Below are 144179 nucleotides of genomic sequence, written 5' to 3' on the forward strand. Positions count from 1 at the left end.
AGAGGTTCAAGGAGCTTTGGTGACCTGTTCAAAGTTCCACAGAAAAGCTGGGGTTTGAATGCAGGTTTCTGGTCCACTACACCAAGTGACCAAGTAGCCTGTCCTTCCAATGACCATGACCTCCATTCTCCCTATCTTGACACTGATTGAATTTGACTATCCTGCACTCTTTTTGAAAAAAAATTGTAGTAAAATATACATAACAAACATTAATCATTTTTAAGTGTATTGTTCAGGGCTTTGAATACATTCATGTTGTTGTGCAATCATCAACACCATCTACCTCCAGAATCTTTTCCTTATCCCAAACTGAAACTTTGTACCCACTAAACAGTGACTTCCCACCTCCCAAACCCCCAAGGCCCTAGTAACCACTACTCTACTTTCTGAATAATATTGCATTGTATGCACATTCTACATTTTGTTTATTCGTTCATCTGTCCATGGTGCACTGAACTCTTATCTCCTTCTGTGAGAAACAGTGCTTTAATTTTCCTTTAAGAAATTACCTCTTCCCATGGATAAAGCCTGGTGGAAGTATTAATTAGGAAGTTATGATGCTCTGGGCTGAGAACAATCCAAGTAGCTGTTCTCTCTTATAATCTGAAACCCAAGCAACATGATAAAAAAATAAAAATGGAATAGGCTTTTAGAAAAATGCAGCTATAACTAGGAAAGACTAAGCAGTAGTTTTGAATACATAGAGATGTTCCAGTTCCTTATTATTATTATTTCTCAAGTGTTCCCTTTGATTATGTGACTTACACCACAACCAGTATTAGATTCTGTTGCTAAAAACCAAAGAACTGTTAACATTTATTAAAAGCAAATGAAGGGTATCTCACTTCTACATCCTCCATTCTGGCTATGGACATGATTTCTTTTCCCCTTAAAGAACATTCAGTGTTTATTTTTACATTATTTACCTACATAGATTTGCAGGAACAGGATATAGAAAGTAGGGGGTAAGGAGAAGGAAAAACAGAAGTTTGTTGCCAACTATTTGCCCTATAAATGAACTTGAATTTCCGTTTAAAACCTGTTTATTTTCACTCTTTCTTTTATGTCAATTCTGGGCCTAATATATAAGGACTTAATTGTCAGTATTAAGAGGCTTTATAACTCTCTCCAATCTAGTCTCCCCAAATTCCTTGGGGGTTTTTGAGATGGGTCTACAGGATGACCCATTTTTTTAAGTGCTCTATAATACCAAATCTTAACTGTTATGCTTTTGTTTTCACCTACAAAACAAGGTCTCATTTCTCTCCAAATATTCACTTATTCAACAAATAATTATTGAATATTCACTTATTCAACAAATAATTATTGCACACCTGAAATATACCAGCCACTGGGCTAGGTTCTGGGGACTCAGCAGCAAACAAGATAGACATGCTCTTGGCCTTTGTGAAGCTTCCCTTCCAGTGGGAGAGACCAAAGGTAATTAAATAATCAGGCAAAACTGTGAAATTCTAACTGAGCTAAGTGCTCTGAGCAACTTTGAGGCAGGATGTCACCTGGTCAGGGATGCAGAAAAGGTGATTAAAATGAGCCTAGCCAGCGTGACTCAGTGCTTGAGCGTCGACCTATGAACCAGGAGGTTATGGTTCGATTCCCAGTCAGGGCATATGACCGGCAGCTCTATCCCAGTGTGGGGCATGTAGAAGGCAGCTGATCCATGATTTTCTCTCATCGTTGATGTTTCTATGTCTCTCTCCCTCTCCCTTCCTCTCTGAAATCAATAAAAGAAAAAAAAATTTAAAGGTAAGTAGAATAAGTAGGAGTTACCTAAGTGGAATAGTGGGGTCTGTGGAAAGAAGGGTTTGGGCAAAAGAACAGCCAGTATAAGCAAAAGTTTGAATGTGGCCTAGCATCTCTGTCTCATAAAATTTCAGAATTTCATTCTTATTTTACCTAATAATTATTACATGGGTTTTTCTTTTGGAAAATGATTTAATATAACATATCTAATGTTGAACTCACAACAGCCCCGTTAGACCAAGAATATCAGGTTTTGTCTGGGTCCCAGCATCTGCAGCCCATTTCTCCTTCTTCCCTTCTTCCACGCACACAGCATCCACTTGAACTTTATAGGCAAGTTGAGCACCACATGGCCTGAGAAAGAAGGGACTAAAGGAGTTCTGGGCTCAAGTCAATGTGATGACTAGTTTAACCCTGACCTTGTGTTTCAGTTCTCATAACCATGTCGCTAAAATAAGACTATTTTACCCCATACTTAGTGACAACTCCCTTTCTGGGTAACCTTCTTGGCCCTCCCATTTCTATGTAGCTCTGAGGTTCAGCCTTGCTTTTTCCAATCTCTCTGCTGGGAATCAGAGCCCCCCTGAATTCCAGCCAAGTCCTTTGATCTACAACCGCATTCCCTGAGGCCACGATCCGCTTGCCGGCGATTGGGAACTCTCTTTCTCAGTACATCCCATTGTAAAGTCTGCCCTGGTAGGACAGTCACCCTTCTGCTTCCAGCTGTGTGCAGTGACCGCCCCCTGGTGGTCATTGTCACAGTCACACTCTCACTTCCTAGCTCAGCTCTGCAAGGCATTAGGCCTTTCAGCACCTGCCCCACTCCTTTGGGGACATCCAGTACAGGGTCCTGTGTGTTACTAGTCTTCTACAATTAACCAGGTCATACCCCACTCAGACCAGACCCTTGGCTGAACTACAACTGAGCCACATCTTCTGACTTCCTGGTCCAGGGCTCATCACACTCCATCCAAGTCCTATACCTTGTAAATAAAACTAGCTATTAACTGGGATTTGTGCACTCTGATTTAGATGTAAAAAATAATTTGTGATTAGAGAGGGATCTTATTACTTAAGGAGCACTGTCATCTTCAGTATGTATTTCCTCGGCTGCTCAAAAACATTTGTGAGGAAGTGATTTTCTGTCAATGAAACTCATACTGTCAACAGATTGACCGAGAGCATGAGCCATAAACCAAGCGGCCAGGATCCATGATGATTAGATCAGGATATACAAATAGATCTGACCACTTCCCCTCCCTGAGGTCGGCCAGGATTCCTGTGGGGAGAGGCTACCGTTGACTTCAGTTTCTCTACTCAGCTCTCAGGGCCCTACCTCCCCGGGGCACTCAAGGCATCAGCTCTCCAGTACTGAGCAGCCCTGTGCCCAGCTCAAATGGAGCCCGGTTTCCCAGCCCTCTCAGTCATTGTACCAGGAGGGTATTTTAGTGCGTGTGAGCTCAGGGGCTGAGTCAATGCGAGGGATGACTAGCCAGGCTGGACTTTTTCTTTCCTCTGTTCCTGCTCTTTGACACAATTTGAAGAGCCGATAAGATGTCTCCTCATATGTCCTCATTCCCGGCCACCGGACCAGAACAAAACCTCTCAGCCATTTCCTTAAAAACTGCACATTTTGCAGAAAGGCCTAGCTCAAAAAATATGCCAGGGAATGGGAGTTGTCAGGCCACCTCACAGGAGGGCTCAGAATCTGAACTTAATACCAATCCCCATCATCTTAACACCTCATCGTACTTAGCCCTACTCGGGTGACAGCAATGCGTGTGCAGAGGGCAGGGAGCCCATGACACAGCGCTGAGCACAGGCTGTTCTGACAGTATCTGAGAAATACCTAAGGGTGGGGAGGGGGTGGGGAGGTGGGGAATGTTTGATAACACAGATAGAGAATTTTAAAATCTAGACAATGGCACACTAATAAAATTACTGTGTAAACATACCTAAAAACAAAAAGTAATAAGTAGGATGAGAAGGAAAAGGAGGAAGAGGAGGAAGGAAAGGAATGTAAAATGGTAGAAAGCAAGAGGCCCCGCTGCTAAATGAGTCGCCTATACAGGCCTCACACACATGGCCACAGTTATTACTGCAGATTTTCTGTCCTGGAGAGAAAGTGTACCAGTGTTTTCTAAATGATCCACCCTCACCTCCTCAACTTTGGTAAGCAGATGTCCCCAGGATGGGGGGGGGGGGAACAATAACAAACATGGGAGCTGTGGTCCTGAGCCCAGTGCAGTTGCCGGAAGCAGTTCATTGATGTCATTCCCACCGAGGAGGGTTTGGGGCAGGAATAACTAGTCCAACTCCAGATTCTCTTATCCCATTAGCTTAAAGCTGCTTGCCAGGCTCTTGAGCATGGCCCAAACCTCCGTAACTGAACACCCTCAGAGCCGGCCCAGGGCACTCCCAGGCAGCCTGCTGGTATTTTCCATCCACAGTAAGGCAGAGAGAGCGCTGAGAGCCAAGTGGCTGTGCAATGCCTGAATGAGATCAAATAGGATTTAGCAGGCATGGAGTGCCCCTACATCTGGCCAGTTCAGGTAGGTGGAGCATTTCGCAGCTCCAAGAGTGGGAGGTAGGTATGGAAATAGTTGCATTTAAAATCCTGTGCTGACCATTTGAAGGAAAACCCTGCTAGAGAAATAAATGTAACCATTTGCAAACTTAACCTAGAAAGGCCTTGAGAAATTGTTAAAAGAAAGAAAGCTTTTCTTACAAAATATATGCTTTTAGGAGTGTGATTATTTAATCCAGTAAAGCTTGTTCAGTTAAAAATCATATCAAACTTACGAACCAGGAAGTCATGGTTCGATTCCCAGTCAGGGCACATGCCCGGGTTGCAGGATCGATCCCCAGTGGGGGGCGTACAGGAGGCAGCCAAACAATGATTCTCGTTATTGATGTTTCTATCTCTCTCTCCTTCTCCCTTCCTCTCTGAAATCAATACAATTTTTTTAATCATGTCAAAAATAAATAGTTGAATGGGGAAACTCCACACTAGAAAATAAATATCTAATGGTTAATGGAAGAGCAAAAATCATGGAGGAAAGGAAAGGAAATGAGGCCTGAAACCACCAGGAACCAAATGGCTCCACAGAAGACAGCGAGTGTCCCCAAATTAGACAGAGACTCCCAGGACCACAATGCATGGCTTCAGTTTTCCTACCTCACTACCCTTGGCTTTCTTTAAGGAAATACCCCACACAATTCACACGGTCACCTCAGGCTGGGCAAGGAGATAAAACATGTCTGTGTAGAAGCAGCCCTCTTGTACAAGTGCCAGTAAATTCACCAGTTCCTGAACAATGGAATTATCTGCCAGACAAGGATAATATAATGACAATAATGTTCTATTAAAACTGTCTCCATGCTCATGAATACATTTCCTTTCCTAGAATTCCAGCAGTCAAATAAACCCTGTGCTTTTTCAAAACTTTCTGACATTTTTTTCATGAGGAAAATACCACTTTATGGTAATTTCCACCATGTTTTACATTTTATTTACGTATAGGAGTTGGTATTACTAACTTTGCTTCTATGCTTCACCCATCTCTCTTTCATTCTCCCTCACTGAAAATGCTGTGATTTGATAGCCTCAGAATCTGTTTCTTTTGTGCTTCATTGTATGATCCCATGAAGACAATGGGCATTCAAAATATGTATCTTTATTGAACATTTGAAAGTATAACAGTAAAAATTATTACATAAAAAGATTTCTTTCAGATACAAAAGTCTTGAAAAAGTGTGAAAAACATCCACTTCCATTCTGCACTTATGATCTGAACTTCCTGTCCACTTTCTCGTGGTTGACTATTAAAAGTTAGACGTGGTAGAGTCCTTGTGGGTCAGTTCAACTCCTTTTCCATAGACCTTAACATGATGACTACCCACTGGAACTTACTCTCTTCATTTCCATTCTTAGAGTAAGCCTGGAACCCTGAAGTGCAGAATTTGTTCTCACACTTGCATGTTATCCTTGTTCATGTACTGCTCTCTGAGTACATAGGGTATTGAGGACCCTCCCAGGGTTTAGAAACCCCAATTACCCACAGCATCCACATCACTAGCCCTCCAACCTGGCAGGTACTTCTTCCAGAATATACTCAAACCAAGCATAGCATCCAAATATGTCTTCACTTAAATTGTAGTGGATTGTTTTTCTTTAAGAAGTGGGAAACATGAAATGAAGGGGACCAGACTATGCCACCCCAAAAATATACCACTTTGACATAAAGATTATTTTGAGCCAAAAACAATTGAGAAAAAGCAGACACCAGAAGAGCTCTTCCCTCCTTTTTTTTAATCTAAAAGTAGGGCATAAATTCCCCTGTGAAGGAATCCCCTGCCCTCTCCCATATCAGGAAGAGGATCACCAAACATGGAGACAGCACTTAAATAAGTCTGCATAAGCAAGCCTTAATAAATAACCCTTAGCCTTAGCTAGTTTGGCTCAGTGGATAGAGCGACAGCCTGTGGGCTGAAGGGTCCTGGGTTCAATTCTGGTCAAGGGCACATGCCCAGGTTGTGGGCTCAGTTCCCAGTAGGGGGTGTGCAGGAGACAGCCAATCAATGATTCTCTCTCATCATTGATGTTTCTCTCTCTCTCTCTCTCTCTCTCTCTCTCTCTCTCTCTCTCTCTCTCTCTCCTCTTCCTTCCTCTCTGAAATAAATAAAAATAAATAAATAACCCTTAGCTACCATTAAATTTTTCCATATATTTACCTTAACATAATTTTGTCTAGTCACTTCTCCAGAATTTATTGCCTTTGCTAAAATGGTATATAAGTCCTCTGAGCCTAACTGATTCTTTGTTTTCATTTCTTTCCTGTGGAATTCCTGTATAAATAAAATTAAAAATTAAAATGTTGTGTCTTTTCTCTTGTTAATCTGTTTTGTTTTATTTTTCAGCTTAATTTACATGCCCCAGGTCCAGATCCTAAGAAGGTAGAAGAAAAGTTTTTCCTCCCCTGCAGAAATAATATGAAAAATATGTTCATCTAATTTTTGTTTCTCAGGCATGGACCAAATTCAAAACTTTTCATTTGCCATGATAACAGAGCTAACACAGGAATAAAGGAAATGAAAGAAGAAACAATGGCTTTGAGGTTTTCAAGAGCTAAAAGTAGAAGTTGTGGATGACATGTTCATGTTCTGGCTCCAGGGACTTTTCTGGCTCATGATGTCCCCTCATTAAATGGCCATATCATCCAACTAGAAAGCTTCATTTTATAAAATATAAATCCATTGCTTTAGTGAGTTTAATACAAAACATTTGAATCAGTACTTTCCTAATTTTAAAGTCCTACAAAAATGTCAGTTCATGCTCCTAATTGACTTTTTTCTTATTAGATGGATTTATTGGTACCTTCTCTCTCTGAGGTTTTCAACTACAAAGCATCCTTTTCTGCCTTGGAGCCCAGGCACACAAATTGAAGAGTATTACAGAAATTCTAATATTCGTTCTAGAGCTACAAGGCAGGGGTGAAGAAGCCACTGCCTTTCAGTCACATAAGGAAGCCTAGGCCCCTGGAGTCACATTTCATGGATTCTGAACACAGTATTCTTGACTAACAGGCTGGGTCAGTCACACCTGCTTGAGTGGTGGTCTGAGGCCCTGGCTTCATTCCCCACCACTTGGGCCATAGCTCCTGACCAAGAAACAAACACCTGGCATCAGGTTTTCCCTTGTCTGGTAGCCAGGACACCTGGCTTCTGTATTCTTGCTTCTGGGATGGATGTGCCTCCTTAGAAATCAGTAAAAACTAACATAATTATTACCACTCGGTTTTACGTGTGTTATTTCTCCAGGTCACAAGACAGTGCATACAGTCATAGAGTGATTTCTATTTTTATGAAATTCAGTACAGCAAACCTTTATTCAGTCTCTACTCTGTCAAAGGCCCGGGTCTAGAATCTGTAAGGATAAAGAAAATGCTGACAAGCATCTAACAGGGAAAACATTCCCCGACTTTAAGGAGTTTGCACTCCTCGGAAAATTCTCAGAGCACTGCATCTGAAGGACAGAGGTGACTCTTACATATGTTTCAAAACAATTAATCATTGAAAAAGAAAAAAAACAGGACTAGGCCACTTTAAGATCCTTCAGAGCTTAAATTTAAATGTTGCTTTCTGAATGGTTGACCCCTAAGGCAATCAAAATAAGACGTAAAAAGCTACCAATTGCTGCTGAAGTTTAAATCATTTTTCCAAAATGAGTTTGCCCAGATAAAAGGAGGTGTTTTCTGTGGTGAAGAGAAGGTGAATGGGAGGGAGCGTTGAACAGTCCCAAGGAATCACATGTGTCTAGGTTTCTGCATTTATCCGGCCCTCTGCTTCTGAGAGCAAAGCAGCCAAAAGGCAGAAACTGCAGTGCTCACCTCGTCTTGCCACGGATGTTACATTCTTTCTATGAACAATAAGGTGCAAAGGTTCAGGGAGAGTGAGAAGTCTGACCTGAAGCCATTTTTCCACTACTTATCATTTTTGACAGTTACCAGAAATCAAGAGAAGGGATTTTCTTGTCTTATTAATTTCTAATCTTAAAGTTCAGGGGGTTAGTCTTTCTCAAGATTAGGATGCACTAAATACATCCGGAGGAAAGGGTGCAGTGCATTTTCTGAGAACACTGTCCAGATATGAACTCTCTCCTTTTATTCAAGATATCAGAGGAAGGGGCAGGAGAGGGGAGGAGAGTTCAGTCACCTCAGCTCAGAGCGGATGCTTCAGTAAGCGCTTTATATCGCTTCCACCCGCAACAGGGCAGTAGCCATCCTGGTGATGGAACTCAGTCCCAGCGCAGAGCCCACGTCCCAGCCAGCGGCCATGGGACCCCACGCAGCTATAGAGAGCCCCCCAGAACTGCCTTGGGTGACTTGTTACTACCAAGTGGGAGCGTGCACTCCTGGAAGATCCCTAAAGTGAATGCAAAAAGGGCTCCAGAAGCATGCCTTTGGCTGAACTTTAAACAGCAGAGAAATAGTTGCAATGTCTCAGAAGGCATAAATATGCTGATCTTTCCGTTTTAACCTATCTCATGCTGTGATTTCTCAAAGCGGTTGCATGAAAATCATATTTCTCCTCTTTAGAAATCGGTGGGCTCCTGCTGCTTATTTTCCGGTGGCAGACCTTGTGACCTGATATATGGACACCTTGATGAGCCACTGTGGCTAGAGCATTTGACACCAGCACAGACATCTGCTCCCGCACAAGCAATAGGCACCTGGTGCAGGGAGGGGCCCCACAGCTCGTGCTACCACAGAAATCACTCAAGTCAGAGACTGTTCCCACCACCCCACCCCAGCAGCCCAATCACCCCAAACAGGAGCACCTCCGAGCTTAGAGTCCTCCAGAAAAGGGGTTTCCACCATTCACTCTCTCTGACTTTGAGACATTAAAATAAAGCACTTCCATGAGCGTGTACTATGTCCAGAAAAGAGGTTTCTGGAAAAAGGGTGACTTATACAAGAAATACTGGTACTGCAATCCTATATAATAAACAGGTAATATGCAAATTGACCCTCACGCCCTCGCACAAGATGGCCACCCCCATGTGGTCAAAGATGGCCTCCACAAAATGGCCGGCAGGGGAAGGTAGTTGTGGGCGATCAGGCCAGTAGGGAAAAGCAGTTGGAGGAGACCAGACCTGCAGGGGAGGGCAGTTAGGGGCAACCAGGCTGGCAGGGGAGGGCAGTTGGGAGTGACCAGGCCTTCAGGGGAGGGCAATTAAGGGCAACCAGGCCTGCAGGAGAGGCCAGTTGGGGGGGGGACCAGGCCAGCAGGGGAGGACAGTTGGGAGCAATTGGGCCGGCAGGGAGCAGTTAGGCTTTGATCAGGCTGGCAGAGGAGTGGTTAGGGGGTGATCAGGCTGACAGTCAGGTGAGCGGTTGGGAGCCAGCAGTCCCGGATTGTGAGGGGGATGTCCCAGATAGGAGAGGGTGCAAGCTGGGCTGAGGGACAACACCCCCAGTGCATGAATTTCATGCACCAGGCCTCTAGTAAGAAATAAATAAATAAAGTACTTCTAGGTTTTCATATAAATTCAAACCGTATTTAAGAACCTATTTCCCCCTCCCCCAATATCTTGTCCACAGTGGAGACAGAGGCCAGCCACTTGCTATCTGTGGGAGGAAACTCCAGAATTTGCAGTTATTGTTCCTTGTCCTCATACTACCTCTACCTCTTGCTAGTTATGCACACTTCCGTATCTCCAAACCCTATTAGAAGCAAGATATATGACAAGTCAATTGACCTCTCTGTGCCTCGGTTGTCCATCTGGGGGTGGGGAGAGAGCTACAGAGGGTGATCTCAAGATCCCTGGCACCTGTACCTGGTCAGGGTTCAATGACTCCAGCAGTCCTTAATACTCCAAGAAGTGGTTTTTAATGCTTTGTGGAAATGGTTGAGTCACACTGGGATGATAATTTTAAGATGAGGTTGGAGTATAATCATATCTCTTTAATAAGATTGGACTGAGGAATGTGGATCAGGAATGCAATGTGGTGTGGGTGGGAAAGCGTAATCAGAGTGCAGCGATGGCATATCCTCAGCCCACAGACAAGATTAGGCAAATTCCCGACACTTGATGAATGATCCGCTGCCATAGGAAACATGACTCTTCCCTGAAGAGCTGCCTATCATCTGTTTGGCAGGAGCCTCAGAGTAGTGACGCCGATGGTTTGCTCAGTCCCTGGGTGAGTCAGCAATGACCGGGGTGTTGACAAGCGTGGGAACAGAGACTGACAAGGTGAAGGCCGGGTCTGTTAGGCTGATGATCGCCCGGACACATTCCAGGAGGCTTGCTGTAGACACCCATGAACAAAATGTCCTAAAACTAACCCTTGAACCCTCACTGGCGAAGCCTGAAGTGAAGGACCTTGGGACATCCTAGGGGTGGATCCGCCCACCATGGATGGGGTCACAGGCAGCTGCAGGCACTGCCAAGAAAAGGACGCGGGAAATTCCCAGGAGATAAGCAAGTGAGAAGCAAAGAAGGGCCGCATCTTTGGAATTTTCTTTCAAAAGTCAGGGCCCAGGGTTAGGGGAGTATCCAATCTGATGAGAACTATCCTGGACAGGCCTCACCCTCCCTGCGCAGTGGGAGAGGGTCCCTGGGTTGCCTCTGAGGAGCTCCGCTGAGCAGCGTGGCAGCTTCCCCAGGTTCACTGCAATCGGCTGGGTCTCCCAGGTACCCGGTGATCTCAGATCTTATAAAGCAACAGGGTCAGAGCACTCAAGACCTGGAGTCCCCTTCCCAGTTCCCACGCATGTGAAAAACTTCACTGGGAGAGTTTGTAAATACAAATATTATTATTTATAAAAGGTTGTTCTAACATATTTAAAAAATAAACTCCCCCATTCTTAGTTCTATTTCCCCGAAGACCCATTTTTAAATAGCTCTGATTGTAGGTCTTCTACACCATAGAACTAATCCATATGTGTGCGCCTGTGTTTCTGCCTTATCAGCTTCAAATAATAGTTTCCTACCCTGAAAGGTGTGTGGATTCAGTGCACTGCCCTACCTCTCAGCTATCTGCATTTCACCTTCCTGTTCTTATGAGTTACAGTGACATTGTAAGATCTCTAATTTTAAGGTCTCTAATGGTTACATGTATAATTTTAATATGCACAAATTCTTATCTTCAGCTTCTAACATTATCAACCTGCTCCCCATTCTGTAAGATGAGGAAAGCAGCTCACGGCCTATAACCTTGGCCCCCCACCCTTTCCTCTTCCCCGCTTGTCTGCTGACTAATATCATCCAGGCTTGTAACCTTTCGCACTCTGTTCTGTAATTTTAAATTCGTTTTCTGCACTTTGTCTATAGCTCAACTTTAAAAATTGAAAACCAATAAGACACATTCATAATATATAAATAGTAATTACAGAATCAAGACCCATAAAGATGGAAATGTGATTTTGTTACCAAAAATATGCATTCAAAAAATGCTTGAAAAACGGGTTCCCTTTACTTACACTCCTATTTTTCTAAGTCATGTCACATTTCAATTTGCTTCATCTTATCATGACTTCAGAATAGTTTTTTCTTTCCTTTATTGTAATGAATAGAAAAAATATACATGTACCTTTTTACATATCTAAGATCTTTCAGATTATTAAACATATTTTTTTCAATCAATGTTTTTTAATCACCACTTCCTGTCTTCCCTGTTCTAATTAGGGCCAATTGTTTCCCAGGCCTGTTTTACAGCTAACAACTTGAAATTTTTCATTTTATTCCGGAGGCAGTTTTTTTCTGTTTATTAGATTATGTTTCCTGCATCCCTAAGTCATACCAGGAAGAGTAAATAGGAGCATCTTTCTGGGTCATTAGATACCTTACTCTGCATTCATTCTTAAGTAACAGGTTGCTGGCTATAAATTTAGGTTCAAAATAATTTTCTCTGATAATTTTAAAGTCTTGCTCCACTGTCTTCTAACACCAATATTATTAATGTAAAGAGTGATGACACTTTTTTTCAGGTATTCTGTTAATTCTCTCCACAAGCTTTATACTAGGAATTTTTTTTTTCAACAGAATAGTTCTTGGCACATGGTGAATATTTTCCATCTGAAAATATTTTTTTAGTTCAGGTAAATTATCTTTTCTTATTTACTTGATTCTTCATCTCTGTTCTGTCATCTTGGATTAGTTACATAGTAATAGCTTTCTAGATCTATCCCCCATCTCAACTTCTTTCTGATAGCTTTCCTTTCTGTCATTCTCTACGTTCTGAGCTATATTCTCAATTTTATCTTCTCTATTACTTATTTAGTTTTCAGCCGTATCAATGATTCAAGTAATTGATTTTTAAAAATAATTTGGGGAACCAATGTTCAATATTTCAAGGGCTCTTTCACGTTCCTCCTTGCTCCCTTTCTTAGTAGTCTATTCTTCTGTATGGACACACCATCCCCTCAAATCTCTCTGAGGAGTAATTCAGTGTTTAATGCCTTCCTTCTTTCTTTTACCTGTTTGTCCCATGGTTAGTTGCTTGTTCACACATTTTGGTATTTCTCATTTACCAAATATTTGATGATCCTTCATTAACCACCATTTTAAAATATATTTTATTGATTTCAGAGAGAGGAAGGAAGAGGGAAAGAGAGATAGAAACATCAGTGATGAGAGAGAATTGTTGATTTGCTGCCTCCTGCACACCCCACACTGGGTATCGAGCCCACACCTGGGTATGTGCAACCCAGGCATGTGCAACCCAGGAATCCAACCGTGACCTCCTAGTTCATAGATCGAGGCTCAACCACTGAGCCCTGCCGACTGGATGATCACTAATTTTTTAACAAAACAAAACACATATTATGTAAGTATTTCCTACTTGAAAAAAATAGTATAGTAAACACCCAAATATCCATCATCCAGCTTAGAAATAAAACTTTACAAATATAATTGAAACTCTTGTGATTACCACCACCACCCCACCACCACCACCACCACCCAGATTTTCTTCATTTCAGTTCTGAGCACAGCATGGCAGGCGCCCTGGCAGCCCCACAGCTGGGAGGCACTTCTCCAGGAGACTCTGTCCTGGGGTGGGCACAGACCTAAATGGCACCTGGCCATCAAAACAGGACTGATGTGGGGCTTGAGACAGTGGGATGGCCTGGGCCAGGTAGGGTCTTGGCATGATACTCACCCAGTTGGATGGGCTAGAAAAAAGGAGGGAAGGCCAAATGGGATGCTAAGACATAATAGCCACTGCTTTTAAATGACTGAGAACTGAGATAATGTTGGCATGGGGAGAACAGCATTTAGTCAAATACGTGTTAATCAGACTGCCTTGTGAGCCCAGGAGTAGCTTCTGAAGGTCCAAAGAGACACAGAAGCGGGGAATGGTATCCAGAGTGTCTGTCAGGAGAAGCAAGCCCCTTCATAAGGCAGGATCCAGAGCCCAGATGAGAAGTGACAACAGCTGGGCTGGCTCCAAGTCCTAGAGAGAAATACTTGTAGGCAGAAAACAAGTGTGGGAGATGGGCTTCCAGGCATAAGGAGCAAAGAGGTTGCCAGAATTTGGAATCAAGATATGCTTAGATCTGAGAAGTAAGGATGAGCTTGGCCAGACCAATGACAAGAATGAAGATGAGCCCTAGCCAGTTTGGCTCAATGGATAGACTGTCAGCCTGCTGACCAAAGGGTTCCGGGTTCGATTCCGGTCAAGGGCATGGACCTTGGTTGCAGGCTCCTTCCTCGTCCGGGCCCTGGTCAGGGCTTGTGCAGGAGGCAACCACATTGATATTTCTCTCTGTCTTCCCCTCTCTCTTCTGCTCTCCCTAAAAATCAATGAAAAAATATCCTCGAATGAGGATTAACAAACAAACAAAAAAATAGAATGAAGATTCTTAGAGACTGGAGCTGCTGAAATTCCTCCAACTGATACTCAGAATTGGTCTTAGACTTAATTAATCAAAGTCAAGAAGTCTCAGCCAGGGAAGACGGGAGGTGGGGAAAGGAGGGGGAAAGGAAGATAAACCTTAGGAATCAGGTATGATCTGACACCATCACTTGACTTCAAGGGGATTTATATTTTTCAGCATTTGTGAATGAGCCAACATATCCAAAACCCTATGCAAAATTATAAAAACAAAACCCTATGCAAAATTATAAAGATCAATGTGCCCCCCTACCAGCTCCCCTATATACCATCCAATAAATATCCCAGAGCTCCAAGAAGACCTGGTTCCATTCCTGCAACTTGTTTGGAGCACCTTCTATGTGCCAGGCACTGTGCTGTGAAAGGAGGGGATAAACATCTGCTTGGCCATCAGTGATTCCTGTCCTGTCGGGAAGTCGGACTGTTTCAGGCAGTATGGAAAGGGCTGTGCTGGAGGTGAAGAGGGAAGAGGCAAAGCAGGAGGAGACAAGGAAGGGAGACACACCGTGATGTTCTAGGAACTATAGTACTTGGCTGCTTCTGGAACACAGTTCAAGGCAAGTATTAAGTGGTCAGAGAGCATGGCATTGGAGTCAGAGCCCTGGCGTTGGAGTCAGACCTACCTCTGCCCATACCTTTTGTGTAATCCTGAACATGCTGTTTTAAGGTCTATAAACCTTGTCACAGCACAGTGCCTGGCACATAGAAGGTGCTCAAAACAAGTTTCTCCTCTGATCACCAGAGGATCTAGAAAAGAAAGCACTAGAAATACCTTTATTACTTAGTATAAGGCCATACTCCTGAGAGGATGGGGATAAGGAGGAATAAAGGACAATTCAAAAAGAAGATCTATGCCATACTGGTTACTAAAATTGCTTAACATTTATTGCTTCCTTTAGGATTAGTAAATTGTTAAGTCCCATTAGGTACACACACTAAGAATTGGAATTGATTAGACATCATAGTAGGAATGGATTGATTTCTTCTTGTCCTAAGTTTCCTCCAAAAGTAATAGTTATGTTATTTTTCTTTGTGCTTATGCAGATATATTTATTGGGAGATACCATATGTTCCTTCTCTGACAAATCCCATGCTGTGGTTATCATTGACATTCACGGCCCCCTTCATAATGAGGTACAGTCAATTAACAATTCGCCATGCTGCTGACTGATGGATAGGAGACCATCTTGACAATCTCCCTAAAGGTAGGAAATTATGGTGATTTGTTTCTCTTTGGCTTTGTAGGTTTATTTTAACTACTTACTTGCAAATGAAAAAAAAAATCTGATTATCTGTGAATTTCCAAGAATCTAATCAAAATGATTTTTTTTTTAAATCCTATGAACACACAACATAGGAGGACAATTGTTTGGCTTCCTTTTTGTGTCTTCCTAAGCAGAAGTATTACATTGTTTTTCTTCACCTTTAAAATAGACAGCATCTCTTCACCAAGCAGGTAAAAATACTAACTACTGAAGATAAGCTAGAGATAACCTTCAGCTGAGTCAAGCCCTGGCTGGAATTTCTGTCACTATTTCCATTCACACATTTCACCACTGATTGTCTGTAGCCAGGCATTGACCATAACAATTTCTCCACTGGCCAAGGTCAGTGTTTAATGGTGATGGTTTTGACTTCAGTGAAGAATTCATAAGAGTCCTTGGCTCCTTCTCTACCTACTCCAGAACTCTTCATCCCCCCGAAAGGAAGGTTCAGCTCCCTGATGAGCCAGCAATTGGTCCAGACCAAGCCTGATTGCAACTTCTTAGCCACCCGGTGGATACGCCCCACGTTGCTAGACCACACGGTCGCTGCCAGCCCATATTTCACACTATTGGCTCTTTTAATCACTTCCTCTTCGCTATCAAAGGGGACAACACACGTCACAGGGCCAAATATCTCTTCCTTCATGCAGCAGGACTCGTCCTTAATGTCTGTTATCACGGTGGGAAGCATAAAATAGCCTCCCTGATTCCTGGGGGGAAGACTCAACTTGTCCACTCCCTCACCGCACAGAATCTGGGCCCCTTCAGCACGAGCTTTCTTGATGTAACTTCGGACCTGGGTGGGTGAAAACCATGATTAGTAACATCTTACCTTCACACAAAGCAACAAAAAATTCAGTATTTTGAAATCATCTAGGAAAGACGTATGAGGTCATTGCCGAGAAATCTATGATCGATTACTCAGCTGCTGAGCCTGAGGAGCACAAGTGCTCATCACTTGGGCATTCAGTCCTCATATGGAAAAGGAGAGAGTAATTTACTTAATGTTTTTTTTTGTGTTTTTTTTAATATATTTTATTGATTTTTTTTACAGAGAGGAAGGGAGAGGGACAGAGAGTTAGGAACATCGATGAGAGAGAAACATCCATCAGCTGCCTCCTGCACACCCCCTACTGGGGATGTGCCCGCAACCAAGGTACATGCCCTTGACCGGAATCGAACCTGGGACCCTCCAGTCCGCAGGCCGACGCTCTATCCACTGAGCCAAACCAGTCAGAGCTAATTTACTTAATGTTTAAGTAAATGTGTGCCTTACATATACTCTCAAAAGTCTGTTGGCAATGTATTGTTATCCTCTACTTGCTGAAGATGTCATTGAGCCTCAGAAAGGGTACGCATTTCATAAAACTAATAAACAGGAACACTAGAATTCACATTCAGCCATATTCAGTAATTAAATACACAAAAAGAATATTTTATCACTTTTTGAGGGGCTATGCCCATTGTAGAAAGTGTGAAGTGGAATGGTGTACAAGATTTAATTAAAGTCCAGGATATCCTTCAAATATCTGAACTTCCAGAACAAATAATTTCTAGTATCATTACTGATTATATTCAGAAATATATCTAGGTAACTATAATGGAAAATAAGTTATGTAATAAGCTAACCCAGTGACTTAGAGATAATGACAGATACTTATTACTAATGGTTGTAGACTTATAATAATCATATATGTATTTATATATGGAAATGTTTAAGTCACAATGATATATGAGTCTGCCTCTGAGCAGTATTATAAGCATAGGAGAAATATAAAAATAATCCCCAAAATTTAAAATACAGAACAAGAGTCAAGTAGTACAGCAAAGGCAAGGTCAATTTTGAAGGGGCATTTTGGGTTCCTACTTATCATTTATCGTTTGAGGATCCTGTCCCAGTATTGAATTAGAACTCCACTGTAGAACTATATTCAAAATAGAGCTATATATTTGCCATGTAAAAATAAAAAAAAGGTAGTGTTATCTTATTACTTGTTGCTCCAATTTGGAGCACACTTAATACGCCGTAAGTCAAAGACTTTTTAAAAACAGAACATTTGGTTCAATTTATCCTCCCCTCTGCCACACCTCCTCCCCCAGCTGGCACGATGAGCTCAAAGCCTTCCCAGAAAACCCCTAGGCCAGTTTGTGGGTAGAGACTAAAATAGGTCTGGACTTCTCTTCTCCCTCCTCTCTCACTCCTTTTAAAACAACCCACCCACGTTAATGAAAAGATGTCGAAGGCTGCCTCTGGGGTGAATGAAGGAAGTCCAGGCCAGGCTCTCCAGCAGCACATTCTGGAGGCAGTGCCAGGAAATATGTCACAATTCCATGTACAAGGAGTGCTCTGGCTTCACATTGTCATGTCTAAACGGAATTACAGGATTATCTCTTAGAAGCTCTTGGGATAATCAAATATGAAGAGAGGTGTTAGTTTCAAATTGTGGGTTTATCAAAATATTTAATGCATAAGGTGACTCATACTAAACTGAATTTATTTTTTAGAGGGATGATAGAATGATACCTATACTAGCAGCTCAGGAACTGAGATTTTCAGTAAAATCTGGGGGGAAAAAACAACCTTGGGACTGGTAATATGCTATGAAAGGTAATGAATTATTATTACAAAACTTTTCCTGAGTGGAGAATTGTTAGTACTTACTAGCTTTGCATATAAAATCAGAGCACAGAGAAGAGTGGACTTGGGAGCTCAACTGTGCTCAAATTACTCACTAGCTAAGGGATTTTAAATGCTCTGTCTCAGTTTCATCATCTGAAAATAAGATTAACACTGCCACCTATTCATAGTATTAAATAAAATATGTGAAATATTTAGCATAATGTCTGGGGCACAGTAAGTCTCTTGAATGCCAGCAATGGTCATTGCTGTTGATGAAGATGACAATGAATGCATGATCTGACACTTACGAGCTAAGAGACTTCAGAGGTGTCCCCCCTCTGTGTGTCACTTTGCTTAGCTGACAGGAGATAGGAAACTTTAAGAGTGGACCTCATTGCCTGGTCCAACTGGGAGATGCATCTGTGAACATCCTCTGGGCTTCCCCAGCCTTCCTGTAAACACTCGAGAATTCTATCTCACTAGTTACGTGCATGTATGGGAAGACAGGCATACAGCCAGATTCTCCAGACAGACAAGTAGGAGAGGATTATGGAGGGTAAAAATAGAAAGAAAAAGCAACTGTCTGAAATAGGAAAGGGAGACTTTCCTTCATTCCTTGAGGACAGAATCATCGCAATTTACTTTGCATCCCCTGCAGCTACTAGGAACCTGGGATATGACATTTCCACTTAGGAACATGTGAGAAACTCTGTCTCTGTGAGTTTCTGAGCCCTTTGCCATTACAGCACAACCTTTACACATTCTACTTGGATTCTTCTGTCACTGCATCACCATTCTATTATGACAATCACACAGAGGTAGGATGGACACGAAGACCCCAGACTCTGCAGGGCTATTTCAATTTGGAGAGGATATACACATAGTGCAGAAGAGGAGATGAGGAATGCAAAGATGGCAAATACACCTTCCTTAGCACACAGCCCCCAGAGCTTTCTGCTGAAAGGCAAGGAAAGATGTCCCCTGTCTCCTGATCCCAGATGGTTTGGCAGACTGAACTGAAAAGTCACAATCTGAGAAGGCCAAGAGGAGGAAGTGGGGGGAAACCAGGCTCTCCCTTCGTATCTTAGCCTGGACTCAGATGAGAACTAGCTCACTTGGTGAAACTCACATGGGGAGCTGGGCTGAGGCAGGAGATGGACCTGGGGTTGGGGTTACCCAGGACCTGCAGGTGGTGCACTCCTGTCTGTGCACAGGTGCTAAGGGGACACACACATGCTAAGGGAGGCCTCAGCTCCCACCTGCCCTTGATACATTCTCAGTCTGCAGCAGACAAGTCCTCAGGATCCACCAGGATGCCCCGTGCGTGGGGATCCCTGTCATTGGACCCCAAACACCAACATACTGAAAAGAAGGTGATTTAAGGTCTTCTCTGTGGAGCCACTTAAATACACAAAGTTTAAGGTGTGTATTTTACCCTAGAACATTTTTTGAAAGTTGTATACGAAAATATTTTGATACTACAACTTGCTAAATTCTCTATGTTCATGTTAGGGGTAATTAAAGTTACTGGGAATCACCAAAAACAAAATGAAACATAAGTTTGATAATTTGGAGGAATATGTTGTTTTCAACTAAAATGTATTATAATTGAAAAATTGTGGTACCTCTTTGTAAGTTGGTTCTTGAGAAAGTAAGAACATTGGGGGAGAGGAGTTGTGGACCTACAGAAAAAGGTCCACTTGCCTATTTGTAGTAATTCTGTAAAAATCTCTAATGAATTTAGAAAATAAGCTGGTCCTATTTTTTGAAATTCTGAGGTGGCATGTAAGAAGTTGGATTTGTATAATAATGAGGTGTTGAACGCCAATATTTTTAAAGATTTTTAAGAAACTAGAATTCAATTTAAAGTTGCCTGTGACATAAGCTGAAATAACCAATGGAAAAATGAAGAGTTAGAGGAGAGTCTGAAGCAAAACCTCAAAGGCTTGTATGTGTTTATATGGATTTTTTATTGTTATTGTGATTTAATGATCAGTGAGACCAGATGCTTGTGTTCAAGTGTTCAAGGAAAATGGAATCCTCAAGTTTGGGGGTATAACTAGAACACAAGATGTAGTGTTAATTCAAACATTTGTCCAACAATAATATGCAACTATTATGTTCCAGGCACTTTTTTGGGATGTAAGGATCTAGCAGTGAATGAAACTGATCATGGAGCTTGCATTCTAGTCAAGTAAAAATAGTTAATAAAGGAATAAATAATGCATATTATATGTCAGGTGGTAGTAAGAGTCACGGAGAAAAATAAAGCTGCAAAGAGACAGAGGAAGTTCTGGTGGGTGTGACTTTATATAGGGTGAGCAGGCAAGCTCTAATTCAGAGGGTAACATTTGATCTAAGGAGGAAGCCAAGTAAATCTCTGAAGGAAGAACATTCCAGGGGGCATGGGCAGCAAGAGCAAAGGGCAAGAAGGAGGGGCCCGATATTTTCAAGGAAGAATAGGGAGGTTAGCATGCAGCAGCTGAATGAGAGAGGGGAAGGGTGACAGAGGTAATAGGGACAGTGGTAATGGGTGACAGACTCCCGGGTCACTTTAAAGACTCAGGCTTGACTGTGAACAAGGTGACGTATGACCATACATAACAAGATACATCACAGCCAGGTGTATCAAATAACTATGATACTAAAGCAAGGTTTAAAAGTAACTTGGCTAATCTGGAAATATCAGCATGGACACAGGATCCTCTTAAAAGAACAGCGTGTGAGCTCAGCTCAGCACAACCAGGTTTTAAGTTGCCTCCTCTTGATTGCTATCAGCATCCTGGGACATCTAATGAGCACCCACACGGTCTGATGCTGGCTTTGAAGAGGGCCCATTGCCCATGTGAGGAAGAGCAACTCATATGGCTGAAGCTGTTTGTTGTCAGAGAGCAGAGATGCCTACAAGGGGGCCTTGGGTGGAGCTCAGAAGAACCATGAGGCAGCCTAAAGAAAAGGCCACTGTGGGCAAGTAGGGTCATGCTGAGCATCAAAAATATCATGTTATGACCAGCCAGTGTGGTTCAGTGGTTGAATGTCAACCTATGAACCAGGAGGTCACAGTTCGATTCCCAGTCAGGGCATGTGCCTAGGTTTTGGACTCGATCCCCAGTGCGGGGAATGCAGGAGGCAGCCAGTCAATGTTTCTCTCTCATCATTGATGTTTCTATCTCCGGCTCCCTTTTCCTTCCCCTCTGAAATAAATAAAAACATATTTTTTAAATATTATGTTAAAGCCCACAAGAAAATCAAATACTTTTATTTACTTCACTGATATATATCCTTTCATTGGGTGAATTATGGCCTAAGATAGAAAAAAAAATAGTCTCTCTGTTGATTTCCTATAGAGAGAACTTTAAACTTCAGGTGAGTGGTGAATTGCAAAGGGGACTTCAGACTGCACCAGGCCCCTGAGCCTACTGCAAAAATGCTTCTGGAAGTTAGCTTTTGCTCCATAGGAAGCATTCAGAACATGCTTAACTTGTTTTGCAACAGTTATTTGCATGTATGGTTGGGCAGGCATGGAGGCCTGGTGTCCAGAACAGCCGGACAAGAGAGGACAAAGAAGCCTCCTGCACCTGGTGATTCCTCATTCCACGAGGGGGCAACATCCACAACTATAAGTCCCATGGGCGCTCTGAGGACTGCTGCCTAGGCACCTGTAATCTTGCAGGCGAATTCGACTGGAAGAAAACAGCCATGCTGGCTAGCCTCACTTGAAATAAGTGACCACAAGCCAGAATGAGCCCTTGGAGTTGCCTGCTGACAACACAATCATTTCAAAGTCCATTCTCTCTCCTGATCTGCAAGACTATTCCATACCTTCTCCTCTCTCCTGAAACCCCCAACACCTTCTCTCCCCATCACCTGCTTCCTATTTCACTGAGAAAAAAAAAAAAAAAAGAAGAGACCATCAAGCAACATCACCCTCCCACCTATGACCTCTGTGCTTCACAATATTGTGAAGGTCAATGTTAAACTGTGCTAAGTCTGCCAAATCAGTGCAGTGCCACAGATTTCTACAAACTTAAGTAACGGCTTCGTCCCTTAGGGACTGATGATGGAGGCACATTTTCCTTGGTGGGCCTTAGTTACTGCAGCTGAAGACAAGAGCCTTCCAGTACCAAAATCTATGACTTATTTTGGGAAGAGTCACATCAGGTAATAAATTAAAATGACTTTAGAAATCAAAATTCCTTAAACCACCCATACACCATCAATGGCTTCTCCCATGTAAGCCACCGCTAGTCACTCCACTAACTAAAGACCACATAATTTGGACTGTGTGTTCTGGCAATTACAAAATGCTATCTGCTGTAAGCCAGAGGCAGCACCCTCTCCACTGGGAACAGTGACTCATGGAGATTTTGACCTTTATGCTTTGAAAATTGCCTTTCTCACTCTTCTGGTGGTATCTCCATGCTGACTTCTCAAGCGCATTCATTTCACACAGATGCTGTTTTAAATCTGCACTACATTTGTTTATTCACATCCAACATTTTTAGACTCTGTATCCAGAGATAATTTCCCACAGGTCATAACTGCTCAAAAATAAGGTAGTAATTAACAATATTTCAAAGCATGCCTTGCACTGAGCTTCTCTCCAAACAAGAACTCTTCCTGTGAGGTACATGGCAGAGATTTACTTACTTTCTCCAAATGAGCTTTACTTATCAGAGCTCCCATGCTGGCCGACGGGTCGGAGGGAATGCCTACTTTCCACAGTCTGGTAGCTTCTAGAAACCTCTTTAAAAATTCACTATAGATGCTCTTCTGGACAAAGATTCTGCTGGTACAGAGGCAGATTTCACCCTGCCAAGAATGACACATGAGGAAAATGACAAGACTGCAGGACACACTCCTTCATGGACAGATCATGCTGCATTCTGAGTAATATATATATATATTTCTAAGCCACTTTCTGTAGGAATTTCTGAGAGAGAATTAATTACAATTATAATGATCATGAAAATAATCATTATACAGAAGGTTTTTCATAAAAACCCTATTGGAAGGCATAATTATTACAATTTCCATAATTTACTGATAAAGAAGTGAAGGTTCAAAAGATTATGCAAATTATTCAAGTTAGGTTGAATAAAGATATATCTCATTCCACTCATCTTTCCTTCTATGGAAGTTCTAACTCTTTGGCTTAAGTCTTTGTTTTTTATCTTAAAAAAGTTAAAACACAGCTTTGGAGAAAATCATTCAATATGTATGCTCCATCCTAGGGACTGTCCTGGGTGTTGAGGCTAATACGTTGCACAGAAGCAGGCACAATTACCCTCTCCATGAAGCCTACGGTGTAGGGTATCTGATCTCGTGTTCCTCACCCTCTGGGATGCTATGGCCTTGAAGACCCTGATGAAAACTATGGACCCCAGGAAAACACCTGTTCCACAGTTTCAGGAGATGCAAAGTTGCCCTGAAACTCATCTGTGACTTTAAGGTAAAAAACCAGCTCTAGACTGGTTCTAGTATTTATTTCTAAGGATGAGAATGCATTTGAAAGGCTTCTGAGAGGAGAAAAAGGTTTACTGGAGGTAGGCCATCTAGACAGCAAGAAGAGTCTGGGGAAATCGATGAATACCAGTATGGATAAGCTTGGAGTAGCAAAAATCAATCATTTTGCCCATGGCTGCTCCCTGATAAAAGTTGTGTAACTCAAGAAAAGGAACGTGCTGAACAGAAGCTGTGACTCTAAAGGCTATGGATTGACACTAAGATTGAACAGATGGTCAATGGAGTAACACAAAGTAACGATTCTCCTTTCACTGATATAGCACCGGATTGACCTACTCCTGGCTGGGCATTGAGATGAAACAGATCCTACTTGACAGGGCAGCAGAGTTCAAAACCAACCAACAAACAAGCAAACCAAAACCCAGAGGACATGCCTGGTTGGCAAAGCTGGACCTGACAGTGGTTGGAATACACTCCTCCAGGTTGGCATCCTCAAAGATGATGGCAGGGTTCTTGCCCCCCAGCTCCAGGGAGAGCCTCTTGCAGTGGGGAGCACTCAGCTGTGTGATCCGCTCGGCTGTGGGCTGGCTCCCAGTGAAGGAGATGAGGGGCACCTCTGGATGGGACACCAGGGCCTCGCCTACCCTGGGCCCTGTGCCGAACACAATATTTACCACACCTGGTGGAACACCTGGATGGGAAACAGTATCCGTTACAGTAAGTGTTCTCAGCATGCTGAGGACTTTAGGTTACATGGCAATTCTCCTTGAAAGCCCAGTAGGTGGGATTGAACTCTTATGGTCATCTCTAGTTTAATAGTAAAGCAAAAACTACAGTATCACCTCTGCCTAGCATACACCCTAGGCGTAATTTCTCCAGATGCTTTGCCCCAGAAACTTCAGGGTACAACATTCTATATAATTCACTCCATAAAACTGACTAGGCTTCCGAGGCTGAGGATGCAGATTCCTCCGGTAGGTCAAGCCCTGTGAGGGAGGAGAGCCCTGCTCCAAGCTGGCACCCAGGGAGTCACAATGCAGTGTGAAAATGTCAAGTAGAGGGGAGGGCAAGTGCTGCAAAATCCAGGGAAGAAGTTGACTCCCTTGGTCCAGGGGAGTGAAGGTGGCTCTCCCTACCCCAGGAAGGTAAGTTTTGAGTTGAAGGTCCTGAGCCCCATGATATAAATGTATCATTACAATCTAGGTCTGACTTAAAGTACCAAGAACACCCAAAATTAGATGCCCCAGTCCAGTCTTTTCTATCATGAGATCCTACTGCCCTATGTCTGCATGTATTTACTTAAATGTTTACCTGTTCATTACCTATCCACCACTAGAAGGTACACTAGCTAAGGGCAGAATAGTACCTGTTTTTTGCTCTCCATTGTATGTACCTCCTGCACACAGCCTAGTTTGCCACATAGGATTAATACTAGTTAAGTGCTGATTCACATTTACTGGGTGCTTACTGCAGGTCAGTCATTGCTGTGAGGGATTTACCTTCTTTAGATCCCCCAACACTTCTATTAGGGAGGTAGCATTATTAGGAAATAATTGTTAAGTAAATGGATGCTTATCTAAATGTGCATTATCCGAATTAGAAACGGCCCTTGACTTCAAGTGTTCAGAGAGAAAATCTGTGTGCAATTGTGTTGTGTCCTGGAAGCCCTGGGGGTTTGCCTGGAGGCAGCTGAGTTTGTTCCCTCTGTTTCTCCAGGCTTGAAGTACATCAGGAACAGACGTCTCCAGTGTCTGAGGATTTTGAACTACTTCCTGCTCCTAGTATTTTTCCCTTGCTCCAGATTAGACATTCTCTCAACAGAAACATAATTTTTTTGGATTAGAACATTCTCTTCAAGGATATGCTTTTAAAGTATAAATAATAATTTTACATTGATGATTCATTATCATCCAAAACATCTTTGCGTAGAGCCACAGCCTTAGTCCAATCACCTTGAGGCCACAACCGAGGCCCCATTCAGGTGAGCCCCCAAGGGGAAGATTCAATGAGCCTCATTTCCAGTGATGGCTCCTCTACACTCAATGTGCACATGTTGAAATCTAGCATAGAAGTCAGCTTTCTGCGTCATATATCTCTGCCAGGTGAGGGCAGGCCCAAAGCCAGGCACCATGTGACAGCAGCTAGGCCCTGGGTTGGGGCAAAGAAGATGCTTGGGGGAGAAGTCCTTCCTGTGGCTGATGGGAGGAAAACAAGAGCAAGTGTCCCATCATTGGCAAGAGGGGGCCCTGCATTGCCATCAAACATTGGGCATGTGGTTATTTATCTGATATTTGGATGGGGGTGGGGGCATGAGAAGGTGGACTCTATTTTGTAAAGAAGGGGATTAGAACCTGATCCCTGTGTAAGGGAATTTCTCAGAAAAGGAACAAGGAGACAAAAACCAGAGATGTCCGTGGAATCTGCTTTGCTGTTTAGTAGGTTTCTATCCAAAATAACTTTTCAAATGTCAGTGACCCTAAGGGGGCTAAAGCCTACACAATGTGCAGCCCCAAAGCCAATCCTCCCTCAAACTCTTGACACCTAATTACCTGCTTTCTCCAGGAGTTTACACATCATCCACGCAGTCACTGAGGTCAGCTCGCTGGGCTTGGCGATCACAGTGTTGCCCGCAGCGATCGCCGGAGCGATCTTCCAGGTCAGCAAGTAGAGTGGCAAATTCCAGGGACTGATCAGACCAGCTAACCAAGAGCAGAAGCAGTGCCAAAATGACATGCCCCTCAGAGCAGACCGGCCCTACGGGGTTCTCCTTCCGCTGCATGGAACCTAAGCTCCTAAAACCCCCAACTTTGCTTATCTGAAGCCAACTTCAGGGAAATCGTTCTAAAATGTATTACCAACAACTGTGCCTTGTAAAACTATAATCAATACAGTTCAGTCTTTTCTTGATAGCTTACAATTATATTAATGAGCAATAGTTGTATAAATTTGGGGGCTAAACAGTTCCATAATGTGATGAGTTTTGAGATTTATGGACTCATCTTTACATGTGTCTAAATCTCCCCCTCCTCATCATTAAACTGTCCAGCTACCATTTCTTCAGAGTTTATTGGATGGAGACATAAAATTCAAGCTTTTTAGAACTATTTATAAAATAAGAGCAAATAGGTTCTGAGGTTGTGAAATCCATCTTGATCGGCCAGAGGATTTTTGCATTAAAAAAGTTTCTCTAAGTTTTCACCTGTATCCTGATCAGATGGGTTTTCTCTTTAGTTAACAGAACCAACAACTAGAATGTATCTTCATATGATAGTATGAAACTGCCCAGCCTCCCCACCATGAAACAAGCAAAAATAAAAACAAAGTCACTTAATTTATAATCTGCCTTCAAGTCTGTGCTATAAAAGTATATAAACATAGTTTATGTTATTACATTTCCCATTGAAAACTCTTTGCTTTAGGAGATAATATTTTTGCAGCATAATGTATTCGCATCCTTCTTAGGATGATGTCTGAGTTTTTCATAATGCCTTGAAAATACCATTTCCAAAGGTTTCAAATAATCAAATTGGTAAGATGTCCCATTTTCTTTCCTTTTAACTTATTCTTTTATCCTGTCATAAAACATAACTAGTAAAATATGAACAGTGGGGGTTTTCTGAGAGGAACTAGTGACATCTAGTGGAAATTTTCAGTCATTGCAGATAATTAGGGGTCTTCAAAAGGCAGGAAGCAAAGAAATGAGTGAGGAAAGTAGATAATTCAGCCAAAACTTATTTACCATGTACCTGGCACTGTTCTGAATGTTCTACACTTACTAATTTATTTAATTCATATAAAATATATAAAGATAAAATCAAACTATTCTTTCAGTTTTTCAGATAAGAATACTGCAGCACACAAATGCTATGTAATTTGCCCCACACACATCCAGAAGCCATGCTCTTAATCTACTTCCTGGAAATAGACATTTTTTTGTTACAAAGGGGGGGGGGGGAATCCTCCTTCATGAATTTCCTCTCTGCATCATTCTTTTACCTGTGATTACCCAAGAACAATCTTCCAGGAATAAGTAGAGAATTTCACACAAAGAAAATAAACCAGAAATCGATTTGTAAGGCCAAAACTGTATTTTAGTCACAGTAGAAGAAGTCTTTCCTTTGCCTTAATCTGTCCCTTTAGATCAATTCTACAGAACTGACTGAGCTGCTCTCTGTGCAGTCATGGTCCAGGCTTTCCTGGAACGGCACCTACCGATCCCCACAGGGGCCCGCACGGTGTAGTGCAGACAGCCCATGTGGTCCATCTGGGTGCACTCTGACGTGTGGTGCAGGATGGAGGAGGCAAAGAACCGGAAGTTCTGTACAGACCGGGGAATGTCCATGGTTCTTGCCAGGGTTATGGTTTTCCCTGTGAAAACAGTCAACAACAGAAAGCACAGTCGGTGTATTTCACCACGGACATGGAGACAGGATGACACACATACCCCGCTCACCCTGCAGGTGCCCCCGTTCCTTCTAGCCTGGGACAGACATTCACTGACTATACAAAGCACTGGTCGTGGTTTAATAAAACCGTGAAATAATTAGATATGAGGTTATCAGGTGAGGTGGGGGAGGTAAATTGAGTCAAATGATCATTGCTTTGTGGACTGCACAATTCAGAGAGCTGTCATCATAAATCTGCCAGATGCTAACACTTCCCCCACACCAGCTCCTTCAAAATCGCAAGCTTTGTACATGTCACAAAGAGGGAGGTGGCATCGTGGGTGTAAAGATAGCTGCTATTTGCACATCACCAAAAAACCACTTTGATAAACACGTGCTGTATATTAAATGTACCCCCCCCCCAACACAGGGAGGGGTCATTAAGATGGGCACGTGGCAGAACTACAGCAGGAAACCCCTGGCGCTGCAGCTGTGTGGCACTCGATCGCCCATCACGTGCCCCACGCGCATCCTAGCTCCTGGTTGAACAAACCAGAAACCCAAGCTTGCCTGGAGTGTTCCTTAGTTGCCCTCAGAGACGCGGGGACGCTGCGGTGCCAGGAGCTCCAGCAGGAACCATTTTATTCCTAAGGGCGTGGAGGCAGGCTGCTGCCTAACCGCAGGCTGGTTTACAGCACGCACATCATTTTAAGCAATTGCCTTTCCTAATAGATATTATTGCAAAGACCTACAGGCATTTACTCCGTGACCCTGACTTCTGGGAAGCAGGTAAAACATTGGGACAATTGTGTGGGAAGTAGAACAGTGGTATCTCAGATCGCTTTCTAAGCAACTTGACTGTGAACTGCTCTTCAAATTACCTTTGCTTTCTAATTCGCCTCTTAGAATTGGTGGAAGATCACGTGATCAACCCTAGTTCATCCTCCCTCCCCAGCTCCATGCCCTTGGACATGCATGTTTGCAGTTCCTTCCACCAAACAGAGTGTATTTATTTCCCTGCCCCTTGAACTTGGGTTCAGCGGGGACTCGCTTTGGCCACGAGAATGAGGCGCCTCCGCCCTCAGAGGCCTTGGGTGGTTTTGCTTCCCCCTCCTCCTCCGCCAGGAGAAGCCTGGGTGCCTGCAGCCTGGTGGTCCCAGGAGGGGTAACACGAAGGGAGTGCCCAGTTCCAGCGATTACAGTTGAGGAAGAATCGTTGTCCAGCCTCTGAGGAATGGGTTACACTTTCCATAAAGCATTTAGTAAGCGACAGGTGCACTCAACCCCCGGCTCTGGCAGAGACAGCCCTGCAGGTGCGCCCGCCTCACCTTGGTCCTTGGATTCGGCCTGAGCCAGCTCCTCCAGGGACTGTTCCAGCAGGTCCGCCAGGCGGTGCAGCACCTGCGAGCGCTCCTGCGGGCTCCTGGCCGACCAGCCCGGGAAGGCGGCTCTGGCAGCCTCCACTGCAGCCTCTACCTTTGAGGAGCAAACGGAAGAGGGTTGTCTTACCCCTTAGGACTATTGTTGCTCCCAGGGATCGCAGGAATCCAGAATCCATAGACGCCAAGATTATTTCCTGCCTAATTCCGAATATCCCCAGTGCTGATTTACCCACAAGGTGTTGCTGATGTGACCAGCAAAGCAGGGGCACCACAAAAACAAAGAAAAAAATGCTCCATTTCGAGCCCCGTATCCAGAATGTGGCAATCAGATAATTAGAAAGAAGCTATTTGAATTTTAACAGATGCACATTTTCAGTCATTGCATAATATAGACTTTTAAAAATATCGTATGAGAGGGGAAACTTAGTTGAGATCCACAGAATCTCTAAACTCTTAATCCAGCTCAGATATACCTGATAATTTTGTTTGAAATTACTGTCATCCCATTTGGAATGACCAGTCATATTGGTAATTTATTGACTAACTAGAGGCTCGGTGCTTGAAAATTTGTGCACTGGTGTGGGGGGTTTCCCTCAGCCTGGCCTGCCCCCTCTCAAGTCCAGGAGCCCTCAGGGAATGTCCTACTGATGGCTTAGGCCTGCTCCCCACGGCCGATCAGGGGAAGGCGACGCATCCATCATGCCTCTGCTGCTGCCTCAGGCAGCCACCACGGTTTGCTGGAGCCTCGGCCCAGCCCTCATTGCCTGAGCCTCGGGCCCTGGGCAGCGGCAGCCACCATCCGCAACTTGCCTGAGCCTTGGGCCAGCCCTGGGCAGCGGCAGCTGCCATCCGTGGCTTGCCTGGGCCTCAGGTTGCCATTGTGGCTGTGTCCAGAAGGACACAGCGTCAAGTCCCCGCCCACCCGCATGCACCTGCTGTGCACACAGCCTCCTGCTGATCGGTCGTTATGGCATGATGGCGTGATGACCATTAGCATATTAGCTCTTTATTATATAAGATTTTTATATATAAGGAAATCTGCTAAGTGCTATTACACAAATTATTTCACTTAACCCCTTTTAAAATTCTGTAACATGAGTATTGCTTTGCCCATTTAGATGAAAAACACTGAAGCACAGAGAGCTCAAGTAACTTGCCATAGGTCACACAGCCAATAATTGGCAGTCAGGATTCAAACCCAGATCTTTGTGGCTGCCAAGACCACGAGCTGGCCTGCTATGGCATAACAACCACCCCTGCTCCTTGCTCCCTGCCTATCTCTGCCCAGTGGAAGAGGCCTCGTTTGGAGAGAAGGGTATCTGTAATTGAACAGAGAGCTTGGGGACCCAGTTTTAGAGCTAAGTCCAAAAGGAAATAGTGTATGAGAAGGTGTGTGCAAGGCAGAATAAATTTTCAGGCCACCTGCTGCCTTTCTCCTCTCTTAGGCGATGTCGAAGATAGCAAATCCATAGAGTGTGTTGCCCTCTCCTCTCTCACGTGCATGACAAACATTTATCATCATAGAGCCTTCCCCACCATTGGGCCCACAGGCTCAGCCCCAGAATCCTCTTCACAGGCTTCCCGATGCCACAGCTTATTTCTTGTATCATGTGACCTGACAATTCCACCACCGGCACTTAGGCCCTCTTACCGAAAACCTGATCTCATTTCTCTCCTGTTTTCTTTATGCGAACAAAGTCACTTTCAGATGAGCTGAGGTAAGGTATAAAATGATCCTCGCCTTAATTAGAAATGTCTGGAAAGATGATGGTTTCACCTTAAAAACTGAGTCTCTAATATGGACCTGCAGACAGGATGAAGGAAGGCATGTGGGCCTTAGTGATCTCCACCACAGATGCAGGCTCGTGGACACCCTGTTGCCAAGGCAACAAGAGGAGAGTTCATTTCTACAGTAATGTAAAATTCTAATCTTCCTATAGTTGTCAATATAAAACTCTAATCTTTTTGAGAAGCAGAAAACTCAATTTCAGTAATGTCTTCTAAACTGTTTAATGCCACATGTCCTGTGTCCATTTAATATAGAATGCATATTCATCTACGATATACAATATTAGCAAAAGCTAATACTTAGAGAGCTTTAATAGATGCCAGACACTAAGGGTTTTACGTAAGTCAGTCTGTTTAATTCTCAGAACACCACTGTGAAGTAGATATGATTTCCCCCCATTCATACATAAGGAGACGGAGGCAAAAAGAGGTTCAACTCAAGCTCAAGACCATAGGTACTAAGTGGTGCAGCTCGTCTTCCCAGCCAGGCTGTCTGACTCCAGTCTGTGCTTCTGTCTGCAATGGTATAAGGCAGAGAGAGAGACCACTGTCTGAGCCCAAGCAGCAGAGATGAGTGTTAGCATACTGTGCTCTGTAAAATAAGGATGATGACAGAGTCCAATTTGTAGGTTATGACTCCTATTTGGGACAATTTATACTAAGGGGCTGTGGATGCAAAGTATATCTCAAAAACTGAATAAATGGGAACCACTGTGAGCAGCACCAGCTGCACTTTCTGTGAGTGACTTTTGGGGAAGTTGGGCATGTAGTTTGCATGGTGACCATATATTTCAAATCGGGGGGGGGGGGGTGGGGCGCGGGAATAGAATGGGATCAAATAGAATATTTGGGATCAAATAGAATATTTGCATGGTAGATTGCTAGGAACTCCAAAATATTTAATCCTCTACTAGTAGGTGCAGCCATAACTTGAAAACGCATGAGCATTAGCTGTAAAAAATATTTCAACTGAATTTGTCATATTTTTCATTTTTAACTTCCCTTTGGAAAACACGCTAAGATGAGGAGGATTGGAGAAAACAAGGATGAATTTCCCACATCTATCCAAGGTCATTAGAAGCAAACAAAAGTGTGGGTACAGTTTAACCAACATTAGCCAATATTTTCAAACTTTAATCCACAAGATAAGGTTCTTTTTAATGTAAGACAGATTTAAAATATATTAACAATAGAAAAATAATAGTTCTTTCAAAAACCTTGCATATAATACTATATATTAAGGTTACAGTTATCTTTAAATAATCTAGTTCTCTGTACCTTAAAAAATATATTTATGGGGGATAAATGGTGATGGAAATAAATAAAATAAAAAATAAAAATAATTTAGAGTCCATTAGGCATTAGATGAGTATACATACATTAGCCACATTTATCACCCCAGATATATTTACATTCTCAGTGCAATAACTGATGAAATATACTTCAAATATTTTATAAAATTCTTCCAATAAAATTAATTCTACATCACTAAAAATTGTAATGTGTGTAACATGAAGCTCTTGAGTAAGAAAAAGGATGCTGTTAAATTTAATTCTAAAAAAATGGAAATTTGATTTTTAATTTCCCCATTGAAATGGTCAGTTTTATTTTACTAGATATTTTGAAGAAGTAAGTAGTAGAGGATAATCCTATATAATAAAAGGCTAATATGCAAATAGACAGAAGGGCAAAGCAACCAGAACAACCAAACAACCGAACAACTGGTCGCTATGACGTGTGCTGACCATCAGGAGGCATATGCAGAACATGGCGGGCATTGGCTGCTGCGGGATGGTGGAGCAGGTGAGTGGGGGCGCCAGACCATGGTGAGGCGCTGGTCGCTGTCATTGGGGCGAGCCTCTAGTGGTTACTGAAAATTCTTTGCTCCTGCGTGTCACGGTCCCACCCGGTGCTTGCACCTGCTGGTGGTGCCAGCCCCTCTTGCACCCACGGCCGGTGCCAGAGCTGCCACTTGCACCCACGGCCAGTGCCAGCCCTGCTCGCACCCACAGCCGGTGCCGGAGCCGCCACTTGCACCCGCTGCTGGTGCCCGGCGCCGGTCTCGATCACTAGGCGCCATCAGTGGGTGCAAGTGGCAGCTGCTGGCCCTGATAGCCCCTGAGGGCTTCTCCACCTCCCCCTGCTCCTGAGGGGCAATCGGGGCAGCAGCCGCCACTCTCACCCACTGATGGCACCAGCCCCGCTCGCACCCACTGCTGGCGCAGGCCCCATTTGCTCCGTGCCATCAGCAGGTGTGAGCGGGGCTGGCACCATCAGCGCATGGGAGCTGCAGAGGCAGGAGCAGTGCTGCTGGCAGACAGGGGACCAGGGGCTGCAGTGGGAGGGGCTGAGCGGGGGCGCAGAGGATGGGCCGAGACCTGCCCCCGTGCCCACCGCAGCCTCGCAGCCCACAGTTCCTTTCCAGGTGCATGAATTCGTGCACTGAGCCCCTAGTCTAAAATAAATGCCTGGGTTTTCTAATTTTGTGTTTTAGTAAAGTAACACGTTTTTTAGAAAGCCATGGATAGACTGGCAAGTTTAAGCAACACTCGGTAGAGAAAGAGAGCACGTAATACTGACAATTCTTTCAAACAATACTTTTTACTAGACCCCTATTAAGGAATGCCTGAGACTTGTGTCTGTGTCGTAGGTGGCCTAGATTAATGATTTGCTTATAACATATAATTAACCTGAGATTTGCTCCATGTACCATACATGACCAGTTAGTTACAACGTAAATCTTTCTAGAACTAAAACTTCTGTTAAAGTTTAACCTTTTCCCAAACCCACATCCTCCCCGTTGCTTCTAGAAAATTAGTTAGTTATACACAATTCACTGACATATTAAGACCATTTCAGTCTTTTACTTCTAGAAAATGAAGTTACACATAATTCACCAACATAATTAAGACCATTTCAGTTTTTTGCTTCTAGAAATGAATTTACACATAATTCGCCGACCTATTCAGACCATTTCAGTCTCCTAAGTGAACACACTCACCTCTTCTTTTCCACTGTCCGGTACTCTGCAGTACACCTCCCCTGTAGATGGATCGTAAGAATCTATATATGAGTTACAAGGTAAAAATTTTCCACCTATGAAGTTTTCCAGCACCAGAAGGGTCTTTGTTCCAGCCATAGTGAGAAAACTCCTGCCTTTCCCCTTGACAGTCCTTCAGCCAGGTTACCCCACCGCTTTCCCCCGCTGCTGAGTTAGTCTCCTCCTCCTGTCCAGCCAGGTCTCCATCTGCCAATCAGCGAAAGGGGAGGTGACCTGCCACTCTCAAACAGTATTCCAGTCTCCAGACTCTGAGTGAAGAGAGTTATCAAATACTTCGCAGACTTCCAGTACATTGTGAGAAGTGGATTAACAGTATTAAACTAATATCAGCTTAAGTGTTCATGGTCCTTTAAAATTCTCAAAAGGCGTCTGTGTGTATCATAGTATTGGGCTCACGCTATAAGCTATATATGGCTCAAACGCTGACGGAGTGCCAGGCCCTGAAGCAAGTCCTTCACAGGAATTTACTCATTTATTCCACACAGCAACCTTCTATAAAGTGAATGTCATTACCTCCCCAACTTGGTAGAAGAAACTGAGCTTCAGAGAGGTTAATGTGTCCAAGACTGAATACAAAGTTGGTAAAGAATGAACTTTAATCTTTTTGTCACTAAACCATGTGCTGTTTCCTCACTGCATCTCTGCCCTCACCCTGCAGAGGTGACTGAGAGCAGGCAGACATCTCTGGTAAGGGTGGCGGGTAGAGCAGTAGGGGGCAGGAGGCATGGAGGGACTGAGAAAAAAAGAAGAAGAAAAGAAATAACTCATGGACTTGGACAACAGTGAGGTAATTGTGGGGGTGGGGTGGAAGAGGGCATAGAGGGGATAAATGGTGAGAGAAAAATAAAATAAAATAAATAATAACCAAATAAAAAAGAATACCTATCAAAAAAAAAAAAAGGACAGATTCTCTTTTCCATTGCTCATCGGCTGGCTTCTGTACCCTGGATGCCTTCTCTCTACACTCCCTCTCCATCCTGACACCAGGGCTGCAGAGGCAGTGCCCATATTCCGGGTGGCCATAGAGATGAAGATACAAACCAAAACTCTGTCTGAGATATAACATATAACATACAAGAAACCCCTGTTCGATGCTTCTTTGTCTTTTTATCTATTTTTGTTCATCAGTTTATGATGTTCATTATATTCCACAAATGAGTGAAATCACGTGATGTTTATCTTTCTCTGACTGGCTTATTTCACTTAGCATAATGCTTTCCAGTTCTATCCATGCTGTTGCAAATGGTAAGAATTTCTTCTTTTTTTATACCAGCGTAGTATTCTGTTGTGTAGATGTACCACAGTTTTCTAACCCACTCATCTGCTGATGGGCTCTTAGGCTGTTTCTAAATCTTAGCTATTATAAATTGTGCTGCTATGAACATAGGGGTGTATATATCCTTTCTGATTGGTGTTTCTGTTTTCTTGGGATATATTCCTAGAAGTGGGATTACTGGGTCAAATGGGAGTTCCATTTTCAGTTTTTTGAGGAAACTCCATACTGTTCTCCACAGTGGCTGCACCAGTCTGCATTCCCACCAGCTGTGCACGAGGGTCCCCTTTTCTCCGCATCCTCGCCAGCACTTGTTGTTGATTTGTTGATGATAGCCATTCTTACAGGTGTGAGATGGTACCTCATTGTCATTTTGACTTTGAGCAGGTAGGGAAGAGGTGGGGTTGTGGGTAAGAGATCAACCAAAGGACTTGTATGCATGCATATAAGCATAAACAATGGGCACAGACACTAGGGGGGGTGAGGACATATGCCAGGTGGGTGGGTGAGGCTGGGGGAAGTCAATAGGGGAAAAGGAGACATATGTTCTACTATTTGTAATACTTTAAACAATAAAAAATTAAAATAAAATAAAATAAAAACATTAAAAGGAATTGTTACAGACACCTATTCATGGTGTCTGTAACAATTTCTACAAAATGGTAAGAGAAATGAACAACCCAACAGAAAAAAATAAGCTCTGGACACACACACACACCCTCCAGGAGGATAGTTGTTTTGTATCTTTTCTAGGTTTTGTTTAGTTAAATGTTTATTTAATATATGTTGATAATAATATTTAAGGCTATACTCTGATTCCACTTTATATTATATAATACACATATATACATATATATTTGTGTAGTTAGTACCTTACATATTTGTACATATATATTATTTATTTGGTGTCACTAATTCTTTTTTTAGTAGTACCTAATCTGTTTATCTAAATACTAGTACCAGTTTTTCATTTCAATTATATTTTTCATTTTTAAGAGTTATATTTGGTTGACTTTAAACTTGTCATTTTTAGTCTATTCTTGCTTATTCACATTTCCACCTTTTATTTAAATACTAGAGGCCTGGTGCACGAAAATTCGTGCACTCGGGAGGAGATTCTTCAGCCCAGTCTGTGCCCTCTTGTAGTCCGGGAGCCCTCGGGGGATGTCCACCTGCCAGCTTAGGCCCGCTCCCTGGGGGATCAGGCCTAAGCTGGCAGTCAGACATCCCTCTGGCAGCCCAGGAGACCTCAGGGGATGTCTGCCTGATGGCTTAGGCCCACTCCCCATGGGTATCAGGCCTAAGCCACAGTTGGACATACTTAGCACTGTGTAGGAGGTGGGAGAGGCTCCCACCACAGCTGCTGCACTGGCAGCCATCAGCCTGGCTTGTGGCTGAGCAGAGCCCCCGCTGTGGGAGTGCACTGACCACCAGGGGGCAGCTCCTGTGTTGAGTGTCTGCCCCCTGGTGGTCAGTGCACATCATAGCGACCAGTCATTCCTCTGTTAGGGTCAATTTGCATATTACCCTTTTATTAGATAGGATTAAAGATTTAATTATTTTAATCTTTGCCTTCCACTTAGCTACTTTATACTATGTAATCAATAATTCCAGTATCTGTAATACAGGAAAGGGAGCGTAACCTACTTAAGACATTCTAAAGCTGAACGATAACGCCATACCCATGGTCTGATCCATTGAGTTGCCTTGAAAACATAACTCTCCAAGCGTAGTATTTACCTCATTATCAAATTCTTGAAGGAAACCTGATTTATACCTGCATTCTTTTTGACTATATGCTCAATCTTTCTACTTTATTATGTTACTCAAGTCCTCTGTGACCTTCTCTTTCCATGATCTATGAGGCAGGGCTATTGAGAATCCCTTGATAATTTTATTTATATGTTTTAATTTTTTTATTTCTAGTAAATTTTCATTATGCATTTTGATGCTATTTGGTACTTAAGTTTCATTTTTGTACCCATGGTTATGCCTCATCAATATGAAATGGATCTCTTTATCACAGTTAGGGCTTTTTGTTTGTTTGCTTGCTTTAAATTCTTAGTCCAGTATTAACCCTTTGCACTCACTTGCTTTTTTCTCGATTCCTTTATTCTAATGCTACCCGTGTCGAGTCACACTCGACATCCAAGTACAAAAGGTTAATGTTATTCCTGGTTTCTAGAGAGACAATGCAGTGTAATGGACATGCCTTCCAGTCAGGCTTCAATACCAATTCAAATCATGGCTCTGTAATTGATTTGTTTTTATTCAACTTCAGTCTTCTTATCTAAAGATTGAGGTTAATAATGCCTGTCTCATATAATTATAAAAATGTCATATTAACTGAACTACTATGTGAAAATTGCCTGGCACATGGTAGACACCTACCGCCTGGTAGTAACTGTTTCTTCTCTGATACATTTGTGCCTCTTTTTCTTGCAATCTCTTTATTTTAGGCGTATCTTTGGTAAATAGCATATCATTAGCTTTGCAGTGTGAGTCTATCCTTTTAAGAGAAAATCTAAACATAATGCTTACTCTTCCATACTTTATGATCCCATATTTGAGGTATAATTTCATTGATTTATTATTTTGTTTTATACTATTAATTTACTTCACACATTTCAGGGGTTTCAATGTGAGAGAGAAAAAGGAGCATCTGGGAACTAAAAGCTGGCCTGGCACTTGCAGCGAGGCCATGTTGTTCTCCTGTTGAACATGAACAGCTCCCAGATCTCCTATGTCAGATAAGGAACTTGAAGTGAGAATGACCAAAAGTCACTGTGCAAACCACAAAAATGACTGGGCAACCCCCTCTTGTGGCTAACCTGTGCAACTGCTGCTGCTTTACCTTGTTCCATTTCTCTGTGCTAGATAAAAATTGATACCCAATTGCAAAATCCCTCCCACTTTCTGACAGTACCTAATCAAGAAGAAACCCTCGCTCACTTGAGCCCTCCTCAAAATTACCTAACCACGCTCAAATTCTTTCAGCTCTCCCCCGCCCCCAACACCTTCTTACTAAGAAGCACCAAGGTGTGTGGTCTCTGTTGCTGCAGCAAGCAAGCCTATGTATTTTGAGTGGTATTCATTTCACATCCAACCCCAAGGAAATAATGAAATTCAGTTATAGTCAATGATGGCATGTTTCTAGGGCTTCTGGAAAAAGACATGTTCTCTTAGCCTGCCCTTGCCCTGAATGAGGGTCTGAGGATCTGAATGTAGAATCCCAGGGGGGTCTGTCTGGAGTCTGAGGGCAAACCAACCCTAGAGAAAGCAGAGTACAGACGAGTCCTTGCAGACATTGTGAGCTGCTCCATCAAGACTGAGTCAAAGCCAGGGCTAATGGTACTTTCTTTTTTGCTTAAGTCACTTAGGTTTCTGTCAGGTGCAGCTATTAAATTCCTGCTAAATATAATAAATAAATAAATAAAACACGTTCTTGCCTTAGCAAGTTCACTCTAAAGTGACAAGTACACAAATACTTCTTAATAAAGGAATGTATTTATTGAACGGTGTGTTCACCTGGTGATCATTCACCAAGCAGCACATTTATGCTCTGTGCACTTTATCATGAATGATATTTTTCAATTAAGAAGAAAACATTGCTGTTGTAGATGGTAAGCCTGATCACACCGTTCCCCAACTTTAAGTTACGTGGTCCATCAAATCAGAATTCCAGGCTTAGCTGCGGATGAAATCTACCCAAAAGCAACCCGTACTCAGGAGGCAGTCCAATGATACTTGTTATGTAAATATGCCTTGGAGTTTGTTGTTGACACTTTAAGAAAACCTTGACTCTTGTTGGCTTATGAACCAGGAGGTCACAATTTGATTCCGATCAGGGCACATGCCCGGGTTGTGGGCTCGATCCCAGGTGTGGGGTGTGCAGGAGGCAGCCGACCAATGATTCTCTCTCATCATTGATGTTTCTATCTTTCTCTCCCTCTCCCTTCCTCTCTGAAATCAATAAAATATATTTAAAATAAAAATAAAATAAAAACATGATTCTTACGGGGACTTACAGTCTATAAGGCATGCTAGATAAAGATAAAATTATCACGTATGTAGTTTTAAAAATGAGAATGAAAAAAATAAAGTTATGGTTAAAAAATGGATGAGACTAAATTTGATCTGCTAGTAAGATAAAAAGCAAGAATTCATGAGAAAGAGTTGGGAAACTCATAAGTGAAAAAGATCCCATAAACCTTGGTCAGTGTGGCTCAGTTAGTTGAGCACTGTCCTACATACCAAAGTGTTGCTGGTTCGAATCCCAGTCAGAGCACATGCCCAGGTTGCAGGCTCGACCCAAGGTAGGGTGTGTGCAGGAGGCAGCAGATCGATGTTCCCCTCTCACATTGATGTTTTTCTCTCTCTCCCCCTCTGCCTTGCTCTCTCTCTCTCTAAAATCAATAAAAACGTATTTTTTTAAAAAGGAAAAGAAAAAAAAGATCCCATTAAACCCCAAAGTCATATTTAGTGACAGTGGTAAAGAATCTCATATACATTTAAGAAACAAAACACATTTTGCTGTTATGCTCAAACTAAGACATTTTATTAGTTGGCTTTACACCTTAAATAATAGTTTGGATAACAAAGGAAGAGTTTCCACTAATTCCAACCTAATCTTTCAAAAGTTTACTTGTTGGAGGAAGAACATTCTTATGCTCAACACAAAATACCCTTATGATTATAACCTTCAGTAAATCTTTCCTTAGAGTTAACAAAAAAAAAAAAAAAAAAATTTGCACTGGTCAAATATTAACTATCTCAACCACCCAATTTAGTTATTTTTCCAAAATGTATGCAGTAGAGTTGAAAACCAAAAGGAAACTGTAAACATTCCGTAGTTTGGCTGGAAGTTGAGTTCATTTCATGATGATTCAATTCTTCTAATACGTATTTCAGATAGTTTCCATAAATCTTAGCAAAGTAAATCCATTTACTAACATTTCAAAGGGAAAGATGGTTTGGCAACTTGAAATTTTTGCAAGAGTGATAATCAATACTTCTTTGCTGCTGATTATAGCTTTAATTTTCTCTCTCATTAAAAAAAATACCAATTGCACATTGTTCCTTTAATTGAATAACTGGATTCTTTAAAAACATAGCTTAGTTATGTCCTTGCATTTGGAAACACTGGAGAAGTTCTGACCCATCATTCTTTTATCTGTAAAGGAGAAAAACATATTTGCTAAAATTCAATCCATCATATTAAAAGAACAAACAACAACAGGCAAATGGCAGTGAAATCATTTTATCAAGATGAATCTTTTTTCTTTTTCCTGCCACTGTTCCCTTCCCTAGTCATATATTTCTGAGATTAAGTATAATCACTCCATTATTTCCCACAAGGGACTGCATCTTATTTTTAGAATGCGCTTTTATAAAGAGTGCTTTGGCAGATTAGATGTGATGTTAATGACAATGATATGAAACAGCATTTATGGAATGGTTTATGTGTGTCAATTACTGTGCCAAGTCTTTCCACTAATCATTTCATTTCACATCCACAGCTCCGGGAGACAGAGCCCATTACCCATCTTTATAGAAGAATAAATCCAGGGATAAATGTTGTGCTTATGCTGCTAGGAATCAGCAGAACAGCAACATACACAAAAAACTCCAGAGTCTTTTACTTGACACACGTGTAACTGGATTTTGCTCCAACCTAAAGCCCTCTGTTCAAAGTATGGTATACATACAATTAAATGACTTGAGTAAGTTTCATGCAGAAAATAATTATCTAAATGAGTAAATCCCCCCCTTAAAATATAATATCCGTAAGACTTATGTTGATCATGATAGTGTAGAAGAAAATTTAAATTACTGAAATTTTCTGGTTTATTTCTGGCTATTTTCTCCATAACTCAGCTGCACCTCACATTATATAACAGGTCTGCTTCAGAAACATTACTAATATGTTAACTGAACTTTTTGAATGAATCATTTCAAATGTCCTGAAAGCCAGTCATATAAAGAAAAAATGTTAATGTGGGCTCTTCTATTAAATGAAATTACTGCCCCCAACTTATTTGACTTTCAAAGTTTGTATTCTCATAATTTGGATTGCATACTTACAGACTTTTCAATGGATTTCCTTTAATTTTGAGCAATGTTACTGATGGAGAACATGGTTTGGAAGTCTCACTGTAGGAAATTCCAAGACCAAACATTTCTTGCCATTTTTTAAAAATTTTAATATAAATTTAAACATTTTTATAATACCATAACTGTGTTTCCCTTAAGCCATAAAATCTCATTAGTCACCCTTAAAAAGTAGAAAAAGACATCATAACCATGGACACACAACCGGTCACTTTACAATACCTCAGTGACTACACCAGCAGCTACTGTAGAACCACTGTAGCGTAGCATGAACCTCCCCAGTTCCTTAAAGTCTTTGTATAGCTCAAGAGCCACTGGTCTTTGTGTCTGTAGCTCTACCAATGCATTCTGACCTTTAGTCAACAACCTATCAAGAAAAAAAAGGAAAAAATGAATATCCAATAGAGGTGAATAAATGTAATAAACAACCTGGAAAATAAATATTTCACACTCAATCAACTTAGTCTTTCAAAAACTTAAAAAGAAAATTAGTTTTTCTTAAAATGAAAATGTGTCCTTTGAATTTTTTTAGGTTGAAAAAAAAATCACAGCAGAAATTCTAGATTAGTTCATATATATACACACATATATATACATATTTTAAGTATTTTTATTGATTTAAGAGAGGAAGGGAGAGGGAGAGAGCAAGAGTAGCATCAATGATGAAAGAGAATCATTGATCGGCTGCCTCTAGCATGCCCCACTCTGGGGATGAAGCCTGCAACCCAGGCATGTGCCCTGACAGGGAATTGAACCATGACCTAGTTCATAGGTCGACACTCAACCACTGAGCCAAGCCAGCTAGACTATACACATATTTTAAGAAATATTAGTTCATCTTTCTTTCTCTCTCTCTCTCTCTCTCATATATATATAACCAATCTTTCAAATGTAAAGCTATCCCTGGGAGGATGCTATAACGTAAAGTATGCTCAAACCCCCTCTGTCAAAGCCTTCCCTGTCATTCCCTCAATGAAACAGAGTTTCAATGATCTAACCAAGAAATTGAGGCACTTGTACTTTACAAGAAGAATGCAATGCCCTATGTTTTCTATGTGTTGAAGTTATCTTTTTAGAGAGAGTCATCTCCTAGTGGGAACACAGAAATTGGTTCTTTAACAAAGGTTCAGGACATAATCACATAAGATTTTTCCACAATATGATGTTTGTAGGAAATGAATGGGATGGGGCATGGGCCTGATTATAAGCAGGTTCACACAGATAAGCCAACAAACAAAAATCCAAAAAATGCACGGACACAACAACCTTATTTACGACAAGAAGCAGAACCCCACAGGGGACATTTTGACATTGTTCTCTATTTTAATTTTGATCTGCTCTAGAAAGACAGAGAACAACAATCACAGACTCATCTTCTGAAAAATTAGTTCAGAGACAGACTGATAGAATAAGCTACTAGTATTGCAAAATTTCTAAATATTGATTTTAGACAATTTCAGGCCAAAGTCTCATTTCTTAGGAAGGAGAAGATCCAATACATTTATGATTTGCGCTTAGTTTCTAGAAAGTTCAATTCCATTCCATATAAAGCAATCGAGTCTACAAAGTGCCTTTAGTAGAAAAAAAAGAAAAAGGCCAAATGGCATTGGTGCAAAATAGGAGGAAAGGACTAAATTATAAATAAGATGACAGGGAAAACTAATATGAGAATATATTAAGACCTAATATCACTGAGCTAGGACTTATAGAAGGATGGGGAATTCAGGATTAGATTTGATGAGACAATTTCAGATTGAGAATTCTCCAAATCACTTGTCTGGGTCAAACAACCTGGCTCCTGTCAAAAAGGATGTGACTTATGTGAACCAACTGTGTTAGAATCCTGGCTCTGCTATTTGCTAGTTCTGTGACCTTGAACATGTGATACAACCTAAGTTTCAGTTTCCTCATCTAAAAAATGGGGGAAATAATAGTACCTTCTTCATATGGTTCCTAAGCATATAAACATGTGAAAGCATTCATGGCAGAGCCTATGAAACAACAGTCCTCCAGAAATGTTAGTCCTTAGCACATTTCTCAGCACATTACGGCAGACACTCATGTTAGAAGCTAAAGGCTGAGGTTAAAAATAAACAAGGATCTTTAAGAGATAAGAAGCCCTTTATAAATAATGGAGAAATAGGCATGGTTTAGAGCAGTGTGAAGATTCTCTCTTCCACTTGCAGCCAACCCATTAACCCACTAACCACCTTTGGCCTATTACACAGGTGCAGATGAGGAGGAACACCCAAGGACAGAAAAAAGGGGATTTTGGGTGGGATTCCCCAAAGAGAAGAAGGGAGGAAAACCCCAAGGCTGAAGCAGCCAAGCCAAACTGTGGTTAGCCTTTAGTTGATTTAGGGTAAGAAACTCAAGTTCTCAGGAAGCACTTCCTTTGAAAGTGCTAGCCTTGTCCCAGCCAAAGGGGAATGGTCCCACCTAGGCCTAGATATTAACAGAAGCAGAGGGGACCAGCGTGATGCGATGAGCTCAGCTAAGGTTCCAGGTGACCACTGAGCAGAAGGAAAATACTTTCCAGGTGGAAAAAACTGGGAGCTACAGTGTGTGTAGTGCGCTTTCTCCCTGGGTGTTCTTAGCATAAGCATAGGGCCGTGGTCGGCAAACTGCGGCTTGCGAGCCACATGTGGCTCTTTGACCCCTTGAGTGTGGCTCTTCCACAAAATACCACGGCCTGGGCAAGTCTATTTTGAAGAAGTGGCATTAGAAGAAGTTTAAGTTTTAAAAATTTGGCTCTCAAAAGAAATTTCAATCGTTGTACTGTTGATATTTGGCTCTGTTGACTAATGAGTTTGCCGACCACTGGCATAGGGAATGACTCCCTGTAAGGAGAAGACAAGAAACTTAACAACACTCAGCTGGAATTTGGAACCAGTGGCTAGGCATAATTCAAGTTCATCTTTTAAAATGTAGGACTGGTGTGTTTTTTTTTTAAATGCCTTTATTTTTACATTGCTTGATACATACATATAAATTTATATTTCCATTTTATTTACAATCACACCCCACCATTACCACCATGCAGAACAGAAATTACATCTAGCATTCATACCTATGTAGGAGCTTAAATATTTATTTTTGTGTCTGTTTTAATCTAGTCCTTAAAAAATGATTTCTGGAACAAGTAAAAAGAGAGTTCACTTACCACCCCTAAAAATATTACACAAAAAAATTAAACTATAAGAAATTTGCTTAAATTGCTTGTGTTTATTATTTATGCATTAAAACACTTACTTAGGCTTCTTCTTGGTGACCTCACCCGTGCTTTTGTTCAAGACGCTAATCAATCGTTTAATAACAGCAGGCTCACTGACAGTCTGGTAGTGTAACAGCACCTAAAACAAAACATTGTAACCCTGGATAATTGCTTACCACAGCATCTCTGGCCTAGTACTTGCTCACATTTAATTATATTAAATGCAGCACTATTGCCTGGGGTTTTTAGGATCTCCAGTTGCCTCCTCCAAGTCTCACCATTCTAATTAGCTTGTTCCCCAACTTACTAGGGGGAAAAGGTCACGGGAGGCAGTTCAAACATCACCACCACTCACTGTGTATACTTTAGTGAATTACATAACCTTCCTTATAGGGTGAGATGAGAATTAAATAGGATCAGAGACAGTGACTGGTACAAAAAGTGTTCAACAAATGTGAACTGTTTCATCATAAAAATTAGGGAAGGGGAATCATGTGACATTAAAGCAAGAATTAATATATTCACTGTTGGATAATGAGAATAGAATATTATAGGGGAGTTTAGAATGGCTTTGAAGTCAGACAGATCCGAGTTCAAATCTTAACTCCACACTTTCCAGCTGTACAATTTGTGACAAGTCCTTTAACCACTCTTTATCCCCAACAGCCCAGCTTCAGGATTCTTATCACTGAAATGAGGAAAATCAGATGTTATTTTAAAGTAGTGCCTAGCCACTTTAAAATGGTAAACATTCAGTTAATTGATGGCCTTACATATTAGCTATTATTGTTCATGTTTTATATATAAGAAAATTTAATTTCAAAAAGGCTAAGTAACCTAATGTGGTTATGGTAACGTGTGTCAGAGACAAATTTTTGCTGAGGTCAACTGGAGTCAGAGTTAGGCTGTCCTCCATTCAAATAGTAAGGACTGAGTGTACACTATGTCTATAGCCTAGGTTAGTGGAAAAATCAAATACCCAGGAAGTGGCCAAGCTATCAAACGTTTAAGTGGTTTGTAAGTACCATGTTATGCTATTTTCCTGAAGAAACACTGACACTTTTATTCTGAAATGTCCTGGCTAAAATAGTTTGCATATTCAGAAAACAGAAGCCTGAAGATTTTCAGATAAGGTTTAAGATTCTGTACTTCATGTGGGGTTGAAAGAATTAAATTGTCTACTGTTTTATAAACTATAATCTGTTAAGTAGCACAATAAGTCAATGAGAAAAGGAAATTCCTTAAAGGAAAATTGAAGGGTTATTTCCCAAAGAAGGAGGTAAGAGTTCAGGGCACCATCAAAAGATGAATAAATAAACAAAATGTGGCATTTACATAAAATGGAATATTATTCAGCCTTAAAAATGACTGAAATTTTGATACATGCTATAATATGGATGAACCTTGAAAACATCATATGAAGTAAAATAAGCAAAGTGCAAAAGGGTAAATAGTATTTGATTCTATTTATATGAGGTACCTAGAATAGTCAAATTCAGAGACAGAAAGTGGAATAGTGATTACCAGGGGACAGGAGCAGGAAAGGGGAGTTAATGTTTAATGGGTAGGTAGTTTCAGTTTGGTATAAGGAAAAGAGTCTTGAAATGGATGGTGTTGATGAATACATAACAATGTGAATGTACTTTATGCCACTAAACACTTAAAAATGGTTAATATAAGAATAAACTGTGTTTCATATACTCACAACTGTAAACCTACTTTTGCATCACCCTGTATTTATGTAGCAATAATAAATAAGTCCCTAAATAGTAAAATTTTAACTACTTAGGAAGCCTTTTCTTGGTTAAACATTACATTTTGAAAGGTTTCTTCCCACAGGAAGTGGACAATGACAAAACGTGACTGCTTTTCTGAAACACGTTTCATCCTGCATTCGTGAATCGATACACGTGAGAGCAATCTCATTAAGCAGCACTGAAAAACTTTCAATTCAAACTTATTTTTAAGAAACTACAGTAGACAGGAAAACAGTATTACTATTCAAAGTAACTACTGACCTCTTGACCTCTGTACCTCTCCATTGGCAAAAATTATTGCTGCGTGAGTAAAAGCATGCAGAAACCAACCTCTCCAGCTTCTCCACTGGACATACTGCTTTCTAAGAATTAGTGCCATTTGTTCATAGCAATTAAGTTGTAGTTCTTTGCCTATCAATACATGCATTTTGCATATTTAAAAATTAAATATTTTCATCTATAACAGGTTGTGTTTTTTTTTGGAGAGAAGCTTCTACTCCCTTTTTTAGCTTATGGGAGAAATGGAATATAATTATAAAACGAAAATACTTAAACAGTATCTTATAAACATTTTATATGATCTAATTTACATAGGATTACAAAAAATTATCAGCAAAGCACATGACTCAAATAAAAGGGTGTAAGTATAAAATGAATTTAAATTAGCTAAATAAATGTATGTTTAACCCCTTAAGTATTATCACTAACTTAAATAAAGCTTAAAGGTCCATTAACTATTACTGTCTTACTTTTATTGCAAAGATGCATTGAATGGTGAGCTGTTTATATTTTCAAAGGGAAGCCATTTAATTCCACTGAGGAACATTTTTTTTACTGTCATGAAGAATCTGTACTATATAAGCTGATCAAGAAAAAAGAAGTCTCATGGGAAAAATGCTCATTTGTTAAGTGGCAAAAACAAGTTACCAACCTATAAACAGAGTATAGCCTGAATATCTGAAAAAAATTACACATAAGAAAAGGAATTCATGCTATGCACAAGTAGCAGTATCTTTTCTGGATAAGTAACATTATAGCATAAAATCATCCTCTTCCCACAAATGTGTATGTTTCAAATGAAGCTGGTCCATGATAACCAGCAAACCAACCTCACAGCATGCAGAGTCTCAAGGTGTTGCTTCAGAACAATTAAGTTTATTTACTCTATGGCAAGCATCTCCAGAATATACCCATAAATACCAATGGGTAGGTAGCACGTACACAGAAAAACACACCGATATGTAAAGAATATATATTTATGGATTATGCAATTATAGAACAATCTTACTAAGTTTATTTTCTTGTGTTTTTCGAAGTTTTCTCTAACAATGTATCACTTTTATAATCAGAAAAACTACAAATAAGCATATTAAAACAAAAAAACAGAAAAACCCAACTTATAATTGGTCAGGTAACCTTTAGAACACAGTGAAAAAGGATCTACCAATTTCCCTAGATGAGCTGTATTATTACCATCAGTTTGTATCCTATTGATTATGAAATATCTACTCAATGCCTCTTTGAAAAATACTCAGGCTCAAGGATCACAATACAAAGTAAAATAAAAATGATTTTCAAATTCTAATTTCCTATTTTTCTGGATTAGAGTAATAAGATGTTAGCGGGAAATAACCACAGCACTATCACTTTTAAAAAAATTATTACTTTTTAAGATAAAGTGACTTTGAATTTGTAAAAACAGTAACAAATGAACATTTTGAAACTTACAGGAAATCCTTTAGTGATAGGAATTTCAATATTAAAGATGAGGATTCGGGCTCTGAATCGAGTGCAAGCTTTAATGGGTTCTTTGGGACCACAAAATATACAGCCAACACTGTAACAAGAAAAAAGAAGAGAAGGTAGTTGGGGGACAAATAAATATACATCTAATAGGATTACCTCTACAATCATTTACTAAATAAAACAAGCAAGCAAATTAGGGTCTTTTTCTAAATATCCCTTCTGGGTCAAAGTCTGGCTTTTTACCTTACTAGAGGCCTGGTGCACAAAATTCGTGCATGGGGGTGGTGTCCTTCAGCCCAGCCTGCACCCTCTCCAATCTGAGACATCCCTCTCACAATCCAAGAGTGCTGGTTCCCAACCACTCACTTGCCTGCCTGCCTGATTGCCCCTAACCACTTCTGCCTGCCAGCCTGATCACCCCCTAACCATTCCCCTGCCAGCCTGATAGATGCCTAACTGCTCCGCTGCAGGCCTGATTGCCCCTAACTGCCCTCTCCTGCAGGCCTGGTTATCCAAACTGCCCTCTTTTGCAGCCCTGGTCCCCCCAACTGCCCTCCCCTGCAGGCCTGGTCATCCCTAACTGCCCTCCCCTGCTGGCCTGATTGCCCACAACTGCCCTCGCCACAGGCCATCTTGTGGCGGCCATCTTGTGTCCACATGGGGGCAGCCATCTTGTGTCTTGAAGTTACAGTCAATTTGCATATTACTCTTTTATTAGATAGGATATCATTTTCACACATAACAGCTTTCACTCAAAGAACAAGTACGTGAGCTGACATGTATTGATTCAATTTTAAGTAGGTTTTCTTATTATCCTTATACTTCCACAGTGCCTGGTTTTGGCCAAGTAAGATTCAGAATTAATACTCATTCTTTCATTTGAACTGGTCAAATGCAAAATGTATGTGTTTTGAGGTCCTATATCTAAAACAATGGTTGATTAAATTCATTTTCTCACTCACTTAATTTTGATGATATCCATCCCAACCAACGTAAGACTAACATGATCGCCTGCTGCTGCCCAATCGACAGGTTCATCATGCAGAGTGATTCCTGGAAATGAGTAAGAACCAAAGAATACAATGAAACACCTCAATATTGAACCATAACAACCAAGAGAATTTGGCTGATTTGTGCCTCATCAGTCACTACTCATCATTTTCAATATGAATGGATCGAGAGTGAGAAGAGTAACTGTGAATACTGAGGAAGACGCACTTCCTCTACACTTGACTCCTCTGACAAACCACCCTAAACATTAAGTGACTTGTATTTGTCCATAAAAGGCTGATTTCTGCTTTTTTAATCGAGAATTTTAAACTCATTTACACAACTGAGTATATTAATTAAACAGGCCCCATTCAAATATTTGTTATATTAATGGATGTAGGTATAACAATACAGCTCCAATTACTTTTAATAATATAAAAAATGGGACTGGGGAAGCTGTCTAGTCTTCAGTTTTACATCGAATTGGACAACCACCTAAACCAACGCCAGTGTTCTCCGAGGAGCCCATGGGCATCACTGCTCAGTCAGACGTGCTCTTAGCAGACCCTTTCACTAACTCCTGTCTCAAAAGAATGGCTGCCCAGAGACAAAGAGATGCACAGTGATAACTGGTTATATAAAAAGAGATTAATAGTGTAAAAATTTTAATTTAAAAATGATCCCAGGTGCTGCCACATACCTCTATTACCTAGGGATTAGCCTGGAGAACAACTGCAAGGGCAATCCTCTGCTGCCTTATTCAAAGACTTAAAAGGAATATCATATTTTATGATTCCATGGGTTAAGTTTATGGGGTAAGCTCCTTTCCACTGGAACTTTAGTCTTGTGATGAAGACAGTATGAAGGGCAACAACTGTCGATTAGTTCTTAAATGACATGTTTTTAGTAAATTATAATTTACCCTCATATTTCTGAAAATACTTATTTTTCCTATGTAGCATACACTTACGCAAGTTTCTTTAAGACTTTTTGAAAATTCGAGAACTTTAAGGGCTCTGAAACAACCTACACTTTTATTCAAAATTTCAATTATGTGCACATCTGAATTACTCTGAGAAGAGAGCCATAATTTTCATCAAGGTATCAAAGAGGTCCTTGACTCTAAAGTTGTTGACAATTCTGATATTAAGGAATATTTGCTAAATTTTCAACTAATTAAATTTAGTTTTTAAATGTAGATTTTAAATGACCATGATTTTGCTATGAAATGTGACACTGAAGACAGGAGCTAGCTACTTAACATTCACTAGAGATTGCCTTAATTTAAGATCGAAGGGCATTCATACCAGAAGTTCAATTAACAACAAAAAAATCTGCAGATAATATATAATCTAATTTTCTGCCCCAAACATGTTACACTGTCCTATATATGATATCTATCTTCTTGAAGACCTTCTTCACTGGACAGACATTACACACAAAAAGTTCTTTTTCAACACTCCATGCACTTGATAATGTTAATAAGGTAAAAATGTAATTAAGAATTTCCACTTGTTGGTTGCAGATTTAGTCACTTCTCTCTTTTAGGACACAGCTGGTTAATGAGCCACAGTAGCACCTAAAGTGTTCTGATAGAAGTGTGCATTAAACAACCAAATAAATGAAGCAAAGCACAGGGTTAGAAATTGAGAACGGAGAGCCTCCATGCTGGGGTAGAAGCACAGCTCTCAGGAGAGGGTGTTATACTCTCCAGGGGCTTCTGATATGGTGTCTCTTTAAGACCACTGGATTAAAGACAAATGGGTAGAGTTTTTCTGGAAGGGAAGTGACAGGAAGGAGTAAGGTGCAGAATGTGGGACTTTCAGAAGTGACCAATTGTCACAAAGTAATCAATCTGTAAGGTCCATGGATAATTTTAAAAACATGGTTTTAATTAATGTCTACTAGTTATTAAAAAAACAACACTTCCTATTCTCAAAAAAGCTTGTTAACATAAATCAGTATTTCAAAACTATTATAGCTCTTGATCATTTTTAAAAACAAGAGATTTGAACCTGCAAGTTTTTTAAAAAATGTATATATATTATTGTTTATCTAAACAGAATTTTCATGATCCCTAAGCAAGTCGAAAGAAAAAAGTAAAATGGAAATAATTTTATCTTTCATCCCCTTATTCATCTTTAAATGTAGGTTAAACACTATTACTTAGACACATATTCATTAATTTCTTATAATCATTAAGAAATTAGCTTTTAAAGTAATAAGCAAATTAAATTTTTTAAATGTACATTCAAATTTATAAACAACTCTGGATATAAATTATAAACAAGATTAACAGAAGAAGAACTGAAATTTCAAAAAATTTTAACACTCACAGTAGATTACACTTTAGTTTAAAATTGTTATAAATACTATTACTTTATAGTATAAACAGATCTTCATTTTTAAGTTGAAGTCCGAGGCTTAGTTGAAAGATTTAATCTTAAGGTAAGTATAACATTATACACTTTGAAGCAGAATTTAGAAAAGAATAACATGTACACATGTAAGATCAAATGATTAAAAGATGAGAACAGTCATCAGCCATTATGAAAGGTCATATATTAGATTATGTACAAAAGCAATAATTGGTGTACTTTAAACTAGCTCATAATTAATTTCTCTTTTCAACATCAGGATTCTCTACATTTACATCTTATTTTCTTAGGTCTTCCTATAATTTTTTTTGGTAGGGTATAAACATGATCAAAGCTGTTACCATATAGTGATTTTGAAATACACATTTCAAAACAACAGACTGCAGCAGTCTGCTTTGCCACTGACTGTTTAGTGCCCGGTTAGGTTGGACTTAATTTCTGCTACTGAATACTATTTTAAATGTATCTGTCAGGTGTCTCTACATCTGGTTAAATCCTAAACAGACTTCTCACATCAGCGTAAAAAAAAAAAATGCTACCACAGTTAGAATGCTATAGGTACATATATACACACACAGTCACAACAGAAAAAAATCGTTTAATGTTTTCACATTTTTATCTTCAACAGTTAGTATCATTTTGACAGTCAGTTACAATTTCAGTAAGAGGTTATTTACTCTGGAGTAAATTATTGCACTACTTTTTAAAATGTGCTGTCTCAACGTAAGGGTTATTTAGCAGAAGAATTTTGCAGAGGAATACCTTTTGCAGTACAGGTTTCATTAGGAGGCATTGCTAGTAGTCGGTCACCAGTTTGGATATAACCAGCCTCAATTTTCCCAGTTACACAAAATCCAGATCCTTGATCTGCAAAACATACCCAAAGCTTATAATGATTCACATAGCAATGTTATCTGATGATTAATGCTATTAGCTCTATTTGGTTCTCTAGCAGTTATATACAAAACTGTAGTTCAATGAACATCAATGTTAATCTCAGAATTTTTAACATCTACTAATACGGCATATCGCATTCTACTCTTGATTTTCTTACAAATAAAAATACATATTATAAAAAGTGGAAATTCATTTCTTCTTCAAATATATATTGAATGTTTACTAAGTACCAGGCACTCTGGGGATAAAGAGATAAAAATATAATCGCCTACCCATAAGAAGTTTACACCAATGAAGAGAAAGACAAAAACAATTACATTGTCCAGAGACAAATGTTATTTATAATGAACACTTAGAAACAGAAGAAGGTACATAGAAGAATCCATGTTGAGGGGGAACAAGTACAGTTTGGCTGGGCACTTAGAAGGAGAAGGGACAGGAGATCACCAGGTAGCTTGTGTGTATGGGTAGGGGAAGCAGGAAAACACTGCTGACCCAGAAAACTTCATATGCAAAGGTGCAGAGTTATAACCGCATGTGGGATGTGCTAAGACCCAGTGTCATCTATATGGAATTTACAAGGACCACATGAAATAATGAAGTGTCTACAAGACATACATGTGGAGAAGATGCATTCCAGGGGGCACCAATCACACCAAATTCCATAAGAATGGAGCCGTGGAAGCACATTCCCTATGGGGATGTCCAGAAGCAGGTAGTACATTTACCTAGAGAATGTGAACAGATGGGTTGGAGATACAGATCTGGGAAGCATCAAGACACTGGAGGTAGATGAACTCATGCATGTCTGTACAAGAGGAGCATGCAGAGTAAGAGGACTGAAACAACAGAACACTAGTTAAAAGACAGAGGCAGAGGAGCACAGAGAAGATATAGAGAGGTCAAAGACATAGAAATGAGAGCAGGAGAAAGTGGGTCACAGAAACCAAGGGAGAAAAGTTTTACGGCAAATGTGACTACTGGTCTCAGAAGTAACACCAAATTCAAGTAAGGTGGAAGTAAGCAACCAAGCAATCATTTGGTAACCTCAGTGGGAACATACTGGGGAGGGCAGTGTAGTCAGAAGCCAAGAAGTAGCCAGAAGACAGAATAGGAGATGAAAAAATAGAGTCACAAACATTGCTAATCAAAAAAGAAATTTAAGCTCCTCTAGTATTTTAAATAGATAACAGTAATTTGGAAAGCATTACCATATATACTCTTCTACTACCAGAATGCTAGAAGCTAATAACAATAATAAATTTCAGCTTTTTAACCAGTTAACTGCCACGATATTTTGAATTTAATTAAAAAAGGTTCACTGCTTGCGCCGATACTTGTGGCATACAAACGGTTAAAATGATTTTTGTGAGACACCTTCATTCATTCATTATTAAACATTTATTAAGCATGTATTAGGTGCCAGGCACTGAGCCTGGTCCTGCAGATGCAGATAGAGAACAGACAGTCCTTGCCCTCAGGGAGTTCGCAATCTAAGTGAAATAGACAGCACTCAGACACTTATACTACTGCATGAGAAATGCAATGACAGAGGATACAGAGAACACAGAGAAACACCTCAGAGGATGTGTTTGGTGAACTCGCCAGTCATCAATTTACTGCTTCTCAGTTCCAAATCCACTCTTTACTGCCTGCTCTGTGAATAATGGAGATATGGGGGACAAGTGACATTTTTACTGTATTGACTTTTTAAATACATAAATATGTTACATCCTTCTGTTTACTGAGATTGTTTATTCCATTTCCATGTTATATATTTCTATACTAGAGGCCTGGTGCACAAAATTCTTGCACTTGGCAGGGGGGTTGGGTGGGGGTAGTTCTCAGCCCGGCCTGTGCCCTCTCGCAGTCTGGGAGCCCTCGGGGGGATGTCCGACTGACGGCAGTCGGACATCCTTAGCGCTGCCGCTAGCTGTGAGCCCAGCTTCTGGCTGAGCGGCGCTCCCCCCATGAGAGGTCACTGACCACCCGGGGGCAGCTCCTGTGTTAGTGTCTGCCCCTTGGTGGTCAGTGCGCATCATAGCAACTGGTGGTTCTGCTATCGGGCCGAAACCAGCTCTCCGACATCCCCCGAGGGGTCCCGGATTGCGAGAGGGTGCAGGTCAGACCAAAGGACCCCAATGGTGCATGATCAGGGCCAGGGAGGAATGCGGGAGGTTGGCCAGCCAGGGAGGGACTGCGAGAGGGCTCCAGGGTGTATCCGGCCCGTCTTGCTCAGTCCTAATTGGCCAGACCCTAGCAGCAAGCTAACCTACCAGTAAGAGCATCTGCCCCCTGGTGGTCAGTGCACATCATAGTGACTGGTCGACCGGTCAAGTGTCTGCCCCCTGGTGGTCAGTGCATGTCATAGTGAGCGGTTGAGCGGTCTTAGCATATCATTAGCTTATTACACTTTGATTGGTTGAATGGCCAACTGGATGACCGAACACTTAGCATATTAGGTTTTTATTACATAGGATAGGGTCTTACACTCATTAAGTGAGGTGTATTCTTAGGTATTTAATACACCACCTCCTCCAGCAATGTCTGTACCCTTCTGGTTTGGGTACCTTCCCTCAGCCCTAGGGTACCACATAGGTTCCTTATCTACACTAATGAAAGAGAAATATGCAAACTGACCGTCACTTTACGACACCCACCAGCCAATCAGGAGTGAGTATGCAAATTAATCCAACAAAGATGGTGGGTTACTTTGCATACGCAGGCGCCAAGCAGCCAGAGGCGTGGCAGCTGCTTGTGCGCGTGCTGGCACCAAGTGGCCTGGGTCCCAGGGACAGGCTTCCTCGGGAACCAGGCCACTCTGAACCACTAGGCCTGCACTCTAAGCCTATAGACCCAGGCCTACACAAGCAGGACGTCCTCGGGAGCCAGGCCACTCTGAGCCTGTAGGCCCGCGCATAGGCCTTGAGCGGCCGGGGTCCCAGAACGCCTCCGGCCACTCCGGGCCTATGCTCGCAGACGCCGAGCAGCCGGGGGCGGGGCAGGAACGTCCCCGGAACCCAGGCACTCTGAGCCAACGCACGCACAAGCGGCCAGGGGCAGGGCAGGAACATCCCCCGCAGCAAGCCAACAGCAGACTGCAGGGGAGCAGACAGTTGGGCCCTGCTTGCCCCTAGCCGTGGCAGCAAGGGGCAAGCAGTCCCCTGCAGTGAGCGAGCAGACAGCAGGGCCCTGCTTGCCCCTGCGGTAGTGAGCCAGAGAGCAGACAGCAGGGCCCTGCTTGCCCCTGGCTCTGGCGGTGAAGGGCAAGCAGGCCCCACAGAGAGCAGATACCAGGGCCTGCGGTGACATCAAGCAGAGAGCAGAGAACCACGGGGAACAGGCCTAAGCCATCAGCAGGACTTCCCTTGAGGGCTCCCAGATTGGAGAGGGTGCAGGTCGGGCTGAGGGACCTCCCATGCACAAATTTTGTGCACCTGGCCCCTAGTATCTTATATCACTCTTTTATCACATTAACAATCCTTTATATTGAACTTCTCATTTTACCTATGTGTAGTAGGTATCTCCTGATTGCATCCAGACTCCTACAGATAGATAGGAAATGAATAGAGAGAAGAACAAACCATGGGTAGGCATTGTGGCAACAGGGACCCGCCAATGTGGTTAAGAAAAAGTGAACAATCCAGTTTGGTAGAAGAATATAGAAACTAAGGGGATCTACTATGAGAAAAAACTATGAGGCTAGAAAGATAAAGGATAAAGTATTTTCATACCTGAAAAATAAATGAGTCGGGGAAATAGTGAGTAAACTGAAGATTTTTCTGGGCAGGGGAGTTAAGAAACTAGTACTGTGCCCTTTAAATTTGGCAGTGATCCTCACATTGGCATAAAGAAGAGAGAATCTGAAAGACAATATAATAATTTTGTCCAAGAAAAGAGGTCAGGAGATAACAGAAAGGCAGGGGTCATACTGCAACAGTACTGCAGAGGTAGCAGTACTGCAGAGGTAGCACTTACCTTTGAAAACATCAGATACACATAATCTAAAAGGCTTATCAATAGATCGTTGAGGAGGCTTGAAGGAATCTGAAAAAAATGGCAAAAAAGCTAGGTTTAATTTAAAAGTAATTTTTGACTCACGTCCAAAGAGCCCAATAAAGCCCCATCTCTCTTAGAAAATAATTATTTTTTTATAAATATAAAAATTAATAGCAAATTGACTGTCATTCATATAATACTTTGTAGTTTATAAAATGTTTTCACACATATTAAATCATTTAATGTCAACAACAGTCTGTGAGGTGGGTAGGGTAGGTATTAGCCTCATTAATTCAATAAGGAAAAGTGATATTAGTTTAAATATTGCATGTTACTTCAAATCTGGTAACGTAGCTCCTCTAAATACAAATCCTATGCTTTTGCACACACAACACTGTCTACCATAAAGAACTCTAAACAATAATTAATAGCAAATGTATAATGCATCAAATTAGTAAGGCAATATTCTTACCAATTTGTTCTAGTAAACATAGTCCTTTATACCATTTTGTAAGTTCATTCGACTGGGATCTAGTGATTAGATTTTCACCACTGAGACCACTTGTAGGGATAAAAGCAACATCGCTTTCCTATTAAAAAAGATTGGATATATGAAACTTAATACAACATTGTTTCTAAAAAGTTAAAAGGTTCACCATTACCATAATTGCACCAAGTTGGCAAAAGCAACAACAATGTACTTTTTAAAAAAGTAATAGAAATCATAGTACTACAATCCTGATCTCATCCAACATTTTCAACTTTTTTGATTTTGTGGGAAATTTACAAATATGTTTCAAAACATGCCAAGCATTTTACCTAGTAACATAGGCATATTTCACATTTTAGCTGGAAAAATTCCTCTCTACTGCTTTCCACTTTTCTCTGTGATTGCCCTAAACCATACACCTAATTGAATAGGTGGGAAAAAAGTATTTTATTTGTATTAAGTCCAAGCCAATTTACAAAATATATGCAATTTAACGTGAAATAATCCAAAGAACTAAGGTATAATATATACATGAAACTGGGGAAAATAAAAACAAAAAGAATTCATGACATTTAACAAGAACACCAACATATTTGTTTTTTCTCTCATAATAATAAAATGAGACTTAAGGAAAGTAACTACATAAATAAATTTAAAATTACCTTACCTTAAAACCTGCTTGCTTAAGAAAGTGCCCAAGTTTTCCAGTAATCTCTTGAAATCTTTCTTGTTGCCAATTAACCTGATAAAGATCCAATTTAGGTTTAAGACTATGATTTAGACACAGGCTATATATAAAATTTAAATTTATACAATAAAATGTAAATAATCAAGACTATAAGATAAACATAAAATCTATTAAATACAAAATCCTTTAGCCAGTAAATCTATAGATGTAAGTGGCGGACCTTTTTTAACTGAATTCAAAATATCATGGCAGTTAACTGGTTAAAATTAAAATTCAGAATATAGGATCTAACTATTAATATGATCTAAAAGTAACTTCTACAACAGAAATCCTAGAAACAAACTCTAATACACACAGACATTTTTGTATATGTTAAAAGTGATTTCAAATCTGGGGAGCAAAATGGATAATTTATTAAATTGTGCTTGGACCAACTGATGAAATATAATACAAAGCCAAATAGACTAAAAATGTATATGTAATATGAACTCTAGATAGCATTATGCATACTGTATTATTTAGAGGTAAGGGTAGCAATGTCTGTAACTTACTTGGAAATTCATATCAAAATGAAATGCATTAAGATAGGTACAGGGGAAGATAAGACAAAAATGTGATCAAGCAAGTAGTAGAATCTTTAGTAGTGGGTATAATATAGGTGTTTACTTTAAAATTCTTTCAACTTTTGTTTACATTTGAAATTTTTCATACTAAAATACTGGAAAAAGATAAAAGGTATATGTGATAATGATATCACAGAAGAACTATGTAAAAAAATGTAGGTGAATATGTATCTGATTCCAGAGTAAGAAAATACTTAAAAGGAAATATTTATAAATTTGAATATATGTCAAAAGCATACCACAAATAAAATGAGAAGTAAAATAATAAATTGGTAAAAATATCTAAGACAAAGATAAAAGATTAATATCTTTAATAAGTAATGCTTATAAATTGATAAGAAAAAAATTCAAAAATGAGCAAATTTATAATTCCAAAAGAAAAAATATAAATGGTCAATAAATATACAAAGTATATTTACATATCATTGTAAATACTAAAAAAGCAAGTTAGGAAAAGAAATATCATGTTTTATTTATCAAATTGGAAAACAATCCTTTAAAATCAGCAATGTTGATAAAATGTGGGTAAATAACTGCCATAAGTATCAAGAGAAAGCAACTAGAACTTCTCTCAAAGGTGTTTTAATCATGTCCAGTGAGTCTTAAAATTTATATGCTCTTAAGCCAGAAATTTCCACAGAATAAACTATTTCTAAACACACACGAATACACACAAAACTAGAAATATTCATAAGTGTGGGACTGTTTGAATAAATTGTATCTTTAAAATAAACTAGAATAAAGTTATAAAAACAATCTCTTTATATAAAACTTATTATTACTTGGAAACATGCACAAAACTATTGTCAACTTTTTGAAAAGGCAGATAATAAAAAATATTATTTATACTAAAATAAATGTGTATTATTTTACAACTGAAAACAAATTTAAGGTATTTTAATTTTGAAAATAAGAAGACATCTTTTTGCTTAAAATTACTAATTAACCATTTATTTAATATCAGAATCATTAATTTCTTTTTTCAGATACGGCAACTGGACTTTTAAAATACACTAGTCACATCTAAGGTCCTCAATATGGCAGAATAACATCTTAATTAGTATCTAAAACCCTCATAAATCCTTTACATACCTGATCCATTTTATTGACTGCAACTGCAAGCTGTGTTACTCCAAGAGAACGAACCAAGAGGCCATGTTCTCGCGTTTGTCCCCCAGTCTCAAATCCAGCTTCAAACTCTCCCCTGCTGGCATCTACAACTAAGACAGCTACATCTGCCTAGGGAAGAAAAAACAATCAAAACTAGAAATAATGTCACAATTTTAATTCAAAGGGAAGATTTTTCAGCTAATTGTGTATTGGTCAGATCTGAAAGGCAGATTCTAACCTGACACCAAACAACAAAGCAAATACAACAAAAGAATTACACAGATGATTTACAATTTTTCAATTAAAAGAGTACCAGCATGCAGCAGGGGAAAAATGATAAAGAAAAAAGAATTCTCATATTTGATTATATTACTAGAGGCTCGGTGCACAAAAATTCGTGCGGAGGGGGGGGGGGGGGGAGGGTCCCTCAACCCAGCCTGCCCCCTCTCACAGTCTGGGAGCCCTAGGGGATGTCCTACTGATGGCTTAGGCCCGCTCCCCATGGGAGCGGACCTAAGCCACAGTCTGGCCTCCCTCTGAGGGAGGCTACCGGGCGATCAGGGGGAAGGCACTGCCCCCATCACCCCGCTGCTGCTGCCAGCCACCGAGGCTGCTGGCCCTCAGCCCTTTCTTCTTAGCACTGGCCCTGCCCCCTGCCCACTGGTGGGGCGGGTAATCTGGGGCCAGGCTAGCTGGGGGAGGGGCTGTGAGAGGTTGAGGCACCGCAGCTGCACACCGTCCAGTCTCTGCGGAGGCTCTGGAACCATGGCGCCGCCACCTTTCCCAGCGCTGCATCTGCTGAAGGAGGGGCCACAGCACGGGTGGGACCGGACCAGGCCCGCCACGTCGCTGCCTCTCCTACGCCGCAGCTGCCCTCGGCCTTTCGCAGGCCTTTTGCAGCCGTGGTGGCTGCCCTTGACCTTTCACAGCTGCAGGCAGCCACTTCAGCTTTGTCCAGAAGGATGTCCAGAATATATCTGGTCTAATTAGCATATTGCCCTTTTATTAGTATAGATTAGAATATCAGGGTAAAGGAGGAAAAACAGAAACAAAATTAAAACAGAAGTCACACTTTTGTCAGGTGACACGGGCAAATTTTTGAACTCTCCATATTTTCCAATAATCACCTGTTATAAAAGAAATTAATGTCCTATATGTGCAGTGTTATATGTAAGTTTACAAACTATTTTTTAATCCTATAAAGAATGTAAAGAGCCCTAACAGTTTGGCTCAGTGGATAGAGCATCGGCCTGCGGACTCAAGGGTCCCAGGTTCGATTCCGGTCAAGGGCATATACCTTGGTTGCAAGCACATACCCAGTAGGGAGTGTGCAGGAGGCAGCTGATCGATGTTTCTCTCTCATCGATGTTTCTAACTCTCTATCCATCTCCCTTCCTCTCTGTAAAAAAATCAATAAAATATATTTAAAAAAAAAAAATGTAAAGAAACCATAGGGGGAAAACTCCCAAGCTTCATTATTTCTGCATAAATTCACTCTGGATATATAGGACTTGAATATATACGACTTGCAAAAAGGCAGATGTTGAAATCATCACTCCAACTTAATAAATGAAATGTATATCTCATCAAGCATTTTTACCATTATCCTCTACCTAATAAAAGAGTAACATGCTAATTGACCGTACCTTCGCGACGAACATACCTTTGTGACACCCACCAGCCAATCAGGAGTATGCAAATTAACCCAACAAAGATGGCAGGTTAATTTGCATACGCAGGCGCCGAGCAGCCGAGGGCGGGGCGGGACGCTTACGTCGTCACCATTCTGCACCACCCCAGCCGCTCTGGGCCTCTGGGCAGCGTGGGAAGGTGGAAAGGTGGCTCTGGGCCGGAGCAGAAAGGTGGCTCTGGCCAGAGCGAAGATGGTGCTGGCAGCCAGGGGAAGGAAGGCCCATTCTTGCACGAATCTTCGTGCATCGGGCCTCTAGTTTTTACTATAAAGAAATTCATAGCTTTTACAAGTTTGTTTCTTTGTAATGAATTAGAAAAAGTTTTATAAAGTACTGATAAAGAGATCATGAAAAATATTTCTCTATTTTTTCTAACTTTTTAAAATTTAAAATTTTAAACGTTATAACCTAGAATTATAACCTCAGCATCAGGAAATTTTATATACATGTAGTGCACTATCATTAAGGAAATATCTGGTACCTGGGCCGCTCCCGTAATCATATTTGGAATGAAATCCTTATGGCCTGGAGCATCCATTAATGTTATAACTTTGGTTGTGGTCTCAAACTTTGTCATACCAACATCCATTGTTACTCCCCTTAAAGAAAACATAAAATGGTTAGAATGCACTATATAAATAATCAGTGTAATGGATTAAATTATTTCATAATATAAGTTAAATTACAGTCTAAATTCTTAAGTAATAATGGGATTTTATTATATAGCTTATTAATTTGAGAAATTAAGCTACCAATTTGGGCTAGAATTTCTGCTGTGACAGAATTACACCCATAGAACTTTAAAATAAAGTCTGGATGCAGCAAAGATTTTTTTTTTTCTTTCTTTTGGTAAGCAATGTAGATTGGAAACAAAGGAGGATATGTGGAGAAATCTCCAAAAAAGAGAACAGTAAAATGAAGAATGACGACTATCAGGGGGTAGTTTTCCTCTCCTTCTTATGTGTATGCTTCACTAATTATAGAAACAAACTTAGGAAACTTTCATCTGTAAGACCAGTCAGTATGTTACACATTAGAAAACAGGAGATATCAAAGGAGAGGCCCCATTTTTTAAAAATTGAGAAAGATGAAGAGTAGTTTGTTTCACATCCCATTTCATCCTTCTTAAAGACCAAATACAGTGCCTCTTGATAGCCACACAAATGCAGATTCAGGTTATAAGAAAGCCCAGGGAGGGTCTGCAAAGGAACTAAGTCATTCTAGACTTTAGGAATTTAGAAGAGAAATCAGGTGGGCAATGAACTAGGTAATTACCCATCTGTTCTGCCCAGGATAATCCAGAGTGATGAATAAGCACTCCCTTTTACTATCTAGTATCCCAACAACTATAATGATATATTACATGTTCACCCTAACAGTAAGGTAACTGTGGTCTCCTTACTCAAGTCATTCTAGTTTAATCTGAACCCATGGGCCATTTGAACTTCTGAAATTATGCTTCATTCTCTTTAATAATCCCGAAATAATTGCTTTTAGATTAGTGATGAACCGAGACTAATTCCAAGATCCTCCCTAGACTTCTTTGACCACTATATACTCTTCACTCAGCTCTGGTCTAGATTTGTAAGCCTAAAGATGTCATTCATTTTACTAATTTCTGTTCAACACACAATTAGAATGGAGGATTTACAAATATTTAACATGCTGGGATAAACAACACATCATATTATTTAAATGTTATTAAGGAACATAAACTGGCGAGTTAAAACTCCCATTCTATATCTGGAAGCTTCTCCTAGCTACAGAATGAAGGAATATTCTAAAAATTGCATCATGCTGAATAATAAAGAACTAGCAGCAGCAGAAATATGACAGATAACCAGCAGACGTATTCTTTTAAAAACCACTAAAAGTATTGACTACTCTAGGAATGAGATTATTATGTCACTTCCCAGCTCAACTCACTTAAGAAAATTCACACAAGTCATTCTAACTTATAGTGTCCTCAATCTGTTTATGTACTTAATAGATGACACAAAGCAAAAAAAACCATATACTTTAATAATCTTCACAGTAAACTGGTAGATAAAAATTTGTTTAGTCTTCTGATATCATACATAAATTTCACTGTTTTCCAATATAAGTTTTTTAAAAATTTGTAGCTGTCCCACTAACTTTTCTTACTAGGTTGGAAAACAAGCATGTGATACTATATGTAGAATAAAGGGGACACCTATAAGAGAAAAAAACACTGTAACATAAACTCCTATTTATCAAAAGAGCTAAGAAATATTAATATCCCCTTTATTGAGAATTACCTTATATATTATAATGTAGACTATCCAAGACTCCAAGAAAAAATACACATTTTTAAAAAGCATGAAAATCCAAATATATTCTCTATTCACATTCAGAATGAAGACACAGGCACAGAGAATAACCACTGTTGAATCAGGACTTTCAGAGGACTTCAGGTCTTTAGAGTAATTATTTTGAGACAGCTGACACATCTGCCATTTCACTTCATTATTAAGGTTCTCTTTCTTTCTTCACAAAGGTGCCACTGCCTCCCCCATCCCTACAATTCTAACTTGATGTATATCACCATTCTAGAAAGGCTTCAAAAGAAATATTATGAGTATTTCTAGCTGCATTCTCCTGCTAGAATCTCTCCAATATTAGCACTGAACATAGTATCAGATACAGAAGAAGTAACTGACTTGATTAAAACTATATGGTAGGAGATAGGCTTAGTCACTTGCTGACTTTTGTCTCATGAAACATAGTACAAAAAATATAAAAGTAAATTAAGTCCGGTCATTTGCATTTGCTAGACATTTTACTACAAAAAGTTACCTTTCCTTTATAATCTGACATAAAATTAAAAGTCTTACTCATAATTTTAATTCAAAATCAAGGCAATTTGACATATACTTAGGGAAGTAACAACAGAAACGTCACTCACTGAATAATTAGCTAAGCATTTTTACTGCTTTTTAAAAAGTTTTAACAAACATTCTTTTAAACTATTCTCATAGAAATTGGAAGAGTAAAAAACATGTAGATGCATTATGTATGTAGTAATGAAAACTACAGTAAAAAATATTTCCCAAATAATAGAAATCTTTTTTCTAAAAATAGTCTAAAATATTTCATGGTGTTTCACACATATTCAACACATTTTACATACTTAATTAAAAATATAGTGACTACCTTTCCCTTTCTTCTCCAGTCTCATCCAAGACCCATGCATATGCAAACGAAGCTTTGCCAGCCTTTTTAGACTCTTGTTCATACTTATGCATAGTTCTTTTGTTTACATTACCCAGAAGATAAAGCATATGGCCCATCAGAGTACTTTTCCCAGCATCAACATGACCTAAGGAAAATTGATTCAGGATTAATACTAGGTACATTTTCCAGATGTTGTTCACATTGAGGCATTGCATGAACATGGAACTCAATTGTTCACAGCAGTGTTTAGAGTAATAAATACCAATTTTTATTAAATGATATTTAAAACAATTAAATGGAGGGAAAAGAGCATGTCTTTTCAGAGAGGAGGGGAATTTTCCTGATTTTTGTAAATTAAAATTGTCAGCAAGACATGCCATTTTCTAACGACCTTGGTAAGTTGGCATTATTTCACCCTGGGAGACTAGAAAGCATTATGATGCAATGCCCCCTTGCTTCATGTCCATTACACCCATAGAGAGACGCAGAGTGGAACGAGTTCCCATGCTGTAACTAGGAAGCTGTGAGGCTGAAGCAGAGTTGACTGACAGTCCAGCGGGGCAAAGGACATTACCAATGACCACTAAGTTGAGGAGTTGCTTCCCTCCTTGCCGCTTCTCCAGCTCTGCTTTGACATCTATCTGCTGCCTCAGCTTGCCAGACTTTCTCACTGGTGTTTGTGTTGAACTCTGCTCCTCTGATGCTTGAATGGTGTGGGGTGGAACAGCTGATTTAGAAACGGAATCGAGAACATCAGAAGAAGCGATGCTGGTATCGTCACTAGGGTGTCCTTTTTGAGGTGTGTGGAAACCATGACCATTTTCTTCAGCTGTTACTCTAAAGAAAGCAGAGATAGGAAAAGTGTTAAAACCAACTCAACAGATGTCCTATAATGTCAGAAGGGCAGAGAAGTCCTCTCTTCATCTTCCTTACACTTGCAATCCAAAAATGACCTCTGCTAAGTGGTTAGAGTCTGTTAAGGTAGAAATGATAAGTAGCTAGACCCAAACCACACAAATACAGACTTGGAAGATCTCAGAAGAAAAACAGTCTACCAAAACGATGATAAGAAGAAAATATCCTGTAAAATAACTGAAATTCAAAGTCTAATTAAGCCCATAGTCTTAGCCATATAATCCTATCAAAACAGATGGCATAAAGGGGGCATTTTTAAAAGATTGACACAAAATGTGTTCCTGGAGATAAATTAGTAGTAAAGAAAAATTAGTTTTATCCCTAACTTATTCTAACAAGAGAGAGGACTTAGAATCTCTTTTGCTCAAACTATCTTTAAGGGAGCTATCTCTAAATGTCTACATTAATACTTTTGGCAAAGGAGTCTCAATTCATTAATTCAAAAAATACTTGATTGATTTACTAAAAACTATAACACATACTAGGCACTGATGTTGAAAAGAAGATATAGAAATGAGAAAGTTACCTATTACTCTCAGAAGCTTAGAATCTAGCAAGGGGCTCAGACACATAAAGTAGAAACAAGGCCACCTAGCTTAACTTATTCTCTCCTTGACAATGAAGATGCCTCTTTGACTATTCTCCATAGAAACTATAGCAGTGCTATCCTGTGGATAGCTATAAAGAATGTGACTTAACCCGCCAGACTGTGATATGCCTTACATTTCCATCATTGACCATAGATAAATAGAATTAGGACAAAGAATAGGTTAAACTGCAAGTCACGTTTCCCTCTCAGGGCATTTTTATATGCTCCACACTTAATCCACAGGAAAGAGACAGATTGTTATTATCTACAACTTTGTTAAAAACCTCATATCCATTCCCATTTTATTTTGTTTTGCAAAATCTCCAATAGCCAATTTTGGTGTTCGTTTTTTAAATAATGCTTAAACTAGTTTCATCTTGAACTACAGAGAAAAATTTTACTAATGTGAAAAATGCTCCCATCCTTTAAAACATTCCAACAGGCTAAATTAAGTGAGATCAAATTTAGACTATAATTTGCAAACATTTATCTGAATGCCCAGAGCTAGCTCTAAAACCAGTTATGAGTATGTGAAATAGAGTTTATTCTTATATTATTCTTATTTATTAACTAGAGGCCTGGTGCACGAATTAATGCACCATTAGGGTTCCTCAGCCTGGCCTGCAGGATCAGGCCGAAACCAACTCTCCAACGATCCCCTGAGGGGTCCTGGATTGCGAGAGAGCACAGGCCAAGCCAAGGGACCCCACCAGTGCATCATCAGGGCCGGGGAGGGACATGAGAGGTTGGCCAGCTGGGGAGGGACTTCGGGAGGGCTCCAGGGAGTGTCTGGCCCATCTCACTCAGTCCCAATTGGCCGGACCCCAGCAGCAAGCTAACCTATCAGTCGGAGCGTGTGCCCCCTGGTGGTCAGTGCATGTCATAGCAACTGATCGGCTGATCAACTGTCTGCCCTCTGTGGTCAGTGCAGGTCATAGCAAGTGGTTGAGTGGCCTTAGCATATCATTAGCATATTACACTTTGATTGGTTGAATGGACGACCGGACACTTAGCATATTAGACTTTTATTATATAGGATTATTGCATTATTTATTTGTATTGCAACTGTAAACCTACTTTTGCCTATCCCTTACAAGTAATTCCTAAATGCTACTTACCTACGCCATCTAGTGTCACAAGGAGTCCCTATCTCAACAGTGTTAGATTTCACAAAATCATGTTTTTAAAGTAGCTATAAATAATTGAATTTAAATAAGGAAATTGATAATGAGATTATGTTACATACATGGGTAAGTCTAGAATTAAGTCTAATTTCTTATCCTCTTCTTTTGTACTATGACATATTGAAGACTGTGGGTAGCTCAATGTTAATGATATATTTTCTGAAAGTCTAACAGGACGCAAACTAATTTCAAAAAAGGAGGGGGGAGGGTTATAAATCTTACCCAGGCACTTCAAATCCCATGGTTGGCTTCTTTCCAGATACAGTCATTTTAGCAACTTTTGGCACAATATCACATTCACTTCTAGATGACTGGGAATCTGCTGATTTTCCTAATTAAAGAGTAAAATACAGAAGTTTAATTAATTAAAGTTCATTTCTAGAAACATATATATTAAATATATAATGAAAATTACATTTCATAGAATTCATGTCTTTATAAACACATATTCTTTTCTCTAAAACATTTTAGTAAAATATTAAAAAGCTGAAAAAAATTCTTCTGATACCCTATTCTGGAAAATCCCCTATATCAGGCCTTTGTTGGGCTTAACCTCCACCAAATCTCTTCCTAATTTTGAATTGACTCTTAAGTTTCAGTATTAAGAGGTCAAGAGGTGGTTTCTGCACTGCACCTTGTTCAGACAATACACATAGACCCTCTATCTCCCTCTCCCACCACACCCTTTCACAATACTAAAACTGTTTGGTCAGTTAGCAGATGGCTAAACTATTTTTAATCCTGTGATACCTATAAACTGATGAGAAAGCTGAGAGTCTGCTGAATTGTGCTAAACACTGCATTTATTTTACTTGCACACAATAATAAACTTAGTAAGACATCTGCTATCTATAAATGTGGGGGGAAAGGTCATTGTAGAAAAAGTGAATTAAGAACATGGAGGAGGATAAATTATGAACTACATCGAAGTACGACTTAATGTATATTTGATCCTTTAAATGCACACACACACACACACACACACACACACACACACACACACACAGAATTCATGGAATTGCTTAGAATGTAACTTTATAATTTTCAACAAGAGTCCTATCAGGATTGGGTCCACATAAGACTACAGAAACTGCGACACTGAAGAAATAGCAAGCAGCCAGTTGCCTGCTGAGACTGAGGGTAAATGAGGAAAGTAAAAAGCCTGGTGAAGCAAATCAAGTTTTCGACAATCGTTGCACAAAGGAGAATGATTTTAATATTAAAAAATTAGGAGGACTGTTGGATAATATTGAGAGCCCACTTAAGACTTGTAATAATGAATTTATGATGGAATCAATCTGCCTTTCTCTAGCAATGTTCAGCTCAGGAACATGCACAGAGAGGACATTATTAAATGCTTCATTCAGGGTTAAGTTTCTACCTAACAGGTGCAAGAAGAGCAGAAAAAGAGGGTAATTGAAGGTACTGGCAAAAGTGGAAGGGTTGACATTATCATAATAACAAAAGCATAATATGCAAATTAGACCGGACATTCTTCTGGACGACCTTCTGGATGAAGCCGAGGAGGTTTGGGGGGCGGGGGAGAGGGGGAACGGGCCGAGGCAGAGGCGGCCACCACAGCATTAGGTGCCAAGCCCCTTGCACGAATTTTGTGCATCGGCCTCTAGTAAATAATAAACTCTAAACTACATTTAAAAAAAAATAAAATATAAGAGTACTGATGCACTGGGAGAAAGTAAGAGAAAAAGTCATGACATGAGCACAACCAGGCAGTTGTGGCCAGAATGAAATGTGTGAACTAGCAATTCTGAAGGAGGGGGCATTAGTGAATTGCTGATGAGAGGTGAAGGTCACTGGAAGTGAGGCAGTCAAGGAACTGAAAGCCCAGGGTGTCAGGCTTGGTTTTTCCACAGTGATACACAGGCAAGCTATGGTTGTGAAGAGTTTAGGGTGAAGAAGGAAACTGTAAACCTGCTGCCAAAGTCTTCAATGCATAAGAAAAAGTGGCCAGTAGATGAGGGCAATGAGGACTAATGAAAGGTTGGTTCAGGCAAAAAGACAGGAATTTTAATGGAACAGAGATTTAAAAAATAAAATAAAAAGGACAAAGGAATAGCAATGTTGGAAAAGGCAGCAAAAAGAACAAAGCTGCTTTTCCAGACCCTGAAGTTTGAAAGGATATCAATGAAGTAAGGCAAGGAAGTAGAAAAATACTAGAAAAACACTGAGAATTATAGAGGTATTTGCTTCCCATAAAAAACACAGTTCCTTGGATTATAGCAAATGTAGAGAGGAGTGAAAGGTGAGTGAAGGTTAGGAAAGAGGAAACTGAAAGCATTATCCTGATGTTTTGTGTTTGAGGGTTGGGGGGAGGACACCCTAATTGACTAAGACAAGAAAAAGGCACGGTGGATTTTGGCCTCAGTTAAAAGAAGAGGGGGAAAGAATCATAAAGCACAAAAATGTCTCAATCCAGGCGATATGTTCCCACTTCCCATTAAGTTATTTCTTGGCCCACTTACACATTCAGTACATTGAAATAGTGTAACTTTGACTTTAAAAAGAAGTAGGTGTGTCATGAAATAACATAAAAGGTCACTAAGCATAGAGAAAAATCATAATGTGATCCTATAATATTTCTCAGGATGCAGTATATTATTTTTCATTCTGGTGATTCTTATTTATAGGACATCAAACACAAGATGTAGTATTTCAAATATGTGGTTATGTAAGTGCAAGACTTTTCTTAGAGGAAAAACGTCTAGTATTATAGATCTGAATATCACCCACTAAAGAGTCAGTCTTAAACCTTTTATTTCAAACTCTTGCTGAACTTAAATGAAAACCTCTGCTTGCACATCCACAATTTACCCTCTTCAGACTCACCCCTTTGGTCTTTAAGCACACTCAGCATTCGACTACTAACTCTTTGAAGGTAGGAACTGCTTTATGGATATGTTCACCTACTCCACAGAACATCACCCAGTGCTCTGCCAACAAGCATCCAATAAATAGTTTAATGATTAACCCCTAGTGGTTTAAATTTGGAAACCATGAATGGATCTCTTTCACTTTTGCAAATTATCTTAGATCTCTTCTTTGGACAATAACCTCCTCTACCTACTCTACCTGCTCTACCTACTTCTTACACTTAATACCAGCTACCTCCTAAGATTTAGGGATCCTGGCACTTGCTATAGGCACTCTCATGTGCTCTCCTGCCAGGTGCTCTGCATGCTCTTTTCCTTCGTAACAACCACAAGGGTAGGTTTTTATTCCTACTTCAGATATGCCAAGGGTGTACAACTTGTGACATACTCAGATTTTTTTAAAAAAAATGAAATTAATCAAATGGTGGCTATTATCAATGAGGGTTTACTCTATTGAGAGACATTTATAAAAGTTGGAGATGAGTTAAAGAGACAATAAGCAAGAGAATTCAAAGTATGTACCTAAGTAATTATGGAAGACTTAAATGAAATGAGATTTAACCTGACCCTGAAAAATAAAGAGACAAAAATAATATGAGAAAGGGCATTTTTAAGTATTATTGGGGCAAAAATTCTGAAAAAGACTGGGAAAAGATCATTAAATTTTTATAGTAAGACTATGAAATTGAGGCTTTGAATGAAAGGCTTAAAAAAAAAAAAAAAAGACCTTTTACAGATTTATTTTCATCCAGTAAGTAAAAAAGTATAAAGGAGAAGTAGTATTAAATATTCTAAATTAAATTAGGAAAGATAATTAGAAATGGAGAAGGCCAAATTAAGATTAGGTAAAACCATAAAAACTTACATGTGATTTTTCCATAAATTATGCTACTCTGTCTCATCACTATAATTCCTTTACTTTTCCCACTAACAAGACATCCCCCAGGCTTCAGTCCTAGGATTCTATTTAAATTCTACAGATAAAAGAAAAGGGAAACGTAATCAACTCTATTTAGTCCAGTATGGCTAGAAATCTAAGGCTCTGTCACCAGAAAATTCTAGAACTTGAGCCTTGACCTAGCCATCAAAGACTCCAGAGACCAAGTTTATCGCACTGCAAAATGAGGATATTACCACCTACATCGTCTATCTCACAAAGATGCTATAACTAATATTATATATGTGAAAGTACTCAACTACTAATTTAAAAAATATTCTTCAAAAAAAACTAAAAAAAAATAAGAGATATCTTCATTCTACGGAATTATCGTTGTTGATATAATATTCTTGCCAGAAAACTCTTAAATCAAAAATAATTTAAGTTTGTGGTCAGTACATGTTTACTGTAATTATTTTTAGTTTGACTGAATAGTGCTGCACCCATTAACTTCTCCTTTTAAAATGATTATATATGACAGGGTCAACAAATGCTAGATGTACCTAGTCATTGACAGTAGGACAAAAAGTGTGCCATACCTCAGCTTGAACCCAGTTGTGTTTTGTGTTTTGTTTTTTAATTTATTTAAGTGTCATACAAGTAAGTTTAAGGAGTACATAACAACACACACACACAAAAAGACCCAAAAGTGCAAAATCCAATCAATGGAACTATTTGGGGGAACACAAGCCAAGTTGATGTTGAAGTTCATCTGGAAGAGTAAATGTGAGAGGATGGCCAATAAAATTTTAAATTAAAAACCAGATAGAGGAACTGCCAGATATCAAGACCTCCTATAGCCCTAGCCAGTTTGGCTCAATGGATAGAGCATCAGCTTGTGGACCAAAGGGTCCTGGGTTGATTCCAGTCAAGGGGACGTACCTTGGTTGCAGGCTCCTCCCTGGCCCAGGCCCTGGTCAGGGCTCATGTAGGAGGCAACCAATCGATGTGTTTGTCTCATATCAAAGTTTCTCTGTCTTTCTCTCTCTATTCCACTCTCCCTAAAAATCAATGGAAAAATATCCTCGGGTGAGGATTAACAAAAAAACAAACAAACAAAAAGACCTCCTATAAAACTGAAGTAAATTAACATGGTAATGGCACAAGAGTAGCTTGATGAATCTGAATAAAGTGCAAATGGACCCATTAATAGGAATATATTTTTATTTGTTATATATCGCAATAATACTCGAGTATATGGAAAAACATATAGGAATACATAGGAATGTGTTATATACATTTATAATTAGAAATTCAGTATATGCAAAGAGATGTTTCAAATCAGTGGAAAAGGATGGGTTATCCAATATTGTATTTGAAATACTGGCTATTCATTTGAGGAAAAGGCTTTATCATGTCTATGGTATATCATATAAATTTCTTGATTAAAAATAAAACAGACTGTCAAATTACAAGGGGAAGGTTAGGGAGAGGTGGGGGAGATAAGAGATCAATCAAAGGACTTGTATGCATGCATATAAGCATAACCAATGGATGCAAAACTCTGGGGGGTGGGGGCATATATGGGAGGGGGGTGTGGGGAGGGCAATGGTAAGATATGTACACATATAATACCTTAATAAAAAAATTGGAAAAAAAAAATATGAACTTAAAGATTATTATAAAAATCCTCTCTAATAAAATGGTAATATGCAAATTAACCATCACTCCGCTACATAAGCCATGCCCACCAGCCAAGCCACGCCCACCAGCCAATCAGGGTGAGTATGCAAATTAACCCCAATCCAAGATGGCTACAGCCACAGAGCAAGGTTTCCCAGGTAACAGAGCAAGCCAAGCTTTCCATAGCCGTTGCAGGCCTAAGCCTCCACTCAAGCTACAAAGTTTCAATTATAGAAGGTAAACAAATTCAAACAAATGGCGGCGGAATGGAGCTTGAGAGAGCAGGCCAGGGTTGCCGGCGGCAACAGGGGAAGCAAAGCTTTCCGCACACCCTGGCCGGGCTCACCCGCTTAAGGCTACAAAGTTTCAATTGTAGAAGGTGAATTAACTGCCACAGAGATGGCTGCCGCCCTAGGCTACAAAGTTTCAATTGTAGAAGGAAAATAAATTCCAGATACCAGGGCCTCCACTTGGGTTGCCAGGGGGCGTGGCCAGCCTGCAAACCACCACAGGCCCCTCACTCAGGCCGCCCCACACCCCAAGGGAACCCCCATCCTTATCTGTGACACCCTTCAGGGCAAATCAGCTGGCCCCCACCCGTGCACCAGGCCTCTATCCTATCTAATAAAAGAGTAATATACAGATTGATCATCACTGCAACACACAATATAGCTGCCCCCATGTGGTCAAAGATCCTGCCCCCATGTGGACACAAGATGGCCAGCAGGAGAGGGCAGTTGGGAGGCACCCGGCCTGCAAGGGAGGGCAGTTGTGAGGGACCAGACCTGCAAGGGAGGGCAGTTGGAGGTGATCAACCCTGCAGGAGAGGGCAGTTAGGGGTGACCAGGCTGGCAGAGGAGGGAAGTTGGGGGCAAACAGGCTGGCAGGGGAGCAGTTAAGCATCAACCAGGCTGGCAGCGGAGTGGTTAGGGGGTGATTAGGCTGGCAGGCAGAAGCAGTTAGGGGCAAGCAGTTGGGAGCCAGCAGTCCTGGATTGTGAGAGGGATGTCCGACTGCCCGTTTAGGCCCGATCCTGATGGGATCGGGCCTAAACGGGCAGTAGGACATCCCTCCAGGAGTCCCAGATTGGAGAGGGTACAGGCTGGGCTGAGGGACAACCCCCCGCCGTGCACGAATTTCGTGCACCGGGCTTCTAGTATATTTACAAATTCAGGTAAGACTGATGAGTCTTATATAAAAATTTTAAAATTTCTCCCTGATTAAGGGTACCACAAGTGGACATAAAGTATGTGGGGAAATATAATAAAAGAGCTCCTACAAACCAATAATAAAAAAAAAAATCCTCAGAAAAAGTGAGCAATCAATAGACCAGGTCAAACTACACAACAAAGAAAGATGTGGCAGAGAAAAGGGAAGACAGGAATGGGGGGCGGGGGGAAGGACGAGGACCAGGAGGAGGACTGAAAAGAGGAAGTAGTGGAAGAGGGGGCATGGAGAGCAAGAGAAGGAGGGAAGAATAGCAAAAGTATTTCTCCTTTTGAAAAAATATATATTTTTATTGATTTCAGAGAGGAAGGGAGAGGGAGAGATAGAAACATCAATGATAGAATCATTGATCGCCTGCTTCCTGCACACCCCTACTGGGGATCAAGCCCGCAACCCGGGCATGTGCCATGACCACTGAGTCACACTGGTCAGGCTATTTCTAGTTTTTTTATTAGCATCTAGTGTTGCCAAAGCAAGGGGTTGGAGAAGAGCGCTGACACTGTTGGCTAGAGTTCAGCCTAGAACACCATTGGTAGGGAGAAATGTGATAAAATTTTAAAAAGTATTATTATATACTTCTAGGAATATGTTCTCTCTCGATTTTTCTTAGAATAAAGTAAAAACCTACTTAGCAATAACAATTAGAATTAGTGTACCATAACCCAAACGCTTCCCATCAATGATCCTGATTACAACATAATACTGAAAACATCCCCTAGAAATTTCATGCTTTATTTTCTAATCCTCACATGAGACTATGTTATTGAGATACATGCTTTAGAGAGAGAGAGAGAGAGGGGGAGAGAGAGAGAGAGAGAGAGAGAGAGAGAGAAACGTCGATGTGAGAGAGAAACATTGATAGGCTGCCTCCTTTATGCACCCAGGCCTGGAATTGAACCTGCAACTTTTTTTTTTTTTTTTTTTTTTTTGGTGTACAGGAGACAAAATTCCAACCAACTGTGTCAACTGGCTGGGCTGGAAAGTTCATGTTTTGAAACAGAGTTCCAAGTTCATCCAATCAATCATTCAATGACAACTTTATATTCAGAATGCTCTAGTAAGGTTGAAAGTAATGCTCTAAAGCAACGATTTTCAACCTTTTTCATCTCATGGCACACATAAATTACTAAAATTCTGTGACACACCAAAAAAAGGTATAATTTTTTATTCATTCACACTGGACAGCTATTGTGTTGGCAGTTATCATTTTTTACTTGACAATCTAAAGGAAATGAGGTCAGTGCCCCTGACTAGTCAGGTATTGCATGTTCTAAAAATTCTTGCAGCACACAGATTGAACAATTTTGTATTTTGTGTTAAGTAATCAATCCCCTTGTTTAGACTCCCAGGCTCCTTGACAGCAGGGACTGCATCCTTTGGATTTCTCTATTTCCACAACCCACATAGTTAATGTGTACAAACTAAATCATTTCCTGATAGCTGTCAACATTCTGGTAAATTCCTAAAAAATTAAGGTGAAAAACTAAAAGGGAATTATAAATGTGACCTCTTTGAACATGTATTTTTACTAGGTTAAAAAAAAAATCATGATAAAGTCTATCTTGCCCTTCTTGGATTCTTTGGGTAGGATTTCTCAACCTGACATTTTGGGCAGGATATTTCTATGTTGTCCGGGGCTGTCCTCTGCATTACAACATGTTTAGCAGCATCCCAAAAATGTTTCTGGATATAGCCAGATGTCTCTTTGTGGGGCAAAATCACCTCCAGTTGGGAGCTACTGCTCTGAAGAGTTATTAGCAAAAGAATTAAATACATATTACAAACCCTACATACCCTCACCATATCAAATGCATACATCATCCAAACTTACCCTCTTGTCAACAAAAAGACCAATTCTGAAGTCTTTTCCCATCCAGCCAAGCTTAAAACCTGTCACTGATTTCTGATTCCCTTTTCTCTTGAAATCTCTACATCCAATTAATACTAATTATATTGACTTTTCCCTCATAAATATTTCTCAAATTTTTCCTTTCCCACCTACTTAAGTCAGGCCCTTAGGCCCTTAGTGTTAGATATGGCGTCTCTCTGCTTTCTGACTCTTATCAAACAATGTCCTACCGTTATTTTCATGAGAATTATTAATACAATGAAGCCAGGCTTCTTGGTAATGCATGAATCAGAGAGGCCAACTTCAGCACTGCATGATGAAACATTCTTAGATTCATTCCACAAAGATTTACCAAGCCTAGGAGGCAAAAACACTAAATAAAGCAGATGTAAATTTGTTTGCATACTTTTATGGTCCCACAGGAGAGACCTGATAACCACTACATGTCAAAACTGCCAGTTCACCAGTTACTCTGTTTGGTAAAGTAGGTAAGATATGTATTCTGCAGCCAGACAGCCTGAGTTGAATCCAGGCTCTGCCACTTACTAGTTATGTGACTTCAAGGGAATCATTTAACTTCTCTCTGTACCCAGTTTCCTCATGCATAAAATAACAATACTTGAACCTACTTAATAGTGAAAGAATTAAATGAGTTAATATATGTAAAGTGCTTAGAGCAATGCCTGGTATATTTTAAGTACTCAATGCTTCCCTCCATGACAGAAAGCAACACAATTTTCGGGTCTCTGATATCACCAAAATGCCAACTTCCTTTTCCTCATTTAACACCAGGGAATCTACATACACAAATTACTCTCTGGCAAAAACATATTAAGTCATGATGGAAAGGAGGGAATGCCAGCAATGTGACACTGTGGTAGGTAATGGGATAAACAAAGAATAAGATGTGATTATTATCCTCAAGTATAACCTAGTAGAGATACCACACAAGCATATTCTTATCATGTGAACTGCTATAATGCAGGCACAGAATGCACATAAAAAGGACTAGCCCGCCCATACTAAAAAATCAGGCCAGGTTTTCTTCAAAAGATTCCTAATGAACTAGGAGGAAAAAAATAAGGAAAATAAGATCAGGGGACACAACATAATGCTTGCTACTGCCAGTGGGTCAGATGGCTGAGACATAGGGTGAGAGATGAAGTGGTGAGAAATAAAGATAGGTTTAAAGCCATGGACAACATTTAGGCACTTGATTTTGAAATGTAAGAGCCATAATAGGAATTTAAGCATTGGAATACTGTGCTTTTAAAACTTACTCTAACCATAGAATAGAAAATGGATTGTGGCAGCAAGAATGAGGGCAGAGCAGTCAGCAAACTGTTATAGTAATACGTGTAAGAAATGCTATGGACTGATCGAAGAACAATGGAGAAAGGGATATCTAAGAAATTACTAGGTAACTTGGTGCCTTACTATATAAAGGGAGGTGAGAGAAAGGACAGTTCCCAGATTTCTCTAGCAAGGAAGGAAGAGGAGATGGTTATGTCATCACCAAATGGAGAATACATTCTGGAGAACTAAGAGAAGTCTGTTGGTCAGGATATTACTCCTCTTCGATGGTCCTTTTATGTAATGTGAAATTATAGAGGTCCACAGAGGAAATGCTTTCTCCTAAATAAGTGGTAATTGCCACCAAAGATTTTTTTTTTAAACAGTGCCTAAAGCCCTAGGTGGTTTTGCTCAGTGGATAGAGCATCGGTCTGTGGACTGAAAGGTCCCAGGTTCAATTCCCATCAAGGGCACATGCCCTGGTTGCGGGCTCAATCCCCAATAGGGGGCATGCAGAAGGCAGCTGATCAATGATTCTCTCTCATCATTGATGTTTCTACTCACTCTCCCTCTCCCTTCCTCTCTGAAATCAATTTTAAAAAAAACCACAGTGCCTAGATACTATCACAGGTCTTTCCATTTTTCAAGTTAAATTGTAACATGTTCTTGGCACTGGAGACACAAAGATGAGTAATTGTCTCTATTTTCAGGTAACTAGATGTGATAGACAAGATTTAAAGAAAAAAAAGACAAGGAAAATAAGAGAAATCTGCAGACCACAGATGCTATGACTGCAGCTGAGCAAGTACAAGAGCACAGAAAATGAATAAGAGGGGACAGGCATGAAAGACATATTATTAAGAGATAATGACAATAAATGAAATATTAGGGAGGCAAAAACAAAACAAAACACAAAAAATAGATGAGATCTAAATCCCGAGGACTTTAAATTAGATATGAATATAAAATACATTGGGTTTGAGATTCAAAGACGAACAGAAATTGGATAGAAACCTTGATAATCAAGTTTACAAAGAAGAAATGAGAGCATCATTAAAACATGTAAAGCAACTTAAGACTTGGGAATGGATGAGATAGCCTTCCGGAAAGGAAGGGTGAGAAGGCAGCCAATGAAGGAACTCTGACTAAGAGGAAGGCAGAAACATAAGTATTCACATTCCTTGTAAAGTCCTTACATGAACTGAGATTCATACAATCATGCAGCTTTGCAGGCTATTTTTTTAAGAGGTTATGTGGTTCAACCCATTATTTTAGAGATGAAAATTAAGTATATTTCTAAAGGTCACATGTCTAATCAGGAAATTTTGCTCTTGTTCTCTTCAGGCTATTTCCAAGGCACCCACCCTCCCCTTCCCACTGTGTCTGGTTATACCTCCTCAGAGCTTCATGGAAGGGATTTTCCCAATATGAATGAACCAGGTTTATTTTGAAGCTAAATGTATATAAAAACCGCTTAATCAAGTATCTCTATAAAACGTCAATGCTTGCCCTAGTCAGTTTGGCTCAGTGGATAGAGCATCAGCCTGTGCACTGAAGTGGCCCAGGTTTGAGTCCAGTCAAGGGCACGTATCTTGGTTGCAGGCTCAATCCCCATACCCTTACCAGACTCTGCAACCAATCGATATGTCTCTCTCACATCAATGTTTCTCTCTCTGCCTCTCTCCTCCTTCCTTCCACTTTCTAAAAATCAATGGAAAAATATCCTCAGTGAGGATTAACAAAAAAATAAAATAAAAATAAATTTCCTATTTAAAAAAAAATGTCAATGCTTTGTCTACATCATGATTTTGTGATTTTGATGAGGCTAATTATTATTTCAGATACTTCTGATAATAGTAAATAAAATCACCAATTCTGATTTGGTTTAATATTTTCATTTCAAAAATCTCCTAAGGATATACATAGTTAGAGAGCCTAGCAGTTAAATCATCCTCTGCTTAATAAAGAAAAAATTGCTACTACAATTTAATTTCTGATGGGAAATCAGAAAGCTAAGCTAGTGTTCCTAATAACACCTGGATACTATCTTTTTACTTTTTGCTCATGTCGATTTTAGGTGGGGAATGAGATACTTAGTTTATAAAGCATGCATCTAGCATAATTATATCAATTTTAGGTCACACATAATCTCAAATTCTTGAAAATGAAAGCTCCAGTCCAAAATGTTATGACTTGAGATTAAAAGGCCTTTATTGTATATCCTCTCATATAGCAAGTTATTTCCGTCTATATTATAAAACATCCATATAAAGAATATGCCTTACCTCTCCAACCTATGAGCACCAGAAGGGAACTTTTGATATTTTCCAGAATATCCAATCCAGTACCTGGTACATACTAGTCACTCAAATATTTGATAACATTATATATGAAAAAAAGTAATATATTATCTAAGCCAGTGATTATCAGCTTGGCAGATGTTGGATCAAAATAACAGACAAACAATAAAAAATAATAAAGACATCTTTGCCTCTTCCCCTTTGAAAATCATTGTCACTGGCAGATAATGATGCTGACAAGAAAGTGTCAGATTTCTCAGAGGTCCTGGGACAGAAAAAAAAAAAAGACTGAAAATGACTTATCGTGTATAAAACTAATTATTATAGATGAACTGAGGTTCTTGTAAGTTAAACAACTTGTCCAATTCAGTTTAACATTATTTGCAAATTATAACTATCTGCCACTTGTTGACTGGTTTTAAGTTAATAACTAAAAAGATGCTTGAAAATCTGCCACAAATCAGGAATCTAGTTCAGATGACCTCTTAAGGTTCCTGACCTCACAATCCTATTTTAAAAAATAACTACTTAGCCTATTCAGTGAGAATCTCTCCCCTATACACATATGTATCAGTAATCACTAAGGACATCAACTGAAATTTTTTTGACTATTTAATACTATCATCCACATCAAATAGGGTATTAGGTTAACGAAAACTGTTCTTAAAGAAATAATTAAATCCAATAAAAAAAACAAGGTTTGGGGTTTTTAAATATAAAATCCATAACTAAACATGACAAATATTACTAGGGACATTTTTTAAAAGTAAGCTTTTTTACCTAGCGGTGTTAAGTAATTTCAGATTTTAAAAGTACCAATAAAAATGTGAAAATACTGGTACAGAACACTATTTTTTGTTTGAAATAAAAAATGCCTTCTATAATTTCTTAATCAATGTTTAAAAGTATACTGTGAATCAAACTGGGATCTAAAAAATGATTCCACATTTAAAAATGTGTGTGCAGATTGGCAGATAGATGAATAGACATAGATGTAAACTAAAGAGAGGAAAAATATAGGATACAAAATGGTATGTATAGTAATTGCATGTAAAAACCTTAATAACACAAAGAATAAAAATACATTGGAAGGAAATATGACAAAACCCAAGACTGTTGTCTTTGAGTAAGAAAATCATGAGTAACTTTTCCCCCTTTATCTACATTAAGAATGTATTACCTTGATATTGAGAAAAGTAGTAAGTTAACAGGTGACTTGAAATATTTCAAAAGGAGGAAGTAATTTTTTATATTTACAAGATTAAGAGAAATATTCAAAATAAATTCACAATAGACTCAATATAAAACAGATTCACAATTTAAAGTCATTCAGATCAAAACACCTTGGGCTAAAAAACATTTCAGGTTATTTAGAAAAAGAAAAAAACAAGTTTTCTAACTAAGTTCACTCTTTGCTATCAGTCATAATATTCCTATAAAAATTTCAATATGCTAGTACATACTGGTACATGCAAAGAAAAGATTCTCAAAAATTCAAAGAAATCATTGTTAAATTTTCAGTGAAAAATGACTTCAAATATGAAATCATTTCACTGAATCTGAATACACATTTAAATTCTAGTTACCAGATGTATATTCAGAAAGTACATCAACAGGCTATAGTGAATAAACCACTTCCTTAGAAATTACAGCTGCACTGTGATTTATTCAGTAAGAATTATTTTTTCACTGTAAAACATCCTTTATTGCATAACTTGCCTCATCAAATCCATCATGCGGCATCCATTTCCTACAGAAGAAAAAAACTTGAGACCCCAAAAGATTCACTGGGATCAGAGTTTAATGTTCTATAACAGAGCCAGCAATTTTTTAAAATTAATAAACTTTGGATGAACAAACCTCAACCTGTATATTAGACTGGATTATATACCTTGAGGTAGTATATACACAATTTATAATCTAATATAGGAAATAAATTTTAATTATGATATTATGACCATTCTATATCAATAGGAATTCTTGCTACTTCAAGAGTTTAGGAATAAAGGCAATACTGTGCTACTAATAATTTTTCTTAAAAAAAAAAAAGAGAAAACATTTACATCTTATTTGTAAATATTTAGTGCTGAGATAAAATTTTTTTTAGACGAGAAAGAGGGCAGCCTACAAAACAAAGCCTTTTTATTTTACTGAAACTGTATATAACCAAACCCTTTAAAAAATACTACACAAATATATCCATGTTGCTCACCACTCTTCCTTAGGCCTCCTGTTTCACTTACTATACACTCTTCCTAAGAGATCTAAAGCCCTATCCCTGCAATTACCTACCACTGAGCATCTCCCTCACAAATGATGTTAATCTTTCACATCTTAAATTAGGCAGGATGTTATTATGGGCAAAACTAAGAATGTATATTTGAGAAATATCTCAACAATACAAAATAACCTAAATTTAATGAGCTACTATGTGTCCAGAAATGCTAAAATGGCTTAATATATACTTCATTTAATATCACAACTACCCTAGAAAATAAGAACTATTATTATCCTAATTTTGCAAATGAGGAAACTGTGATACAGGGTGTTAGGTAAAGTGCTAAGTGGTTCAGCTGGAAGATAAATCCTAGCAGTCTACACAAGTACATGTGCTCTTCCAAATTCCAGTAGAAATTAACAGTGAGAGTCAGCAACTTCTAGTCATAAAATCAGAAAAACACTGAATTGAACAGAGGAAAAGGTACAGGGGAGAAATAAAAGTCTCACAGTATGCACATGAGCTAAAATTAAAAATAAAGTTTACAAGAAAGTTGAAAATTTTAAGATGGGGTCGAACTAGCAACAAATGATAAGTAAAAATTAAACTGTATTAATCAAATCTAAAAAGGTATTAAATTTCATTAATAATTTCATTATTTAGGTGTCATTTACACTGTTATTTTAGTGACTATAAAATACACACACATGGATACATACTAAGGCCTACACAGATTCAACCTAATCCTATCTCAACCTAGTTCTGAATTTCTTTCCTAAATTCTGCCTTCGGAATTTCTCAAAGAACATGACCTTAAAGATAGGGAGAGACTACTGTACCTGAATGATCGTAAATATACTTGAATAAGTCACACACTATATCTCTAGACATCATGTTGAATTTATATATGGGACCAAGAGTCATTCTTAAATGGTTTAAGACTTGGTAATACCCAAAATTATTTAATATCCAGAAATAATTTAATTATTTAATAATTTAAAATGATTTTTAAAGCAATTAGTTAAAAGGAAGGGAAACTAACACTGTATTAAGGGACTACTATATGGTAGATGCTGGGTTAGAGGATAAGTTATCATAAAACTTTGAAATAAAAAAAAATAACTTTGAAGTAGACATTACTGCCATTTTGAAGAAGAAACCAAGTCTCAGCAATTTTACTGAGATCATGCAGATAGTAAATGACAGAGCTAGATGCAAATATTGATCTATTTGAAAGCTACCATCCTCTTCCACTATATAACACATTACTTGCCACAGCATACAAACTGGTGCATCTTTAAAATTCTAATGAAAATTGAAAAAGTTTGACACTTCTCTACACAAAAATAAATTTTGAAAAATTAAGTATTAAGTGTAAAAATGAATATAACAATTTTCCCCAAAGATAGGTATAACCAAGAGGTTGGGGTTTGTTATTATTTATTTCATCTGGTAAGTTATAAATGAGAGTGATATAAAGTTTTTAAATTTTTCTATATAGAAAGATCTAAGCAAAGAAAACAAAAAAAATTGGAAAAATTATTTACAATGCATCTTATCTAATAAAAGAGTAATATGCAAATTGACCGTACCTCTGCTACAGCCACAAACCACGACCACCAGCCAATCAGGAGCGAGTATACAAATTAACCCAACCAAGATGGCTGCAGCCACAGAGAGAGCAGGAGGCTTGCGTTCCCAAGGCAATGCAGGAAGCCAAACTTTCCACACACCCTGGCAGGCCCAAGCCTCCACTCAAGGCTACAAAGTTTCAATTATAAAAGATAAATAAATCCCAACAAAAATGGCTGAGGCCACGGAGCAAGCAGGAGGCTTGGCTCCGCTCAAGGCTACAAAGTTTCAATTATAGAAGATAGATAAATCCCAGATACCAGGGCCTCTGCTTGGGTCGCCGGGGGGTGTAGCCGGACTGCAAACCACCACAGGCCCCTCGCCCAGGCCGCCCCATGCCCCAAGGGAACTCCCACCCTGATCCGGGACACCCTTCAGGGCAAACCAGCTGGCCCCCACCCGTACACCAAGCCTCTATCCTATCTAATCCTCCTATCTAATAAAATAATAATATGCAAAGTGACCATCACTCCAACAACAAGATGGCTGCCCCCATGTGGTCAAAGATGACTGACACCATGTGGACAGAAGATGGCCACCACAAGATGGCCAGCAGGGGAGGGCAGTTGGGAGGCACCAGGCCTGCAAGGGAGGGCAGCTGGGGGCGATCAAGCCTGCAGGGGAGGGCAGTTAGGGGTGACCAGGCTGGCAGAGGAGGGAATTTGGGGGCGACCGGGCCTGCAGGGAAGGGTAATTGGGGGGGACCCAGGCCTGCAGGGGTGAGCAGTTGGGGGTCCCAGGCCTGCAGGGGAGGGCAGTTAGGGGTGACCAGGCCTACAGGGGAGGGCAGTTAGGGGCAATCAGGCTGGCAGGGGAACAGTTAGGCATCAATCAGGCTGGCAGGGGAGTGGTTAGGGGTGATCAGGCTGGCAGGCAGAAGCAGTTAGGGGCAATCAGGAAGGCAGGCAGGCGAGCAGTTTGGAGCCAGCAGTCCTGAATTGTGAGAGGGATCCCAGATTGGAGAGGGTGCAGGCTGGGCTGAGGGACACACACCCCCATGCACGAATTTCGTGCACCGGGCCTCTAATCCTATATAATAAAAGGCTAATATGCAAATTGTCCCCTCAGGAGTTCGACCGACTGGGAGTTCAACCGCTCACTATGACATACATTAACCACCAGTAGGCAGCACGGAACGAAGGAAGGCCCTGGCCAGCAGCCGGAAGGCTCCAATTGGCTCTGATCGCCGGCCAGACCTAGGGACCCTACCTGTGCACACATTTCGTACACCGGACCTCTAGTATAACTAATAAAAGGTTAACATCTGTAATAGAGAAAAATCTACATCAGGTTATTAAAAATGGGATATATGCACCCCTATGTTCATAGCAGCATTATTTCCAATAGCTAAGATCTGGAAACAGCCCAAGTGCTCATCAGCAGATGGATTAAAAACTGTGGTACATTTATTTACACAATAGAATACTATGCAGCTGTAAAAAAGAAGGATCTCTTACTCTTTGAGACAGCATGGAGAGACCTGAAGAATATTATGCTAAGTGAAATAAGCCAGTCAGAGAAAGACAACTATCACATGATCTCATTTATATGTGGAATCTAATCAATAAAATAAACTGACAAAAAAGATTGAGAGACAATGAAGCATGCAACAGACTGACATATTTCAGAGGAAAGTGGGGGTAGGAAGAGATCAGCCAATGAATTTATATGCGTGGCCCATGGATAGACAATAGTGTGGAAGGCATGGAGAGGGGACAGGAGCAGGTGGAGAGGATTAAAGGGGGGAGGGGACATCTGTAATACTTTCAGCAAATTATTTATATGAGTCTCAGTTTCTTCAATCTTCCTCATAGTCTCATAATGACCAAATAAAACATATACAAATAAAACATCAACAATAAAGATAAAATTTATTTTTTAAATGGCTAAGAGCTAAGAACGAGGATAGGTAATCCCCAAGGGTATTATTTTTATAAAATCATGATTTTTTAAAGCCCAAAACAGTCAGTAGAAGTCATTTACTATTAAGCACCTCAATTCATTAGATTTTAATATAATCACTTTTTAATAGCACTTGTTCCTTGGGTGGTAATAAAATGATACTTCTTGAATTAAGTTATCACTTGTTGATAATTTTCTGTGTGCCATACACTGTGCCAACTGCATCACATGGGTTATTTTGCTGCTCCCAGAATCTTCTAAGTTAGGTACCATTTGCTCACCAATGGTATTCTAGACACTGCCAACCTATAGCAGCACGCATAATGCACCATGGATACAATTTCCAGGGACACATAGATGACTGTCATCACAAGTCCCCCCGCTCCCAAAAACTGCATAATCCATCTTTGCTATCCATTCTATTAGTGAAAATTTCAGTAGGAATATAAAGTCCTGCAGTGGAATATAATACCCTTTATAAGACTATCATATATTATTAAAATTAACAATTAATTGTAAGTAAATTACTACAATCTTTCTGAAGGGTAACTTCACAATGTGTACTAAAACCCTTAAAAATGCCCATAGCTTTTTTCTAACAATACTATTGTAGAAATATCTTTTATAAAATAGTTTTTAAAATGCAAAAATGTACAAAATGTCTACTGAAGTATTTTTTAAAATAATAAATTGAAAAACTAAAGTTCCTATAATAGGTGTTGGGTTCAATGAAATAATGGAATATAGTACTATGAAACCTAAAATTATCCTATATAATAAAAGGCTAATATGCAAATTGACCAAACGGTGGAACAACCAATCACTATGACACGCACTGACCACCAGGGGCAGACACTCAATGCAGGAGCTGCCCCCTGGTGGTCATTGCGCTTCCAGAAGCTGGGCTCATGGCTGGCAAGTGCAGCGGCGGTGGCGGGAGCCTCTCCCACCTCTGCGGCAGCGCTAAGGATGTCTGACTGCCAGCTTAAGCCCGCTCCCCATTCAGAATATTTGGGTAGGTTTGGGCAGGGAGCAGGCCTAAGCTGTCAGTCAGACATCCCTCGAGGGCTCCCGGACTGCAGGCCAGGCTGAGGTACCCCCCACCCGAGTGCATGAATTTCGTGCACCGGGCCTCTAGTTGGTAATACAAAAAAAAGGTCTATGGGTGGTTGCTAGGAGCTGGCAAAGGGGAAAATGAAGAGTTGCTGAATGAGTATAGAGTTTCAGTTTTGCAAGATGAAAAAGTCCAAGATGAAAAGGTATGGGCATTTTTAAGTGTTTTAGTATATATTATGAAGTTACCCTTCAGAACTTTTTCATCTTGCACAAGGTGAATATACACAAGATTGCTAAACTGTATGCTTAAAAATAGTTAGCATGGTACAATATATATGTGTATCTTACCTCAATTAAAAATAAAATTTTACCAAGTTTTTTTTTTTAAATTGTAAGTAGGTCTATAGCTCATGATTACGTTAAAAGGGATTTAAAAAGTGAAGTGTGTTCACATATTTAAAAAAAATAATATTCTCTATATGTAAAAACACATAAAGTATTAAAGAGAGGAGGGCTTTGATATTAGAAGCATCTTATTCTGAATGTTAGTTCCATTGGCTAGTTTTGTAGCCTTTGGCAATATGTTTAGCCATTTTTGAGCATCAGTCTCCAATTGTAAAACTAGGATAAAAATAATCATTACTCTAAATTATTATTTTGAATATTAAATGAGGTAACAAATATAAAAGTTTACTACACCATTTGGTGTGTAGTTAAGTGTTCATTATTAGGGCCTACTATTATTTCTTACGGTAAATGCATCAAAATGCTAATAGTTAATTCTGCCTAATGAAATTAGTAATATGTTTTCCTTCCACTGGCTTATTTGAATTTTCTACTTTACTCAACAAACATAAACTCAATAAATGTAAATATATTATTGAATCTTGTGCTTAAAATAGCACTGTGCTAGCAACTATTAAAAATTACTCAGGATTTTGAATTAAACAGAATTGTTGTTTAAGTAAGGAATCAAGACTACAAACTGAATAAAAGTAAATAACCTAGAAAAGGACTTCAATTCTTAGGACTATTAATGTGCAAGTATTTAGAAAATGATACCCATTCTCTAAGAATGTCAGTCTCTTAATACTAGCAGAAAAAATACTTCAAAGTAGCTTTTACATATCTCACTAATAATAAAGCTGGTTTCCCTAACAAACCAGCATTTATGCTTAAGATACTTAACAAAAAACAAACAAGGTCAAATCATTATAACGTAAAATTTTGTTGCAAGTAATATAGAATGAAAAGGACATTGGAGTGCAAAAGAACTCAGTTTGAGTTACAATTTGCCTCATGTCATATGGAATTAAGGCAAATTATTTATATGAGCCTCAGTTTCTTCAAACTTCCTTATAGTCTCATAATGACCAAATAAAACATATACAAAGCCTGACACTTTGTTTACATTCAACATTATTAATTCACTTCCCTTGAGAGATAGCAGCTCCCGGCACAGAATATTATAAACATAGCCAACAACAAAAAAAAAAAAAACAGGTAACATGTTCAGTGAGAAAACTGGCTATATCAGGTGCTGTTCTTAAATCAGACCTAGCCCCTGAAGGACTACTATAAAGCCCTAGGGGAAAGTCTGTGACTTAAATCTATGTTCTAAATGGCTGCCACAAATTTTCTGATAAAAAGTGAATATTAATAAATGCTGACTAAACTGAATTTTGTCTTTTCCTTCCTTTCTATCTCTTACTAAAATATCAAGCACTCAAAAAATATTAAAAAGATTTATAATTGCCTTGGAATGAAATAAGAAAGTACAGCCCAGCCGGTGTGGCTCAGTGGTTGAGTGTCAACCTATGAACCAGGAGATCCTGGGCTTGTCCCCAGTGGGGGGCATACAGGAGGCAGCCAATCAATGATTCTCTCTCATCATTGATGTTTCTATATCTCTCCTCTTCTCGCTTCCTCCCTGCAATCAATAAAAATACATTTAAAAAAAAGTACATAAAAACTAATTATAATCTGATTATAATTTATATGGTCAAAAAAACATAATTGAGATTAAGAAAACTCTGCACTTGACATTCATGCAATTCACATATGGTCTGGCTATTATGAAGGTAAGATGTTTTGAGTCTGTAGCAAATTACTTTTAAATTAAGCAATTAGTGTTTCAGTTTTTCCAGTGTAGGTGTATATACAAAGAGAATCTTAAGAGATATCTGAGAACATTCTGAACTAGTTTTTTTCACTCAAATAAACCACTTCCTTTCAAAAGCCCACGTAATTTTAAAGCAGAAAGTCAAATGATTCTCGTTTTCTGTACATATAAAATTATTTTAATTGCTTGCACAAAATTAGTGATTAAATTTTTTTTACCAATTTAGCTAAGAAAAATATATTTAAAAGACCTAAGAAATTGCAGTTAAATATGCCTACAAAAGTGGGTTCATTAGTAAAATGAAATGTGTAAGTACATTACTAAAAAGTTCATATAGATTTAGAAGTATTCATAATATCTCATACAATTTCTTTGTATTATAGACTTTGCAAATTAATAATAGGACTTATTTCCAGAATAAGGATAAGGAGAAAGAAGTTAGATCTCCTCCTAAAAATCTTACTCTCTCTTCCATTTAGTCACTCAGGTAACATCAAAGAAAGAGACACAGAACAATAAACAAGTAGAAAAAAAATAATCTTGTTGGAAGTGTTTACAGCTCTGCTGCATCTTTTTAATTTCTTGCACCTTCTCCAGGGAACAACCTGCCATCAAGACTCTAAATTTGAGAATCAACATTTGAGTATTAGATATAAATAATATTTTACAGATATTCAAATAGCAGTAAACAGATATACTATGTGAAGTTAAATAAACTGCTGACACTATAAAACTAGCAAAACAATGCTACCAAATAACTATATCCTCATTATGTAAAATTAAACTTTATTTTCTGAAGAAAGCTTAAATGGAAAACCAGATGAAATTCAAAGGAAAAGGAAAATGAGGCACAATAGTTTTCTAAACAGTATGAGCAAACCAGTATTGTAAAGGAAAACTTTTTCAAAAATAGATCAATTGTGCAGTACAGTATTGAAGTATATTTCTCCAAAACCTCCAACACAAAAATAAACAACCAATTCTCTTAATGGTGTGATTAATGTAAAAATGTATTGGCTACATTTATTGTGAGGCAATGGAAATATCAATTTTAAGAACTGTATAAAATGTTAAATTTAAATTACATTATTCCTTTGCCATATCTCTATTTTTTCTTAATGCTCACTTATTTTAAATCAACTACTTTTCTAAAATAATCAAAATAAACCCAATGTTAGAAAAAGGTTCAACAGCAATCAAGAGTTCAACCTCACTTCTCACAATAATGTTCATTTTGTCTAAACTATTTCTCTTTCAACTTATGCTGACTAACTATAAAATTTTAAACCATAAATAGTATTTTTCTACAAAGAATGTTTTTTCAAACAATACTATACATATATTTCAAGCTCTGTTTTTTTTGTGTGTGTGGAATAACAAATAAGACTGTTACTTGTTATAGTTTGGGGAGTGTTTTCCCCCTTGGTTGGTGTAAGATGGCAAAGAAATGACCATAAGAAAAGTCCAAGATTGTCCCACGATTTTACTCCCTAAATATTCACTTGCTTAGCAGTCCATTCATATAAATGTATCACAAAAGTATACGACAACCCATTCTAAGCTTACTTGTATTTGCTACTGGTGACTTTCAATATTATATGTGTTAACAAAATGAACCAAAATATTACCTAAGAAGACATAATGGCAGGGGAGGGGAGTTGGGTTAGAGAGCAACCAAATGACTTGTACGCATGCATATTACCATAACCAATGGACACAGACACTGGGGCAGTGGGGGCTTCCCCGGGTGGAAATGGCTGGGGGGGAGGGGGTGCGGTCAATTGGGGAAAAAGGAGACTTAGGTAAAACTTTAGACAATTTTAAAAAATTTAAATCAACTTTAAAAAATTATTATACTCTAACTTTACTTTTTTTCACCAAAATCATAACACACTATTTAGAATAAATGTAACTTAAATAAATGTATTCACATATTTATTGATTCAATAAATATTTCTTGAAGAAAAGAAACAAACAAAAAAAGAAGACATACCAACAGCCCAGCTGGTGTGGCTCAGTGGTTAAAGGTTGACCCATGAACCAGGAGGTCACAGTTCAATTGCTGATCAGGGCACATGCCCAGGTTGCAGATTCAATCCCCAGTAGGGGGTGTGTAGGAGGCAGCAGATCAATGATTCTCATCATTGATGTTTCTATTTCTCTCCCTCTCCCTCTCTCTCTCTAAAATCAATAAAAATGTATTAAAAAAAAAGACATACCAACATTAAATATATTATTTTAGAAATTAGAGTTCCAATTTACTATCATGATAAAAAGCTAATTTTATATATATAAATATTAAGTTCTCATTCTAAAATATAAAAATATTGAAAATTTCTCTAAATGAGTAATAAAAGAAATTTCCTTCCATAATCTTCAGTAGATTGTCATGACAAAGTCCAGTTGATATGGATAGTGGAATCATTATACCTAAGCATCTAAACCTTTGGGACAAAGTCTGCCCTATCACATATGTAGAGAGAAACAGCAAGGCTCTCAAATCAATTTAGTTTCACAGGTAAAAGGGGGATTTAATCTTATCAAGTATCCTATGGGTAAAAATATCCAGTTAAAGAGACAAAGCAACGATGCTTCTATCCTATTATATGTTTCTATCTTATTTTTCTCCCAAAGAGAGAAACAGAGAGAGATAAAAGAAAAGGTAATAAAAGATAAAAGCAACAGCAAGTTCAAAAGTATGCCAGTGAGCTCATGAGCAATATGGAGAGGGGGGAACATCTACAGAAATAAAAGCCACACTAGAAACAGAACAGGACTAGGAGCAATACAATAATAAATGGTACAGCAATGTCTGCACCAGAAGAAAAGATGGATCAAAGACTATGATCTGTTTATGGCATGCAAATATAGGTCACAGAATCATTTTTATATATTTAACAACTTGAGGAATATTTCAAACATGTGTATCTTAGGGGAGGTGAAGCTGAGAGGTTGAAGCAGATGTCAAACAAGAGACAAATAGAAGCCTAATCATGAGAATCTATCAATTTTAAAGTAACTATGGTTGGTGTAAAACTAAAGAAATTTTGAGTACAGAATAAAATTAAAATGTTATAATCTTGGCAATAAATAAATAACATGACAAAATATCAGGAAAAAAAGGGAGAGAAGAGGTCAAGTATGAGAAAGTATAACTCTGATGAGCTCAACTTTTAAAGCCAGGACTCATTAAGTAGCTGTTTAAAGTTAATAATTCAGTTAAAAGAAGTTTAAATATAGTAAAAAAGTTATAAAGGTAAATACCTTATCTAAGAACTGAAAATATTAACAAAAATTATGAGAAATAAAGGAGAAGCAAAGTATAAGAATATGGTTTTCCAAGAAAATTAAAATTTTCAAAATTGACCATAGAATATTGAGGATAAATCCTATCATGAGATAAATAATTTCAATGTCCTTTAAGTTATATAAGAATAAAGAAAAACTTTCTAAATGTTCTATTTTAAAAAATCACAAATAACACACATAGCTATAAATTAATTTTATAAATAGATAAAATCTTAAATAAAATATTAGCAATGACAAAAACGAAATTCTGAGATGTTCTAAATTAAAATTACAGCAGAGTGAGAGGACAATTCTTCCTTGTGGACTTTGCTGGTGTTTTCCCAGAATTAGCACTGTTTTACTGTCTCCCATCCTCCTCACCTACAGCTAATGTAAATCCTCTAAGAACTACTACTTATTTGTCCTCTGCCCCACTTGATGTTTAAAAATGCTGCAAAACTCTGGGATGATGGACATATCTTTCCTACCTAAACACACTACTGGTGGTGTACACTCCGTGTCCCAAGACAGGTCTTCTTTATTTGCTAGCAATGGTCTAAACCCTTTTTTAAAAAAGACTTTTAGCCATGGAAGTTAAAAAAATTTGTTTGTTTAGCAACAAATAAGATTCATCAAATTAAAAGAAAAACACATTATGCGCAATTAGGATTGTTCCAATATCACAAGACTAAATCAATACTAGAAAACCTGTTTAACAGGGTAATGTCTAAAGCCTTTTGCATCTATGAAGACAGTATATTTTTTCTCCAAAAATATTTTGATAACATTAAACATCTCAATAAAAATTACAATCGGATTTTTTTCAGTAGCTCAACAAGCTGTTTCTAAAGCTCATATGGGAAGAGCCATGTGCAATAAGTCAGGAAATTTATAAAAAAATAAATAAATAAAGAGAGTTCTAGCAGGTTTGGCTCAGTAGACAGAGCTTCGGCCTGCAGACTGAAAGGATCCTGGGTTCAATTCAGGTCATGGGCACATACCTTGGTTGCAGGCTCAACCCCAGCCAGCTATGAACGGCCAATGCAGGAGGCAATCATGATGTGTCTCTCTCACATCGATGTTTCTCTCTCTTGGTCTCTACCCCTCCCTTCCACTCTCTCTAAAAAATCCAGTGCAACTCTTCTACCTGCTCCCACTGTACAATTATTTTTATGACACCATAAATATGCCTTTGGATATATGTCGTGTCATAACAGTAAATAGGTGGGGTTTTTTTTAAAGTATGTGCCTTTTAATGTTATTGACCTCCTAATTTTGATTTAGAAAAATGACTATAAAATAAGTGGTCAATAAAAGTTATCTGATTCCGTAATTGTCTAGTTTAAGGTAAACCTTCTAATCCATTATTGTAAAAACGGTATGCTTGAAAAATATAAATAAATACAGCTATTTAACTGTGCTCTAAACTATAAAAAAAAAATCAAGGGAAAAATATCGTTGAGTGAGGATTAACAAAAAACCAAAAAAACAAAAAGTAAAGAGAGAGAGAAAAAACAAGATAGTCTACAAAATATTAAAAACCTAATAGTAATAAAAAGCTACAGTAATTAAAAATGTGGTATTGGCATGGAACAAAAAAATAAAAAATAAATCTCCAAATAGAGAAACAGGGAGGAATTTAGTATATGTAAAAGATGGCATTTTAAATCATCAGGTTAAAAAAGAAAAAGAATGTGTAATTCAATAAAGGGTACAGTGAAAAATACAACTATTGGAAAGAGGAATGATGTCAGTAGAAAAAATGAATTCCTAACTTTCCCCCTAATAACAGCTGGGTCAAAGACTCAAATATTTTAAAAACAAAAAATGAACTTGTCAAACACATTAGAAGAAACAAATAATTTTTTAAAAATTATATTATAGTACAATGGAACTTTGAAACAAAATCCCATGAAAGATTGATAAATTCAAAATTAAAATTAATAATTTGTCTTCTAATGACCTTGAAAAATGGCAATCAGAAAATGTATTTTCCATGTATATCACAAAAGATGAATTTACTTAATATTTAAATACATAAATTAAACATAAATATGTAAAATACACACACATTCCTAAAAGTCATGAAATATAACTAGCAGAAAAATGGGCAAAGATTAGGAATAGACAGTTCCAAGTAAAAGAAATACAAGTACTTAAATATATGATAAAGCAGTCAGCCTCACTAATTAAAGAAATATAAATAAATGAAAAATTTTTTCTAGTTATCAGATTGGCCAAAAATTATAAATGATAGATACAGAAGTGTCTAGTATCTTCCCATTTATGTATAAATACACATACATTCACATATATATAATATGCAAGTCAAGTTTCTAGAAGAATAAAGAAACAATTTGCTTACAGACTTGTTTATAGCTTCCCATGGGGAACAATACGAAACTGTACAGGGGTGAGACTCACTTTTTTTTTAAATCCTTTCCTACTTTTATGTGGACATATTCTAAGGTGGGATTACAGCAGAGAAAACATAAAATCCTTGCAGTGGGGAGACATAATAAACAAAATCAACTGTACACACACACACACACACACAATGGCAGATGATGTGATGTGAGGAACAATAAAGCAGGGTTACAAAGGAAAGGGACTACTTATATGCGGGAAGTATAAAAGGAATCCAGTGAAATACAGGTACATATGAAGGTTTCCCTACCACAAGATTGGGAGTAAAGTGATATGTAATCTACAACCTAAAGAGCAATTAGTCAGGAGGAGAGAAATAATGGTGGGAGAGAGGGTGAAAAGCAGAGAAAACTCGGGTATTCTTGGGTGGGTTTGGGTAGAGTGTACACAAATAGAAACCAGTTCAGAAAAGGTCATATAAAATAATTTAAAATGTTTATACAAGGGAATAGAAAATTAAAGCTATATTTTGGGAAGTACAGCAAGTGTTTTGGCAGAAATAAACTGAAAAGAAACCAGTTAAATGTCTCAGTAACTTTGTCCAAAGCTAAGGGGCTTTATGAGAAGACACAGCAATAGGACAGAGAGTAGTGAGTCGAAAAACGTACAGTAAATCCTCATTATTCACAGATACCAAATTTGCTAATTCACCTATTCGCTAAAACTTATTTGTAACCCTAAGGTTACCTGCAGCACTTTCATGGTCACTCAGAGAAACAAGTGCAAAGGAACAAAATATTTAACCATCTCAGCTGAGGTCGCACAAGGTAACACTCTGCCTTGTTTCAGCTCTCATACTGTACACAAGTGTCCTTTTCATGACTGGATAGTGCCACATTTTTTGCACTGTGATTTTAGCTTGTAATTTTGCTGTTTAAAATGGCCTCCAAGAGTAGTGCTAAAGCACTATTTAGTGTCCCCAAGAACAAGGCAGCTATGATGGGCCTGATGAATACAAGATGTGTTAGATAAGCTTCAGGCAAGAGTTATAGTGCTATTGGCTATGAGTTCAAAGTTAATGAACCAATAATATATAAACAATATATATTAAAGTATCTTTAAACAGATACATAAAATAAGATGATGTATTACATTGTTTGACAAAAATGTTGTGACCAGACAATCACAGGAACCTAACCCTGTAGGAGCAATGATTCAGTATTCGCACATTTCAGTGTTCACTAATTTATGACTTTATAAAATATAACTATACGAATGACAATCAACTGTATATGTACATACATATACTTACTTATTTGTAAAGCAGAAAGAATAGAACTGGTAATCAGTTATAAGAAGTAAATGAAGGAGAGAAATCAAGGATTATCTTAGCTAGATTTCTGGCCTAAACAACTATCGTATTTTCCGGCGTATAAGACGACTTTTTAATCCAGGAAAATCTTCTCAAAAGTCGGGGGTCGTCTTATAGGGCGGGTGCTGAAACTTCCGAGGCGGACTGGAGAATCTGCAGTCGCCGCATATGGTGGGGGGAGCTCAAAAACAGCCGCACTCCATTCATTTCAATGGAGCCGGACGGAGACCCCAAGTGTCTCCGGTTGGCTCCTTTTTGTGCCGCATAAGGTCTCCGTCCGGCTCCATTGAAATGAATGGAGTGCGGCCGGGTGCTCGCCACATACGGCGGGGATGCGGCCGCGGCCGTTTTTGAGCTCCCCCCCACCGTATGCGGAGACCGTATGAAAGCAGCAAGGGCGGCGCTGTACAAGTACGGTAGAAGAAACCACTCACCAGGATTCGTGGGAAGAAGTGACTTAACTTGGTCCCGATGACAAGGTGAGGGGGCGCCTCACCTGGAAGGGGTAAGTGAAGGGCGGAGCAAGCTGCAGGGGTCCGGGACGCCCGGGGTATGGAAAAAAGAGAGAGAGTGGTGCCCAGAAAAACATGCCTCTTTCACCTGTCTGGCCTGCCCTTGTATCCTATTACCGTACCTCCTTCTCTGCCTCTCAGATCTCGCTCCTGAGGACTGCAATGAAGCGGCGTTGCTAACTCTCCAGGGACTTGCCCAGCACTTGCTCTCTCTCTATTGTTATCTTCCTCCTATCATCATCAGTTCCAGTTTAGTTGACAGCTTAGAAAACAAACAGCATGGCAGCTCCCATGGGTTTATTGTCTTATCCTTCCTTTCAGCTTTAGAGTGAATTAGGAAAAGTTTAATCCACTTGCACTGTTTTATGTTTACATGTTTGATGAAAAACAGCCTTATGTTTATAAGTGACAGTTTTCCTGCTAAGTACCTGCATGTCATAAGCATTTGAATTAAAATTACCATATTGAAATCAAATCTGATGTTTTTTAAATTTTTATTTGGTGTGCTTTGGAAGAGGGGTAGTCTTATACGGCAAGTATATCCCAAACTCTATATTTTAACTGGAAAAGTTGGGGGTCGTCTTATACGCCCAGTCATCTTATACGCCGGAAAATACGGTAGAAGATGGTAATCCTATATAATAAAAGCCTAATATGCTAAGTGTCCAGTCATCTGGTCAGCCATTCAACCAATCAAAATATAACATGCTAATGATATGCTAAGGCCGCTTAACTGCTCCCTATGACGTGCACTGACCACCGGGGGGCAGACAGTCAACCAGCTGACCAGTCGCTATGATGTGCACTGACCACCAGGGGGCAGACGCACCGACCGATAGGTTAGCTTACTGCTGGGGTCCGGATGATCGAGGCGGAGTGAGACGGGCTGGATACACCCTGGAGCACTCCCGTAGTCCCTCTCTGGCTGGCTAACCTCCCATGTCCCTCGTGCACCAGTGGGGTCCCTCAGACTGGCCTGTGCCCTCTCGCAATCCAGGCTGAGGGACAGACCCCCCCAGAGTACACGAATTTCATGCAATGGGCCTCTGGTACTACTAATAAAGATAGGAAACAGAGGAAGTGGTGGCAGCTTGGACCAGGAAGGCAAAGATGTCAGCTTTGAACAGTGTAATGTATGTATGCCACACTGTAATAAATATAATTGTATGTTTAGGATGCAAATCCCCCACCTTTTGAAAGTTAAGAATCATATCTTTGTTCATATCTCCTACAACTAAATGATGCTTTCCTTTAAGTCATATAATATAAACCAGGCATGTCAACACCAGAAATGTACACTATATCAATTCTTTTACCTTCTACTGCCATCTTTGCCAAGTACATTACTCATATTCACCATAACCTATAACAGTGTTTCTATGTGAGTCCTAAAAAGTAAAAATGTATATAATTTTATCTTTTTGAAAGCAAGAAGTCTAAATAACGAATATCTTACAATCAGGCCGTTTGTTTTCTAATGTTTACAGAAACATAAATTATTAAAATACCATTCTAAAATATTAACCTTATATAAAAAATTCTAATGAATAAATTATGGCATGTTTTCATACTTGATTTAAGAAAACCTCAGAATTATCATTATTTCTATGTAATTTTTACAAAAATGTACACACACACTCACAAAGTGACAAATCTTTTTATACCCTAAAAACTAAAAATTATAATGTACATCTATATACACTGAGCCTTATATAATTATAAAAGAAACCTAATAAAGATACTCATATCTATGTCTGTCTAGTCAACATTACCTTTCTTTATCTTTGTAACAGAAGACAATTTCTAAACTACCACAAAACTGATTTTATAACCAAATATATACTTGTATGAGCAAGAAACAGAAAACTGATACATGGTCCTTCCTGAATATACAATTGTGTACTTGTTTATTTGCAATTGGCCACACAGAGATTCAGGGTCAATTTAAAAGGTAAATAATCAGAAATGCACTGTATTAATTTATCTTTGGTGTGACAACTAGTTGCATGACCTCCCACTGAATACTAAAAATTAAATACTGAGAATGGTTATTACTACTTATATTATAAAAGAAGTTTAAATAATCAGAAAAGCACTGTATAGATTTTATCTTTGGCATGACAATTAGTTGCATGACCTCCCACTGCATACTAAAAATTTATACTGAGAGAATAGTTATTACTACTTATATGATTAAAAAAAAAAAGTGAAGGAACGTTCAAGAAAGAAGGGTTCTAAGCCAAAGGGAGAAAAAGAGGTTAAGATGCCAGTTTAATTAATAGGAAATAAAGAGAAAGATAAAACAAAATAGGAAGTTCAACAAAATGTTCTGAATGGAAATGAAACACCAGTTCTTAGCAATCAATGGTAAGAACCATAACCAAAAAAGCCAACCAAAGACTTTAGAATGCACTAGGACAAAACATCTACTAGTATGATCTTTTAAAAGACACAACAAATTAAGAGTAAAATGGTCACTTTAAATGTCTTTTGTAGTTTATATCATTTAGAATGTAATTATAATATTTCTATTCCTAAAGTAAAATATTAATGTACTTGATCATAATGCAAATAAAAATGATTTTGCACCTCAAAATTGATATTTGAACTGGAAAGTAAACCAAAAACAGTTAATATACCTGAGCTAACAAGACAGCAGTCGGTGCATAATATGCATTTAGTGGGAGCAATCATTATCACTAGCAGCGTCTCCATGAACAAGCAGACCCTTGTCTCTTTTCCAAGGGCTAATGGCCAAAAAGGAAAGGGGCAGAGGGTCTTCTTGGTTCCACCCTCTGAATCTCAAGACAGTGACATTTCCCTAGTCAACAGGGCAAATGCATTCCATGGACACTCCTGACAGACTAGTAGCCATGACAAGTAAAAAAAAAAAACAGGGAGACATTAAAGAACTTGAGGCCCAGAGCACAAAATTCATGCACGGTGGGGGGGGAGGTCCTCTCAGCGCAACTTGCACCCTCTCCAATCCGGGACCCCTCAGGGGATGCCCGACTGCCGGTTTAGGCCCGAGGACATCCCTCTCACAACCCTGGACCACTGGCTCCTAATCATTAGCTCACCTGCCTGCCTACCTGGTTGCCCCTAACTGCCCCCCCCCCCCCAGCTGGCCTGGTCTCCCCTAACTGCCCCCTGCTGCTGGCCAGGTCACACCCAACTGCTCCCCCCACCCCCGCCCGCCAGCCTGGTCACCTCTTACTGCCCCCTTTGTTGGCCTGATTGCCCCCAACTGCCCCCCCTGCCAGCCTGGTTGCCCCCAACTGACACCCTGCTGGCCTGGCCATCCCCAACTGCCCCCCTGCCAGCCTGGTTGCCCCACACAGCCTGCTTGTTCAATCATTTGGTCATCCCTCACTAAGCCCCCTGCTAGCCTGGTCGTAGGCAGCCATCTTGTGAGGGCATGAGGGTTAATTTGCATACTACCTCTTTAATGAATAGGATAATTGCCTTCCCTATCACCCTATAATATAGAATTTTCCCTCTAAAATAATCTTATAAATGATAGTTATAATCCTAATCACCCAACAAAGGGACATTTCGTTCACACTGCAAGATCTATGTGACTTAAAAAGTATTGTATTTCCTACCTGAAAATTGGTTTGTTTAAAAGAAGGTACCACACAGTTCAACTCAATATGAGTTAAACAAGTATTTGTGGATTCATGTGCAAAGTGGACCACATATGTAGCACTAACTCTATCAGGAATTATTGTCAATTCCAAACAAACTCTTAGAACACAATTGACTTCTAAATTGGAGACTGCTTATACATAAATCCAGTTGATGAGTCATATACTAAAAGTTCAAAACTGTAAAAATGTTTGATTAAGGTCCAAGACTACAAAATCAGTAATTCAAACTTTAAAATTAATCATAAAATATGATTTATATGATCTCCTAAAAAGCATGTTGTGCACTGAAATATGTAATTAAAAATTAAGACATCACAAGGAAGTTTTTGGTCAAGAACTATAAAGACAATGTTGGCTTAAGTGTTCCCACCAAAACAGTGAATATAAGATCATACATAGCTAAAAAGACTGGAATGTCATTCTGTACATAAATAGAAACTAGAAATACCAAAAAATAAATTAAAAATTTATTAAAAGCAGCTGCCAGAGAAAAACGTATTTTTCCTGGCAAAAGGTCAGCTACTTCATTTTCATTAGGACATAATATTTTAAATACTATTTTTTCTTCAGGAAATATTAATAATATAATACCAGCATCCTCTTAGTAGTATGTAAAAGACCATAATTTCTACTCAGAAATTTTCCTTGGTATTCCTGATTACTAGAAAATATGAATTATGAATTCAAGTTGGTCAGATGTTATTCTAAGCATTAGTAATTCCTTTCATTCTACTTATTTCTTTCTCTAAGGCAGTAGTTCCTCAGCAGAAGTAACATATCAGAATCACATAGGACTATTTTGAAAATACACATTCCCAAATGCCATCCCTCAGAGAGGGGTTGACCACGTCTCAAGTGAAGCCACAGTATCTGTTCTAAAAAAATTCCCCCAGTGATTCTGATTGCTAGGTGAAAAAACTGCTTTAAGGGAAGAATTACAGACTTGTTCTACTGTTCAGAAGAGCTCTTATTTGGGCTGGCATTGCTGAAACTTAGCATGCAAAGCTATCAGTAGCAAAGAGAAAAACTCCACATTTCATTACTTATAGTAAAAAAGTTAGAGATCTGATAAAACTATCTATTCAAAGAACATACAACCATACTTAAAAACTTTCTATATATTTATTTGGAAGTATGCATTTAGGACAAATGGCCTTGAAAATATATAAAAATACTTTGTGTTTTAATTCAACTTCAATATTTACACAGTCCCTTAAAGAATTTTCATTTTATTTTCATCAAAAAATATATTTCAACAACCTCCACAGTATTCTGAAAAGTCAGGAATATAAAGATTTTTCTAATAGAAAAATTTTAGTTTCACCTCCAGAAAAAAATGAAACTTGGAATGATACCAGTAATATTTTAAAATGTAATTCTGTCTCAGCTATGCTATGCCACATATAAGAAAAACATTCATCACTAAACTATAATAATCCTAAATGGTAGCATTTTATTTAAGAATAAAGCACAAAAATATTTTATAAAAGAAAATGTCTCATTGTAAAAAAGTTCAATGCTTCAAACAAAAATATTGTATCTGAGGTTTGATTTCACAATATCAAGTTTTCATATGCAATTTGTAAACATACACCCAGTATAAGCTATCAACTTAAATAAAGCCAGTTATCATTAAAAAAGAGTAAAAGTGAAATTTCAGTGCAAAAATTCATATCAACTAAACTTATCAACTTAAGACAATTTTAATATAAAAATCACAACTTAAATTCATAATATAGTCATCCTATAAAGACTTTAAATCACTTTAAAATAAAACGCTCTACAACAGTTATCAAGTTTTCCTTTTTGTGACTATTCTCTAGTAAAAACTTTCTTTTGATTAGCTTTTACAATGTCGTCAGGAGATGCTGATTTGAAGTCAAATGGTGTTATTGCTATAAGAGGACTTATTTCTTTGTCCTTTATGTCTTGAACTTGTCTACTATAAAGAAAAGTCTTATAAAGGTCAAGGGTGCGTCGCTTGCAGCTTTTCAATGGGTAACGAAGACATAGTGTTGAAGCAAAAGCTGAAGGTCTAGCAGCAAGGGCCTTGGTCCAAGACAGAGAAAAAGGTGGTTTCCTACTCAGAGAGCCTTTATTGTTTTTCTTATTATCCTTAGCAGAAATGGAATGTTTCCCTAGCTTCAAACTCAGAACTTTAGTTCCTGGTGTTGGAGCAATTGATTGGTCTACTACAGGTTTTGGAACAAAATCTGAAGTTTTTATAAGAACACTAAGGTCAATATTTGAATCTATTTCAGGTGACCTCATTTCAGATAAACTGAGCTTAAGGGAATCTTTCTTATTCTGAGTGCTGTCTATATCAATCGTTTCTGCAATCAAATCAGAAAGTGACAAATTCTCAAAGTCTCTTGTAGGAGTAGTTTTATGAAATGCCAAAGATGACAGAGATCCTGTTAATTCTGATACTCCAGTTGAAGACATACACCGATTTGCTAGTTGTGATAGGGGAAAGGATCCCAAACTGGCAGATGACTGGTTACAAAGATCAGATAAAGTACAGCATTGGGTTGGATTGTTTTCTTTGTGGTCCTGAAACAGTTCAGCTAGGGATGGACTTCCACATTGGAAAAACTGCAAATTGTCATTTTTTAAAATATAATTCTTCGGACTTTGTTCAACTGAAGAAATGCTTCCAACTTCAGTCATTTTATGAGCGTTTGAATTATCAAGAGCCGTATTTTCCAATGAGCTAGTCAGGAGCAAAGGATTATTTAAACTTTCTAAACTGCTTCGTACTGGAATGTTTTGCAAATCAGGTAGTGAATTATTTTGAATAAATAAAGAGTTATTCGGTGTCGTGTTCTTAATCATTAAGGATTTTAAATCTGGAATTCCTTTGAAAGCAGAATCATCTTTGGGGACACATTCAGATGCATGAGGTCCTAACAAATTGGCATCTGGACTCTTTGAAAGTAGACTTTCCAGACTATCTGTAGATGATAATCTGACAGATGGCTGACTTTTAAAAGAATCTCTTGGCATATCATCAATTAGTTCAGCTAGTGACAGCTCTTTTGTTAACTTACATGATTCTAGTTTCTTTTCACTTTTAGGCCTGTCCAGTTTCTTTTTTTTATGGAGTAAAAAGTGACTTGGTACAACTGAGGAATTATGATATAATCCACATTTTGCTACTGGACCAGAAAAATCAAATGGTTTGCTACTGCAATCCAAATGGTTTGCAGACTGAGGACAAGAGCTTTGAACATTATCAGCTGAAACTTCAGAGTAAGATAATAAGACTCCTTACCTTACAAGAGCCATTAATTTTCAGATGAATAGGTTCACATATGCAGAAGACAGTCACAGCAACCAAAAGGAAACATGAAATGAGGCATTAATTACTAAATGTTTCTTTGATTATGACATGAATAAAGTGATAATTGATCATTATTTAATAAAAAGTGAACACTCTAAAAATCAATAAGAGAATTTTACCTTCCTTTAACTATCCAAAGTGACCTTCCTAATTTGTTCATTGACATATACAAATAAGTACCAAGTTAATTAATGTTCTAATTTCCATAAATTTATTAATGTGAGGCTATAACACTTAAATTATAGTCAGGAATGTCTCAAATTCAAAATGTCTTAAAAACCAGTGGAAAAAAGTAGGCTCATTTTCTGTATTTTTAATGTATTAAAAACAAGCAAATGTCATCCTAATAATTTAAGTTCTACAACGATCTGGGATAAACTATTGATATAGATGACATATTACAGACTCATTCTCATATTTGGTTAGTTAAAAGTACTTACCACAAACCACAAAATTACAAAACAATTTTTAAAGAAAATAAAAATCACCCTTACTGAATGGTAGCAGACTACGTATAACTTTGTTATGGCAAAAATCTAGTCCTCAGCTTACAGTAAATATCAACCCATTAACAAATCATCACGTTCCTACTGATAGATCTCATACCAGTTACTATAAAAGTATCTCAGTTCCCTTCTTATGTCAACTAGATCCCAAATTTAATCACAAACTCTACAAACTTAAAATTAAACATCTGGCTATAAATGAAAGAGTAGTATAATTATGATATTTATGATATTTAACCATCTGTACGCCATAAGCATCTATAGACACAAGCAGCAGACCTTTTTTAATTAAATTAAAAATATCGTGGTAGTTAAGTGGTTAAATAAAACTAAATTGCTTTTGTAAATACTATAAGCATAAAGGGATTTTTTTTTTACATTGTCGGGCTATTAATTTCCATCTACTGAACCATTAGAGTTAAAAAACAATAGTAATTTAAAAGCTCTCTAAGCTACTACCAAAAGGCTCAAGTGTCTTGTCTAGTTTTTAATAGGACTTTATTTCCCCTATATCCTGTTAGTTATGAAAGCAAGCAGAGGGGCAAAAAGGCTTTGATAGAGGGAACAGAGCACTCAGCTTAAAATTTCACAAACTAGAAAACCAAATGAGTGATTGTAACATGCAAAATTTTCTGCCCATTTTCCTTAACAGCTCAAGCAAATCACAGCCTCTTTTAAAACATTAACTATAAAACAAACTAAAAGAGAACAAGTAAAAGCATACCTTTTGCTATCTTTCCTGTCGATATTGCTCCCTCATTCTTGACCTTCAATTTCTGCATTTTATCTTGTTCCAGAACCACTGACAAAGCTTTCTGCACATCAAACTTGTTCTTCAGAACTGCTTCAATCAGTATGTCATCTGGCACAGCATCTCCAAATACCTCTCTCATATGATCAAGGCACGAATAAAGACGAGCTAGAACAGACAGCAATAATTAAAAGCTATGCTAAATGGTATCATGAAAGAACCTTCTATCTTCAAACCTGAAAGAAGAATTTGAAACCATAGTAGGATGTTCAACTCTACTTTTTCCTCTACAACTTATTTATAACTAGAGACCTGGTGCATGAAATTCATGCACAAGGCGAGGGGGTCCCCTCAGCCCAGCCTGCACCTTCTCCAATCTCCCTCTCACAATCCGGGACCGCTGGCTCCTAACTGCTCACCTGCCTGCATGCCTGATCGCCCCTAACTGCAACCCCTGCCATCCTGATCACCCCTAACTGCCCCCCTAGCTGGTCTAGTCGCCCCCAACTGTCCCCCCACTGGCCTGTTTGCCCCCAACTGCCCCCCTCTGTCGACCTGGTTGCCCCCAACTGCCCCCCCTGCCGGCCTGGTCACCCCCCCACTGTCCCCCCTGCCAGCCTGGTTGCCCCAGGCAGCCTGCTGTTCAGTCATTTGGTCATCCCTCGCTAACTCCCCTGCTGACCTGGTCGCCCCACGCAGCCTGCTGGTCAGTCATTTGGTCGTCCCTCGCTACCCCCCGCTGGCCTGGTCGCCCCATGCAGCCTGCTGTTCGGTTGTTACTGTGAGGGCATCATTACCAATTTGCATATTACTCTTTTATTAGTATAGATGATTTATATTTTTATCCAAACATACCCATCTTCTCTATCAAAGGAACAATTTCATTAATTAAGAAATCACTGTAATAACTGTCTCCTAAATAACAATGATTAATGCTTAAAAAATTTGTAAATTGTATACATTAATATCTACTATATAATAGAGCAGTGATGGCGAACCTATGACACGCGTGTCATTTCTGATGACACGTGGCCATTGAGGCGGCCGCATGCCGAGGATGAAACATTTGCTGCTCCTGAGGATGAAATATTTGCGAAATAATGTTTTTTCCTCAAAGTGACACACTACCCGAGTTATGCTCAGTTTTTTGGCGAAGTTTGACACACCAAGCTCAAAAGGTTGCCCATCACTGTAATAGAGGAATACCTAAATACAAATATCTTTGTTAAAATGTTTAAGAGAATTGTAAAGATGCAAATTCAGAACCAATGACATTACCATTTATGAGTTCTATCTTGACACTTAATTTACATGGATATGACCCATCAGAACACTTGCACAGTGTTACTTTGGACTTAAAATTTAAAAAACAAACAAATAAAAACAGCCTCTGGAAACTAATGTTTTGTAAAGAAATAAACTTCTATAATCTAATCATAAGTTCTACATAGAGCATATGAAACAGTAATTATTACTAAAAGAAAACAAATCACTGAAGTTTCTCTCTTAAGAAGATCAGGTGAAGATTTCAATAAAAATTCCAGTTACTAAATAACAGCCACACAATCAATTTTCAAATATACAATTTATCATATGCTAACAAAATATACTTAATAAAATGTATATTCCTTCAAAATATAAGATACATTTATACCATTACTACCCACCATCACTACTATGAACAATCACAATAAAACTGACGTTCTAGTATACTGGTTATTAATCATTTTCAGATAAAAAACACAGACTACTTTTACTATACCTTGATCAAATTCACTTAGCTGATGGTTCAAAAGAGAATTGGAGGATTCTTTCAGATCTTCATAATCATATTCTTCTACAGGCTCAGCAGGTTTGTCACGTCGTGAGTAAATAAACTGAGCAGCTAGAATATAAAATGATTGAAGAATGCTTTTATATAGTCATTTCTCATTAACTTTTTTTTACAAAAGTTAAAGCAAAAATTAAGGATTCTGATCTACTATCTATAGCCATTTATCTACATTCTATAATACTGGATAAAAACAAAGACAAAACATATCATACCCCAAATCCTTCTCAAATGTCCTTACTAACTACTCATTAGCTTCTTATAATCATCTTCCTTATTTCTCCTATTTTCAAAACCATTACCCTGAGTTTACTTTCTCTATAGTTTTCAAAAACTACCTTTCCTAATATCTCATCCTTGTCTACTACTCTATCTTCCTTAAAAATTTCTCTTCTTTGGTATAAATATTCCAAACCTCATATCAAACTTGCTTATTTGTATAATTATGAAAATACTAGAAACAGACTAGGTCTTCAATTTCCAAAAACTGCTAATTTGCCTAAACCCAAGAGTTGACCAAAATCATAGATCTTAACTTTTGAACAACTCATACTTTCAATCATACACTGATAACCGTATACTAGTATCATATTCCTAACTTTGACTTTGACTTTCAGACCTTATTCTCTGCTACTCTGCAGTACTGGCACAGTGTCAGTATGTAAATGGGTATTATATATTTCATTAAAAGGAAGAAAGACAAAACATCAAAGTGCCAACATATGCCTGAATATCACACACAAAATACAAGTGAGCAAAGAAGAAAATATCATGCATGCCCAAAGTCTTGACTTGACTAGATGCCCACTGAGCTCAATTCTTAGAGACTGTATTCAATTGTGAAGGTATAAAATTAAAGAATAGGGAAGAAGGATAGAAATCCTATCTAATAAAGAGGGAATATGCTAGTTGACCATCACTCCATCACAAAGATGGCTGCACCCACAGCTGAAGCCAAGTTCCCATAAGGAGCCTTAACGAGCAATCAGCAGGGACCTGAGGCTACGCCCTCCCCCAGCCCCGCCCCCGTGGGGCTGGACAGGGGACCTCAGGCCATGCTCCCCACCCAGCGAGGCTTGATGGGGGACCTCAAGGTGCACCCCCAGTGCTGGTTGGGTGAATTCAGGCCGCGCCTCCCCGCCCAGCGGGGCTTGACAGGGGACCTGAGGCTGCAACCCCCTCACGGTGCCGGGCCGGGGGACCTGAGGCTGCACCCCCCTGCCAGTGGGGCTTGATGGGGGACCTGAGGCTGTGGCCCCCCTCCCGGTGCCGGGCCGAGGGACCTGAGGCTGCACCCCCCCTGCCGCTGGGGCTTGACGGGGGACCTGAGGCTGCATCCCACCACCTGGCAGGGCTTGATGGGGGACCTCAGGCCATGCCCCCCACCTAGCGGGGCTTGACAGGGGATCTCAGGCCATGTCCCCCACCTGGTGGGGCTTGACAGGGGACCTCAAGTCACGCCCCCCACCCCGGTCTGGGCTGGGAGACCTCAGGCCACGTCCCCCATCCTGGCACCAGGCCAGGGCTTGACAAGGGTGGGACTGGCCAGGTCTGGATCTAGCCCAATGGGGGCAGGGGCCAGCCGGGTCTGGGTCTCATGCGATTTTGAAGTGCATGTGGGTGGGCGGGGACTTGACTCTGGGTCCCGTGTTGAGCCCCAGACTCTGACAGGAGGAAGGTTTTCATATACATTTTACTAATTTTCTTTCATCTCTGACACTACTATTATAGAGAAAGGGCAAATAGCAGTATTAAAATTATTTCCTCTAATTAATCCCCTTTTAATGTGCACAAATTTCATGCACCGGGCCACTAGTATCAATATAATATTCTAAAGGCAAGGTATTATTAGAGATTTTATATTCTTTGGCTTTCTGGAAGAGCATGTGACATGGAAGTCTATTGCTAAGCATTCCCGCATTTGACTTTTATGCATGTTTTCAGAAAGTTATTACCTATGAAAGTAAGGAAAACTAACTACATTCAAAATTTATAGAAAATATATATATATATATGCATTGACTAGTAGATAACACTATGGCTTATGTAAAACCTATAATCAAAATGCCATGGCATAATGCTACCTATTCATAGTATAAATCAATGATGGCCTTATAGATTAGCAGGAAGGCAAAAAGTAAAATGAATTGACGTACTTTAAAAGTCAAATGAGTAGTACAGATAACAAGTGCTGTAGAAGCAGAGAAGATTAATCACTGAAGACTGGAGCACTTATAACAAGGAGGCAAGAACATCAGAAAAACTAAAGAACAGAATAAAAGAAGTATAGAGCACCTGAGAGGATTCAATCTATTCTGCTATAATGCACATTTCCTTAACCAAACTAGCTCATATCAAATGATAATTAGGGGAATAATTAAAGTATACTATTCAAGTTGCTTTGGTTTATGAGATATTCCCCCCCAGTACCTCAATGTTTTGCATCACTGCATAATGGCAACAAGTACAAAGTCCACGACACCAACCATAGAAGTGCCTATAAATAAAAGCCTAATATGCTAAGTGCCCAACCATTCGTTCGACCATCCCACCAGTCGCTATGACGCGCACTGACCACCAGGGGGAAGACACTCTGACCGGTAGGTTAGCTTGCTGCTGGGGTCCGGCCCACAGAGACTGGGCAAGACTGGGCAAGATGGGCCGGACATGCCCTGGACGAATCCGTGCACTGAGCGGTTTCGGCCTGATCCCTGCAGGCCAGGCCGCGGGACCCCACCGGACCTCTAGTTACAACTGTAATTGTACTGTGATACCAGATAGCCCCACATGCTTCCTCTGGGCTCAGTTTGGCCATGTGTCCTGTCTTTGTGTGTGCTTATTGCTTGGCTCTCTAAGATCTGTAAGCATTTTGCCTCTGCAACATTACTCATCAGTATTAACTCTTTCTTAACATCGTTTTTATATCAGGCTTTCACCTTTTTATATATATATTTTTATTGATTTCAAAGAGGAAGGGAGAGGGAGAGAGAGATAGAAACATCAATGATGAGACAGAATCATTGATCGGCTGCCTCCTGCATGCCCCCTACTGGGGATCGAGTCTGCAACCCGGGCATGTGCCCTTGACCGGAATCTGAACCTGGGACCCTTCAGTCCACAGGCCGAAACTCTATCCACAGCCAAACCAGCTAGGGCTCACCTTTTTTTTTTTAATGTAATGACCTATGTTTACTGGAATATTTATTAGAAAGTTCATGTAGCCCTGGCTGGTATGGCTCAGTTAGTTGGAGTGTTGTCCTGTGAACAGGAAGGTCTCAGGTTCAATTTCCCATCAGGGCACATACCTAGGTTGTAGGTTCGATCCCTAGTCGGGGCACATATAGGAAGCAACTGATTGATATATCTCTCTCACATTTCTCTCTCACTCTCTCTCTCTCCCTTCCTCCCTCTCTGAAATCAATAAAAAAATTAGGGGGGGGGGGGAGAAAGTTAATGTATCTTTTCAAAATGTGCAAGAATTTTTATTAAGATGATTACTGTTTTTGTTAGTACTTTATAGATGAGTGGTCTATCAGGATCCTATTTTTTTCCAGAAGTTCTGCTTTTTTTAGCATACAATTTTCAAGACCACAAGTTGGTCATTTTTCAAGAATTCATATATATCCCTATTTCCCTCCCTCTTGTGCAAAGAGAATGTAACATTGCTTTATAAAGTCAGCCTGGCTAAAACAGCAGAAGAAACATCCTACTTCATAGATACTCTAAGATGACCACTTTTTTTCACGTTAAAATCTCAGAATGAGGGAATGTCTCAATCACATGGCATCTTAGCATTATAGCTAAGACTGATGGGTGATTTTTTTTTTAAGTAGTACATAAAATTATTGTACAATCCATAGCTTTTTAGATTTAATAAAATGTGGTAATACTAAAAAATATAAACAGGGCCATTTTGTGGTTGGTAACTTACAAATTACTTTCCTGGCTGAAATAAACCATTCAGTTTAGCCTAAAAGTAACAAATGAACTTTTCCCAACTTCCTCTCATAGCTCTGAACTGTGAAGAAAATTTTAAGAGAAATCAAAAATTAAGTGAGGTAGTAAGTCATATACTCCTCTCATCAATTTTCACTTAGGAAATATTGACAAAGAAAAGGAAGTTGTCAATGACCCAGCTTCTACTCTACCTCCTAGAAGCTATTTTTTCTACCCCAAACCCACACACAAATCAACTCAGAAACTTATATTGTGGCCATTGTTTTGGAAATATTAATGGCTGGATTTCCAGGGGAGACAGGTGAGGAGGAGGAGGGAAGTTAGAGGGAGAAAAAAATGTCCAAATATTTGAAGTTGAAATGAGAACCCAAAAGATAACAAATACAATTTAAAAAAAGACAAGGGCAATGGCAAAAAAGGGGGGCAAATATAAAATGCTGTTTCTGTCTAAAAATTTAAATGCTTTCTGAAAAATTGGACACCTATAATGACTTTCAAAATTAAGGTATTTTTACAAGCATAGAAGTTCAAAGAATTCAAAACCTGACTCTTGAAATCGCCTAAAATTGTTTCCCAAACACCTTAAAATAAAAATCATGTATGAGGCATTCATTCAAGATTTAACTTTCTACGTCTCTTCCCCTGGAAATAGTTGGATTCAGTGGTGCTGGAATGGGGCAGAGAATCTGTACTTTTAAAAACACTCCCAGCTGATTGGTATCATCAGGGAAAGTTAGGAAACACTAGCCTACAAGCCTCCTCAGCCTCCCCTTGCATCTGCCTCACCTGTAGTCCAGTCACTTTGTATTACATCATCATTACTCCCCTAAAATCAAAACTATTAACAAGCTGACACTACACACCTAAAATTAAAAACTGCCTTCCACAATTTGGCTCCTATTTCCTAGCCCTCTTTTCTACCGCAATTGCATTTATCTTGTGAGTCTTCCCAAACACATCTCACTCAGAAGCCACTACTTAAGCATGTTGTTTTTTCTATCTAGTATGCCATTCTTACTCCCTTATTTACCAGTCCCAATCAGTTGACTTCTTGTGTACAAAAGTAACTCTCAAAGAGTCAGATTGTCCTGGATGTGAACCACAAACTAGACACACTTCACGAGCTGTAAGAGACAAGGTAAATTCTGACCTCAAGAAAACTAGGTCAGCCCAGCCGGTGTCGCTCAGTGTTTGAGTGTCAACCCATGAACCAGATCAGGGTTTGATTCCTGGTCAGGGCACGTGCCTAGGTTACAGGATCAATTCCTAGCAGGGGGCATGCAGGATGCAACCAACCAATGATTCTCTCTCATCATTGATGTTTCTATCTCTCTCTCCTTTTCCTTCCCTCTCTGAAATCAATATATATAAAGAGCCATAGCCAGTTTGGCTCAGTGGATAGAGCGTTGGCCCGTGGACTGAAGGATCCCGGTTTCGATTCCGGTCAAGGGCATGTACCTTGGCAGGCTCAATCCCCATGGGGGAGGCAACCAATCAATGTGTCTCTCTCACAACAATGTTTCTCTCTGTGTCTCTCCCTTCCACTCTCTCTAAAAAACTCAATGGAAAAATATCGTTGGGTGAGGATTAAAAAAAAAAAGAAAGAAAACTAGGCCAATCTCAGAAAAACACTCTCAGAATGCCTAACCTTATGTATTCTTAGCTCACTACTCAAGATTAAGCATAATTTATCCAAATAAGACTAAATGTGTTAATCTGCAATATTAAGATTTTTTTCACTAGTCCCTCTCTCTAATGAAGCTTTTCACCCATGCAAGCCATACCCAACCAACTTCCAAATCTTGTATAAACCTTATGGCCTATAATTATCTCTGGAGCCTATAGGTCAGTGATGGCGAACCTATGACACGCGTGTCAGCACTGACACACGTAGCCATTTCTGATGACACACGGCCACTGAGGCGGCCGCATGCCGAGGATGAAACATTTGCTGCTCCTGAGGATGAAACATTTGCGAAATAATGTTTTTTCCTCAAAGTGACACACTACCCGAGTTATGCTCAGTTTTTTGGCGTAGTTTGACACACCAAGTTCAAAAGGTTGCCCATCACTGCTATAGGTCCTAAACAAATGGTTCTCAAAGAAAGTCTCAGAATACTCTGGAGGGTTTGTTAAAACAGTAGTTATATCCCATCTGCAGAGTTTTTGACTCTGGGATGGGGCCAAGAATTACTTTTCTAACAAATTTTCAAGTCAAGTGGTACATGGACCACATCTTGAGAACACTGTCTAAAATATCCTCACCTCTTCCAGATCAGTATAATTGTCTCCTAACTAATCTACCTGCATTTACCCATGTACTGCCTTCAATCCAGTCTCTACGTAGAAGAGATTTTTTTTAAATCTCCTATCTCATTATCATGCTACATCATCTTCCCAGGTCAATGGTGATAATGAATTGTAGGAGCCCAAAAGTATTATCCTTAATCTCTACAACATGTGGTCTTTTGAACCCCTGAATGAGCTTTAAAGAAATGCAGATTAAGCCACCCCTCAGCTTCTAACCAGGCTTTTTCTATACTCTATTTCCTGATGCTAAGGTTAAGTCTATGCAAAGTATATTTCTTATTGGACAGCTAGCTCCGGGTTCAATCCCAGTCAAGGGCACATGCCCAGGTTGCAGGCTTGATCCCCAGCGTGGGACGAGTAGAAAGCAGCCAATCCATGATTCGCTTTATCATTGATGTTTCTCTCTCCCTCTCCCTTCCTCTTGAAATCAATAAAAATATATTAAAAAGAAAATGTCAGAGTTCATTGCACACATTAAAAAAAAGAGAGACATGTCTTTGGTGAACACACTATAGATGATGTATTATAGAATTGTACACCTTAAACCTACATAATTTTATCAATCAATGTAACCCCAATAAATTCAATTTATGAATGAATGAATGAATGAATGAATGAATGAAGTGGTACAGGTTTACAGGACAGGTCAGGTTTTCAGGAAAGTAATGGATTTATAGGTCAGCTCAGCAGAACACAGTATTAAAGAAAAGGCAGACTGATAAAAATGTTAATCACATTAAATCTTTAAACTTGTGGAAAATGAATTTTATGAATTATACCAGCATTTATGCTCTACTTAACTATATTTAATTACACTCCCTTTTATAGCATAGTAAAATTAGCAGGACATTTTAACTAACTGTTTACAGAGTAGAATGAAATTTGAAGACAGCCCTCGTTTGGCTCAGTGGATAGAGCATCGACCTGAGGACTGAAGGGTCCCGGGTTTGATTCTGGTCAAGGGCACATGTCTGGGTTGCAGGCTCCATCCCCAGTAGGTAGTTTGCAAGAGGCAGCCGATCAATGATTCTTTCCCATCACTGATGTTTCTATCTCTCTCTCCTTCTCCCTTCTTCTCTTAAATCAATAAAAATATATTTAAAAAAAAGAAATTTAAAGACAGATGTATTATTTGAGAAATTAGTGAGAGGAGAGTCTGGATTAAGATTCAGTCTTGCTGCAAAGAACACGTGAATGTTTTCTTTATACAGTGGCACAAAAGAAAACTTTCAGCAGATTAGACAGAAGATGCAGCTCTGATGAGTAATCTGAACTCTAAATCAATCTATGGCTCCATCAAAATTTGGAACTACATTTATCTGGTTTATTTACCAAATTAAGAGTAGATAAACTAAAATACTGTGAAGGAAATTCTATGCATAACGCATCAGTGTTTCTAATATTCAAGATTCCTGAGAATATACAACAAACTGCTGTCTGCCTTCAAAAGTTTTAGTTTTAGATAAGATTATCATTTCAGTACAATTTAGTTTAATTACATGTTGCAAAGAAGATTGGAAAAGCCAGTTTTCAGAGTTTTCTTCCAATTGATTAAAGCCAAGTGATGTAATCAAAACTTTAAATTCTACTCACAGGTAAAGAAATTATTTTTTCACCTTTAAAAGTTAACATACAATTACTTTTTAAAATATTACTTAATATTAGTCTTATGGAATCACTCTAATCATAGAATGTCACTAATAATTACTTAACATTTTTAAACACCCAAATAATGAAAATCAAATTATTTTTAAAATTCACCTGTTGATGGAGAAATGCAATAATCATCTTCTACAGACTGGCCATAGAGATCATCATCTTCAAAATCTAAAATAAAAACACAAGAGATAAATTCATTTATAAGTTCTTTATATATTCTTAGTTATTAATAAAAAAAAGCATCTGGATTCTTTCCAAAAGAAATTAAATTGTTCATCAAAATTAAAGGAACTTGGATTGTCTACTTTTCCTAAAAATTTTACCTACAAGATAGGTATTTATTGATTTTCTGCATTTATACACGAAATTCGTGCAAGAGTAGGCCTTCCTTCCACTGGCTGCTGGCACTGGCCTCCCTCTGGCCCCAGGGACCCAGGCTTCCCTCCGGCTCTTGCTTCATCTGGAAGAATGTCCTGAATGATGTCCGGTCTAATTAGCATATTAAGCTTTTATTATTATAGATAAAAACATACATGGTTCTTCAGTTTTTAAGATAATTTGGTCCAATTTTTCACCTCATGTGATCAAAAAGTAATAATCCCACAGACCACATACTTAAATTGACTTTCTGGAGTTGACAAATATCCAAAATGAAAACCATCCATTTTTTTCACCAATGCTCTCTAAACACAAAGCATTTATTTTTCATAACTTTATGCAAGGCCCATAATTGTCCACTGCATAGAGATGTAGTGCTTGTCCTAATTTTAATTTTACTATTGGTCCCCAAAGCACAGGTTATAAAATCAGACCAAGAAAGCAATTTGTCTTCATGTAGAACAGTGGTTCTCAGCCTTTCTAATGTCTCGACCCTTTAATGCAGTTCCTCATGTTGTGGTGACCCCCAACCATAAAATTATTTTCGTTGCTACTTCATAACTGTAATTTTGCTACTGTTATGAATCGTAATGTAAATATCTGTGTTTTCCGATGGTCTTAGGCTCTATAGCAGCGGTTCTCAACCTGTGGGTCGCAACCCACAGATTGAGAACCACTAGCAGGGTGGACTAAGACCCTGCTAGCTGTTCTTTTCCTCAACAAAATTTTGGGAGTATTTACTTCATGTAAGCAATGTGGCGGCCATTAGAATAAATATCAAACATAAGGACTTTGTCTTCCTGACACTTTTAAATTAATAGCTAAGGCAATCACGTAACGTGCTATCCAAATTACAGAGAAGAACCAAGTGAGGGTTAAATAGAGGAACCAATAGGTTTTGGAGCATAAACTCTCCTTAATGAAGTTATATTACTTTTGAGAATTTTAAAATTATTATTCTGAGAGTACAAAGGAAAGCTTAACTGGGAAAAAGAGAGAGAGACTGGACCCTTAAAATGAGTAGAACTTTGTAAGGAAAAGGGGGTGAACCTCCTATTCTATAGGAATAGCTTGGTTATGACGTCATCAGTTGTTCCAAAGAAACCTGACAACCTAACCAGGAGTTTAGCACTCGCTCCCGCAGGCCAAGCACTTCTCCGGGAAGCTTTCCTTCACAGGGAATTCATACTCTACTCCTCCAACACCCTCTGAATAAGGTGCTCTTACTTCCATAGCTTCCTTGAAACTTACTTTTCGTAGCATCTCATACTCACTTTAATCCTCTGTGACTTGCTTATCTCCCCCTTTAGACTCCATCAAACATTTTACTATCAGTCCCCAAAGCTTAGAACAGTACACCAAGCATTCAATTAAAGAAGAATAAACAATTAATGTTGTTTGAGGAAGTAAAATTTATTAAAGAAAAAAATTATTAAAGAAATTAATTACTTTATTAAAGTAGTTAGGCCTATTCATGTCTTTTATAGCACATCTGCAAAAATACCTCCCAGGCTAAAGTCATGTCTAGGTAACTGTGGTCGCCACGCAATACTTATCTCCACTGCAATACTTACAACGGCCTCCATTCTGAGGTGAACACTAGGAACCTAATATATATATATATATATATATATATATATATATATATATATATGTGTGTGTGTGTGTGTGTGTGTGTGTGTGTATGTATGTGTATGTATGTGTGTGTGTGTATATATATATATATATATATATATATATATATATACACACACATATATATATATATATGCCAGGCTGACTGAGTTACAGCCTCCAAATGCAGTTCAGAGTGTTAGCCTCCAGTATGGTGAGAGCATATTGATGCTCTACAATAATCTACTGGGAGTGCCAATAATAACCACTAACATATCAAGCATACTACATGCTCTGCACTCTACAAAGCAATGGGTCTTCATTCCTCTTCTGCACTCAAACTTGTCTGTAATTTGTTTGTATTATGCTTAGCATGACCCATAATTATCCATTGCCTAGAGATGTTGTACTTTGTCCTAAATTAATTCTAACTTTTTTTAAAATTCCTAGAGAACATTCAAATACATTTTCTTTTATTTCATTTTTTAAAATCCCTAAATCCTTTTTGAAGCCTTCTTTCTTCTATTACTGCTTTTTTTTTTTCCCATCCCAAAATGCATTTGCATTGAGAATTTTCAACCAAGAATTAAGGATACACCTAAGGGGTCTTTTTAATAGGTATCTTTTCTACCATCCCCTACATTTCCAATTTAATTTGAAACTCATAGAAAATACATTAATCAGTTAGCTCAAGCCAGATTCTGCACTGAATATGTATGAAAACACAAAAAGATTTACCATGTAAAACTAACACAGTTAAAAACAAAACAGTTGGATGTAACCATTAAGTCAGTCAATCCGTGTGTTACAAATAAGCAAGGTTTCATGGGCATGTTTGAAAGGGGGTTGGGGGGTCGGGAAAAGGAGCCAGAAGTAGGCAGTGCGTGCCAGACGCGGGAGGGAACGATGCGAGGGAGACGTGACGATGCTTTACGTGCACCAACACGGCCGCGTCCCCACCGCACCGAAACCTGACGCTGTGCTGCACCTCCCCGGCCCTCAATAAGCTCAACCCCAAAGGCAGAAATCACGACATCAAACAATGCCATTCTCTGGCATTATTTTCTCCAACTGAGCCTCCTCTGAATGCCAGGCTTGCGCCACCGACGAGGAATAAACAGATCCTAGAGTGATGCCCATAAGCTGGGATTCCGCCTGACACGGAGAACAGGACATCGCGGCAGAAGCCTGCCACCTACCTTCATCGTAGTTATAGCCCCGAACATTCCGATGCCGGGCCATGGCGGCGAAGAGGGCGTTCGCCACAGCCTCTTACAAAACACCCGCTCAGACACTGATCAGGCGCCAACTGCGGCCCGGAGAACACCTCGACGCCATTTTGGCTTCCGGCAGGCCTCTGCGCCGAGCGCCTGCGCACGCCGGACGTCCTGTCTGCGCACTGCGCGCGACGGCAACCTCTCAGGGTCACCCGCCGCACGGGGAACGCATGCGCATTCGCGCAGATCGGAGGTTCCTTTTAGGCGTGGCCCCGCCTACAGGCGGGTTGACTGACAGGAGTTCCAAAGAGGCGGAATTCCAAGGCTCACAATTGGTTGATTTGGATCAACAGTTACTAGAAAGTTATCCTAGACCTACACCCGCGTTCCAGATTATTTTCCAGATTTGGTTTCTGATGACCTACTGAAAAAGCTGACTGAGTGCCAGCACTCTGTCTTACACAACTCTCATCTTTTGAGGCCTAATTAGGCCCATAGTAAGCACTAACAAACTTGTGTGTATATTTTTAAGAATTAACCCAAGCTTTAGAGGGAGTGGAAACGCTCCTTTTAAATTGAGAATCTGATTACAGTAAGTCACCAGGCTTTTATGTAATACGTGGTTTCATGTATCTGAGTCTTGCATTAGTACCTCCAGTAAACAATTATCGGGCCACATAAAGGATTATCTCCATGATTCTCTGAGCATTCATTAACAAACAATCCTGTGTAACATGCTAAGAGTATTAAGTATAGCTTTTTAGACATAACACACCTAGGGCCACTTATGATAATGCTGAATGTTGTTGAATAAATCTATAACCTATTATTAAATGCCCTCATTTCTTAGAATGAAAAGTGAATGATGCTGTGTAAAAAACAATCGTTATCTTACTGAACAAACTACACTTCAGTTTTAGCTTGATTTTTTGAAATGGTGATACTTTAAAGACATAAAAGATAAGTCTTCAATTTTTGAAATAAATTAAAAGCTTAGTTAGCTTTTTATCATCCATAATAGAAAGAAATAAGAATAAAAATTCAATTCATATCCATAAGTGACTTGAAATGTAATTTATACATGCATTTGAATGTGTCTGACTACCAAATGTTGGTTCTGAACTATCATTGTGATTTAATGTAGCTTCTAAGACAAAATTTTACACAAAAATAGTTGCTGATTTTATATGGTTTAAGTGTTTTCTTTATTTTACACTTTTAGATAATTTTTATATTACAGGCTTTTTCTTTATAAGTAAAACCAGGGTCCCAGTGCACGAATTCATGCACCTTGAAAGGAACTGTGGGCCGCGAGGCTGGTGGGCACATGGGCAGGTCTTGGCCCATCCTTTGTGCCCCCGCCCGGCCCCTCCCACCACCGCCCCTGATCCCCTGTCTGCCATCAGCCCCGCTCCCATGGCGCTGCTCCCACATGCTGATGGCGCAGAGCGATTGGGTCCGGTGTCAGCAGCAGGTGCAAGTGGTGGCTGCTGCCCCAATCACTCCTCAGGAGCAGGGGAGGTGGAGAAGCCCTCAGGGGCGATCAGGGCCAGTAGCCACTGCTCGCACCCGCTGATGGCACCAAGCGAGCGCTGACAGGACCACGGCACGCGGGAGCAAAAAATGTTCAGTAGCCACCAGAGGCTCACCCCAATGACAGCAACCAGTGCCCCACCTTGGTCTGGCGCCCCTACTCACCTGCTCCACCATCCCACCACAGCTGATGCCTGCCATGTTCCACGCTCTGCCAACAGCTGCCAACACCTGCTATGTTCCAGGCATGCCCCCTGGTGGTCAGCGCACATCATAACAACCGGTTATTCGGTTGTTCGGTTGTTCCACCATTTGGTGTATTTGCATATTAGGGTTTTATAGATAGATAGATAAGGGTAGTAATAGTATATAACTCATAAAGTTGTGAATAATAAATTTATCTATGTAAGTGAGTTCACACAAATCTTTAGGAGGTGCATTAAATTTTCAGATGGTATTAAAATACAAATAGCACCCAGGACAGTTTACCTACATGGTTAGAGCATTGGCCACAGACAGAAGGGTTGAGGGTTTGATTCCCAGTCAAGGGCACTTACCTCAGTTTCAGGTTAGATCCCAGGCCCAGGTTGGGCCACATGTGGGAGGCAATCAATCGATATGTCTCTCTCAGGTCGATGTCTCTCTCTCTCTCTCTCTCTCTCTCTCTCTCTCTCTCTCTCTCTTTTCCCTCCCCCTCCTCCCTCCCTTCCACTCTCTAAAAATCAATGGGAAAAATCTCCTTGGGTGAGGATTTAATGAAATAAAATACAAATGAAAACTTCCAGCCCATTCTAATTGTTAATTACAAACTTCAGTGTAACTCACTGAGGTATGAAGTAGATGAGTTATATAAATTGACCACACAAACAAAACTACAGGAGCAATAAAGAAAACACACACACACACACACACACACACAATACTTCTGCCTTAGGAGTACTATATAATTTGCCTCTGATTCATCATTAAGGCACTCCCTTAAAATTCTAAATACTTGAGAGTCTTGATTACATCTCAAACAAAATAAGGCTTCAGTAGCAAAGCCTTCATTGATTTCCAAATTTGATTTCTGATAATCTAGTGAAAAAGCTGACTGTGTAAAATACCAACAGCATATTTCACAGAACTAGAAAGAACTCTCCAAAAATTCATCTGGAATAAAAAAAAAAAACCCAAATAGCTGCAGCGATCCTGAGAAAGAAGAACAAAGTAGGAGGGATCTCAATACCAGATATCAAGATGTATTACAAAGCCACTGTTCTCAAAACTGCCTGGTACTGGCACAAGAACAGACATATAGACCAATGGAATAGAATAGAGAACCCAGCAATCGACCCAAGCCATTATGCTCGATTAATATTTGACAAAGGAGGCAAGAACATACAATGGAGTCAAGACAGTCTCTTCAATAAATGGTGCTGGGAAATTTGGTCAGACACATACAACAAAAGATGAAACTAGACCACCAACTTACACTATACACAAAAATAATCTCAAAATGGATAAAGGAGTTAAACATAAGACAGGAAACCATAAAAATATTAGAGGAATCCACAGGCAGCAAAATCTCAGACATATGCCGAAGCAATATCGTCACCAACACAGCTCCTAGGGCAATGGAAACTAAGAAAATAAACAAATGGGACTACATCAAAATAAAAAGCTTTTTCTCAGCAAAAGAAACCAACAAAACAACAAGAAAACGCACTGCATGGGAGAACATATTTGCCAACGCTATCTCTGATAAGGGTTTAATCTCCAACATTTACAGGCAACTCCTACAACTTAACAAAAGGAAAACAAACAACCCAATCAAAAAATGGGCAACGGACCTAAATAGATAACTTTTCGAAAGAAGACATAAGAAAGGCCAAGAGACATATGAAAACATGCTCAAAGTCACTAATCATCCGAGAGATGCAAATCAAAACGACAATGAGGTGCCATCTCACACCTGTTAGAATGGCTATCATCAACAAATCAACAAACAAGACAAGTGCTGGCCAGGATGCAGAGAAAAAGGAAACCTCGTGCATTGCTGGTGGGAATGCAGACTGGTGCAGCCACTGTGGAGAACAGTATGGAGTTTCCTCAAAAAAACTAAAAATGGAACTCCCATTTGACACAGTAATCCCACTTCTAGGAATATATCCCAAGAAACTAGAAACACCAATCAGAAAGGACATATGCACCCTATGTTCATAGCAGCACAATTCACCATAGCTAAGATCTGGAAACAGCCTAAGTGCCCATCAGCAGATGGGTGGATCAGAAAACTGTGGTACAACCAAAGGACTTGTATGCATGCAGACAGGCCTAACCAACTGACACAGACAACAGGGGGGTGAGGGCATGGGGGGGGGGGGTGGAGGGGAGTAATGGGAGGATAAGGAAACATATGTAATAACTTAATCAATAAAGCAATTAAAAAAACTTGGTACATCTACACAATGGAAAACTACGCTGTGGTAAAAAAGAAGGAATTCTTACCATTTGCAACAGCATGGATGGAGCTGGAGAGCATTATGCTAAGCGAAATAAGCCAGGCAGAGAAAGATAAATATCACATGATCTCACTCATTTGTGGATTATAATGAACATAAACCGATGAACAAAAACAGATCTAGAGACAGAGAAGCATCAATCAGATGCTCAAACCTCAGAGGGAAGGTAGGGGGAGGGTGGGGGTAAGGAGGAGAGATCAACCAAAGGACTTGTATGCATGCATATAAGCCTAACCAATGGACACAGACAACAGGGGGGTGAGGGTGAGGGCAGGACTGGGGGGATGGGGGAACAATAGGGGGGGTGGGTAAGGACACATTTATAATACCTTAATCAATAAAGAAAAATCAATGGAAAAAAAAGAAGTGGGGAAAAAAGCTGACTGTGTGCCCCCAGAGCTCTTGAGATGTGCTTATAAGTTTTATATTGTGGTTAGATGGAAAGGACCATGGATTTGGAGCCACACAAACCTGGATCTCAGTACCTCTTCTGCCACTTTCTGTATGCTAATGTCTTTGGGCTCCATTTTTTCATCTGTAAAATGGATATAAGAAGATATGTCTTCTATTTTGTGAATAGTCAATGAAATGATGGCTGTAAAAACAGTAGCTGTTACATAACAGGTCTATAAGGGAGGAAAAATTTTCTACCTGCTTTAGGCCTCCAACTGGGTCTAAGAAATAAACTGACATAAGACAAGTTAATAGGAAAAAAAGTATACATGTTTAAAGTTTTACTGGTATATGGGAGCCTTCACAACATAATAAAGACCTGAAGAAGTGACCACAGCAGAAAGCTCTTATACATCTGAGACAAAGAAACAGTCAACTTATGAAGAATTGACAAGACAGTGGGGCTTGGGCATGGGTAATAAATTATGGGAAAGTGACTAGAAGATATATGGTGTGGATGGTGGTGGCAAAACTGCTAGAAGATAAGGGATATTTCAGTAACTTTGTGGTGGTCATTGTGCAATACATACAAATATCAAATCATTATGTTGTACACCTAAAACTAATACAGTGTCATATGTCAATTATATCTCAATAAAATATTAGGAACTTCTATTCATCTAAAGACAAAAAATTATGAAGGCAAGTTTCAGCCCAGAAGAAGATATCTGCATCACATTCTATATCTCACAAAGAACTCATATGTAAAACACACCAACAAGCTTATGTACCCCCTCAAGTTTTTACCAAATAAAAAATATTTTTAAATAAGTATAAGTCCCATATAGACACATCACAAAAGAGAATATACATATGGGCATTGAGCATTTGAAAAGGCCCTGAACATCCATTAATCATAAAAAAAATGCAGATAAAATAAAATGGGTCTGCCCCACCAGAATGACTAAAATGAAAAGGATTGACAATAGTGAGTGGTGGCAAGGAATACTGTGTAAATAGTGGAAGTCTCAAACATGGCTAGTGCATGTGCACATTGGAACAACCACTTTGAAAAACTTTGGGCAGTTGTCCAAATACTAAATGTATGTGTGCCCTATGACCCAAAAGTGCCATTCCTAAATGCATACCCAACAAAAATTAGTGCTTGTGTACAATAATGTTAGAAATGTTATTCACAGTAGCCCCCAGATGTAAACAAGCCAAATGATTATCAATAATAAACCAATAAATTATGACATGTCCACTTAATAGGAATCCACATAGCATTGAAAAATCACTAGGGAGGTTTTATACATGTGTAAATGTTTACTGTTCTGTATTTTTAAGACTTCTGCACCTTGTAGTATATGTTATACCACAGTAAAAAAAAGGGGGGGGAAGTATTCAATTAAATTTTTAAAATACCTTTGATATAAATTATATATATATATTATATATATATTTAAAAATATATATAATTTATATCAAAGATTTTATATTCAAGTGTTTCCTTTATACCTTCATATTTTATATATATATATAAAATATATATATAATTTATATCAAAGTTAATTTATATTCAAGTGTTTCCTTTATACCTTCATAGTGTCCTGTTTTTAAAATATGAATATCAACTAAGAACTTTTATATATCTGGATTAGAATTCATTCAGCAATATATCAATATTTCCCAGAATAAAGTCTGTTCCTTATTTTCTATTTTAAACTGAACAATTACTGATCCATTTGGACTTAAATTAAAATTTTTCTGTTGTTTCTCTCGGTAGCTACTTAAACACTCATAAGAGTTTTAATAAATTATGGCAACTTCTGCACTCAATTACTTTTTTAAAAGAAAAAAAGGAATTGACCTTAATCATTAGGAAAGAAAAAGTGGGAGGGAGGGAAGATAAATAATTGTGACATTAAACATTTCATTAAGAAAGTGTTAGAGTTTTCTAATTAAATACCCAGGAAAGTATGGCATATACTGCAAACTATAAAATGATTTAGGTGTATAGAAGGATCCTTTTGGGGTCCTTTGCAATTCTGTGATTGTGGTTATACATTAATAACAAATATTTTTGTCCTGATTATTATTGCCAAATATCTATAAAATCTATAAACAGATGACTTAATTTTCTTGTTGATCTTCTTAAATTAGTTCTATAACTCTCTGTCTGACCTAATGATATTCTTACCCTCCTCTATGGAATTTCCCCTGACTTTCTTCACATATTATTCATTTTATCCCTTTCTTCTTCTTCTTTCTTTATTTTTTTAAATTGAAGGCAGATATTTAGTTGAGTGAAAATTGGCAAGAGCCAGTGAACAGGTCCTTTATCAAGACAAAGCTTTGCTCTCAAGGGGCTTGAGGCTGTCCAGGATTCCATGCTTGACAGAAGCAATGACAGCATAACTAAACAAACAAGGATGTGTTCAGGGAAGCTGAAACCGGATCTTCAAAGATTCAGTGGGTGATTTTTAATTTCTGTGTAGCATTACAGAGCTTAATGCAGAACATATCAAAAACTTGGAAAGGCACTGGTAAGGTCATGAACTTCATAAAACAGAAAGATTCTTGAGAAGAAATAAATAGAAATCAAGAGTTTTATATTTAGACTAGAGGCCTGGTGCATGAAATTCATGCACGAAGGGGGGGGTGTTCCTCAGCCTGGCCTGCACCCTCTCCAATCTGGGACCCCTCGGGAGATGTCCAACTGCCAGTTTGAATGGCTAAACTGGCCGTCGGGCATCCCTCTCACAATCCAGGACAGCTGGCTCCTAACCGCTCGCCTGCCTGCCTGATTGCCCCTAGCCCCTCTGCCTGCCTGCCTGATTGCCCCTAACCCCTCTGCCTGCCTGCCTGATCACTCCTACCTTGCCCCCCTGCCAGCCTGATCATCCCTAACTGCCTCTGCCTCAGCCCCCTCTGCAGGAGGCGACCTGGCAGATCAGGGGAAGGCACCGCCCCCATTACTCCACTGCTGCTGCCACTGCCGAACAGAGCCTCAGCCCTTCCCAGCCACCCACGGCTGCCTGAGCCTCGACTCTTGCAGCTGCTGCTGTGGCTTTGTCTGGAAGGACTCTGGAAGACGTCCACTCTAATTAGCATATTACCCTTTTATTAGTATAGATTTGGGGACCATTACATCCACGCAGAACTTAAAGAAAACACATGGCCCTGGCCAGTTTGGCTTAATGGAGAGCTCATCGGCCTGTGGACTGAAGGGTCTCAGGTTTGATTCTGATTAGGGGCACATGCCGGGTTGTGGGCTCAGTCCCCAGTAGGGGGCCTGCGGGAGGCAGCTGATCAGTGATTCTTATCATTGATGTTTCTATCTCTCTCTCCCTTTCCCTTTCTCTCTGAAATCAATTTTAAAAATCTTTTAAAAAAGTAAACACATGATCTTCACTTTGGGCTTTGTCATTTTACATCCTTTGTGCAGTATTTTAACTTCCCTCAACTTTCCTTTACCCACCCATAAAATGCAACCTATTTTGGGGAAGATGATCAGGAAAGTGATTCTAGTGGATAGATGTTATTTTTTTTGGAGGGGATGGGGTCGTGAAAATATTTAAAAATTGAGCATGGTGATGGTTGTACCGCTCTGATTTTACTTTAGAAAACCAGTTCATTGTACACTTTAGGTGACATGTACAGTACATGAAGTATATCTCAATAAAGCTGTTCTTTTATTTCTTTTTAAATAAAAACCAGTCTTATACTCAATTGCAGATGTTTTCAGAGCCCTCCCCACCCCCCCAGGATTTGCTTACCATTTCCCAAACCATGGCTGCAACTCCCAGTTGCCTCTAGTCCTGGTGGATCTGGATGGTGTGGTTTGCAAAGGAGAAGGTGGCAAGAGGCTTATGGAATTTCTGCAACCCATTCCGACAGTCTCCTCATAGGGCACCAGGACCATTTCCACTGTGCCAGCTCTCTGCTTCCTTTAACCTGTTGGGCAAAAGAATCCTGCATGCTCTGGCCAGAAAGTGCATTCCCTCTTAGGTAGCCCAAATGCTTTTTCTAAGGTCGTTTTATGGATTCAAAAGAATAAACAGAGATGTGGAAAGCTTTTGTCAAATTCCTTTCACATGGTTCTTCCAGTCTCATGGGAAGTGAGATGTGGCTCTGAATTCATCCCAAAGGGTGTCTTTGGGCAAAAGCACCCAGAACGGCACAACTCCTGCAGGATGCCCTACACACTTCGCTGTCAGGACTCAGAGGGGCTTGAGGGTGAGCGAGGCAGCGGTGCCAGCACAGGACCCGGGAGAAGGTAGCGCTTTCTACACCGCCCAGGCCCGTGTGAACTGCAGCTGTACCCACCCAGGTGGGCAGGGTGTTTCTGCTGTTTTGTTTTGGTCTGGCCTCCACCCCGTCAGCCACGGACCCGTGCCTGCACTGAGAATGTGAAAGGTTCGATGGTCCTACTTTTTGGTGGATGGTAGACACACTCCCACCTCCCGGAGACTGGAAGTTAGACACTGGAGGCTTCCGAGTCGCTCGTGGAGAGAGCACAGCCCTAGGTCCAGAACAGACTTGGGCATCCTTGGCTAGGAGGCCTCCCCAGGCTAGGGGCTGCTGGCGGTTTGAAGGCCGTCTATGACCCCGATCATGATGGGGGTCTCCTCTGGGGCACTGGCCAGCCTGGGCTAGGGCTGCCTGTGGTTTGAATGCTGGCCACACCTCCCGATTGTGGCGGGGGTCTCCTCTGGGGTGCTGGCTGGCCTGGGCTAGGGGCCACCAGTGGTGTGAAGGCCGGCCATGCTCCTGATCCAAGTGAGGGGTCCCCTCATGGTGACCATTTGTCCTGCTCCTTCAGCTCCCTAGCCTGCTGTTTGGTTGTCCGTCTGGTTGTTTCAGTCATTATGGCCCCTGGCTTTTTATATATTAGGATATGACTACTAATTGGGAAACACCATCAAAGCAATAATGCCTGGGCAAAACCGTCTTCCTCTGCAGGCAGTCCTTTTAACCACCAATCCATGGCTATTTGGTTGTCAAGCACTTTATTATCCTATCTAATAAAGAGGGAATATGCAAATTGACCATCACGGTGTCACAAAGATGGTGGCACCCATAACCACAAGATGGTGGCACCCAGTCCCTTCAGCCCCGCTGGAGTCCCTCAGTCCTTTCAGCCCAGCCCAGGGGAGGGGGAGGAATGTCAGGTGCACGGTGCGGCCAGACCCGCCCTCAGCCCCCCAGCTGCCCAGGGCCACCTGAGGCTCAGGTAACCAGGGCCGGCCAAGGCTTGCGCTGCCAGCAGTGGCAGAAACAGAGGTGTGATGGGGGCATCGCCTTGTCCTGATTGCCGGGTCACCTCCCGCCCCTGAGGGCTCCCGGACTGTGAGAGGGGGCAGGCCGGGCTGAGGGCCCCCCTGCTCTCCCCGTCCAGTGCATGAATTTTCATGCACCGGACTGCTAGTGAAATATAATAATAAAATAAATATGGTTCAGAGTTCTTTATAAGATCCGCTTTTCAAAGGTTCATATTGTTGCAGTTTAAAATCTTTCAATGGAGCCACATTACTAATGAAGTAAGTCCAAACCCTTAGAATGGCATAGGAGGCCATTGTGATCTCACTCCTACCTGATTTCCCATCTTACCTTCCACCACTCCACCACCCTACCTGAGTTACTCTATGGCACAGCTCCTACTTTTAGGGTTTCAAGTCCAGCCATGCTCTTCCTGCTCTTTACTTCTCCAAAAAATTAAAAATAGAACTGCCTAATGACCCAGTGATCCCACTTCTGGAAATATATCTGAAGAAACCCACAAGATTCATTTGAAAGAATATATGCACCCCTATGTTCATTACAGCATTATTTTTAATAGCCAAGATGTGGAAGCAGCCCAAGTGCCCATCAGTAGATGAGAGGATAAAAAAGCAGTGGTACATTTACATAATCGAATACTACTCAGCCATAAAAAAGAAGGAAATCTTACCTTTTGCAACAGCATGGATAGACCTGGAGAGTATTATGCCACCTGAAATAAGCCAGTCAGAGAAAGAAAAGTACCATATGATTTCACTTACATGTGGAACCTACTTAACAAAATAAACTAACAAACAAAATAGAAACAAACTCATAGATACAAAGAATAGACTGACAGCTGTCAGAGGGGAAGCAGGGTGGGGGGCTGGATGGAAAAGGCTAAGGGATTAAGGGAAGGAGAAAAGCTGGGTGATTTTTTAAAGTCTTTTTGTTGGAGGGAAAGTCAAAGTGAAGAGAGACAAAGGTCTTAACCAATTAGGTTAAATATTTCAGTTTTGAAATTTTACAAAAAACTAATGAATATGTGAATGAACTAATAGGGCCTCTTCCAAAGGAGCCCATGGAAGTTAGGAACCCTAATACTTAACCTTATTAATTTCATGGTAAATTTGCCTTGTATCCCCTCGTATTTGTATAGTTTTTTTCAAGAAATATTTTTAAATCTATTATGTACCTGGCATCATGGACTAATAGGTGAATTTATAGTTTGAGTGAGTTCAGATTTCTTGAAAACCTACTTTAAATTTTTATTTGTTGGCATCTTCAACACTATTTCAACATGCATCTTTCACATTCATTTAAGCTTTATGGTAAAATTAAAAGCATCACCCTTGTCTTAAGGCAATGAAATGCATGTATTAACTCTATAAGTAAAAAATAGTTTCTTTTAATAAAATATGTTAGAATACTAAGGGAATGAATGTTGTAGAATGAAGTTATATAGGAAAAAAGTCTTCGAATTATCTTAAAAGAAGTGGTCATCACATAATGAAGTAAAGGATTGAAAATGATGGGTAAATCCTACCTAATAATAGACAAATATGCAAATTGACCGTACCTTCGCTATGCCCGCGATTGGCCAGGAGGCGCAGGGGGTTGGGACTCGGGGTGGCCGGGGTGGCCGATTGGGCCGGCAGGACACTGAGCTCACATCGCCAGCGGCGGCTCGAGCTCAGCGTCTGCGCCATGGCTGTGCTGCAGCACAGAAGGGGCCTCTGGGGCAGCGAGCTCACGTCCCAACGCGGACCATCAAAAGCGGGGGAGCTGGGTGCCTGTTCGCTCAGGCACCAGGCCTCCAGTGGGGCAGAGGCTTCTGAAAGGCCTGGTGCACCAGCGGACAGGCACCCAGCTCCCCCGTAATCGAAAGTGAAAGCATGTAGGGGACCCTACACGTGCATGATTCAATCATGCACTGGGCCTCTAATATATATATAATATATAAATAAATACTACAAAGATAATCTTGTCTGAGCTCCTTACTATATACATTTGAGGAAACTGAGGTCCTTGGCAATCAAGTTACTTGCTCAAGCATCCATAACTACTAGAGAATGAACAACACTCAAACTGCAGCAAATATAAATCGTTCCTTTACCATGCATTTTTAAGTATCTACAATGTAGCTTGTTAAAAACTGAACACTAGCAAAACCAGTGACATTAATTGTCTGGAATACCAGTATATGAAAGGCAGCTGCAGGAGCCTATAATATTATACTTTTGTGCTTAATGAAGAACTTAGTAATGATTATTATGAGCCAAACTACACTTTTTAATAAAAATACTTAAGATTAGAATATGAGTTCTGACATATATTTTATTTTTTAAAATATTTTTATTGATTTCAGAGAGGAGGGGAGAGAGAGAGAGAGAGAGAAACATCAATGATGAGAAATAATTATTGATTAGCTGTCTCCTGCACACCCCTGCCTGGAGATCAAGCCTCAACCTGGACATGTGTCCTGACCGGGAATCTAACTATGATCTCCTGGTTCACAGGTAGATACTCAACCACTGAGCTACAGCAGCCGGGCAATATTTTTTATTTTTTTTAAAGACTTCTCCTAATCAGGGACGCAGAAATGCTTATAATGTAGTTAAGTTTCAGCCATTTCCTTAGTGTTAAAATTTTTGTACCAAAGTGCTAAATATATTAAAAGTAGAAAAAAAATGCAAAGTAAAAGACCAATAAAAGGAAGTTTGAGAAGAATGATTTCGATTAAGTGTCATCTATAGGCTTGTCAGTCATTTTAGAATAAACTATTTGACTTACTAAGTAGATGCCCAACTACCTCCTAAAATGTTGAAAACAAACCAAACCAATGTTTTTAAAATATGGCAGGTATTAAATAAATGTTAGCTATCTTTATTTTACTGATCATTAAAACAAGAATTCTATTACATAAAAAACATATTATAATGGGAATATCCTCTAGCATATCTCCTCCTCCTTTGTTTACTTTATATTTTCATGTGTCCCTTCAAATTTGGGTAAAGTGAGTAACCCTAACATACAGTTACTATTAGTAACCTGGACAAGACCAGAACTCATAACATTACAGTCAGCGATTCCTTCCCTTCAACCAAGTTGCTCCTTGAAAGGAAGCAAAAGGGGGACATCTATAATACTTCCAACAATAAAGGTAAGTTTTTTTACAATAATCTTCTTGAGAACAAGACATGCATTTCTTCTTGACAAAGTTTTCTCTAGTCATTGCTTATACTGATAAATGAAATACTGTATTTAGTTTCCCTAAATACTGGAATTTTCTTTGACATTAAGGACTCCAGAATTCAGTCTACCATGGCTCAGAATGATCTAGATTCTTTCTAAATTCTCCATTTATCACCTACTGGGATATTCCCTCCCTAGGCATCAGTACACTCCCTAAAGGTTCTTTTTCAGAAAGAGCCAGACAAAAGGCAACATCTCTATATAAAGAGTTCAGAGCAGAGAAGAAGAAAGAGGGGCTGATATAATGCCCAGCAGAGAGAGAGAGAGAGAGAGAGAGAGAGAGAGAGAGAGAGAGAGAAAGAGAGAGAGAGAGAGAGAGATCAGTCTATATTTGGCTCTTCCTGTTGACCTTGTTGGCCAAATTGTGACTTCTAAAAATTGATAATTTCCAATATTATTTGCCTCTTAAATTTTTATTGTTTTCTCTCCTTTTAAATTAACTGTCAACAGGTTATCACTTACTTACACTTACCTGTACATACATTAAAACAGATGTGTGTATTCTAATATGTTCTGAATGTGGGGACAACATTGTCTCACTTTTTGCCTGCTCTAAAATACCAGAGGGAAAGAAGGAAAATCGAAAGTCAATGTGATGCCATATTAATGACTGTTAAGACATGCCCAGTGCTGAAGGTAAGTCGGGCATCCAGTGACTTTGATATTACAGCAATTTAGGTGGGGAAAACCAGAATGTGGGCTAAATCCTTGACCATACATTTTTGCATAATATATGCCAATGAGATATGTGGTGTGGGAGGAGGAGGAGGAAGGCGAGAATCTGGGAGAAGGAAAGGAAAGAGATACGTGAGGATTTTGTGTGAAGTTAAGGGAGAGAACTTTTCAAAAGGCCTGCAGACTTTGCACATGTTTTGTTGTTGTTTTATAATGTCATTTCTATATCCAGCAAAAGGAAGTACTTTTCTGGAAAATAAATAAAACCTGAACCCTGCAGACATTTGTATTTATTAAAGATTACACAGTATGTCAAGAGCAAGGTGTGCTAATATCCTCACATCCTGGTCAAATTTCAACTCTAATAATTTTATTCTTTCTGCCTAAATCCTCTGCTGTTTAAGGGAAGCCATACTTCCCTCCGCTTCCTTTTTTTTAATCCTCACACAAGGATATTTTTCCATTGATTTTTAGAGAAAATGGAAGGGAGAGGGAAAGACAGAGAGAAACATGGATCTGAGAGAAACACATCGATTGGTTGCCTCCTGCACGCGCCCTGACCAGGGCCTGGGCCAAAAGGAGCCTGCAACTGAGGTACGTGCCCTTGACCAGAATCGAACCCAGAACACTTTGGTCTGCAGGCTGATGCTCTATCCACTGAGCAAAACCAGCTAGGGCTCAACTTCCTTAAAAGCTAATAAAATATGCCTGGTGTTGTTCACACTATTCAATATCCTGTAATTGTTAGATTTTTAAAAGTCCACAAACTATCCCTCAAAAAATACTCATAATATTTAAGTTGTTAGCCTTTTTCCCAGTAATAACATTTTAGATCTTTGTTTTGTTAGTAATATATGTTTATGGAGCATCACGATTAGGGAATACACTTTAACAGTATATTTAATGCCATCTTTTCTAAAACAACAAAAAGCAAATTTATACTTTTCTTGTATTTTACTTGGTCCTCTGGAATGCTTCTTAGGCTCACCATAGAAATTTGAGAAAACGTCAACTTCTGCTTGCTTCTTTACTTCACCTCTCAGTTGTCAGTTTTTCTGAATTCTCCATTATGTTAAGGCAAGACTTAACTTGGCTTGGTTGTAGGAAAATCCAGGCATCTTAGGAGGGTAGAAACTTGGCCCTAATCCAATTAACTTTCATGATAACACCCTTTCAGCTTCATTTGGGTGGTTTTATCTGATAACCAGAAAGAAAGGAACTACTTAAAAACATGTCAGCGTACTATCTGGTTTGGTTCACATGTCTAAAGTGTAAAATTCTATCATCCATTGCTAGGATAAATGTCACATTTTGCAAAGACTAATCTTGTTCAACGGATGCACTTTTAAAATGCAAATCTACTTGAAAACCAATCTGATAATAAAGACGTGCCTGCAGAAGGATGATTCAGTTGTATCAATGTACTTGTCACTCAGACCTCAACCCCCCAAAAAATAATGTGATGGGGCTGGGCTGGTGTTAAAAACATGCAAAGTCTTGATAATAGGAAAGCATTAGCCACAAGATGAAAAGAAGAAACATTTTTTTAAACACCCAGGCAAAAGATCATCTAATAAGTTTTTTAAGACTTTATTACATGAGTACAAAGAGAAACTGTCAATTTGCCTGAGAAATTAGTAAAACTTAGGAAAGGTTTTGTTTACTTTGGACTTTATCATTATTTTAAAATTGAGGTTATACATTTTGTCCTGACTCATTCTCAAATCGCATGTTTGAAATTGGGAATATAAATCTTCCTTGCTTCAAACGTTGTAGTCAATTTTGTATACTAGTGGGGAGGAAAGGCTTTCTCTTAACTATACTTATAGAAAATGTATTCTATCTCCCCAATATTTCCCAGTTTCTTCTATTTTCTTTTTGCTCCAGAATCTTTATTTAGTTATTTGTGAATATATTATAATTTTACCTGTAAAAACTATTGGCCAAGTCCAATCACCTATAACTAAAAGTGAAGATTATTTTCTATACATTCTTTAATAGGATACTTTAATTTAACTATGTCCAATTTTACATAAGAAACTGTTCCTCTGAAAGCTAAACTATTCTAAGATAAGAACATATTTGAAAGTTTGCAAAGTCAAGCCTCCCAAAGCCACACTTTCCTAATTTATTCAACCAGCATCTCCCTACCTCAGAAACCAGACCTACAATAAAGTAAGAGTATTATTATTTGACTAGAGGCCCGATGCACGAAAATCGTACAAGAGTAGGCCTTCCTTCCCCCAGCTGCTGGCACTGGCTTCCTTCTGTCACCCAGGACCCGGGATTCCCTCGCAGAGGGAGGCCCCACCCACCCACTGCAGCCCGCCGGTTGATGGCCTGGGCCTCCCACTTTGGGGCCATTGTGGAGCCCACTCCCTCCCTGCTGATTGATCGCCCCACCAGCCAGTGGCCTGGGCCTCCCTCTGCAGGGCGATCATCGGGCAACATCTGGGACCCCGACCAATTACATTGCACCTGCCTTGGCTGGCCTGGCACCAGTAGGTGTCATAGTGTGGTCACGGATGGTCATCCAGATTGCCGTTCTGCTGTTTGGTCGTTCGGTTGATTTGCATATTACACTTTCATTATATAGGATATATTGGTCAGGGTAGTCTATTATTCCTAGGGACTTAACATTTTTTAATTATAGTACATTAAGCTCTCTATCCTTACTTTGTAAATGTATAATTAATTGTTCTTCCCCTGACTTTTCTTACATTTGCTTGACCTTGACTTGATTTTACTATGATACCAGGTGACAAAAAGAGAAGTTATCATTTTTTCCTTCCTTCCTTCCTCCCTTCCTTCCTTCCTTCCTTCCTTCCTTCCTTCCTTCCTTCCTTCTTTCCTTCCTTCCTTCCTTCCTTCCTTCCTTCCTTCCTTCCTCCCTTCCTTCCTTCCTTCCTCCCTTCCTTCTTTCTTTTTTGTTACTTACTCTAGTTAAGTAGTTAGGAATTTAACTAAAGGAGTTGTTTTGTTTGGTTGGTTATTGTGCTTGTGCTTATTTATTTAGTCTAGATAAAAATCTATACTAATAAAAGGGAAATATGCTAATTAGACCGGGAGACCTTCCAGGAGACCTTCCGGACATCCTCCCAGACAAAGCCATGGTGGTGGGGCCGAGGCAGAGGTGGTTAGGGGTGATCAGTCCAGGAGGGGAGGACAGTTGTGGGTGAGTAGGCTGGCAGGAGGGGCAGTTGGGGGTGAGCAGGCTGGCAGGCAGAGTGGTTAGGGGCAATCAGTCAGGCAGGCAGGTGAGCGGTTAGGAGCCAGCAGTCCCAGATTGCGAGACAGGGATCGGGCCTAAGCCAGCAGTCAGACATCTCCCAAGGGGTCCCAGATTGGAGAGGGTGCAGGCCAGGCTGAGGGACACCCCCCCCCCCGCCCCTGTGCACAAATTTTGTGCACCGGGCCACTAGTTAGATTATATAGACCTGAAAAAGAGGCCATATGTTATTTTTATTATTATTTTCATAGAATAACATTTCACCAATTAGCTTTTTAAGAATTCTGTTAGAAAAATTAACATATAGACTAATAAGTAGCTTTCCATTCCTATACCCATTTAAAATGGAAACAAAAAAATGTTAAATAAATTAGCTGCAAAGTTTTCTAATTCCATTTTAGAAGAGTGAGAAAATAATACTGATATTTTATATTTGAAAGTTTTAGGTAAAGTTAAATATAACATCTGATTTTTCTTTGAAGTCCTAAACCTCTAGTGCCTCAGAGAATCCTCAAATGCTAGTAATGTTTCATTTTTTTTTTATTATTGACTGAATATGGGGGGCGGGGGGGGGGGGGAATCTTTGGATTTTAAACTGGGCTTCTTAAAACCTAAATATATGAGTGCCTAATAGTTGGAATCTTGGTCACCAGGAAAATCAGTGAGGTTCAATATTTTGGAAAACGGGAAAATACTCACTCATATATTTTTCATTCATTTGTTTAAAATCTACTCTATGAGAAGCCTTTCTTCAGAAGCTGGAGATACAAACTGAAAAATTAAAAGTAATATAAAACTGTGAGGAGATTGCAGTCTAGAGAAAACAATATTGTCATTGAATAGAAACTATTTTCTACCAGAATATTCTTTTCCACTCCTTTTTCTCTTGACTCCCTCCCCATTTCACGCACACTGCCCCACTTCCTCCTGCACTCCCCATCCCACTTCCCATCACCTGTTCAACTCCTATTCCTCCTTCAGGTTTCAACTTAAACTTCACCTTCAGAAAGACCTCCAACTCCATAAACTTGATTAAATACATCAGCTATAAACTCACACTTTGTCCTTACAATTAAACCCAACAATTTTATTATGCCTATTTTTAGAAGTTAAAAGCAGAAAACATCTTGCTTTTTTTCCCCCAATGATATCCCTAACACCTTACACATTTACAGGCCCATGAAAAGTGTTCAATAAATACTTTTTTTGTGTGTGTGGTTAATTCTCACCTGAGGATATTTTTCCATTGACCTTTAGGGAGAGTGGAAGAGAGAAGGAAAGACAGAGAGCAACATCGATTTGAGAGAGACATATTGATCAGTTGCCTCCTGCAGGAGCCCCGACCAGGGCCTGGACTGGGGAGGAGCCTGCAACCAAGTACATGCCCTTAACCAGAACCTGGGACCCTTTGGCCCACGGGCTGACACTCTATCTTCTGAGCCAAACCAGCTAGGGCTCAATAAATACTTTTTGAATTAACAACTGAATAGATGAAGCTCAACATTTATGAAGAATAAAGTTTATTTATTTAATAAATAGGTTGATTAAAATAGTAAAATAATTTTTAAAGCATAAACTCTTGGATGAGATTCAGAAACCTTTGTAGGTTCCCATTGCTAATACACATCCCTGGTATGAAATTTTGATTCAGTCAAAATATGTGATAATTAAATTAGACATTACTAATTATGGGAAACTAAAGACACAAATATCGAAGCTAATTTAATATCATGCTTGTATTTACAATAAGCTTTATTTGGGGGGAAGCCATTCTGCCACTTAGTTCATACATAAGGAACTGCAAAAGCCAGCAGCTTCTATGCATTAAGCATGTGTTTTCCTATAAAAAGTGGTGTGCAAAAATTTCCGAAAAGAAACATGGAAGCTGTTCCACCAAATTCTAAACATGAGTTTCCCTTAAAACCTTTTAAACTTAAATTAGATAAAATAAGCCTTTATGGATGCTCTTCATAGTTAGTGTCTTCAGAATTTTTATTAATCTAAACAACATTAAAGTCTAATCATGCTTTGGGGTATACACAAAAAGACATCAAATGCAACAGCACATTTAAAAACATTCTGAAACATTGCCACTCCATATGCCAGAGGGCATATTGCAGTATAATAGTGAATTGTTGGGAGCATGGTTTCCCTGTAAGATATTTTTTATACTGTACTAATAATGATATTTAAATAGACAATCTGTTCAAGACTTCTGCCTGCTCAATTATTACACTCTAGTCTAATGTAAGCATAACATATTTATTTCTGTGAACAGCAAGTATTTTTCTGTAGAAAAAAGGCATTTGTAAGCATTGCCACATGGTCCTTGATGTGTGAGCGCAGTAAGACACTCATTTTTTTTTAAATTAGAAAACAAAGGCAATGCATAGACTAGAGAGAAGTAGCATTGAGTTTTGTTTTATAAAAATGTTTGGGAGATTTTTACATTGCTTTTTAACTTAAGACACAGAAGGTGCATGATATGTTATAAAAGTAATCCCTTTTTACATAATAAAAACTCTCTGCCTTAGAGTTGAAAGTATGCTTCTCCATACCCATATACACATATGTGTACATGCACACAGAACCCTTCAGCAAAGGGAAGAAATTTACCAGTTGAGACATTTTAAGAAAATCTGTGACCGATCGCTTGCTGACCACTAATTTAACTGAGCAGGGACTTTAGTAGTCACACACAACAAAATAAATAGACTTCATAGAATGAGATTGGGAAGTCTAAATACACAAACAGAAGTAGCAACAACAACAAACCCTTGGGTTTCAAGATTTCTATAGTTGCCCCATTATATTATTTGAAATGTCCAATTTTCAACGTAAAAAATTTCAAGACACAAAAAATAGGAATGTATGGCTTACTTACAGGATAAAAGTAGTCAATAAAAACTATACCTGAGGAAACACAGACATTGAATTGCCTAGACAGGCTTTAAATATTATGAATTTGTTTATAGAACTAAAGGAAACCATGTTAAAGAATTAAGGGAAAGTATGAGAATGATGTGTCATCGAGTAACAAATATCAATAAATAAGTAGAAATTATGAAAAATTAACCAAGTAGAACTTCTGGAGTTGAAAAGTGCAATAACTGAAATTAAAATTTCACTAGAAGTATTTGATATCCATTTTGAACTAACAGAATAAAAAACAATTAGTGGACTTGAAAAGAAATCAATTGAGATTACCTAGCCTAAAGAATTGAGGACTAAAGAATGAAGAAAAATAAACAGAGCCTTAGAGATCTGTGGGAAAACATTAATTGTACCAAGATAGATACAGTAATGGAAGTTCCAGAAGGAAAGGAGACAGAGAAAATAGCAGAGGGAATATTTGAAGAAATAATTGTTTAAAACTTTCCAAATCTGATGAAAAAACCATCTGCACATTCAAGAAGCTCAATACAAGTAGGATAAACTCAAAGAGATCAAGACCTAGATAAATCATTATCAAACTGCCAAAATCCAAAGATAAAAAAAGAATTTTGAAAGCACAAGATAAAAGTAACAACATGTACAAGGTATCATCAGTAACAACATTTAAATTCATGAAAGCCAGAGACATTGTAATAACATATACAAGGTGTAGAAAGAGAAAGACTGTCAACCAAGAATTCTTTACCCTGCAAAACTATTCAAGAAAATGAAGACATTAAGACATTATAAAATAAACAAAACATAAAAAATACTAACAATAGGCTTTCAAGCTGAAACGAAAGAACACTAGACAATAATTCTAATCCATATGAAGCTAAAAAAAAAAAAAAAAAAAAAAAAGCACCAGCAAAGGATAATACATGGGTGAATATAAAAAGACAGCATATGTGCAATTTTTGTAATTCTTTTTTTCTCCTATTCTATTTAAAATACAGCTGTATAAGCAACAATCATGTGACTGCATTGAGGGACTTATAATCTATAAAGATGTAATTTCTAAAACAATGACAGCACAATGGAGGGATCAGAGCTATATTAAAGCAAAATTTTTGTATACTATTGAATGTAAATCACTGTTGCTTAAAAAAAAAAAAAAGGTTTTACAGGCTAATTATAAGCCCTAAGGAAAGCACTAAGAAAATAACAAACACACACACACACAGGGTAGGGCAAAAGTAGGTTTATAGTTTGTATGAAAAATTATACAATAATCATCCTATATAATAAAAGGCTAATATGCAAATCGACCAAAGGGAGGAACGTCTGGTCGCTATGATGTGCGCTGACCACTAGGTGGCAGATGCTCAACGCAGGAGCTGCCCCCTGGTGGTCAGTGTGCTCTCATAGGGGGAGCGCTGCTCAGCTAGCTGCCAGGCTCATGGTGGGTGAGCGCAGTGGTGGTGGCGGGAGCCTCTCCCACCTCCACAGCAGTACTAAGGATGTCTGACTGCCGGCTTAGGCCCACTCCCTGCGTGGGGAGTGGGCCTAAGCCAGCAGTTGGACATCCCCCAAGGGTTCCTGGACTGTGAGAGGGTGCAGGCCGGGCTGAGGACCCTCCCCCCCGAGTGCACAAATTTTGTGCACCTGGCCTCTAGTATCTAATAAAAGAATAATATGCAAATTGACCGTCACTCCAAGATACAAGATGGACACCCCCATGTGGTCAAATATGGCTGCCCCCATGTGGACACAAGATGGCTGCCACAAGATGGCCGGCAGGGGAGGGCAGTTAGGGGTGACCACGCTGGCAAAGGAGGGCAATTGGGGGAGACCAGGCCAGCAGGGGAGGTCAGTTGGGGGGAACCAGGCCAGCAGGGGAGGTAAGTTGGGGGAGACCAGGCCGGCAGGGGAGGTCAGTTGGGGGAGACCAGGCCGGCAGAGGAGGGCAGTTGGGGGGAGACTAGTCTGGCAGAGGAGGGAAGTTGGGAGAGACTAGGCCTGCAGGGGAGGACAGTTGGGGGGACCCAGGCCCGCAGGGGAGGGCAGTTGGGGGGGATCAGGCCTATAGAGGACGGCAGTTGGGGGTGACCAGGCCAGCCAGGGAGGGCAGTTAGGGGCAAACAGGCTGGCAGGAGAGCAGTTAGGCATCAATCAGGCTGGCAGCAGAGTGGTTAGGAGGTGATCAGGCTGGCAGGCAGAAGCAGTTAAGGGCAATCAGGCAGGTAGGCAGGCGAGCAGTTGGGAGCCAGCAGTCCTGGATTATGAGAGGTATGTCCGACTGCCCATTTAGGCCCAATCCCACCAGGATCAGGCCTAAACGGGCAGTCGGACATCCCTCAAGGAGTCCCAGATTGGAGAGGGTGCACACACCCCCCCATGCACGAATTTTGTGCACTGGGCCTCTAGTTAATAAATAATCATATAAGAATTAATTCTGTGTTTCATGTACCCACAGCTGTAAACTTACTTTTGCCCTACCCTGTATAAACAAGGGAATTAAAATGTTACATGAGAATATAGCAATTTAACATAAAAACAGGTAATTATATTAAATTTCATTCAACTTTTTTGCTTAATGTGGTGAAATTAAAACCCTACTATTCGGTAAGACGACCGTATACTTTATCATTAAAATCAAAGTAGTTTTGAGAGTGACAGAGAACATCCTATCTAATAATAGCGTACCATGTAAATTACCATCACTCCGCTACGCCCACGATTGGGCGGCGGAGGCTGGGGGGCGGGACTCAGGGTGGCCTATCCGGCCATTGAGAGGCACGGATCCGCTGCCACTGAGCGGGGCTACGCTGCTGTTGAGAGGCACAGGGGGCGGGACTCCCGCCCCCTGTGCCTCTCAACGGCCAGATCCGGGCCACTGAGGGGGTCCCACCCCCTGCGCCTCTCAACAGCAGGGGAGACCCCCTCAGCGGCCCGGACCATCAAAAGTGGGGGAGCGAGCTCTGGCCTCAGTCAGCGAGCCACGGAAACCCGGCAGAGGATGGAGAGCAGCGACGAGGAAGACATGGAGAAGCACCGCATCCACCTACACCCCGTCGCTCTGCGCACACGCTGCACCTCCTGCCCTGTGAAGTCCGGGTTAACCGGCCCGCCCCTGTGGGGCGCTTTTTCACCCCGGCCATCCGTCAGGGTCCCGATGGACTCGAAGTGTCGTTTCGGGGCCGCAGTCTGAGGGGCGAGGAGGTGGAGGTGCCGCCTGGCCTGCTGGGATACATGATGGTGAGTCCATCGGGACCCTGACGTGCATGATTCAATCATGCACTGGGCCTCTAGTTATTAATAATATGACAAGTGGTATATATTGGAACTCTTTCTGACTAACAAAGAATGTAAAGTTACCCTATTTTTAAAGAGAAATGTTTATGTATTTTGAATAATTTAGTTTGCACTGTATCAAACAGTGTTTGGTATTCATATTTGACTACTAATTCCTAGGGCAAATTAGGCATTATGTTTAACATTCTGATACAATCTGATTATGAGAAATTACTTTTAATTATTCAAATATGGCCACTACTATTAAGTAAATAGTGTGTTTGAGATTGTATTGGCTCTATAGATCAATTTGAGGAGAACTATTTTGTAATTTTCATTGTATAAGTCTTCCATATATATTGGAAAACTTACCCCTAAGTGTTTCATGCTTTTTAAGCTATTGTTATCTGTATGTTTTCAACTTGTTTATTGCTAATGTAAAGATAGACAACTGATTTTTTATATGGTCCTTATATTCTGCAACCTTGATAAATTCCCTTATTAGTTCTAGTAGTTTTTACAGATTTCATTGTACTCTGTCAGTAAGGTTAAGATTTAAAAGTACTAATGCTTACTACTGGTGATGATGCAGAGAAATTGTATTTGGAAATGTGATTTCTATACATTCTTTAATAGGACACTTTAATAGGACATATTAAAACATGTTTTTGGAAAACATTTTGATAGCTTCTATTAAAATTAAAATATACATATATTTTTAACTCAGCAATTTCAGTACTGGGAATCTATTTCATAGCCAGTATAAGGATATATGTACAAAGATGTTGATTGCAGCTCTCACTTGTAATGGCATAAAATGACATGGATATAACAATAGGTGAGTGGTGAACTTGTGGTACATCTACCCTTTGTTTAAGCTAGCTTGATTGGGTTTCTCAGGCCAATAGGAAAAACCTATTTCAGGAGAGGAATATATAGTACATAAATAATATTTCACTTCTAGATTTCATAATATATTTTCTGGAAACTAAAAAAGTTTAAAGACCTATTACTATCCAGTAAAAACTCCTTTACTCTTTCTGAAGCTTTGTCTTTTATTTGTCCTAAAGCTGTGAGAAGTGGTATCCACAGTGTGCAAGACAAGTATTTGTCTCTTTTGAATTTTCATAATGAACATACAACTATGGTTACTCAGTTTGTTATTCAATTACCAGAAAACTTTTCATGACTTATTCAATAAGATTTACTCAAATACAACAATGTATTTATTTAACCTATTACTAACATTTTAAAAAACTCTGGTGTCTATCTCTCCTCCATTATTACTTTCTTAAAAAGAATAACAACAAAAACAAAGAAAACTTTATTACAACAGGTGATGAGATGACCATGGTTTCCACATATCTCTTTATATCACATTCTTTTATACATGCTTTTAGTGTTGGATGCAATCTGAAATTATTCATTATATCACTAGGTATCACTTTAAAAGTCTACTTTTGTTGCTTTATAGACTTCATTGCCCATTGAAGAAGTATTGAAATATTTTTCTAATAAAAGTAAAGAGGTATTATGGTCAGATCGTCTGCAGGGCCATCAACAGCATGCTAAAGTTATCTTCCTAAGGCTTGACACATGAGAAGATTGATTTATAGCAGATTCTTGGAACAACTACTATCTGGAAGACCTAGCAGAGAGAAAAAAAAAAATACAGAGACATAAGAAATTAAAAAATAAGCCACTTTTGCATAGTCATTAACTGCAAAGAATATGGTTTATGCTCTTATAAATAAGTGATTTGAAGCATCCAATGAAAAGGGAAGGTCAGAAGCAGTGACAACTGTCTCAAAGGAGGGCTTAGAGAAGGACACAGCATGGACTGTGGAAACAAGCTAATTATTTCTTTTTTTATGTTTTAAAATCTTATAATTATAATGAAACTCCTTTTGTTCTTTATCTAATACCCCTATGCCTGAAATGTCCTTATTCTGCTCTAGTATCTAGTTCTCAGAAATACTCTATTTCCTCATCTTTTGCTATGACCCAAAGAGTTTATATAAGAACTAGAAGCCCGTTGCACGAAGTTTCGTGCAATAGACTTTTCCTTCACCTGGCTGCTGGCACCAGTTTTCCGCCAGCAGCAGTTTTCCTCTGGCCACCCGCCGATCGGAGCGCCTCCAGCCACCCCGGGAGGAACTCCAAGATCGGGAGGCGCTCCGATCGGCAGGTGGCCAGAGGAAAACTGCTGCTGGCGGAAAACTGGTGCTGGCAGCCACGCAATTGGCCACCCCGAGTTCCGCCACCAGCGTCTTCCGCAGGGCCCCATGGGTCCTTCGGCAGTGCCAGCCATTTAGGCCAGCGGGAGGAGCAGAGGTCGGGGATTCACGAGTCCCCGCCTCCCACTCCTACCGCCAGCCAATCGGCCACCCTGAGTCCCGCCCCCGCACCTCCAGCCGGCCCAATCGTGGGCATAGCGGAGTGATGCAATTTGCATGTTACCTTTTTATTATGTAGGATATACTTAAAATTAATGCTAAGTACATTCTTAGAGATAATTTCTACTTCAGCAATCCCAGACTGCAAGGTGTTCTTATACATACTCAAAATTCCTAGGACTATTCATTGAGGTAACCTTTCAGCCTAATCACTGAAGATACTAGCTTGATTCCTCTGTGAAAGATATATACAATCATAATTTTTTTTAGTGTTTTCATACATTTGATCAGTAAATAGGATGGCTTAAAAAACTGAAGAATACTTGCTTCAGTATTTTGTAGGTTTCATTTACAGCTGTTCAACCCTTAATCTATTCAGAAGAAAAAAAATTTACTTAAAATCAATATATTTTATCGATAATGTAATAGTCATGAAAACAACCTAATTAGAAGTAGTGTTTCTAATAGTAAAATATAGAAAAGCATAATTTGTTAAAGAGTGGCAAAAATAAATGAATGAAGGAATGAATAAATAGCAGTTTCTGAAATTCAATCTTTACACTACCCAACCTGTTGAGAATGGAATGTACACTGCAAATTTACAGCACGGTCTCCCAGAAAATAACAAAAGTAATGAAAAATCTTGTAAATTTTGTGGAGATGCTGTAATCAGGCAAAAAAAAAAAAATCACTCTAACCTCAGAGGTATTTTTTATTACAAATTATATATAGGAAATATTTCACCAAGAAAACCCTAAGAAAGAACAACAATCTATGTTATTGGCTTTGGGTTGTCAAAGCAAAGGTTATCCAGGATAAACAAGGGGTGGAGGAGGAGGATCACAATGTGTTTTTTAAAACAGCAACACTGGTATATGTCTTTGAGTCAAACTTGGAACTCCCTTCTCCGCACAAATAAATAAGCCAGGCTTTAAGATTACTTCCAATTAAGCTCTTGGTTTAGGCCTGAAGGTCCCTCGCCATTTCAGATCTGCCTTATCCTTCCAGGGGCCAGCAGGGAGTCCCTCAGCAGGGGAGTCTGGGATGGCACCTGCTGACTTGACATCCCTGGCACACTTCTTTCCGGTATTACCCATGGCTACAGGCACAGAGGGATGTGCTGCCATGGATTGACTTGACTCTAAGGATCACCTGATCAAGATCACCTAATTCAGAATTATGCTTTAATATATTTCTGCATAGGCAAGCATACCACAGACAGACAAATTCAACTGATTTCATTTTGCTTTCCCACAAGGTAGTTCTCTTAATGCATTTTCTCTTTTTGTTTATGTAATAACTAGAGGCCCAATGCACAAAATTCGTGCAAGAGTAGGCTTTCCTTCCCTCTGGTCGCTGGCAAGCACCCGGGACCCGGGCTTCCCTGGCAGCCCTGGCTTTGGAAGGTCGTCCAGAAGGATGTCTGGCCTAATTAGCATATTATGCTTTTATTATTATAGATTTCCTCCAGGTTGACTGGGATCTGAGTTTATTATGAATTTTATAAAGTCTCTCAATTTTGTGTTTCTATATTACACACCTTGTGTCTGTTTTTACTGTTGTGGTTCTACACTTTGGATTTTAAAGCCTCAAAGGTAATCATGTTAAGTTCTGCTCGGCACAGATGACTTTCACTTAAACATGTCAGGCACTCATAAATCCTTAAATATCTTTATATTTAAATGATGTGTTCAAAAAAAACAATGACACTTATTTTTACTTAACTTCAGCCACATTTGGAAAAGGAAAAGGAAATTTATTTTCAACCCATCATTTGAATATTATTGTGGTTACTTCTTTGCTAAAACTGGTGGAAATTAGACTGAGATTTGGAAAGAGCAGCTAAATAATTTATTCCAAATTCTTATCCACAATGACTAGACTATGCCCTCCCCCCAAGAAAAAAGACACACACACACACACACACACACACACACACACACAAAACCACACACACAACAAACAAACGAAAAACCTCCAAAA

General features: G+C 39.3%; 2 protein-coding genes across 6 annotated transcripts; both read right to left on the reverse strand.

Moving 5' to 3' along the window:
- Positions 1 to 15767: 15767 nt before the first annotated feature.
- ALDH8A1 (aldehyde dehydrogenase 8 family member A1) lies at positions 15768 to 34204 on the reverse strand (the record flags this gene model as incomplete). Of its 3 annotated transcripts, XM_079781192.1 has the most annotated exons (7): positions 15768 to 16220; positions 22695 to 22856; positions 23945 to 24201; positions 26060 to 26209; positions 27723 to 27878; positions 29224 to 29367; positions 34063 to 34204. In XM_079781192.1, 7 exons carry the CDS (start codon positions 34202 to 34204, stop codon positions 15768 to 15770), a joined length of 1464 nt encoding a protein of 487 aa, XP_079637318.1. The 3 variants fall into 3 exon arrangements, with proteins under 3 accessions (XP_079637318.1, XP_079637319.1, XP_079637320.1); XM_079781193.1 differs by lacking the exon at positions 26060 to 26209; XM_079781194.1 differs by lacking the exon at positions 22695 to 22856.
- A 5723-nt stretch (positions 34205 to 39927) lies between these two features.
- HBS1L (HBS1 like translational GTPase) lies at positions 39928 to 116948 on the reverse strand. 3 transcript variants are annotated; one of them, XM_079780336.1, is made up of 18 exons: positions 116764 to 116948; positions 113675 to 113740; positions 105578 to 105700; positions 103789 to 103983; positions 67199 to 67307; positions 64863 to 65125; positions 64268 to 64433; positions 61575 to 61692; positions 59385 to 59531; positions 57649 to 57723; positions 56964 to 57081; positions 56471 to 56539; positions 52358 to 52462; positions 49190 to 49280; positions 48210 to 48318; positions 44763 to 44863; positions 41733 to 41877; positions 39928 to 40572 (listed from the first exon to the last, which is right to left on the reverse strand). In XM_079780336.1, exons 1-18 carry the CDS (start codon positions 116804 to 116806, stop codon positions 40561 to 40563), a joined length of 2055 nt encoding a protein of 684 aa, XP_079636462.1. In that variant the 5' UTR covers positions 116807 to 116948; the 3' UTR covers positions 39928 to 40560. The 3 variants fall into 3 exon arrangements, with proteins under 3 accessions (XP_079636462.1, XP_079636464.1, XP_079636463.1); XM_079780338.1 differs by lacking the exons at positions 103789 to 103983; positions 105578 to 105700; positions 113675 to 113740; positions 116764 to 116948 and adding an exon at positions 102490 to 102510; XM_079780337.1 differs by lacking the exons at positions 39928 to 40572; positions 41733 to 41877; positions 44763 to 44863; ... (9 more) ...; positions 64863 to 65125; positions 67199 to 67307 and adding an exon at positions 100067 to 102484.
- Positions 116949 to 144179: the final 27231 nt, after the last annotated feature.

This window comes from Cnephaeus nilssonii (genome assembly GCF_951640355.1).
Source record: "Cnephaeus nilssonii genome assembly, chromosome: 9".
In the NCBI taxonomy this organism is placed as follows: Eukaryota; Metazoa; Chordata; class Mammalia; order Chiroptera; family Vespertilionidae; genus Cnephaeus; species Cnephaeus nilssonii.

What these genes read in the sequence shown, in the direction of transcription:
- HBS1L (XM_079780336.1), bottom strand. Translation starts at nt 116,806, where the DNA reads ATGGCCCGGCATCGGAATGTTCGGGGCTATAACTACGATGAAG. An exon ending in TGAAACCTGTACTGCAAAAG is followed by an intron (nt 49,281 to 52,357) that starts GTATTCCTCTGC and finishes ACTCATTTCCAG; the next exon opens with GAATCACTCTGCATGATGAA. An exon ending in CTATCACTAAAGGATTTCCT is followed by an intron (nt 44,864 to 48,209) that starts GTAAGTTTCAAA and finishes GTTTTGTTTTAG; the next exon opens with GTGCTGTTACACTACCAGAC.